The sequence below is a fragment of the Corythoichthys intestinalis genome, chromosome 5, assembly GCF_030265065.1.
Source record: "Corythoichthys intestinalis isolate RoL2023-P3 chromosome 5, ASM3026506v1, whole genome shotgun sequence".
NCBI lineage: Eukaryota > Metazoa > Chordata > Actinopteri > Syngnathiformes > Syngnathidae > Corythoichthys > Corythoichthys intestinalis.
The window spans coordinates 9,586,456-9,730,634 of record NC_080399.1 but is presented as its reverse complement, the minus strand read 5'-3'; the positions used below and the strand labels follow the sequence as shown (position 1 = coordinate 9,730,634).

The 144,179-nt window shown below is 38.0% G+C and overlaps 4 protein-coding genes across 6 annotated transcripts; all 4 read left to right on the top strand.

Annotated features, from left to right (window-relative positions):
* The first annotated feature begins 37,891 nt into the window (after positions 1 to 37,891).
* Positions 37,892 to 39,194, top strand: c5h11orf96 (chromosome 5 C11orf96 homolog). The gene has a single exon (XM_057837264.1). It carries the CDS (start codon positions 38,046 to 38,048, stop codon positions 38,418 to 38,420), a length of 375 nt encoding a protein of 124 aa, XP_057693247.1. The 5' UTR covers positions 37,892 to 38,045; the 3' UTR covers positions 38,421 to 39,194.
* A 22,594-nt stretch (positions 39,195 to 61,788) lies between these two features.
* On the top strand, positions 61,789 to 93,945 carry ticrr (TopBP1-interacting, checkpoint, and replication regulator). 3 transcript variants are annotated; one of them, XM_057835612.1, is made up of 21 exons: positions 61,789 to 62,881; positions 62,992 to 63,217; positions 68,101 to 68,333; positions 70,901 to 71,138; positions 71,334 to 71,475; positions 71,545 to 71,669; positions 71,749 to 71,952; positions 72,203 to 72,348; positions 72,425 to 72,525; positions 72,620 to 72,713; positions 72,805 to 72,887; positions 78,163 to 78,393; positions 78,499 to 78,586; positions 82,392 to 82,464; positions 82,577 to 82,708; positions 82,787 to 82,877; positions 82,995 to 83,053; positions 83,127 to 83,398; positions 86,318 to 88,220; positions 93,232 to 93,360; positions 93,551 to 93,945. In XM_057835612.1, the coding sequence occupies exons 1-21, from the start codon at positions 62,222 to 62,224 to the stop codon at positions 93,646 to 93,648; spliced, it is 5,328 nt and encodes a 1,775-aa protein (XP_057691595.1). In that variant the 5' UTR covers positions 61,789 to 62,221; the 3' UTR covers positions 93,649 to 93,945. The 3 variants fall into 3 exon arrangements, with proteins under 3 accessions (XP_057691595.1, XP_057691594.1, XP_057691592.1); XM_057835611.1 differs by having other exon boundaries at positions 72,410 to 72,525; positions 93,235 to 93,360; XM_057835609.1 differs by having other exon boundaries at positions 72,410 to 72,525.
* Positions 93,946 to 98,969: 5,024 nt separating this feature from the next.
* ckmt1 (creatine kinase, mitochondrial 1) lies at positions 98,970 to 112,461 on the top strand. The gene is made up of 9 exons (XM_057837581.1): positions 98,970 to 99,248; positions 102,000 to 102,198; positions 104,932 to 105,027; positions 105,097 to 105,318; positions 105,478 to 105,563; positions 109,472 to 109,595; positions 109,730 to 109,864; positions 109,943 to 110,068; positions 111,070 to 112,461. Exons 1-9 carry the CDS (start codon positions 99,103 to 99,105, stop codon positions 111,181 to 111,183), a joined length of 1,248 nt encoding a protein of 415 aa, XP_057693564.1. The 5' UTR covers positions 98,970 to 99,102; the 3' UTR covers positions 111,184 to 112,461.
* A 10,641-nt stretch (positions 112,462 to 123,102) lies between these two features.
* pdia3 (protein disulfide isomerase family A, member 3) lies at positions 123,103 to 142,242 on the top strand. The gene is made up of 13 exons (XM_057836661.1): positions 123,103 to 123,384; positions 124,518 to 124,596; positions 124,682 to 124,799; positions 127,737 to 127,844; positions 133,010 to 133,139; positions 133,236 to 133,352; positions 133,445 to 133,570; positions 135,093 to 135,275; positions 135,349 to 135,457; positions 135,556 to 135,684; positions 135,759 to 135,838; positions 135,992 to 136,049; positions 141,896 to 142,242. Exons 1-13 carry the CDS (start codon positions 123,251 to 123,253, stop codon positions 142,013 to 142,015), a joined length of 1,491 nt encoding a protein of 496 aa, XP_057692644.1. The 5' UTR covers positions 123,103 to 123,250; the 3' UTR covers positions 142,016 to 142,242.
* The last annotated feature ends 1,937 nt before the right edge of the window (positions 142,243 to 144,179 follow it).

The following is a 144,179-nucleotide window of genomic DNA, read 5'->3' as shown; positions in this document are numbered from 1 at the left end:
TATGTCAAATAAAAGTATCGATGCTTGGCGGGAGCATATCGATAACCGATCGGGTTGCAAAATATCGCGATATATCGCTGTATCGAGATATTGTCACACTCTTAATTTTATATGTATATATAATATATATTTATGGGAAGACAATCTAAATTACCTATATAACTGAACTGATTATATAATGCAAATAAGGTTGCTTAAAAGTTGGTGGGGACAATTTAAGCATCCTGAAAAATTGATAGTGTTATGTCCCTACCGTCTCTATGCAAACCTACCAAGGGCGCAGGTTTGGTCTCAACATTCATTGGTACGCTATAACAGCAGAACCTGCATGTACATTTTTTTGCTATTTATTAAAAAAAATAATTTAAAAAATGCTGCCATATTTACTATGAAGTTGCCAGAATATTAGTTTAATTCAATAATCATACAATCTGTCATTATTAATGTAAATATGATCATAAATATGTCAGTTTCCCCTCACTCCATAGAGCAGTGCTTCTCAATTATTTTCTGTTACGCCCCCCCAAGGAAGACATAAATGTTTCGCGCCCCCCCAAACTCTGCCGCCACTCTAAATAGTATCATTTGTCTATAATATTACTATTATAAGTACGCCTCTGCCTCACATTGTATCCTTTTTTTTTCTATTAGAGAAAATAACAGAGATGAACTTATAAAGTATAACTTTATTAACATTGTTTTGTTTGTAACAGAAAAGACAACGCTCATCAATTTGCCTGAATTAAAAAAAAAAAAAAAGTCACATCCAAACTGTAAAAATACACTCAAGGTACATTTTTGACCATTTCATACTGAAAAATAAAATCAGTAAATAGCAACAAATTCAAATTGATTAGAAACATTAACTCATGAGGACAATATGCCAAAAAATTTGACCGAAAAAACAAAACTGAATAGAAGAAGGGAAAAAAAGTGTCTTTGGACAGAAGGACAGTTTTTATTTTCGCTGCTCCCAGTATCACCTCCAGTTTGCAATGATGTGGGGTTATTTTTGCACTGAGCATGCAAACAGTGCTCACTGTTTTACTTATATAACACTGACAAAACGGGACGATTGTTGGCAATATTCGGTACATTTTCGCTGAAAAACAACCAAGCGGTTTATCAATGAGATTGGGGTCTAATGTCTTTAAGTGGCATCTTAATTGATTTGGCTTCCGGTTGTCCGCTATAATCATTTTTAGACACAGTAAACAGTGGTCTTTCCTCATCTACCACTGTATTAAATGTCAAAGCCAAAAGGCAAACGGCCCGAAAAAAGCGCACTCGAGGCAGACGGACATCCGGGCATTTAATGACGTCACCAGCCACAACAAAGCGTCGCCATATTGACAATGGGGTAAAAGACCAGTCACTTATAATAGAAACGCATTGAACTTTCGTCTTATTTGCCGTCTTTTTTCCGTGGGAATGGCTAAAAGTTGCTGTGTTGCGGGTTGTCACACAAGGAAGAGTTCGGAGCCACATTTGAAGTTCTTCATTCTTCTACGTGAGAAAAAAAAGGAGTAACAAATGGCTGAGCGCAATTAATCGAGGAACAGTAAAAGAAGACGGTTCGGTGGACTATTTTCGCCTGTGGGAACCTAAATCCAAGCACATTTACGTTTGCAGCCGACATTTTATTACTGGTGAGTTTAATCGATTATTTTTTTTTTTGCCCCAATTAGCTGCTACGATTCAATAGACTAGGCAGTGGTTATTTTTACCTTAACCGGAATTGTTTTTTTTGCCGTGAGGTGTTGACAGCTAAATAAAGCTTGGAGGCGGATAACCGGTAACGGCAGAAATAATCACTTCGTATCTACTACCAGTTTTCTCAGTTCCACACAGTACATATTCCACGTAAATGATAAAGGTCAACTTACCGGGTGACTTTATGAGGTACAGTGCCTTGCAAAAGTATTCGGCCCCCTTGAACCTTGCAACCTTTCGCCACATTTCAGGCTTCAAACATAAAGATATAAAATTTTAATTTTTTGTCAAGAATCAACAACAAGTGGGACACAATCGTGAAGTGGAACAAAATTTATTGGACAATTTAAACTTTTTTAACAAATAAAAAACTGAAAAGTGGGGCGTGCAATATTATTCGGCCCCCTTGCGTTAATACTTTGTAGCGCCACCTTTTGCTCCAATTACAGCTGCAAGTCGCTTGGGGTATGTTTCTACCAGTTTTGCACATCGAGAGACTGACATTCTTGCCCATTCTTCCTTGCAAAACAGCTCGAGCTCAGTGAGGTTGGATGGAGAGTGTTTGTGAACAGCAGTCTTCAGCTCTTTCCACAGATTCTCGATTGGATTCAGGTCTGGACTTTGACTTGGCCATTCTAACACCTGGATATGTTTATTTTTGAACCATTCCATTGTAGATTTGGCTTTATGTTTTGGATCATTGTCCTGTTGGAAGATAAATCTCCGTCCCAGTCTCAGGTCTTGTGCAGATACCAACAGGTTTTCTTCCAGAATGTTCCTGTATTTAGCTGCATCCATCTTCCCGTCAATTTAAACCATCTTCCCTGTCCCTGCTGAAAAAAAGCAGGCCCAAACCATGATGCTGCCACCACCATGTTTGACAGTGGGGATGGTGTGTTCAGGGTGATGAGCTGTGTTGCTTTTATGCCAAACATATCGTTTTGCATTGTGGCCAAAAAGTTCAATTTTGGTTTCATCTGACCAGAGCACCTTCTTCCACATGTTTGGTGTGTCTCCCAGGTGGCTTGTGGCAAACTTTAAAAGAGACTTTTTATGGATATCTTTGAGAAATGGCTTTCTTCTTGCCACTCTTCCATAAAGGCCAGATTTGTGCAGTGTACGACTGATTCTTGTCCTATGAACAGACTCTCCCACCTCAGCTGTAGATCTCTGCAGTTCATCCAGAGTGATCATGGGCCTCTTGGCTGCATCTCTGATCAGTTTTCTCCTTGTTTGAGAAGAAAGTTTGGAAGGACGGCCGGGTCTTGGTAGATTTGCAGTGGTCTGATGCTCCTTCCATTTCAATATGATGGCTTGCACAGTGCTCCTTGAGATGTTTAAAGCTTGGGAAATCTTTTTGTATCCAAATCTGGCTTTAAAGTTCTCCAGAACAGTATCTCGGACCTGCCTGGTGTGTTCCTTGGTTTTCATAATGCTCTCTGCACTTTAAACAGAACCCTGAGACTATCACAGAGCAGGTGCATTTATACGGAGACTTGATTACACACAGGTGGATTCTATTTATCATCATCAGCCATTTAGGACAACATTGGATTATTCAGAGATCCTCACTGAACTTCTGAAGTTTGCTGCACTGAAAGTAAAGGGGCCGAATAATACTGCACGCCCCACTTTTCAGTTTTTTATTTGTTAAAAAAGTTTCAATTATCCAATAAATGTTGTTCCACTTCACGATTGTGTCCCACTTGTTGTTGATTCTTGACAAAAAAATTAAATTTCATATCTTTATGTTTGAAGCCTGAAATGTGGCGAAAGGTTACAAGATTCATACTTTTGCAAGGCACTGTAGTTGTAGATGTTTCCGAACTCCACTGCAGGTCATTCCTTTGTTTATCCAGCTATCAGCTGCGACTTTGTATCGGCAGCTTTGTACGCCAATAAACGCTAATTTTAAATTGCATCGCCTCCTCGCGTCTGTCGGCAGTGACTCGTGATAATAGTAAGCCACGTTTAACACGTTTTTAGGAAAAAAGACGCAAAACACACCTGAAATATATGAATTTAGTTTGTCTATGGAATGTTAAGCTGTGCGTACCCCCTTCACAAAATGGCGACACGTTGCTAAGCGAGGTGACGTCATCGTGACATCACGCAGACTTCCTCCCTCGGCGGCCGAGGGAGAACCGTAGGTGAGGGCTGTCGTCGTGACGATCCCAAGCCGAAAATGGCACTTCTCGGGCAGACACGTGAGAACCGGAGAAGACAGTGGGTCGCTGCGTGAGTCCGGCCGGAAAACGGCTTTCGAAAACGGCGCACAGCTCTTCGTGAGTCTCTTCCATGTGCTGGGTGCTCTTGCTTACTTCAAAAATACTGCGCGCACTTTGAAAATGAGAGCGCCACTGCCACCCACTGAGTGGATGTGCAAGTACACTTTATTCTGGTACGGCAAAACAAAAAAAGCATGTTCCCCGAGGTCACACGCGCCACCCCTGGCATCGCTCTGCGCCCCCCAGGGGGGCGCGCCCTACTATTTGAGAAGTACTGCCATAGAGTAAGGTAGAGAGCTCCTTCAGTGTGTCGTTATACAATCCATTCCACTTGTTCATATAGAGAACTTCCACATCACTGATAATCCAGTCCGCGTTTTCCCCTGATACCTTGCTCGGACGGAGTCTGTACCAGCAGCGTGTGTGTGTGTACCACTGACGCACACAGAGCAGAGCGTGAATAGATGGATGAAGGATGGACATAATGTTTTTCAAGAAAGTGAGATGGTAGTAACAATTAGTTAGCTCCAGCACCCAGCGAACAGCAGAAAGTCCAATGTAAATAATAAACCAAATGCTCCATGTTTGACAAATAAAAATCTGGCTTGCACACTGCTGAAAATCTCTTTTAAATCTTATGGAGGTACATTTGTGTCTTATATTATTTTTTTTTTAAAAAGTCACTTCAAAACATTTTTTTCAATCAAAGAAAAAAAAATAAATTTGAGACTTAAATTTGCGTTTGAACAGTATTTTCCTTTGATTTTTTTAAATTGAAGTTAAGCAGGTTTGTGTATGGACCCTATTTTGGGTATGATTTTGGGTAATTCAATCAAAAAAATAAGTTGCTTCCAAAAAAAAACAATCAAAAGAAAAATCACTTTATTTATACACTTACACCCTGCATCTCCTGGGGGCTAAGCCCCCCTGTTCTTAAAACCTAGTAACGCCCCTGAGCCAAAGAAATACAGAAACAAAACAAAACATTGAATTCCGCTGGGAGAAAAATGCCATGTTGATGGCTATGTCAAATACTTTATTTTTTTTACTGCGGTTTAAAGACACCACATGATTGAAAAGGCTGGCGTAATCACAGAACAACTAGCTTGATTGCAAGCAAGATTATTATAATGAAGTCATGTGATGATTGTTGCACTGTCTCATTGGTCAAACTGATTGAGCCACTGTTGCACTCTGGCAAAAAAACGTAAAATCTAATATGTAGAATAAAGAGGGGAAAATGTAACGACTAGTGTAGCCCGAAATAGCGGCGTAGGAGTTGCATTTCTTCTTCACAAATATACTCAAGTACAAGTATGAAGTATGGCTTAGTAAAACTACTCTTAGAAGTACATTTTTCTCAAAAAGTTACTCAAGTAACAGAGTAAATGCAATGTGTTACTACACATCTCTGCCGTCCAGACAACCGACCAAGTGGTTTTAATTCTTAAACGCTAAATTACAGCTGCACACATAATCTTACCTTTCTGTTTTACCCTGCCCTCGCCCAACCACGCCAAATTTACACCCACAAACCGGGCCCCTAAAGAGGCACGGGTGTGGTCCAACCCCCAGCACCCCTCAAGTCCCACACCTGAACCTTATGTGCTGTATATGCTTCATCTAGGTCAGGGGTGTCCAAACTTTTTGCAAAGGGGGCCAGATTTGGTGTGGTAAAAATGTGGGGGGCCAACCTTGGCTGACGTCCTTTACATAGAACTGTATATTTAAGCAAATTTTAGCAAGCCATTCAGTGTGTCACATTTGCTTAATTATTTTTTTCTCTTTCGACTCTCGGGCTTTTGCGAAATACTGCTGCTGTGACATTAAACTAGCTTCAAGTTGCTTCAATTTCTTGCTGCATATCGTCCCTGTAATCTTGTCGTACATGTCAGCGTGTCCTGTTTGGTAATATCGTCTCACATTGAAATCTTTAAAAACAGCGACGTCTCTTTGCAAATGAGGCAGACACAGTTTATGCGTATTTTAGTGATGAAATGGTCTAATTTCCACCTATCCTTGAAGCGTCAGCCGTCACAGTCAACTTTCTTTTTTTTTGTTGATTGTCACCATTTTAGAAAATGGAAGTAATGGGTCACACGGAGTAATGTTGCTTAGCCCTTAAATACCTCCAACATGAAGCAATTATCAGAGAATCCCTAAATTTGAAAAATAAGGTCCTAATGAAACCTTTTTTTCAAATTTGTAAAAACAAAAGTCAAAATGAATATGTGTAATAAGCGCTCTATATCTATAACCCATCCTAAATCATGTGTTTTTTTTCTCATGGAACCTGCAGATGCATGTGTTGACTTGCATCCATCACTTTTTCTTCAAAAAGAAATGTCAAAATTCTAAATTAGTCTCAAAATCATGACATTTTAGTTGTATCAAATGTGATACATTTGGCAATAAAGGGTTAAAGTGCTGCTGCCTTTTAGTGGGTAAATGAGGGGCAGCATTTTGTGTGTAAGCTACTTCATATGCTGTTTGCAGTACTGCTGACCAATTCATTAAGTCTGTTCGGGCCAGACGTTATTGATTTCATGACAGAGGCTGGGGGCCGGATGAAATTTGACCACGGGCAGCATGTCTGCTCTAGGTAATATCATCAGAAAACATAGCATTAACTTTCATTGTTACGCTGACGACACACAACTGTATTTATCAATTAAACCTGAGCAGATCAGGCAAGTGGACAAACTAAGCACCTGCGTCCGAGATATAAATACCTGGATGAGCACTAACTATCTTCTACTTAACCCTGAAAAGACAGAAGTCCTTACAATAGGCCCGAAAAGTGTGAGAGACTCTTTAGCTTCCCAGATAGTCACTCTGGACAATGTAAGTGTAGCCTCCAGCACCACAGTTAAAAACCTAGGAGTTTTATTCGACCCTGACTTATCGTTTAAAGCTCACATTAAACAAACCTGCAGAACGGCCTTCTTTCACCTGCGCAACATAGCCAAAATTAGAAATATTTTATCTACAAGCGATGCAGAAAAATTAATTCACGCGTTCGTTACATCGAGATGGGATTACTGTAACTCCCTACTTGCAGCTTGTCCTAAAAGTTCTCTAAAAGGTCTTCAGCTTGTCCAAAACGCAGCAGCAAGACTTTTAACAGGAACCAATAGAAGAGAGCCCTTCACTGGCTTCCAGTCGAGTTTAGAATTAAATTTAAAATCCTCCTTCTTACATTTAAGACCATTAATGGGTTGGGGCCATCTTATCTCACCGATGCTCTGGTTCCATACCGCCCCAACAGAACACTCCGCTCTCAGAATGCAGGTCTACTGGTAGTTCCCAGGGTTTCTAAAAGTACTGTTGGAGCTAGAGCCTTTAGCCACCAAGCCCCTGTTTTATGGAATCAGCTTCCAGCTAATATTATAGAAGCTGAGACAGTCTGCACATTTAAGATTAGATTTAAAACGTTCCTATTCGACAAAGCTTATGGTCAGGCTAGTTGAAGTCGGAGTAGACTCAAAGTTTAGTCTAAGCTGCACTAGAAGGTATAAAGCTGGGGGAAGTACAGCCACTGAGTTCTATCTCCTTTTTCTCTCTACCTACCACTTATCTTACTTTATTTCTATTTTCCAATGTTAATATCTAGTTGTCTAGTCTCTTCATCACTAGTCACCTGGTGTCCCCTTTCCCCCCTCCCCTTTAGGGGAGGGGCTATGTTTCAGCTGCAGCCTCCTGACTGTCCGGACCCCTGGCTGGATGGACGTCCTCGTTGCTACCCCCGTCTCATCTGGCTAGATGGACCTCTTCTTGTTACTTTACTCCACTGCATCTTTACGGACTGTAACTTCACCTGCTAATTCCCATTAGCAGTCCTGGGGTTTCCTGTCCATCTGTCCTGGGAGTGGATCTCTCCCGACTGTGGTACTCCCCAAGGTTTCTCATTTTCTCCCAAAGACTCTGGAGTTTTTGGAGTTTTTCCTTGCCGACATGGAGGGTCTAAGGATGGGGGATACCCAGGACATGAATTTATGTATTCATCTTTGTTGCTTCATTTGCTGTTTCTGATTGTCTATCATATTGCCTCTGCAAAGCCCTTTGAGACAACGTTGTTGTGATCCAGGGCTATACAAATAAAATTGAATTGAATTGAACCTTATACACTTAAAATTAGAAACATTGAAGTTTCTCTTTCACAAAATACTCAGGGTAGACGGGGTAGAGACCTGCAAAGGGGCTTTGCTACTCCGGTGTCATTTCAAATGTCCAATTCTTGTAGTTTGTACATTTATAGTACATTTCGTATATTTTGGAAGCCCTCGGTGGCCCCCTTTATCGGCTAGCACCCAAAGCAACTGCCTGACTTGCCGATCCTCTTGCCCCGCCTCTGGTTTTAGCCCCTCATAAAACTGTGATGAAGTTGAGTGTTATTTTTTTCATGTATTTGCATGGCAACTGTCAATCAAAAGTGATCGGCCTTGCGACCCCAAACTTTGTTTTTATCTTGTCTGTCCTCATCTCTGTAGGGAAAATGTGCTAATGAAGACGATTTGTCACCTCCGATTGCGCAGGCACGTTGCATAACACTGACTTTTCACTAGAAGAGGAACTACAGTCAAGAACAAGCGTTAAATCTTGTCTCGCATGGCTTTTGTGAGCACTGACTAACTTTTCCAACTTTGCACAGACTGCCTTAGAAACAGTGTGTTTTTATGGAAAGACTGACATGCTGATAAACTGAAGTATTATCTTAAGAGTCTGTGCGGTAAAAAAGCTTGGGCTGCTCGGAAGGCTTTGTTTGGGTTTCTTCATGTTCTTAAAAAGAGCAGGCCGGCCCAAGTGCACCAGAGGTGGAGGGCTGCTTCTTGGAAGACGGCCCGTTTGTTCCCATTTGCTCCCTGTGGAACACAACAACTTTTAAAAGACTGCATGGTGGGAGAAAGTGATGACTTTGAATGATTGCTTTCTCCTAAGATGGACCCTTGCTTTTTTGAGATAAACAACATTGATGGACTGAGTTAGGAAAAAACTATAATCTTATACAGTCGTTCCCTAAAAACATGATTTCTTTTTTTTATAGTAAAATGAAAAAAAACGTGCCTAAGCATTTAATGCAAGAATAATGATTTTTTTTTTTTGTCTTTAATCCATTACAGGGCACAAATTGAGCACATTGGCTTCCATTGACGGTGCTAGCAGTCCAATGCTTTTTTACTGTTAGGGGTGAATGAACGAACGTTCAGTTAAAATGGGAATTGGACGTCTGGTGTTGTCAATGGCACAATGTTTTGGGAGACAAAAACATAACGACGAATGCCAGTTTTCCTTTGAAAAGACAAAAACGAGACAAAAATGTACAATAGTTTCATTCACATGTTCACAGTGTCTATACAGTAGTATGAACAAATGTGTCTGAACCTTTTGGAATTTGTCACATTTCTGCATAAACTCACCATCAAATGTGATCTGATCTTTGTCAAAATCACACAGATGAAAAAACAGTGTCTGCTTTAACTAAAAGCATCCAAACATTTATAGGTTTTCATATTTTGATGAGGATAGTATGCAAACAATGACAGAAGGGGGAAATTTAAGTAAGTGAACCATCACATTTAGTATTTTGTGGCCCTCCCTTTGTCAGCAATAACTTCAACCAGATGGTTCCTGTAGCTGCAGAGCAGTCTGGCACTTCGATCAGGACTAATCTTGGCCCATTCTTTGCTACAAAACTGCTGTAGTTCAGTCAGATTCCTGGGATATCTGGCATTAACCGCTAAGTTTAGCTCATGCCAGAGCATCTCGACTTTGACTTGGCCACTCCAGAACGTGTATTTTGTTCTTCTGAAACCATTCTGAAGTTGATTTACTTCTTTGTTTTGGATCATTGTCTTGTTGCAGCATCCATCCTTTTTTCAGCTTCAACTGTCTGACAGACGGCCTCAGGTTTTCCTGCAAAACATACTGATAAACTTTTGAATTCATTCTTCCATTAATGATTGTAAGTTGTCCATGCCCTGAGGTAGCAAAACAGCCTCAAACCGTGATGCTCTTTCCACCATGCTTCACGGTGGGGATGAGGTGTTGATGTTGCTGAGCTGTCCCATTTTTCCTCCACACATGACGTTGTGCGCTACTCCCAAACAATTCAAATTTGGTTTCATCAGTCCACATAATATTTTGCCAAAATTTCTGTGGCGTGTCCAAGTGCCTTTTTGCGAACATTAAACAAGCAACATTTTTTTTTTTTTTTGGCAACAGTGGTTTCCTCTGTGGAGTTCTCCCATGAACACCATTCTTGGCCATAGTTTTACATAGTTGATGTGTGTACAGATATTGGACTGTGCCAGTGATTTCTGTAAGTCTTTAGCAGACACTCTAGGTTTCTTTTTTACCTCTCTGAGTATTCTGCGCTGAATTCTTGGTGTGATCTTTGGTGGATGGCCACTTCTTGGGAGAGAAGCAACAGTGCTAAATTCTCTCCATTTGTAGACAACTTCTCTGACTGTGGAGTGATGAACATACAGACTTTTAGAGATGGTTTTGTATCCTTTCCCAGCTTTATACAAATCAACAATCGTTGATCGCAGGTCTTCAGACAGCTCTTTGACCGAGCCATGATGCACATCAGACAATGGCATCAAGACAATTCTTGTCCGGTGTGTGTTTTATCGTGGGCAGGGCAGCTTTAAACCACTCATCAGTGATTGAGCACGCTCCTGACTTAAAATTTTTTGGTAAAAATTGGTTTCAATTGCTGTTTAAGTCTCCTTAGGCAGAGGGTTCACGTACTTATTTTTCCCCCCTTCTGTCATTGTTTGCATGCTAGCCTCATTAAAACATGAAAACCTATAAATGTTTGGGTGGTTTTAGTTAAAGCAGACACTCTTTTTGCATCTGTGTGATTTTGACAAAGATCAGATCACATTTGATGTTGATTTCATGCAAAAATGTGAGAAATTCCAAAAGGTTCAGATACTTTTTCATACCACTGTATATGTAGTTAGCCTGCATTGTAGCAGTATCTGGTTGTGTCACTCATTTAACTTGCTGCGCTGCCTCCCACCCACAACTCGCCAGTGTCCTCTCCAGTCTGCAAGCTTGCACACACGGTAAGATTTGTTTTCTTATCATGACCAGAGAGAATAAATGTTAAAATGAATATACTGCACTTTGGTACTCCCATACTTTTCATATTGTGTCGAAGTATGGGGGAACACTTACCAAAGTGCATTATATCCATTAATTACATTACAAGCAATTCGGATTATACACAAAGTGGGTTTTTTAGATCACACTCATGATTTATTTACTCAATCAAAACTGTTAAAATTTAATGATCTTGTAAAATACAACACATCAATATTTTTATTCAAAGCATTTCATAAATTATTACCCCTCAATTTACAATGTCTTTTTACAGTGCAAGAGCAATCTCATAATTTGAGAAGATTTGCTAACTTTTCACAACCAAAATTTCGTACTACTCTTAAAGGATTCTGCGTGTCCGTATGTGGACTGGATCCTTGGACTGGAACAGTTTGGGATTACATTATAAGCAGTGTCAAAGTATCCAGAAATTCAAATTGCTGTATAAACATCAGGTCTGGTCACGATATATGGAAAGAGGTCTTTAAATGTCTTGGGTGTATGTAGAAATATTACATGTTTTATGTATAATATTTAGTACATATGTAATAGTTACTCATATTTATTATTAGTGATGTGTGTATATATATATATATATATATATATATGTGTGTGTGTATATATATATATATATATATATATATATATATATATATATATATATATATATATATATATATATATATATATATTAGGGCTGTCAAACGATTAAAATTTTTAATCGAGTTAATTACAGCTTTAAAAATTAATTAATCGTAATTAATCGCAATTCAAACCATCTATAAAATATGCCATATTTTTCTGTAAATTATATATATATATATATTCTGTAAAATAAATTGTTGGAATGGAAAGATAAGACACAAGATGGATATATACATTCAACATACGGTACATAAGGACTGTAGTGGGCATTTCACTCTACTGTCATTTAAATCTGTCTATGCTGTCCTCACTCCGAAGCGTCTACTTTTTCCAAAGCTAGACAGCTAGTGAACGACGCCTTAATAATCAGACTTCTTCCTTTTTCTTCTGATTTATTAATAAAAGGGCCTCAAACCATTGTCCTCTTTAGACCGTAGTGAAACTACAAAAAAAAGTACACAAGCATTGCATTAGCAACAACGTTAGCTTAGCACGCTACACAGGTTCATTAAACATAAACAAAAAGAGTCTCATACAAAAAATAGAACATTTCGCTTACTAACATAATATGTACATTCTTTACAACAACCATACTTATGGACAAATCTTGTCCAAGGATCATATAAGCACAACATTACAATGTAGGCGTTAGCCCGAGACGTCGTGCAGCCATATTGATCGGGCAAGAAAGCAATAAACCATGTCGCAAAGCGACCACAAGAGTTCGCTGTTAGACAGCACAAAAAACCTTGCTGTAAAACTTACCAAAAGGCAGAATACTGTCTGAGCAGGACATGTGCGTTAATTGCGTCAAATATTTTAGCGTGATTAATTTTAAAAATTAATTGCCGCGCGTTAACGCAATAATTTTGACAGCCCTAACATATATATATATTGGTGTTATTATGATTACTGCAACTATTATTATTATTATCATCGATGTAATCATTATGATTAGTACAGCTGTTGTAGGGAAGTGACCGCATTCCTATGGAATTTTTTGAGTGAAATGGGGGTGGGACTCAAAAAGCTCGGCTTCTTCCCACTCCTTTTCGAGCTACACGTGTATGTATTATTATTGTTTTTGGTACATTCATCATTACTGTTTAATTTTTATGTTTTTTTTTTTTTTTTTCCATACTTCCTACTTGTTGTTTTTGGTTGTTATTGCTTGAAATAAAAATCAATCAATCAATAAATGAGGAAAAATGTTGCTTTAGGTGCTAAAGGTCTGTGCTGACTTATCATCACAAACTAAATGTAACTTGTAGCGTTAGCATAGCATTCATGTTCGCATTAGCAATAATCTAATGCTAATGGCGAGCGTCCTCGTAAACTCTCGGACAACTTTTTTACATGCAGTTCGTTGCGTCCATGTGGGTATGATTAATAGAAAATAATGTACTGTTTTCCTGCTGAGTGTGTAGTATCACCAAGTTCGCATTGTCCTTATAGATGCTACATTACGTGCTCGTCTGTCAATGTTCATTTGAAATGGTTGGAAACCTTTATTTGTTCATTTTTGGAGTAATTTTTTTTTTTTTCAGACGAAAACATTTTTCATAAACGTTGACTAAAACTAGACAAAATTAGTCTTGAGTTTTCATCAACAAAAACAACACAAAGACAGATTTTGAGATGACTAAAATATGACTAAGACTAATAAATATTATCCTCCAAAACACTGAGACTAAGAGGACATTTAAAAGGGCTGCCAAAAACAACACTGACTCGCTCTAAAAAGTATTAAAGATCTTAAATGTCAACTTTTGAATTGCTGCTCACTCTCCCTGAAATCTGATTGGACAGTAACATCTTTATAAATCCTGCAAGATGAATGGGTAGATTGTCGGAATTAGACTGAGAAATATCACAATTGAAAATATAGGCAAGTGATTTTTGTGGCTTACCACATGCGATTGTGTTTTTCCATCAGGTAAGGCCGATGAGGCGCCAAGGCTTAGTTGCTGCTCTGGAGGGTTGCCATTATGCTTGGCTCACGCCACCATTGGCTGCCAGCACAAAGGTCTGATTACACCTCTCACTTTATCTAGTCTGCTTCACTTTTTTACTCTTTCCATGAATTACAGACACGCTACGAAGGCGATAAAACCTTTTTCTTTTTTTTCTTTTCTTTTTTTGTTCCCAAGAATGACGCTTTTTCAAGTGTCTAAAGTCTATGCTAGAAAAACTTTAAATACAGTATTTAGTAGTATATTTTTGGAGAAGTCTAATTCTTTTAAAACAAGTTTGTTTTCTGACCTCTGGGACGTTTGATCTTATTACCGCAAAATTTAATCACCTCTTCCGTTTTACATTGCAAACATTTGTTCATTCTTGAATTTTCGTAAACACAAAAATGCAGACAAAATGAACCAAATACATAACCTCTGCTTTCCGAAGGTTTCACCTACTGGCAGAAGTAATTACCTAAGAAAAAAAAAACAATAACAACAAGACTTTAATCATTTTTTAAAAATATAGTTGTTTTTTCACTAGCAATTCTATTATTTCTAGGACTATCCACTTTTCCCCTCCTTAGTAAAAAAAAGTAATTGTTTTTAGAACAGCTGCATTTTTGTAATAAAAGAAGAATGTAGTATTTTTCCAGGAAGAGATGCATCTTTTTTAAAAACTAATTATTTATAATATTTGAAGAATTTAAAAATATCATATGACATTTTTTCAAAGTTGTCATTTTATCAGTTTTTTTTTTTCAAAAGAATGTTTATATTTTTTTAATGAAATGTATATCATTTACAATATGAGTGAAAAAACTTAGCATTTTTCCTTTTTTTTTTCTTTATTCCTGATTTCTTTCAAGAATATTATTGTATATACAGTGGGGAAAATAAGTATTTGAACACTGCGATTTTGCAAATTCTCCCACTTAGACATGATGGACAATGAAATTTTCATGGTAGGTGCTTGTCCACTGTGAGAGACTATATAAAAAATAAAAAATAAAATCCCGAAATCACAGTGTATGATTTTTTTAACAGCTTATTTGTATTATACTGCTGCAAATAAGTATTTGAACACCTATCTATTAGCTAGAATTGTGAGCCTCAATGACCTGTTAGTCACCTTTAAAAAGTCCAAGGAATAAGTGGAGTGGATGTGGACTTTTTGACCTGTTTGAGACGGTTAGCTGCATATAAACACCTGTCCACCCCATACAATCAGGACGACTCCATTTCCTATCATGGTCAAAACCAAAGAGCTGTCCAAAGACAACTGTAGACCTCTACAAAGCTGGACAGGATTAAGGGGCAATTGCCAAGCAGCTTGGTGATTGATAAAAGAGCCGGCGTTGGAGCAATTATTAGAAAATGGAAGAAGCTAAACATGACTGTCAATCTTCCTCGGACTGGGGCTCTCCATGCAAGATCTACCTTGTAGGGTCCCAATGATCTGGTGAGGAATAAGCCAAGACCTACGCAGGAGGAGATGGTCAGTGACCTGAAATGAGCTGGAATCAACACACCCAAGGTTACTGTTGGTAATACACTAAGACGTCATGGTTTAAAATGCATAGAATGGAAGGTTCCACTGCTAAACCAGCACATGTCCTGGCGCGTTTTAAGTTTGCCAATGGCCATTTGAATGATCCAGAGGAGTCATGAGAGAAAGGCATGTGGTCATATGAGATTATCAGAAGGTTTTTGGTCTTAATTCCACTAATAGTGTTTGGAGGAAGAAGAATGATGAGTACCATCCCAAGAACACCATCCCTACTGTGAAGCATGGGGGTGGTAGCATCATGCTTTGGTGTGTTTTTCTGCATATGGGACGAGACGACTGCACTGTATGGAGGAGAGGATGACCAGGGCCATTTATTCTGAGATTTTGAGGAATAATCTCCTTCCCTGAGTTAGAGCATTGAAAATGAGTTATGACTGTATCTTCAAAAACGACAATGGCCCGAAGGAGACAGTCAGAAATACCAAGGAGTGGATTCATAAAAAGCATATCAAGGCTCTGGAGGGGCCTAGCCAGTCTCCAGACTTAAACCCAATCGAAAATCTTTGGCGGAAGCTCAAACTCCATGTTTCTCAGTGACAGCCCAGAAACCTGATTGATCTAGAGATGATCTGTGTGGAGCAATAGTCATAAGCGGATTTTAGGGGCGGGGGCAGCCCCCCCTCAGTGTCCGAAAAGTGTCATTGCATGTAGTTGACTTTCCTATATACTGTATATAAAAGTTGAAAAGCAATAAAACTGCAACAAAAATGAATGAAATGAATGAACAATTTTTAAAAAATGATTTTTTTTCTTTGACCGAAAATTTTTTTTTTTTTGCTTGAAGCAACTTTTTGGGGGGATTGAATGATTTAGACACAAATGTCCTAATCATAATATGGCCCAAATACAAAAAGGATTGGTTCAATCAAAGAAAACTTTTTCAATGAAAAATTAAGTGTTCAAATGCAAATTTTTCAATCGCAAATATTTTTTTTGCATACAAAAACTTTTTCTATGATTGAAATTTTTTTTTTGATTGAAGTGATTTTCTTTTTTTAAAATTTATATTTTTTTGAAGCAACTTATTTTTTCATTGAATAATACAGACACAAATGTCCTAGCCAAAATGTGGCCCAAAAACACATCAACATTACTTCAATCAAAAAAAATTTGACTTCAAATTTAAAAAATAATACATTTAAAAATTTAAAAAAAAAAAAACAGAAAAATAGCTTTCACATGATTTTTTTTTTGTGGGGGGGTTTGAGTTTCAAATTTGTTTTTGCATTTGAGTTTCAATTTTTTTTTTTTTTTTTTTTTTTTGCATTCAACCACATTTTTTTTTAATTGAAGCGACATTTTTGGGTTGAATAATAAAGACACACATCTGCCTCCATGTGGCTTCGCCCAGGGGATACAATTTTTGACTGGGGTAACTACATTGGCACGACACCGGCGGGCGTACCATAGTCAATGGATGACAATCTTGGCGAAAAGTATTGCCTAAGCAGCCTGATTTAGAATTCCCCTCAAGAATGATGGGAAACATAAAACACTCATTGTCAACTTATGATTATAAATATTCTTGTAAGTTAATTTTATTGCTGACCCTTAGTTTCGGGGACATCAACATGTTGTGTCCCCCTGCCCCAAAAGTCAAACTCCACCTATGGCAATAGACTTTAGTGTAAAATCCCTGCTGCAGTCTGTCCAAACTTGGTGAAAAGTTCCAGGAAACGTTTGACCTCTGTAATTCTAATCAAAAGCTACTGTACCAAATACTAACATTGATTTTCTTAGGTGTTCAAATACCTTTTTGCAGCAGTTTAATACAAATAAATAGTTAAAAAATCATACACTGTCTCTCACACTGGACAAGCACCTACCCTGAAAATTTCAAAACTGCCCATCATTTCTAAGTAAATAGTAAAAAATAACAATTAGTAATGATAATAATAATCTTAAGGTGCTTTTTATTTCCCCAAGACGAATGTAATATTTTTCTACAAATAAAAATGGCATGACAAAAATAAAGTAAGAATAAAGTAAGTTTCCAAGAATATCGTAGTATAACATGTCTGTTGTTTTTTTCCATTACTTTAAGATTTGATTTTTATATCTATGTATAATTTTGATGATAACATTTTAAACCGGAAAAAAACTTAGTATGGTACCTTGATTTACAAGTCTAACTCTTTCTGTAATCATGCTCATAACTCAAATCATTCGCATAATTTTTTTTTTTTTTTTTTAAATCAACGTTCCCCTTTGAATGAATAGAAATTATTTTTATGGTCGTCATTTATAGTTTTTTGTTCTCATAGAATGTGTTTTTTAGTGCATGTGCTCCTTTGTATTTTTAAGGAATTGCTTTGCAACTGTTCTACAGAACTGTTTTGAAATAACCGACAAGTTGCATTTTCATTTCCCTTCACCCATGCGGTCCCACAAACACAGACACACACACACGCACACACACTAGACAACAACAGCGTCTGCTCTACTGGGATTTACAGTATCTGCAGTCCTGCCACAATATATTGTGTTTAATATTAAAACAAGCGTGGGTGGGAATCAAGAGACCTGCACTTTTGGCCGTCTAAATGATAGAAAAGGAGAAGGTCACAGGTGTTTTATGGCCCGCCTCCCCCGGCGCCACCACAAAAGCTTTGGCTTGACTCACCAAGAGTGGGCGGGGCAACTCGCTCCATCAATCGGAACTCACAAAAGACACCTGGATCCCATGCTGGACTTGACAAGTTGCCATTTTGTAATTTGCCTGTTTTGACCTGTTTTTCAAAATCCATTTGAAGTGAGAGGGCTTGCAGTAAATGCTCATGCTTCAATGCCATTGACGGCCATAGACGTCCAATTCATTTTGACTGGGAGGGGCAAATGAACAAATTTGACCCTCCCAGTCAAAATGCATTGGATGTCTATGGCCGTCAATGGCAGCCAATGAGTTAACCAACATAATAAAAAAAAGAATTACACATTGCGTATTTAAAACAATACCAAAGCTTTGCCTGGAAAAAAAATATGCGAAACCTATTCCTAAAAAACAATGCAAAACATCACTGGCATGCTAACATTTAGCATACAAGGTCTCAATTTAAGGTACTTTAGAGCTAGCCTCTCCCAACTATAACGAATTGAAAATGAATGGGAAAAACTTTGGACGTCCATTGCCGTCAGTGGCATCGAATTACATAGGCCTCAATGGAATCCGAGTACTTTAGCATCAATAGATCCGACATACATGGCCATCAATGCAATGTAAATTTGATTGGAAATTCCATTGAAAGTGAATGGGGACATTTGAACGTTGCACTTCATTTAAAATGAATGGGAAAGTTTTTGGCAAATTTCCTGGGAACCGTAATTTTTTTTCCAAATCTGTATACAAATTTTATGCCCCTCTCCGTCCCCGAAATTTTGATGTCCAAATTATGTGATTTGGTCAAAAATTGTAGGGCTAGATGCATTTTGAAAATGTTTTTTTTTTTCTCAAAAAATCGGTGTTTACGGGCGAACAGAAAATTTTTCAGGGTCGTTCGAAAAATTCCCTCCGCCGCGTGAAAATTCTGGTCATTTCGATATTTGAAGGGTGCCGATCGGTTAAACGGTTCGGGCTGTGCGGCGCACCGAAGAAATCCCATTTAAAAAAAAAAAAAAAAAAAAAACTGGTTAACACTATCTGGGTCTTTTTTCAAAGACCCAGATAACAATGCAAAACATAATTGACATTGCAAAAGTTTTAACATCCAAACTTTCAATAAAGTTACTTTTTTAAATTAGGTGATTTAGCGGCTTTAGCACAGGTTGAACTAAGCACACCATATTTGATGCATTTTTTCCTTCTCAACATTGTTTTCAGAAAGCAGCTTAAATATCGCATGTTTATCATGTCAAGCATGCTGCAATCTGTGCATCCTGTTTGCACAACAGACTTTCATTTGTTATGTCACCTTTGTTGTTAGTCTACCCAAAAGATTTGATGCGCTTTTTTGGACTCTGCTTTTAGCAGTTTTTTTTAATAGTACAAATAGACAAATATAGATGAGACGAAAGAAGACAAACATTACTGAAAATGGATGAAAGCAAAATACACTTCAAAATAACCCTTCCTGCAGTAGCTAAAATCAAAGTTGACATGTCAACAAGTGATGCTGTGAGTTTCCCGGCAGCCAAAGGCGTCGTTCCAGAAGCCGACAGCTGCCGTGCAGACCCGGACGAGCTACGATTTACGGGAGCTCCTCTCCGCCCGCAGTCGGGATCCCAATTAGCTTTTAATCCGGTAACGTTCCCGTCTGGTCCATTTAGCGTTTTACCATCTGTTGTGGAACTGTAAATGTGACAGGATGGTATCCCCATCCACAAACACGAGCGACAACATACCCAAGGATAGATGTTGTTAGATAATGTTTCCTATCAGTGTTTCTACAAGTAATACCACACGAGGGTCGTGGTAAATCTATTACGAGCAAATGGCGCTATTTGTTTTTCTACATGATTAATTTTTATGTTTGGGTCATCTTAATTTGGTTAAAATGAAATTTTTCACAAATTTCATACTAAGTGTTGAAATAGTTTGAAAACAAATATAAAAGCTAGAGATGTCCCGATGCCAATCGATCGGGTCCGATCACGTCATTTTCAAAGTATCGGAATCGGCAAAGAAATATCGGCCATGCCTTTTTTTACTATATATATATATATATTTTTTTTTTTTTAATTAAATCGTTTTCTAATTGTATTTAACGTTACAGACATAATATGTTACACTCATCCAGAGTCATTTTTTTTCTTAATGCATTGCCAAAATGTATATGATCGGGAAAAATTATCGGGAATGATTGGAATTGAATCGGGAGCAAAAAAAAGCAATCAGATCGGGAAATATCGGGATCGGCAGATACTCAAACTAAAACGATCGGGATCGGATCAGGAGCAAAAAAACACGATCTGAAAAACCCTAATATAAACTTATTAGCTGGCATTGGTCGCTGCCAGTCCTCCTGGTTGAAACGGATCTGTTGTCTCTCACCATCAAACAGCATCATTCACAGAATTACATTTTTCAAAAACAAGTTCAAATGAACTACGACCATCTATAGAGGTTCAACAATTAAACGATTAATCGACAACTGATCGATTAGCAAATTAATCGACAACTATTTTGAAAACCGATTAATCGTTTAGGACCTTCTTCACCTTAAAGTTCTCAAAATTCTTGAAATTATAACATACATATAACTTCAGTTTTAAATATCAGATTTCTACTAAAGATGCCGATCACGTCATTTTGAAAGTATCGGAATCGGCAAAAAAATATCGGACATGCCTTTTTTTAATTATATACATATTTTTTAATTAAATCGTTTTCTAATTGTATTTAACGTTACACACATAATGTGTTACACTCTTCCAGAGTCTTTAGTTTAAGCTTAAGGTAGTGTTATCAAATGTATCGCGTTAACGGCGAGGATTAATATTTTTTACATTTATCACGTTACAATATTTGACGCAATTAACACATGCGCTGCACGACCCACTCACGCATTGTCGCGTTCAATCTATAGTGGCGCCGTTTTACCCATACAGTATATAGAGCTAAAAAGCAGCTTAAAATGAGTAGAGTGAATTTTGACAGCCTTTTGAGCCTTTTTTTTTTTTTTTTAAATGGCTAAAGCCTTACAATCCCTCTCCCAACGATTAGAATAATCGTCGGAAGCAATGTGGGGAAGAAAGGTAGTAGTTGATCTTTTTATTAACACCCTATGTTATTTCCCAACGCAGAGAAGATATATCAATTGGTACCAAGACGCACAGTCGTGGTTGCACTTCCCATCATGCATTTGGGCAGAAGTTAAATGGTTACAGTATCATTTACTGAAAGCTCAACAAATACACTCATAGGCAATATTTAGTCACAATATACAAAGTCACATTTACCCTTTAAGAATTACAAGTCTTTCAATCCGTGGATCCCTCTCACAGAAAGAATGTTAATAATGTAAAGGCCATCTTGAGGATGGATTGTCATAATAAACAGATACAGTACTTATGTACTGTATGTTGAATGTATATATTCGTCCGAATTTTATTCATTTTTTTCTTAATGCATTGCCAAAATGTATATGATCGGGAAAAAGTATCGGGAATGATTGGAATTGAATCGGGAGCACAAAAAAAAAGCAATCGGATCGGGAAATATCGGGATCAGCAGATACTCAAACTAAAACGATTGGGATCGGATCGGGAGCAAAAAAACATGATCGGAACAACCCTAATTTCTACATTATATTTTTAGTTAAGCCAAAGTAGGACATGAACAAAAATGGTTTACTTTGGAAAACAATTCACATTTTTGCCATTTTCGGACATCTTATTGTCTAAACTAGCTTCTTATTAAGCCTGCTGCAACTAATCGATTAAAATCGATGAATAAATTAGTTGCCGATGAATTTGATAATCGGTAGAGCTGTAGACTACAATTATGTCAGAAAGCTGTAATAAAATATTTTTGAAGGAGATCGTCATCCATTTTGTCTTCATTGTGACTGACAACATGCCTAAAACAACTTCCAAGGTAACTTGTGAAGGTAATTGAAAAAATTAATCCATTATAAAAATAATTGTAAGTTGGGTACCAGATGGTTACGGCTGCAAACAAGATATGACGCAAGACTGCAATTTTTCTGATAACTGAAATAACTACATAACAAGCCCAAAATGAATCAATCCATATTTAATTAATCAGCCCGAAGACAAAAGAAGAAAAAAAAAACAGGCTCCAAGGATTGCTGCGTTTAAATCACTAGAATATACCTACCTACATGAGCTAAAATTTGATATCTACTCACAGTATGTGGACACTAGCTCATTATGGGTTTGATTTTTTATTTTTATATTTTTTTTCATAAAAAAGTAATTATAAATTAGCTATTAAATTGTGTTATGGCCCCAAATAACATTATAGATTTTAATTCATTCAATTCTTTCAGATTATTTTTTTTCTTAGCATTTGACTCATTACCTTCCATTGACAACGATAAACGTCCAGTTCCTTTGAGCTGAAAAAACTGGCAGTGAATGCTCATGTTTTACTACCGTTGACTGCACAAAGGTCCAATCCATTTTTACAGGGAGGGGCATATTCATTACAGTACAGTTACTGTATGGACCAGACGTTGAGCACCGTCAATGGCAGCCAATGCGTTAAATGAGTGCCTTATAAATGCTTAAACGTGCATTTTCAGTCTAATCGAACACTATTTATGAACCCATGAGCCGTAGGTTAGGGTGACCAAACGTCCTCTTTTGCCCGGACAAGTCCTACTTTCACGTAGTATCCTCGTCGTCCGGGTGGGTTTTATAAATTCATAAAAATGTCCGTTTTTTATGATTTTTCACGGGACCAACTTGAAGAGAATCCCTCCGGCCGCTGGGTGGCAGTGCCTGCATGCGATGACATGGCTCCTAGTAGTAGGGAGGGAAGGAGTAGTTCTTCTTGTTTTTGTTGGCAGTTTACCCCTATCATGAGGCATTACCCCCATCTACTGGGTTGATGATTTAGCCACAACACCTGAAGTTTTTTTACAATAAATACGTATATAATAACAACTGTTGACTTCTGTCAGAGCTTTGACTTTAAAATCCCGTTTGGTGTCGCATCGTTGCGCTGCCAATGATTGTAAACTTTTATAGCGAAGTTTGATTTTTGCCTCAGCAATCTATCAGTAAGCTAAACCGTGCTAGGTATTATGGGAAACGTAGTTTTGAACTGCTACGTTTGGAAACATGCTGGTTGAATAGTTTGTCAGTTTATTTCGGTTTTTGTTTGTGTGTAATCTAGAACATTGAATGAGAATATCAATTGAATATGTCAATTTGTATTTTGTAAAATTGTCAAGGACAGTTGTCCTGATAGTAATTTATAAAAATGTTTAGTTGGCACATAGCCTACTATGTGTATGTGTATTGACTGGACTACATTTCTATGGGTCTGCATTATATATTATACGTATATATATATATATATTTAGAGATGTCCCGATCGATTGACATCCCGATCGATCGGGTCCGATCACGTCATTTTCTAAGTATCAGAATCGGCAAAAAAATATTGGCCATGCCTTTTTAATTTTTTTTTTTTTTTATTAAATCGTTTTCTAAATGTATTTAACGCTACAGACATAATATGTTACACTCATCCAAAGTCTTTAGTTTAGGCTTAAGGCACCGATAACGGCGGTAATTAATTTTTTAATAATGTATCACGTTAAATATTTAATGCAATTAATGCATGCGTTGCACGACCCACTCGCATTGTTGCGCTCAATCTGTAATGGCGCCGTTTTACCCATTTAGAGACATAAAAGGCAGCGTAAATTGAGTAGAGTGAATTTTGGCAGCCTTTGGAACCTTTTTTAATAGGATAAAGCCTTACAATCCCTCTCCCGATGATTAGAAATATCATGGGAAGCAATGTGGGGAAGCAAGGTAGCAATTGATATTTTCCTAACACCTTACGTTATTTCCCAACGCAGAGAAGATATATCAATTGGTAGCACTACGCACAGTCATGGGTCCACTTCCCATCATGCATTTGAGTTGAATGGCTGCAGTATCATTTACTGAAAGCTCAACAAATACACAAGATGGCAATATTTAGTCATAATATACAAAGTCAAAAGTCTTTCTATCCGTGGATCCCTCTCACAGAAAGAATGTTAATAATGTAAATGCCATCTTGAGGATTTATTGTCATAATAAACAAATACAGTACTTATGTACTGTATGTTGAATGTATATATTCGTCCGAGTCTTATTCATTTTTTTCTTAATGCATTGCCAAAATGTATATGATCGGGACAAATTATCGGGAATGATTGGAATTGAATCAGGAGCAAAAAAAAGCAATCGGATCGGGAAATATCGGGATGGCAGATACTCAAACTAAAACGATTGGGATCGGATCGGGAGCAAAAAAAATGATCGGAACAACCCTATATATATTTATATATTTGTTTTAAAGTTTTTTTTGTTTTTTTTTCCAAACTGCATTTTTCCATCCAGAGTGAGGAGGCACACTTTAAATATATTAAAGTGATATAGGCATCTTTGAGTGAACTTCGAGTAAAATTCAAGTATCTTGAGGCCGGTCTGAGTGTCCTCTTTTTGGGAAATCAAAATATGGTCACCCTACCGTAGGTTGCACACCTTAATACACGTGCGTGCAGCCAGCACTTTCAAAAACACTTCATAAAGACACCTACGTAAGTGCTGATGCAAATTGCAGATAAATGGAGGGCTGTCATATGCTTGAGCGTCATTTTGTAAACAAAGAGCAATTGGTTTTTTTGTTGTTGTTTACCACAGTGACTCTTAAGTGGTGTGTGTGTGAAGGCACATTGTGCTTCTGCTGGGAAGTTTCTCTGAGAAAGAACTGACCGTTTTGGACCGTCACAGCACCCAAGGGACCCACCCCCACCACCCGCATGTGCTCTACTTGGACCATTTTCATGGTAGCATTCAGTGCATCATGCTAGCAGTCCTGCTTTTTGTAAAGACTATAATTCAAAAGCAGCATCGGTGTGTGATTCCCATGTAACCCTAGAGTCTATTTAGGGTGCCTCTTTTCTAATTTTGGAATGACGGCTAACATGACCTCAGACAGTGTTTTCGACATCCACCCCCGGTCTGGCGGAGAGTCACCACCTGCCGCTTTGAGGAAATTTGATTGTAAACATGCTGACATATTAGCATTCACGTGACAAGCTCTTTGGGACTGTCACTCAATCAAAACAGTGTGAGATTTTTCATGGAATTCCAATCGGATTTTACAAATCGATTCACATGCAATAGTAAGAGTTGTTGAATTTTTACTCTTTTTTTTTTCTGTTTTGAATATTTCAAATAAACTAGAAAATGCCATTTTTGGAGAAATTGTGTTGGTAGCTTTGCTGTGGTGGTTGGTGTATCGATCACTGTTAATTTTAGGGCATTTCATTGTCACTTCCTGTTGAAATTAATGAACTTTTTTTTTATTATTAAAAATGAAAAGAGAATAGGCCAATGCTTTTTTTGTTTTATCTTTTAATTAAAAAAAATAGAGATAAATAAAAGATTGAATTTAATAGTTTTACTCTTTTTTATTTACAAAATGTAAATAAAGAAAGATGAAAAATATATACCTTAAAAATAAAAACAAAGTATACTAACAGTTTTTACTTTTATTTATTTACTTATTTATTTATTTTTATTTTTTAGAAAAAATATAAATACGGCAAATAAAAGAACATTTACCATTTTCCTCTTTTTGGTTTAAAAAATAAAAATGAAAAATAAAATTGAAACAGAAAAAGACAAGATTTGCTGTTTTTCTTTTTCAAATAAAAACAAAAATAAATGTTTTTTAAATTTTTCCACTTTTTTGTTTTTAGTCTTTAAAAAAAATGAAAATAAAAAAAATGAAAATAAATAGGAAAATATTTGCCAATGAGAGGCTTAAAAAAGACAAACTGGAAAATTATCACGTCAACAATATCATTAAGCGATGAATGAACCTGGTTGTCGATTATAGTCAATTAATCAAAGAAAAACCAGATCTTCTCTAAAAAAATGAACTGCTTTGACAATGACAACGCAGTAACTTTGACATATTACTACTCACAACACTCAGAGGAAAAACATCAACAAACTTCTTACTGTTGTAGCGGCCTGTAATTTGTATTAATGTAATTTTATCACCTAACATTAGCTGCCATTGATCACTGATATCCCTACCTTTTCAAAATGAATTGGATGTCTGTCGCCGTCAATTGGATGTTTTCAAAAAACCTTTTTTTTTTTTTTAAGTAACTGTCACAGCACATACTCTGTAAATACTTTTCATATGGCGGAAAACACAGACAACACTGAAAAAGCAGTTTCTGCTCCTACAGTCCTCTTGAAAAGAAACTGCTGTATTTTAAGCCAAAACAACTTTTGTGTTTGATAGATCAATATGTCTATATGCTGCCATAGCAGATTCATGGCACATTAAGCCCCCGAACTATTTTTAATTTGTCCGTTTTACCCTGAAAACCCACGTTTACAGACGTCGCGCAACCGCTTTTGTTTGAACCCAGCCATAAAAGTAAGGTAATTAATTATATTTATTATTCAAAATATCTGTCATTTTTAGCTTAGAATCATTAATTGATGTCTAATATTTCGTTTAAAAAAAAAATGACTTTAAAAAATTATTCACTTGCATATTTTAAACTTTTAAACAAATGAGGTCACAATGAAAAAAAATGGCGTCTGTAAAAAAGTCATGGATATCTACCTCATAACTATCGCTTAATTGTATTTTTTTGGTAGTCGCATTTTCTCCGATATGTTAGATGATAAATAATCGATCCAAATTAAGAAAAACTGGAAAAAGAAAAAAAAAAACATTTAAAGGGGTAAATATATGAAAAAGAAAATCTCACTCTCTCAGACTCCTTGATGTCTGCGATTTCTGCATCGCGATCCTTGTTATATTGCCATGTTTCACCGATAAAATCCCTCCAAAAAATCCAGCTGTGGGCATTCACAACTGTGTCTTGACACTCAGTGATACATGCTACATGGAGTTTTTGGCTCAAAACAAGGTAAGTCTGCGATAATATGTGGTTAAAGTCATGGCGTCTGTAAATCTGCTCTCGCATGCTCTTGTCTCCAGTTAGGGTTTTGCTGTTTAAAAAACTTTTTTTTTTTTTAAATGCCCCCCTGTTCAAAATTTTTCTCCCCCCAGAAAATGGATATTTCAACCTTTCCAATGATGTATCACACATGCATATCGGACAATTTTGAAATTTGGCCAAAACGGGGGTATCAGAGCAGAACTTCAAGTCACCTGAGTGTTTTCCACCATATACATAGGCTAACATTTTATTAGTTAATCATTACACGACAAACACAAAACAAATAAACTTGCAGTCAAACATATTTTGCTGATGATTCTAACCGAAACACATGAGGCACATACGTATGCTAACCACTAGCTAGCTAAACGTGCGTTGACTTAATTAATAAACCCGCAACAAGATGACGGAGATTTGTGACTTCCCAACGCGGGTCCCCTTGTTCCTCACCACCCTCCTCTTGACATTTTCGTTACCGTGGTGACTGAGGCGTCCCCGCATAGTGGGTACATTGTGCTCCACTGCGGGGAATGTGTGCTCCTCACCTTGCACCCTATTAAACCTGCCTGCAATCTGTGCCCTCTTTTCCCAAGCCTCAAGTGAGCGGGATTAGAAAAAAGTCATCAACGTGTTTGTGGTGAATGAACCACATATTTTACTGGCTTTCCTTTTTATGGATTTTGTTGACTGTATTTAGCTTGTCGTGCTGTGCAGTCCATGCCGATACGGCTTCATGTGTAAATGTGTCCTTGCACTGTAATTCTACACTCTGGGATATACACACACATGCATGCACATACCATCAAGTGGAGTCCATAAAGAGCATCTATCACTTGCACTTTTAAAGCCTTCACATGCTCTTGTTTCATAACCGGGGTATCACTGCCATCATAGTATGACTCAATACCAAGTGAAGGTCTTCTTGTGGTCACTTTGTGAAATAGTAAAATGGCTCGAACATCATAAATAAACATGACGGATTTACAGCGGTGCTTTGACTGTCAACGTTTTTTTGTTTGTTTGTTTTTTGCTGTCTTTTATGCTTAGCAAAAAGTTAACGGTGCAAGCTATGCTAGCAGCAAACTCAAGACATAGCAAATAATGGGCAAATGTCAACAAAAACAAAAATACCATCACCCACAATTGAGTTTTGCTGGTAAACCAATCAGAAAATGTTAAATATCTGGTTGCGTATAACTTTTGTCATATGAATGTTAATTAGCTAGCATACAGCAATACTCGGAGATAAAGATGTCCCGATCGATGATCGATCGGGTCCGATCACGTCATTTTCAAAGTATCGGAATCGGATAAAAAAATATCGGACATGCCTTTTTTTAATATATATATTTTTTAATCAAATCGTTTTCTGTATTTAACATTACAGACAAAATGTCTTACACTCATCCAGAGTCTTTAGTTTTGGCTTAAAGTAGGGCTATCAAATTTATCCCGTTATCGGCAGTTATTAGTTTTTTTATAATTTATCACGTTAAAATATTTAACGCAATTAACGCATGCGCTGCACGACCCACTCACGCATTGTCGCGTTCAATCTATAATGGCACCGTTTTACCTATGTATAGAGCTAAAAGGCAGCGTAAAATGAGTAGAGTGAATTTTAGCAGTCTTTGGAGCCTTTTTTTAAATGGCTAAAACCTTACAATCCCTCTCTCAACATTTAGAAATATCGTGGGAAGCAATGTGGGGAAGAAAAGTAGTAGTTGATCTATTTCTTAACACCCTATGTTATTTCCCAACGCAGAGAAGATATATCAATTGGTGCCACTACGCACAGTCATGGTTGCACTTCCCATCATGCATTTGGGCAGAACAGTTAAATGGCTACAGTATCATTTACTGAAAGCTCAACAAATACACTAGATGGCAATATTTAGTCACAATATACAAAGTCACATTTATCCTTTAAGAATTACAAGTCTTTCTATCCGTGGATCCCTCTCACAGAAAGAATGTTACCAATGTAAATGCCATCTTGAGGATTTATTGTAATAATAAACAAATACAGTACTTATGTACTGTATGTTGAATGTATATATTCGTCCAAGTTTTATTCATTTTTATCTTAATGCATTGCCAAAATGTATATGAGCGGGAGAAATTATCGGGAATGATTGGAATTGAATCGGCAGCAAAAAAAAAAAAGCAATCGGCTCGGGAAATATCGGGATCAGCAGATACTCAAACTAAAACGATCGGGATTGGATCGGGAGCAAAAAAACCTGATCGGAACAACCCTTCTCGGAGACAAAGACAATTGTGTCTTACAGTCAAACTAAACAAAAAAGTTGAATTTCTGGTTATGTACTAAAACATATTTGATTTTGCCTTAAGAAATTTGGCTTACAACAATACTTACAGGAATACAATTTTTTTTTTTATCCTCTGCAAAAACTACACATATTATAACTGCTTAACTCAGGCGGTCTTCTGTCTTTCATCATCAAATCCATGTGTTTTTTTGTCCGTTTTTTATACCGCTCCCCCGGCTAGCACACCAGACTGACAACAAGAGCGTGCCACACGAGGGTCAACATAGAAGCACACCTGCATACAATACAACCCATGCTAGTACTGCTTGTTATCTGCCGGTAATCTTTCAAAAAAGAACATGCTGAGTAAACACTGCTGCTATGGAACTTGTAGAAACGACATTACGACCGTCCACATTTGAAGGATGTTTTATTTATTCGTTTCCCGAAGCCAAAAACTCAGAGGGATAAACGAGAACAATGGATCAACTTGTGCGAATGTCCAAAAGACCAGTTTAACGCCAGCAAGGTGAACCCGTTCACCTTCATATGTAGTAAACATTTGTTCAATCCGATAAATTGCCTGCCACAGCCTGCCATGAAGAGGTAAGCCATTTTGATATAAGTAGGCTCTAGATCTAACATATTTACCTTTTCTGTTGTAAAGTAACAACTCTAGTAAGCGGGAAGTGTAAATAAATTACAACAATTAGGATTTGTTATTAATGAAAAAATTTAAAGTGTTCGGTGGCTGTCACTAAGTAGCATTTGCGATCGCACAAAAATAGCAATATAAACTACCCCAAGAACTGTCAGAAATGTAAGGCAACCAGAGGATATAGTATATAAGACAAACAGGGCATATGTTGGTAAAGGATAGCTTGTTGAACAAGGAGAATGTCGTCAGTGGCGTAAGGCAATGTTAGTAGAAAAAATAAATAAATAAATGCACACAAGAAAAAGGTCGATAAAAAGCTACCTCTGGATCAGGTCTGCTCTTTTTCCCGTCTTTTTCAGTCCTCGACACTCAAGCCATCTCTTTAACTGAACATTTGTATGTTGTTCCATATCTTTACCAGTCATTTTCAGACGGAATTAGAAGGTTTAGCTCAGTAGACATTTTGTTCGTACTCTACTTACATGCGACCAGCATGAGGGACAAGCGCGAGTTTGACCCCCCTAGCAACAGTTGCTAGGGTCATGAATATTAATGACCAAAGGTGACGTGTTACATGCAGTACGCTATTCCAAGCCAATTGATAAAAGATAGACATGCTAATAGTAAACTTAAGACACAGTAAATAATGAGCAGGTCTTTAAAATAAAATCTTTACCTCCATTCAGAAATTAGTTTTACTGTCAAACCAAACAGAAAAAAATACATTTCTGGTTGTGTATTTAACCAAAGCATAATAATTTTGTCGTATGAATGTTATTTAGCTAGCATACAGCAATACTCAGAGACAAAAACAATTGAGCCTTACTGTCAAATCAAACAAAAAAAAGTGGAATTTCTGGTTATGTATTGAACCAAAACATATTTAATTTTGCCTTATGAATTTTAACACACAACAATGCTCACATCCATACAGTATATTCTTTATCCTCTGCAAAGAACAACTCATATTATTACTGCTCATCTCAAACTGTCTTCTGTGTTCCATCATCAAATCTATTTATTTTTTGTGTTTTTAAAACCGACCCCAGCTGGCACACCAGGCTAACATAAGAATACCAATCGTGTTGATATAAGATCGACAAATATACCAAAATAACTAACAGATGCTAAATCCTATTGCTATTATGGAGTCGATTTTTCTTATTCGCTCATTAGCTGCTATTGAGAGCGATTGCCAATGATCGCTGCCTGGACCTCCCAGTTGAAATGGACTGGACGTCTATCATTGTCATTGGCAGCCAATGAGTTAATTTAAGTTTTTCTAAAAAGCAAGTCTTTGTAAAAAAAAAAAAAAAAAAAATAGTAATAATAATGAAAGTCATGTTTTTTTCAGCAATGAACTGAAATATTCATTGCGCATTATTCCAAATTATAAAATGGTGAACTAGCTAAAAAGTGTCATATGATGTCATATGATGTCACATGACTTGGCAGCTGCCGCAACCTTGGATGGAACTAAAAATAGATGGAGGTTGTAATATAGCGTGCATCAGTATACCTTACAACTAAAAAAGCACATGGGTTTGTTTGTATCTAAGACGAGATACAACACGCTGTCATCCTGTGCTTGCGTTACTCACGATGCAAAACTATCACGTCATTCCCAAAGACTGATATGCATTGATGTCATCCCTCGAGTGTCACTTGAGCGTAAGTGACGCAATGTTTGTCCAACTAGCAAATTTCAATGCCAAATTTAAAAGGAAGGGTGAAAGTTGATTTATGATCGAGATTGCAGCTCGATTTCGATTTTTTGCAATCAAACTGCGTGGAAATGCGGCCTGACTAGCCCAACAGATAGCGAATAGTCTTTCAAAAAGAGTTCTGCATTGATGGTTATTAAGCTGTTTATTACACTCCAGTTGAGCTAAACTGTAAAACTTAAAACACATAACAAAGAAAAGTACATATACTGTGCCTTAAAATGCAAACTACACTTCACATTCCTTTGTTCCTGAAATGTGTTAGCTGTTCAGCGGTATGAAAAAGTATCTGAAACTTTTGGAATTTCTCTCATTTCCGCATAAAATCATCATCAAATGTGATCTGATCTTTGTTAAAATCACACAGATGAAAAAACTGTCTGCTTTAACTAAAACCACCCAAACAATTATAGGTTTTCATATTTTAAATAATGAGGATTTACTTGAGTAGATTTGTGAAGAAGAAACACTACTCTTACTCTGCTACTTTCAGTGGCGCCACCAGGGGGTGGCCAGGGGTGGCCACGGCCACCCCTATAAATTGGTTGGCCACCATACTGGCCACCCCGCTTGCCAGTATATCGTTAGATGGTTGTAGCATCAGTTATGCATTTCATCACAAATGAATGCATTTATTTTTTGTTAAATGTAGGGCTGTCAAATTTATCGCATTCACGGGCGGTAATTAATATTTTTTAATTAACCACATGAAAATATTTATTGCAATTAACGCATTTGCAGTACGACTCATTCACGCATTGTCTCATACAGCCTACAATGGCGCCGTTTTGCGTATATACAGAGATAAGAGGCAGAGTCAAGTGAGTGGAGTAGATACAAGCATTCATTGGGGCCGTGCTTTTAATTGGCAAAAGCTTTGTCATCTCTCCCACAGCAACTGTAAATATTGTGGGAAGCGACGTGGGGAAGAATGACAGGAGTTGATCTTTTTCTTAACACCCTGTAGTGTACCCAAGACAGAGACGATATAGCATTTGCAGCCACCACACACAGTCATGATTGCACTTCCCATCATGCATTTGGGCAGAACAGTAAAGTCGCTACAGTATCATTTACTGAAAGCTCAACAAATACACTAGATGGCAATATTTAGTCACAATATACAAACTCACATTTATCCTTTAAGAATTACAAGTCCTTCTATCCGTGGATCCCTTACACAGAAAGAATGTTGATAACGTTAATGCCATCTTGTGGATTTATTGTCATAATAAACAAATACAGAACTTATGTACAGTATGTTGAATGTATATATCTGTCTTATCTTTCCATTCCAACAATAATTTACAGAAAAAATTGGCATATTTTAGAGATGGTTTGAATTGCGATTAATTATGATAAATTCCTTTTTAAGCTGTGATTAACTCGATTAAAAATTTTAATCGTTTGACAGCCCTAGTTAAATGTACACCCTATGCCTAATATATACATAACACAATAAAACAGAATTGTTGTGGAACTCAAAATCTTGACTGGACAGTTATGGACTATGCACATTAAATCATTAGTAACATCAAATATTACACAATACAGCAAAGAATATCAGTAGCTGTCTCCTTAAGTCTTTCTGATAGTTTTCCCCTGACATTTTTACTGCAATAGTATAATGAAAACCTGAAATTATGGCTTTTAGTTTTGGCCTCCCCAAGATTTTAAGTGGCCCCATCTGGCCACCCCTATGAAAAAATTCTGGAGGCGCCACTGGCTACTTTAGGCTACACTAGAGTTGTTAAATTTTCCTCTTTATGCTACATATTGACTTTATTTTTGCCAGAGATGCTGACAGTGGCTGTTTCAGTTTCACCAATGAGACGTCGCAACAATAACCACATGACTGCATTATACCAATCAGAGGTAGCAATGTTTTTTCTCCACTAGAGTGTACTCATGCTCTTTGGATAGATGATGTTTCATAGTGTTGTTCTGGTCTGAATTCGATGATTTTTGTGTCATTGTTTTGGCCAAATATGGTCATGTAATAGGTTATGGTACAGTATAATAATTAGGGCTGTCAAACGTTTAAAAATTTTAATCGAGTTAATTACAGCTTAAAGATTAATTAATCGTAATTAATCGCAATTCAAACCATCTCTAAAATATGCCATATTTTTCTGTAAATTATTGTTGGAATGGAAAGTTAAAACACAAGATGGATATATACATTCAACATTCGGTACATAAGTACTGTATTGGTTTATTATAACAAATCAATAAGATGGCATTAACATTATTAAACTTCTGTTAAAGCGATCCATGGATAGAAAGACCTGTAGTTCTTAGAAGATAAATGCTAGTTCAAGTTATAGAAATTTTATATTAAAACCCCTTTTAATGTTTTCGTTTTAATAAAATTTGTAAAATTTTCTATCAAAAAATAAACTAAAAAATAAACTAGTAGCCCGCCATTGTTGATGTCAATAATTACACAATGCTCATGGGTGCTTAAGCCCATAAAATCAGTCGCACGCAAGCGCCAGCAGAGGGCGACAAAACTCCAAAAAACACAAGTAACAAGTGGACAATGCACTTTGCTGTCATTTTAATCTGTTTGAGCGGGGCATGTGCATTAATTGCGTCAAATATTTTAACGTGATTATTTTTAAAAATTTATTTCCACACGTTAACGCGATAATTTTGACAGCCCTAATAATAATAACTGTTAAGATAGATGAAGTTGTGCGTAGAAAAAACATTGTTTAAAAAAATAATAATAATAATAATATTGTAAGCAGTTACAATGTTACTTTTTAAATTTTCTTTTCAACAACTATATTTTTTACTTGTTCTTGAGAAGATTTTTGGATGACTACTCTTACTTTTAGTTTAAGTTTATTATTCATTTTTTATTTAACTAGGGCTAGTCTTGAGAACAATATTGTCAAAAATACACATTTTTATTCACACACAAAAGCCTCTGGAATATTTATAGTCAAGAAATACAACACTCACAGGCAGATACTCTTTGTATGCTATTAATAACAAGCTAGATTAAGAAAGCCATGTCAGGGCTTATTCTACTACTGTATGCTACTGTCAGTGCTCCTCTAAGAAGGATCAATGCCTCTCAATAGCAGCTAACGTAAAGACTGAGGTAAAGACAGACTAGCATATACCCTGGGAAAATTTTTTACAATCCAGGGCAGTGGGGTTTTTTTGGGCCAGCTCTTTTATTTTTGGGATGAAAATACTTATTAGTCTTTGTCATATTTTAGCTGTTTTAAAATGTGTTCGTCTTCATCTAGTTTGAGTTAACAATTCTCAAAATGTTTTCGTCTAAAAACTTCAAAAGTTTTAGTGCATGAATAAATAAATAAAATGTTTTTAAATGGTTTTGAATGAACATTGACAGACAATAAACTCACCTGGATGCCACGAACTCTATGTAAAAAGTTTTCCAGGAGTTTAGGATAACACTCACTGAGTCACTGCACTAAATGCTAATGCTAATGGGAACGCTATGCTAACGCGAAGACTATGCTAACGCTACAAGTTAGTTATTGTGTGATAATCACTCAGCACATACCTTGAGAGGCTAAAGCAACATAGTATACCCAAGATATGAAAACAAAACTTACCAAACAGCACCTGACACGTGTTTCACAAAAGGAGCTTGGAATGGACACATGCTTAAGCTTGTGTGTGGGGTGGCGGGACACAGGGGGAGGCACAGCACGTCACATGAGCGACACCCAAACACTGCTAAAATGCATGCTAACTACACATACCATAAGAAAATATCACACATTGGGAACTTCACAAAAACTATGGCTAATTTTCATCTCGTTCTCGTCTCGTCAGACGACAACTGGCATCCATTTGGTTATGTTTTAGTTAGGGCTGTCAAACGATTAAAAATTTTAATTGAGTTAATAACAGCTTAAAAATTAATTAATCGTAATTAATCGCAATTCAAACCATCTTTAAAATATGCCATATTTTTCTGTAAATCAATGTTGGAATGGAAAGATAAGACACAAGATGGATATATACATTAAACATGCTGTGCATAAGTACTGTATTTGTTTATTATAACAATAAATCAACAAGATGGCATTAACATTATTAACTGTTAAAGCGATCCATGGATAGAAAGACTTGTAGTTCTTAAAGGATAAATGTTAGTACAAGTTATAGAAATTTTATATTAAAACCCCTCTTAATGTTTTCATTTTGATAAAATTTGTAAAATTTTCAATCAAAAAAATAAACTAGTAGCTCGCCATTGTTGATGTCAATAATTACATTACATTATGGTGCCCATAAACCCATAAAATCAGTCGCACCAGAGCGCCAGCAGAGGGAGACAAAAAACACAAGTAACAAGTGGACATGACACTGTTCTGTCATTTTAATTTGTTTGAGCGTGGCGTGTGTTAATTGCGTCAAATATTTCAACGTGATTAATTTAAAAAATTAATTACCGTCCGTTAACGCGATCATTTTGACAGCCCTAGTTTTAGTCTCTGAACACACGTTTTAAGCTCGTCACCGTGAAGTCATCCTCATGAAAAAATTGTTCGTTGACTAAATATTTGCGTTATCGTCATTGTTGACGAAAACAACACTGATCCAGGGTGTCTATTTTTAATCTCTGAAAGGCCAGTTTATATTCAAATTTTCAAAAAATACGCTAATTTGTAAGCCATAGTAATTTTTATACAATTCTTGTGTTATTGAGTGAGTTTCTCGTTTATATTTTTCGATATTATTTCTCCTTCTTTTATTATTTATTTTGTATGTTTGTTATTTTGGTTTGCTGTGTCAAATATTGACTTTGAGAAGTGTTGTTTGTAAGACAAAGGGTAATTTTTAGGGCTGTCAAACGATTAAAATTTTTTATCGAGTTAATTACAGCTTAAAAATTAATTAATCGTAATTAATCGCAATTAATCGCAATTCAAACCATCTCTAAAATATGCCATATTTTTCTGTAAATTATTGTTGGAATGGAAAGATAAGACACAAGGCGGATATATACATACAACATACTGTACGTAAGTACTGTATTTGTTTATTGTAACAATAAATCCACAAATGGCATTATTAACATTCTTTCTGTTAAAGTGATCCACGGATAGAAAGACTTGTAGTTCTTAAACGATAAATGTTACAAGTTACAAGTTATAGTAATTTTATATTAAAACCCCCTTCATGTTTTCGTTTTAATAAAATTTGTAAAATTTTCAATCAAAAGTACAGTTAATATAATAATAATATGAATAAAAATAACAATAATAAAAATAGAGTGACCAAAGTCTAAGTTTTACGTGTATTTTGCATAGCTATTTTGATATGGAACGCCAGTTCATTTTGCATTGTTGTTTAACTGTGTGTCAGAATAGGTCCTCATTACTATAGACTGAAGTGCTTTTCTTTTTGTGAACATTATTTTTTTTTTGGAGAGATAGGAATATTATTTTTGTTGTGCTTTCACTAAACGAAACTTATGTTTGTTGTGAAGGAGTTGCCAAAGTTTATGCCAATAAACGGCGCGGTCCAAAGAACGCCTGTGTCCACTCGCCTTTACTGTATAACATATATCTGTACATATCTTAACCAAAATACAACAAGAGACACATAATTGCCACTAAAAGAAAGAAAATTTACCGAAATATGTGTGGAGCACAAATAGCAATTTGCATTGCATTGTGACTACAGCATAAACATCTCACAACTACTAATTCTCCCACGTTTAGAATAAATAACATGAGTATGGAACGGCGCATTCTCTTCACTCTTAATGTCCATAAACGGCCTCATTGTAATCTATTTGAGGCAATATGCGAGCAGGTCATTCAGTGCATGCGTTAATTGCGTCAAATATTTTAAAAAATTAATTAACGCCCGTTAACGCGATAGTTTGGACAGCCCTAGTAATTTTATATTCATATTTACTTCATAGTTGGATAAACAGTTCAACCGCTTTCTAGTTTCTTATGAAGATTCTTTAGTTGAAAAAGTTTTTTAAAAACCGTAAAGAACTGTGATAATTTGGGTGGGGGGGGCATATCACCCAGCTTTTTTTGCGCCACTTTCGAAAGTTCCACTTTTTGTGGCTCTGTTTTCTAGCGTGATCAGCCACAAACTTCCCTCTTTATCTGAGCCACCTAATACTTGCACTTGGTGGTATGTTAGTTTTGCTGGGATGGCAAAAGCACTCACACCCTCAGTCACCAAGTAATTGGTTACTTCCCACCACTGTTATTTTGAAGGAGTGACTGAATCCCCCTTAGGTGGAACCGTGACCGGTCAGGAAGGAGTGGGAGTAGGTTGAACCGGACACCCGGCAAATAAGGAGTGCGGGAGAGGAAGGGGGCGGGCTGACATGTTATAAAAGAGAGCGCTGAAGCTGAAGGCTGCATGATTTCAGCAGAGGACGAAAACAAGCCACAGCATTATCGAGCCAATCTAGCATAACTTGTGTTGACCTTCTCAGACTTTCAAAGCGGATTCCCTGCTTGGATTCTCTGGTTCAGAGGAAAAAAACCTTCAAGAAAAGTCAAAGTCTACTCAATTTTTGAGGATCACCAATGGCTGCCGTGCGTCCCATGATGACGGAGGCATCCGGCTTCCACGTCCTTCCAGCGCACCTGATGGCCTCGGCCATGGAGGAGTTCCCGCAGCAGCTGCCCGTTCCTAAGGGCCCCTCCAAGGGCAAGTGTCGCTCCCGGCGACCCCGCGAGGCCCGATTCAAAACCCAGCCGGTCACCTTTGCCGAGATCGCCGAGGTGGTGGACGAGGAAGGCTCTTCGCCTCTGGAGGAGGAACGTGCGCGACGCTCCTTTCTGCAGTCCTTGGAGAACCTGAGGAGGAGCACGCAGACCCTGCACTGCTCGCCGGTCGTCCAACATAAGTGCGCCCGTTCGCCCACGCAGGACTCAAGTGACTCCGACTCCACCCAGTGATGGAGCGCGGTTGACATGAACCAAACTGCTTTTAATATCCACTAACATATCAACGTGCGGCGCGCGGATGCGTCAGACGCCTTTTGCCGCTTACTAGCATGTGGCACTCAACGTATTTTCAATGTTTCTTTTTCTATGACAGCATCGTGAGGTTTTAGTTTGCCGCCCTCTAGCGGTGCACAAAAGTATCACTCAATTAAATTTTTAAAATGTGCTGTTTTAACTTTTTAATGTAGCACATTAAACATTTTTAACTCATCTGTTGCCTTAAATTGAGGGCTAACAGGGAATGACCACTTTTCAGTGCCATTGACAACGTATTTGACTTTCATATACAAATTTTGCTGTTTTCCATTGTATTCCTTTTCTACTGTAAACTTGAAAAATTACATCAGCTGTTTTTTTTTTTTTTAGAGATTTTTATTGATTTTTCTACGTCTGAAAAATTAAGCAAATGCTAGTAGCCACACCACTAATGTTGTAAATATCATGACTAAGTGGCCTGGCCGTCACCGAAGCTTTCCGAGGAGTTCACGTTCTTGCGAGTGAACGAAATTGAAAAGAAAAGATTCCTTTGTAAAGATAAAAAGACTTTATTCTATTTATTCTTTTCATTTGCTTATAACCAAATGTGGGAATTTACTGTGCTTTTTGAGTAATTAAGTCGACTCGACTTTGACAGAAAGCTGTAACCGTTCCATTGTGCTTCATCCTGAATCTTTATATTAAATACCATGTTTGTTATAAGTATTTTAATAAATATTTGCAAATATATTTTAAAAAATGTTTCCAACTTTTTCAGTAAAAAGAATGTTTCACCTTAATCACAACAATTGTGTCGAATGACATACACCTGCCACACCAGAATTAGACGTTTTTGTCAAACATTCCAAATAATCCATGCATAAAATATAAAAGCATACCTTTTTACAGTAGTGTATTGCTGCCACACCCAAAACAAAAATCCACGATCACGTCTTTACATGAACATGAACATGTTTTATATGTAAATACGTGATCATGATTGTGTAAAAATGAAATTACAATAATGTAAAAATGTGAGCACTATCATGTAAAAACGTGACAACGATCATGTTGGGTAGAGACTAGTGTTTTAACCCAAAAAAAAAAAACATGTTCATTTGCTGCCAAACCACCAGCTTCAAAAGGATTAGACATCAAGCGCTGATAATACCAGCCAATGAGGTAAAAAACATCAAATGTAATCATCCTCTGGCCAAGATGCACCCTCCCGCCAACTAGTTTATCAGTAATAGTTCTTAAATTGACTGGATGTCTATCTAGCGCTGTCGCAATTACTTTCACTCAAATTAGTACGCAATACAGTGATCACTCGATACTTTGCGGCTAAACTCTCGCACACTCAGTGCATCGCGTATTTTTAAAAAATATTATCTAACCTTATACAGTATATAAATGGAACTGTGTCTGTGTGCAACAGTGTATGTGTGTGTGTTTGTTCCATATAGGCTCCAAAACGGCTTGACCGATTTTCTTGACATTTTACAAATTTGTACTGTAAGCGTCTGGGAGTGTTCTTAGATGTGTTTGATCTAATGTTGCACCGATACTGATACCAGTGTCGGCGGGGGGGGCGATACGGAACTAAAATGGTGGTATCGGTATCGGCAAGTACCAACACATAGGGTGCCGATACCATTTACTGGTATCACTTGAACGCAGCCTTCTTTCTCCTGACACTCACTAGACTCTTACCCCTTTCCCACTGGCCAAAAAACCCGTGTCAACCCGCTAACAATCGGCTTTTGGTGGCAGTGGGAAAGGTGCAGCGACCTGCTTCGACCCGTGTCAATCGACCCGCCAAGCGACCCGCGTTAAAATCACCTCGGCTCTGATCGCCATGCAGTGTGACAGCAAAACCCCGGGTCAACAGTCAACACGCTAATCTACGTGGTGACGTAGGCTAGTACGTGATGCGTCATAACAAAAAAACAAAAACCATGTGCTCTAGCCCAGATCCACATGCGGCGAACAGTCGGTGTAGCAGCGTTAGCAATAGCCATAGCAGATGAAACAAAGGCTCTTCTCCTTCTGTGACGTACACGACTCCTTTCAATTTCAAGCCAAAATTCACGTCACCTATGTTGCCTCAGCACAAGCAGAGTGTTGATCCTTTGCTGCATTTCGACCATTTTGAGGGCAGTAAAAAGCATGAAAACAGAGAACACAAACGGAAAGGAGGCTTCTATGTTGCTTTGCATTGTTTACTTCCTTGAACTGAATGAATTTGGTCGCACTTGTCGAAGCGCATCATAGCGTGGTGACGTCACGAACCTTACGCACGGCTGAGGAGGGGTGGGGGCGTTAGACGGGTGAAGAAAAAAAAAAAAAGACACGGCTTTTTTTTGTCAATGGGAAAGGTGCCAAATGCCGATTGCTAGTGGGTTGCATCGGCTTTGAAAAACGCGCGTTGACCCACTAGTTTCAGTGGGAAAGGGGCATCTGTGTTGTGTGATGACACATGATCACTTTGCATGCCAAGCAGCTATCGCTATTGGCCTGCTCCAGACCAATGAGTGCGGGCCGAAAGCCGCTCTTAACCAATGCCGGGGCAGCTTTTTCATATGTAGGAAAAACAAACTATGAGAGGAAAATGTCGCCGGTCTGGAAATTTTTCCGTTTATAATCTCCGTCGAGTACAATGGCTGCATGCAAGATTTGCGGCCTGATAGTAGCGAGAGGTGGAGTTTAATCAGACAGTTTAAATACCTCGAACCTGATAAAACATTTGAAGACAAAACATGAACGAACACAAAGAGTTTGAGGCTGCAACAGCAGGACTGCTATCCAGAGGAAGGGGGCTGGACCCTAGCAACAAACCCTGGTCAGTTCACTTCGTCTACTTTACTTTTATTGTCTTTTACTGAAAGAGTCCGCAGTAATTTGTGACCTGTTTCAAAAGTAGGGTTACCACCTTTTAGAAACAAAAATAAAGGACACACACCACCTCCTGCACCCAACGCCATAAAGGCAACGAAAAATAAGGGACATCCACAAAAGTCCTAAAATGCATAGAAATGTATCTATTAATATATTGTATATTACGTATTGGTTCAATACGGAACGCAACTTTAATTCCCAATTCGGAACGATTCCGTATTTCAAAGGACGGATGGCCACCCTATTCAAAAGTGCTGTAGAAGTAACCAAAGTAAGCTGAGCTAAGTGGCTAAATTGTTTGTGTCAGAGAGAGAGACTCACTAGTACGCTGCTTGCATTTGTGCGTTGCTATAAATATGGAGGTATGTTGCTGCTGGTGCACAGGGAGGCTAATAGAGAGACAGGATGCTGTGATCAATTATTATTAAATTATTATTATTTGTCACCTATACCAGGTATACAATAAAAAGTTGTACTGGATTCACTTTGTATTAGTCTTTTTCCTGTTTCACAAAGGTAGGAAGCAGCCTGACAAACACATGATAGCAATGATTTCACATCCAAGTGAAAGAGTTTAAATGTGCTGTGATGACATGTTGTGACGTTGAGTACTCCACAAGAAGATGCTGGATTTAAAAAAAAAAAAAAAAAAGTTTTCCGGAATATTACTAAAGGATTCATTTCAGCTGGATATTCATACTGCACACCGTGATGGAAAAGCAATAGTGCATTAACCCTTTTATGATGTCCTTTTACTATTACTACATTACAGCTGCATCTCTTAGTAAAGTATGTTTTACCTGCAATTCTGTTGTATTGCGTTCACATTACACATCCCAAGCAACACCGGGCCATACTGCTAGTATTGTTACAGTGCCTTGCAAAAGTATTCGGCCCCCTTGAATCTTGCAACCTTTGGCCACATTTCAGGCTTCAAACATAAAGATATGAAATTTAATTTTTTTGTCAAGAATCAACAACAAATGGGACACAATCGTGAAGTGGAACAACATTTATTGGATAATTTAAACTTTTTTAACAAATAAAAAACTGAAAAGTGGGGCGTGCAATATTATTCGGCCCCCTTGCGTTAATACTTTGTAGCGCCACCTTTTGCTCCAATTACAGCTGCAAGTCGCTTGGGGTATGTTTCTATCAGTTTTGCACATCGAGAGACTGACATTCTTGCCCATTCTTCCTTGCAAAACAGCTCGAGCTCAGTGAGGTCCTAAATGACCGATGATGATAAAATGAATCCCATGTGTGTAATCAAGTCTCCGTATAAATGCACCTGCTCTGTGATAGTCTCAGGGTTCTGTTTAAAGTGCAGAGAGCATTATGAAAACCAAGGAACACACCAGGCAGGTCCGAGATAGTGTTGTGGAGAAGTTTAAAGCCGGATTTGGATACAAAAAGATTTCCCAAGCTTTAAACATCTCAAGGAGCACTGTGCAAGCCATCATATTGAAATGGAAGGAGCATCAGACCACTGCAAATCTACACAGACCTGGCCGTCCTTCGAAACTTTCTTCTCAGACAAGGAGAAAACTGATCAGAGATGCAGCCAAGAGGCCCATGATCACTCTGGATGAACTGCAGAGATCTACAGCTGAGGTGGGAGAGTCTGTCCATAGGACAACAATCAGTCGTACACTGCACAAATCTGGCCTTTATGGAAGAGTGGCAAAAAGAAAGCCATTTCTCAAAGATATCCATAAAAAGTCTCGTTTAAAGTTTGCCACAAGCCACCTGGGAGACACACCAAACATGTGGAAGAAGGTGCCCTGGTCAGATGAAACCAAAATTGAACTTTTTGGCCACAATGCAAAACAATATGTTTGGCGTAAAAGCAACACAGCTCATCACCCTGAACACACCATCCCCACTGTCAAACATGGTGGTGACAGCATCATGGTTTGGGCCTGCTTTTCTTCAGCAGGGACAGGGAAGATGGTTAAAATTGACGGGAAGATGGATGCAGCCAAATACAGGAACATTCTGGAAGAAAACCTGTTGGTATCTGCACAAGACCTGAGACTGGGACAGAGATTTATCTTCCAACAGGACAATGATCCAAAAAATAAAGCCAAATCTACAATGGAATGGTTCAAAAATAAACGTATCCAGGTGTTAGAATGGCCAAGTCAAAGTCCAGACCTGAATCCAATCGAGAATCTGTAGAAAGAGCTGAAGTCTGCTGTTCACAAACACTCTCCATCCAACCTCACTGAGCTCGAGCTGTTTTGCAAGGAAGAATGGGCAAGAATGTCAGTCTCTCGATGTGCAAAACTGACAGAAACATACCCCAAGCGACTTGCAGCTGTAATTGGAGCAAAAGGTGGCGCTACAAAGTATTAACTCAAGGGGGCCGAATAATATTGCATGCCCCACTTTTCAGTTTTTTATTTGTTAAAAAAGTTTAAATTATCCAATAAATTTTGTTCCACTTCAGGATTGTGTCCCACTTGTTGTTGATTCTTGACAAAAAATTAAAATTTTATATCTTTATGTTTGAAGCCTGAAATGTGGCGAAAGGTTGCAAGGTTCAAGGGGGCCGAATACTTTTGCAAGGCACTGTATATAAAAGAGTTCTAAAAGCATGTTTATGTACAATTTATTTACACCTACGTATGTAAGTATGTACACTTACACACACGCACACAAACACATATGTGGGAGAGAAAATTGATGTACAGTACATATTATTTATACATTATTTGATATTGTTATTAGGGCTGTCAAAATTATCGCGTTAACGCGCGGTGATTAATTCTTTTAATTAATCACGTTAAAATATTTGACGCAATTAACGCACATGTCCCGCTCAGACAGTATTCTGCCTTTTGGTAAGTTTTAAAGCAAGGTTTTTTGTGCTGTCTAACAGCGAACTCTTGTGGTCGCTTTGCGACATGGTTTGTTGCTTTCTTGCCAGTTCAATATGGCTGCACGACGTCTCGGGCTGACGCCTACGTTGTAATGTTGTGCTTATATGATCCTTAGACAAGATTTGTCCGTAAGTATGGTTGTTGTAAAGAATGTACATACAGTGATACCTCAGCTCACGAACATAATTGGTTCCCAGAAAGTGTGTGTAAGGCGAAAAGTTCGTCTTCCGAACATTTATTTCCCATAAGAAACCATTAAAATGAGAATAATCCGTTCCCAGGTCCCCATAAAACATAATTTTCTACTAAATAAGCCTTAAAACTACACAAAAATATACCTTATTTTATGTATAATAAATGTGCTATTGTATTATAATTAAAGAAATAAACTGTACTGTAGAATAAAGTCGTTTTATTTACCTTTGTGATGGTAGTTGATGGCTTGATGGAATGGAGTGGGAGGAGGAGGGAGGGAGGGAGGGAGTTACTGTTTGGAAGGAGAGTGTTACCGGCAAAGTGCGCAGTTAGCGTAGACCCCAGCGCTGTGTCCCACACATGCTTTTGGTTGTTAATAAAAGTACCCACAAAAAGCCATCCGACGCCTCTGGGTGTTTGTATGCACGCCGCCACCTTTCTGGAGAGGAAATCGGGCAAACCGAAGACAAGCGACGACAACGAGCCAACGTGACTCGCCGGTCCACTTCTCACTACGGTGGGAAGCTGAAAGCACCGCCAATTACCAGTCGAGGGCGAATTGGTAACACGAGTCACCTTCCATAATGACTGTAGGTAACTCTTTTTCGGTCCCTTAATAGCAAAAGTACACTCAATATGGTCCAAAATGTCTATCAAACACAAACCACGTCCGCACTCAACGAAAGGGAGGGGACGAACTGGGACGCCGTGGGCGTGCGTCAGCTTCTCGTGGCGCTGTTCGACCGCGTGGTTTCGTTCGTCCGCCGAAAACTAGTTCGTCAGCAGAGACTATATGCTCGCGAATTTAATGTTCTTGAGGCGAAAAGTTCGTGAGCTTAAGCGTCCGTGAGCTGAGGTATCACTGTATTATGTTAGTAAGCGAAATGTTATATTTTTTGTATGAGACGCTTTTTGTATATGTTTAGTGAACCTGTATAGCGTGCTAAGCTAACGTTGTTGCGAATGCAATGCTTGTGTACTTTTTTTTTGTAGTTTCACTACGGTCTAAAGAGGACAGTGGTTTGAGGCCATTTTATTAATAAATCAGATGAAAAAGGAAGAAGTCTGATTATTAAGGCGTCGTTCACTAGCTGTCTAGCTTTGGAAAAAGTAGACGCTTCGGAGTGAGGACAGCATAGACAGATTTAAATGACAGTAGAGTGAAATGCCCACTACAGTCCTTGTGTACCGTATGTTGAATGTATATATCCATCTTGTTTCTTATCTTTCCATTCCAACAAATTATTTTACAGAATATATATATATAATTTACAGAAAAATATGGCATATTTTATAGATGGTTTGAATTGCGATTAATTATGATTAATTAATTTTTAAGCTGTAATTAACTCGATTAAAATTTTTAATCGTTTGACAGCCCTAATTGTTATGTTATTATTTTATTTACATGTGAGGAAAAGCGGCATAGAAAATGAATGAATGAATGAATGAATGTTTCAAACTAATCTTAAATGTTCTAATGATAACATATATCATTTATAGGGTTTTATATGCACCTATTGATATTTTACAAGTATGTACAATATGTTAACTCATTTTATGCTTGACTTACATTGTTCTGATTTTATGTTTCCCTAAACATTAATGTCACATGAAACTGTTCCAATGGCAAGGCAAGGCAAGGCAAATTTATTTGTATAGCACAATTGAACACAAGGCAATACAAACTAATTTACATCACATGAGGATAATAAAATTCACATTAAATCAAAAGAACGTTAAAACAAAGACAATCAAAACAGGAAATAAAATTATAAAAATTATTTTTATTTATTCATTTTTTTTAAACAAATTTAAATCAGAAATGGAAAAGGAAAGCAGAGAAGGAATAAAAAGTAAATAGCTTGAAATTTTAAATACATTGACAGTTATGGATAGGCTGTGATAATATAAAGCGTTTTTAACCCTGATTTAAAGGAGCTAATAATTTGAGCACACTTCAGACCTTCAGGTACACGTAATTTGTTCCAGAGGTAAGGAGCATAATAACTAAATGCTGCCTCACCCTGTTTGGTTCTTGTTCTTGGAACATACAAGAGACCAGTTCCCGACGACCTTAGGGGTCTAGATGTTTCATAGGAATCCAACAAATCAAGCATGTATTTTGGTCCAAGGCCATTAAGTGTTTTTTAGATGAGCAGTAGCATTTTATAGTCTATCCTTTGACTCACTTTAAGCCAGTGTAACAATGTCAAAAGTAGTGATGGGAATTGATAGGATTTTTACGATTCCGATTCCATTATCGATATTGCTTAACGATTCGATTCTTTATCGATTCTCTTATCGATTCTAATTTGGGGGAAAAGAAGAACAAACATTTTGATTGGCATCGAGTTTGTTTAATCAGAAGTCACAACCTTACAAACTCACAACGAGGTCAAAAGAGGCCCAAAGCCTCAATGTTAACTGTGGCAATAAGTGGCAAATGCACAAGAATGTGTAACATTTTACTGAAACATTTTTCTAAAAGAAATAAAAAATATTGGTATATATTGGCATATAGGTCGTTGTTCTGCCTTAGGCAATATGTGTTAAAGCAGGGGTCCCCAAAACTTTTTCCTGTGAGGGCCACATAACTTTTCTCTTCTCTGATGAGAGGCCAGGGTCAGTTTGTAACAGAAAAAGTGTGACGATTGCAGGAGTGCGTAAATGTAAAAAAAATTATTGTTTTTCAGAAAGCCACAATCAAATAACCCTCTGTGGATTCTTCACGGAACAAAAGTAAATAAAATAAAAATAATAATATAATACAATGATAATAAATAATAATAGCACTATTAATTAAATAGATAATAACCAAATAACCCTCTCTGAGTTATTCACTGAAAAAGGCTAGGAAATAAATAACACTATTGAGGGAGAAAAAAACAAAAAAAAATTCGAAATGCTCTTTGGAATTGTTCAGGGAGCCGGACCAAATATGGAGCCGCGGGCCGTAGTTTGGGGACCGCTATTTTTATTTACCAGTATATTGAAATGCATGCCTTTTAGTTTTTATGGCGCTTTCACGCTCAAGTGGTGGCGCCCTTGCGCTTCCTCACGCGAAGAAGAAAGCGCTCACGTGAAGAAGAAATGCTGCATCCAAGCGAGTTAGTGAGAAAGGGAAACACTGCCACGAGCTACGTTCTTTGTTAATGTTTGTAAAATATCTACAGAGGCAACGCCTGTATATATCATCTTCTGTGTTGTTGTTGTGTGTTTCCACTCGCGATCTGACACTTAAATCCAGTTGTGTAGTGGTTTAAACGATGTGCTAATGCTAGCTAACGCATGCTAACTGTTTGTTATGTCTGTGTTAGCAGCTAATCATCGCTGATTTACATTGATGCAAACCTGTTTGTTATTGGGGACCAAATTGATTTGTTTCATTTCTATTTTTAGTTTCAAGTGATGGTTGAATAAAGTCAGCAAATTATACCAACGTCTTCTGCATCGTCATTTGGGAGTTTAGTTAGCTGTATAGCCAGGACTGAGCCTGTGCGTCTCGGTGAGGACAGTGAAGTCTATTCCCTCCCGATGCAGTTATCTCCACCTAGCAATGATTGCAAGTCGCTTTGTTGTTATTTTTTCTCGTGAAGTGAAGACATACTTTCGAGCGTTCGAACCTACGTGCTGTCATTGTTTTGTTTACGGCGGCAATGCTCGTGCTAAACTATCGTAACCTTTCATTTTCACCCTTTTTCCTGGTGAAGTGTAGCCAAACTTTGGAGGGAGTGGTTCTTGGCGCCATGCTAGTTTGATGCGTCTGGACAACAAGACACGTCACGACGCAATATGCGTTTTTAGGGATCGTTAAAGGGATCGTTAAGGCTTTTTCATTGTGATGTCGAGGCCTCGAAACACTCGGAACCGGTTCGGAATTGGAATCGGATTTCGATTCCCATCCCTAGTCAAAAGCGGTGTAATGTGGTCCAGTTTCCTTGTATTTGTAAGGACTCTGGCAGCAGCATTCTGTATTAGCTGCAGCTTCTTGACTGCTTTTTTTTAAATCAAGACCAGTAAATATACCGTTGCAGTAGTCCAATCTACTGAAATGATCTTTGTATGTAGCACAGTTCAGTACTTTTGAACTGATTGTGTGTGACCAGTCTGTGATACTAGAGTGGCTTTAAGTCTGAGTTGATGAATTCATGATTATATCAATCAAGGTCTGTATGTAGCTCAGTCTTCTGTAAACATATGAGTGAGTATTATATAGACCTGCTCAATCACAAGTGAATGTAATGTTAATTTCCTTCTGCCCCTTGTTGAATGAGGGATTAGTGGTGAGTGGCAGTGTTCAGAGCAAGCTGGTCAAGCTGAGCATTTTGAGTATAGCGGAACACCTGCTGCCAGCTTCTCTCCAAAAAGACCAAATCCACCTCCTTGTCTGTGTTTCTTGCCAACATTGGGTGAGACAAACCTAAAAAAAAAAAAAAAAGACCAGTATGTTTAATGTTTATATATTTTGTGATGCATATATGACTTGACAAAAGAGTTTATCCACCTTTAGGTAAGAAGAATAACTGCTCATTGAGTTGACAAACTTTTATTCAGAGAACACTCAAGCAGGTCATGAATTTACCAACTATGTAAAGTCACAGGTGCAACTTGGAACGTATACCCACAAGCCTGTGAATGGTGAAAAGACTTGTGGGTACACCTTTCAATTTTCAACTCTGACTTTACGTAGTTGGTGAATTCATAACCTGCGTGAGTAAATAATGTAAAGTCACAGTTGCTGCTCAAAAGGTGTACCCACAATTCAAAATGCTTGTGAATGGTGCAAAAACTTGTGGGTACGGCTTTCGAGTTACAAACATGACATGGTGAATTTGCTTTGAAGGGACTAGTTACCTTTCTCGCACACACCATATATAGTAACTGTTTGCATTACTCTAACAGATGTAATATAATGAATCAGGGAATAGTATCATTTCTCATATTTACTGTAGGACTGATTGTATTACTCTAACACACCTAATATAAAATAAATAGCACTTACACCATAGTTTAATGAAAAGAAGCAGAATAGAGGCGAAATAAAAGATACACAACGCGATCTTATCACAGAAGCCCAACGTGTGCGTCACGAGCAAGATTGACACACCAACTCTCGCAATCAGTTCTCCCGGGCACTCCAGGACCAAAAGCAGGGCGCTCTGTCCTAAAACAAGTAGCATCTCGCCCAACCAGGATAACAAGTTGATAGCGGGTGCCTGGAACGTCAAGACCGGCGTCGGTCACTATGGCAACCACGTCCCAGCACGAAGGATGACACACGAACCTAACCGCCCAAAACCTGCCACAGAGGGATGATCCCAAGACAACACCCAGCCACACCTTTGGCCCGGCCCACTCCACCGCAGCTTTCAAAAAGACTGGACACTGAGATGTCAAACTGTCGCTGCTCGGGAATATTTCTATGTAGCCTTGTTTTGGATCCAGCAGGGTCCCTTCGTCATCTTTTTTTGCCTTGTTTTTGACCATTGTCGACGAATGAATTGTCTTTTGGAACATGGAGTCAGTACAAAGGGTTAACATGGGAGTGAACACGCGGAATTTTGGCCCCCTCCCAGTTGACACAGGGGAGCGGTCTCAGCGGAGCACCGTTTCCGTTCGGCTGTCGCCGTTGCCGCAGCTTGGCCGGGGGGGGGCCGAATTCCTTCAGTTCAATGCATGAGTGTTCTGTTAACAAACATGCGAAATAGTAAGCCTGACTTGATCTGCCTACAAAAAGGAAGTTAAATTTTTTTGTTAAATCTCGGAAGTGCCAGAATAAATTTTAAATAAAATAAAAGATATATTTACTGTAAAACTGAGTCGTACCATAGGGTTCAAAGCAGGGGTGAAAGTGGCTAGAATGTCTTGCCGGAACTCGCCACGGAGCCAGAAATTTTATTTATTTATTTTATTTTATTTTTCATTATTTGGGGGCGAGGGGTGTCAAACCTCTTAAACTACTGAAATGCAAAGAAAACTCTTTTAGCAGTTATTTCTATAACACATACAAAATTGATTTTCATTCAAAAAATTTTTTTTCAATGATTTGCAAAATAAAAGTTAACAAAAACAGCAATAACCCCAACTTCCATCTCCTAATTTTTATTTTCCCTCATTTCTCCACATACTAAATGCCAAATCTCAATTTTAACTACTTAAGAACATAGGATGTATATTAACATTGAAGTTAATATAAACATTTACTTTTTTTTTAAAATAACAAAGATATAAGTAGCATACATTCAGAAAACATTCACTCTTTGTTTTTTTATATAATAAAGATATAATTACCGTATTTTTCGGACTATAAGTCGCACCTAAGTATAAGTTGCACCAGCCATAAAATGCCCAACGAAGAGGAAAAAAACATATATAAGTCGCATTTTTGGGGGAAATTTACTTCATAAATTCCAACACATAGAACAGCTTTGTCATCTTGAAAGGCAATTTCAAATAAAAATACAATACAGAACAACATGCTGAATAAGTGTACAGTATAATAATGTTACATGATGTATGAATAACGAAAAGCGAACGTGGTCGATATGTTAACGTAACATAGCTATTGAGAGTTATTCAGATAACTATAGCATAAAGAACATGCTAACAGGTTTACCAAACTAGCAGCGTCACTCCAAAATAACATGTGAAATTATTTAGTAATGTGGTAATAATTTCATGCATAAGTCGCTCCAGAGTATAAATCACACCCCAAGCCAAACTATGAAAAAAAACTGCGACTTATAGTCCGAAAAATACGGGTATACATTCACAAAAATAAGTAAAAATGACTTACAGTATATGATCCAGAGTAAAATGGAATATATTTTGAAGATCACGAAAAACATTCACTTTTTTTTTTAATCATAAGGAAATTAATAAGTAGCCCAACATAAATGAACTAATATAAGTCCAAAGTGCACATTGACAGCTAAGATTGAACCTCCCCATCAGAGCAAATAAAACTAAATATGATAAATCAGCTTCCTCAACTCTTTCGTTTCTCTTAAAGATTTGATCCATTTTATGTTGCATTGCCCTTTTTTGTCACTTTATTATGCTTGTTCTCAACACTTGTGTATGTAAATCTGATGTTGGTAGATTGTTTTCTTCTTGGAGATGAAATGCATGTGTGGCAGCTTAGCATTTTTTTTTTTTTTTAAACATAGCGTTTTGACAGTTGCCGTCATATTTTCGGAATCAAAGCACCGTGTACCGGAAGAGCATTCCGGCCCTGAATCTTATACCGGAACTGCGTTCTGGCCCTGAATCTTATACCGGAACTGCGTTCCTGACCGTTCTGGCCCACTTTCACCCCTGGTTCAAAGAGCCATGGGTTGCTGACTGCAGACCTAAAGCAATAAAAAATCCAAAAAGTATTTTTGATGTTTTTGACAATTTTTTTCATAAAACATTTTTGTAATGATTTAATAAAACAACATTTTTAAAGGATGACAATGTTGATCTCTGTTTTGCAATTTCATCGATTTGATAAGCTCGATAGTAACATATACGTAGCACAACACGCAACATAGCTAAACAAAACGTAGCACAAAATAAAGCATAATATAATACAACACAACCTAAAGTAAGGCAACGTAACAAAACATAATGAAATGCAGTTGGAAATAAAATTGGAACATCATACATTGCACTCAGTAGTTCATTGTAATGTAAGAAAATATTAATAGCAATGCCACCGAAAGCACAAATAACGCTATGTAACAGTCCCTGAGTAGTTCCAATTTTACACTCATGTCCCAAAGGAGGATTAGCTAGCTTCTAATCTGTGGGAAAAGAATGTACAGTAAGTGCACGAACGCATGCACAAACACAAGTACACGCACACACATTTTATTTTATTTAGTTTGTTTTAATTAGGCACCATGCATGCAGTAAAAAATTTAAGAAAAACAACAACAAAAACACATCATAAACTGCTACAAGAAATAGTCAATGATGAACTGATTTAAAAAGCCTCATAAGAAGTTGCCTTAAAACTATAAAAAGTTTCATGTCATTTTGGCTATTTGGCATACCAGCAGAAAACTCTCAAAGGCACCGAAATGACGGCCAGTACGTCAGCAGCCTTGGGGTGAGGCAACACTGGTCAACGTTTTGAAACGCATCAAACAACTGCTGTTGACAATTAAAACAACCTTGCATGTGTACACACACACTACTCTCACTTTTCAGCTTTTCATGCATTTTTTTCTTGTTTAGATGGCTAAAAATTTGAGAGGCTTATTGGTGTCACACACAAAAAAAAGTCTCGCATCATTTTTTACATGCTGGGTGAGCAACCGCACCTGGGCCTCTATGGGGCCCAGTTTGCGGGCTTAAAGTGGGTGTGGTTGGGTGGTGGGAGGGTCGAAGAGAAAGGCGGAGAGCTGTAATATAGTGTTTAAATGTTAAAATATCTTGTCTGGAGGGGCCCGCAACAATATATCCACTTGCACCCCCCACTCACACCGGACAATCGTCTTGAGATGCCTGCGAAAGTGTGGAGGGGCCCGCGACTAAAGGCCGAGTTATACTTCCACGTCAGACCTGCGCCGTCAAGGAAGACCCGATTTACGACCCTGCGCCGTAGCCTGATGTGTTCCTATTGTTTTTTTTCAAACCCTAGCATCACGTCAACGCATATGAAGAGGCGGAAACTGACTGTGATTGGTTCGCTCAGACTGTTGTTTCCGAAATCACCGCATTGTAAAACATCATTTTTCTTCATGCAAAAATGGCCCAAGCTGACGGGAGTATCATTGAAGGACAAGTCTCGTCAAGACATCATAAAGTTTGCCAAATGGCAAGGTCAGCAATTGAATAAAAGAATGGAAGAACCACCGAGACGTGTGTGTTCGGAATCGAGTGGCCACACGAAGCGATGACCCAGTCGGCCAAAAACTGCCAGCTTTTTATCACTTTATGTTGTATTTTTGGTTGGTGCACTTCATCATTTATTGTGTACATATGTTTGCTGTGAGTCCATGACTTATTTACGTGTCACACTTCAAGTATATGAAGAATAAAGCACAGTGTTGGTGTCAAAAGAGTTGTTTTGATCTTTAATTTTCAATAACAGACAGTTCGCACACGATAGATCATCACTGATTGAGAGTGCCTCGGTGCTTTTTATGATAACGTTAACATCAAGGCTTCCAACGCAGTTTGGGAAGTTCCATATACGCCAGAAATCTGCTATGGCTTCCCACTGGCTGGTTGAAGGACACGGCAAACAAATCGGGCTGGAGGGCTTTGCAGACCTCGGACAAAACGCTGGACACAGTGCTCGACGCCAGTTTGAAGCTAGCCGCCACAGCTAGCTGGTTTTCACCCGAGGCTAGAAGAACTCTATGCGGCATCAAAAGTTGGACAGACCGCCTCAAAACCGTCTTCTGCGTCGCCTGGGCCTCAACATTTGTATGATCAACATTTATTCAATGTTGATGAGCTGAAGATCCACATTCAAGCGTTCCATCTTGCATTGTTTATTTTTTCTCCGTTAAACTAGACAAGAGGAAGTCAATAAGCATGCCCCAAAACCGTACAAACATAACACAACACCCTTCTAGTGGCTTGGCGGTGAACTACAGAGCAACGCATCACCTGGCCGGAGTACCATCGAATGTCGAATGACGCCGTAGTCGCTGCCATCAACGCAACGCTGGAGCATAACTCAGGCTTAATTGTCCATTAGTACCCCACCTCCCCCGTTGGAGGGTCAACTCGAGGGTTTGGCGATATGGCCTAAAGTACGTATCACGGTAAATTGAGCAGATTTACCTCGATAACGAAATACAAATACAAACGAAACAGACTCTGCCTTTGACTAAATAGACATCCAAGTTCGCTGTGTACCAGCCAATCCAGTTCAAAATGGATAGGACATCTATTGCAGTCAACGGTTGAAAGAAATATCATAGAATAGCCCTGACATTACATCTGCATGTCAACCCTTTGCAGTGGCATGAAAGAGCATCATCAGTAACACTTGGTACAATCTGTACAAACATTATGTTCCACTAACAGGGTGAAGGGCTGCAAAACATTCAATTGACGTCGCTGTAAATACTTAACACGCTTTTACTGCTTTTGCAGTGTTTCCGACTGTTGAGTCAGCAGCTACTGACGCGTTAGAAGAAAACCAAACACATCACGAGGCAATTTTGATGCATCGTGTAAACTAACAAAATGTACACAAAGTGAGGAAAAACAGGAAAGAATCGCGTTCCATTTCTCAATGTAATGTTTGTACAAGGGACAGTCTGGTCCAGCCAGAGACTTATTTTCGTTCTGTAATCATAATAAACGTCACCACGTTTCATTTTCATCTCAATACCAAGTATAATGCGTCACGTAAAGAATAATTCCAGTGAGTGCAATGTTTGCTTTGAAAGGAGTTGAATGGAGAACACACTTAGCTCCTAATTGCATTTTAATGACTTCATTATTCATATTCATTCACTTGCCTGATTAGTGGTTATTAAGATGTGCATAAAAGCTCAATGGGAACAACCTGATGTGATGCCGTTGGTGAGATTTTATTTGGCTCTTACCTCCATCAGTGATCTCGATGTGCATATGAAAATCAAGTAGCATTGTTTTTACTAATGTCTTTCAATTATAAGATAGTTGTGAAATACATTGGATTCACATATTACAATTAAATACAAATTTAAAACAAACATTAATATAACTAGCGTATTCTTAGCGAAATGTTTATTAACCCTTTAACACCTAAGCCTATTTTGGCCGAATTTGCATGCATTTGATGTTGCCTTTATACTTCAAAGAAAAAAATGTTTACAATGGCCAAGTTGGGTCCCTTTTTTCAGGACACCTTGAACTTCATGTCCAAACTGTTGTTTTCTTCACTGACCAATTATAATCCACATTTTGGACCCAAAAAGACAAAAAAATCCCAAAATCTTTTTTCAAAATTTGTAATGTTGATGTCCCATTGACAACCAAACATGCTCGACCAACCATTTTGAAGCTTGATAATATTTATTCAACTTGTTAGGATAAACATTCAATCGAAAAAAATAAGATTGAATAATTTTATGTTTGACAATTCAACACAAACAGCAGGTATGGTCATAGGCGTTTTTGGCCTTTACACATACTATGGTCAAAACAGGTTATATACAGTGCAAAATAGTGAGAAAAAAGATTATATATATCATCTAACACAAAACGTGTTTGGAGGATATTTCTTTGTGAAGTTAGGTGTTGTACCCATCACCTTATCAAAAGCATATACGTACATGCAATCAAGCTTCTCGAACACACATCTACATAAAATTGAAAAGATTATAGTGAAGAAAAAATATAACATTGAAAAAAAGTATTTTAAAAAATATTGACAAGTAGTTCAGTTCAATTCAATCTTTTCAGGCATGCAACCCAATAAAGTTTTTTTTTGCGCACTCAATAAAGCTTCTGCATGAACAGGTCACGGAGCTGCGTCACACACTACGTCACACAGCCTACTCTTTCGCCGTTTGCGCGTTACTGTCACTTCTACTCGCCGAGACAGCAGCTCATCCAAAGAAAACAATGAGAAATACGGCTCATCTTCTTCCTTGAGTTAATGAAATAATGCATTAGCTTGCGCTAAATGTAGTTTTAGATTCATTCTGCACGTTTCAAAGTCGCTCGCTCAAACCAACTGTCCGTTGCTTGCTTCGCATGCCTCCCTTTCATTAGTTGGCGCTTCGCTCGGAAATTTATTAAAAATGATCACATTCGGTTCGTCCTTCTTGACATCACAGTGGCTCTTGGGATATGTAGTCTTTTGTGCTGCTTTCGGTTTTGAAAAAGGACAAGAAATGATGGAAATATGGAGATAGATACATGATCCATGAAGCGTTTTAATGCATATTTATGAGTGCAATAAAAATATAAAATTCAAATGACATTATCTCCCGTTTTTCTTGGTCGATTGACTTCAAATAAAAACTGGTGAAGACATCAACTTCCGCACTTTCAAATGAGACCAACCAGCGGCACGTGGGTGACGTAATTACAGCGTGACGAAGCTCCAAAGACGATATGTGTAAATGCGTCGCTGCCGACACGTTCGGTGTTAAAGGGTTAACCGATGCAAAGAATCAGTAGACTACAGTATAATCATTGATATAAAGTTTAAAACATTTTTTTTCAACTCATTGGCTGCCATTGGCATATTGCCACCATATATTGTCATATATGTGGGAGGGGCGAAACAACTTTTCATTCATTCGCCCCTCCCAGTCAAAATGGATTGGACGTCTTGCGCTGGCAATGGCACTAAAACATGAGTATTCACAGCCACTCCTCAGTTTTAATGAATTGGATGTCTATTCTTGTCAAGTGTACGCAATGAGTTAATTTGGTGTACATTATGAAACTCCTTGTCTTCACTTCACTACTCAAAATTTCGACAAAAGTCGATAGTAAAATTTACGGTTACCGAAGTGCTATGCCATTTCTCTGTGTATTTTATGATTTTCCTTTTTTTTTGTTTGTTTGTTTTGTTTTTGTTTTTTCACCATATATTTTTTTTAACTATGAGTCACACCAGCCAAAAATGCGCAATGAAAAGGAAAAAAACATATATAAGTTGCACCGGAGTATAAGTCGCATTTTTGGGGGAAATTTATTTGATCGAATCCAGCACCAAGAACAGACATGTCATCTTGAAAGGCAATTCAAAATATGACACTAGAGAACAACAGGCTGAATAAGTGTACGGTATGCTAACATTACATGACTTATAAACAACGAACTGAGAACCTGCCTGGTATGTTAATGAAACAGAGTAATTCAGACAACTATAGCATACAGAACATGCTAACAAGCAACAATGATATAATAATGTGTTAAAAAAATTCACACATAAATCGATCCAGAGTATAAGACGCACCCTCTGCCAAACTGTGAAAAAAACTACAACTTATAGTCTGAAAAATTAGGTAACTTTAAAATTCTGAGAACCACAGCCGCCAATACTATGCAAAGTAGTTGTTTTTACGTATGTTAGCCAGATGTTAACATAATAAATAATACAACTGTAGATAAGGCCAATGAAAACACTGGCTGAGTAGCTTCAATTCTACAAATATTCACCTGAAAATTGAACCTTCTTTTCCATCTAGGTAGGAAAATTTAAAATTCATCATTTACTGATTAGCATAACAACGCGATAGAGGCTAATCATTTAGAACAGTGGTTCTTAACCTTGCTAAAGCTAACGAACCCCACGAGTTTCTTAAGTGCATTCACCGAACCCTTCGGAATTTCTTGATAAAGCCATTTTTTTACGAATATAAGACCTAGCAAGCTAACGTCTAAGTGAATTCTTGTTCAAAGTTCTTCCAGATTTCTTATTTACTACAAATAATTCTGCCTTTTGCTGTTGAGTTTCACGTTGGAAAATTAAATGAAACTCATTTCATTTCATACTGTTCCTTTTGTTTTCATGTCTACATTTTTATTATATTGTCGCATTTTGGATCACATATATTTTCATGACGTGAATGACGCAAACATATATTTTTTAAATTTTCTACTCGGATATATTATATATATTATATACTAGGATATAATTCGATTTGATTATGATTCAGGGTGCTACGATTCGATTATTGAACGATTATCATGGAACAACGATGATCACAGGCATGATAAGCTAGTGCTCCTTCCATAAGCTCTCTCTTGCGATAAATCGTTTTGTTTTGTAAACCACATGCTCAGTGTCCGAATTTCCTGCGTCAAAGTGTTCTGCTAAGTCTAACATGTCCATTATTAAATCCCGAGAAAACGGACACAGAACTTCAGCAATTGTTGCCATGTTGGGAAGGAGCATTATCTTGACTCCAGAGCCATGTAGCTTGACTTGCTCAACTCAAACCCCGCCTAGTTCACGCCCGCCCACCAAGTTTGATGAGCCAATGACAGATCAAATTATTTCATGCAGCCCACACGGAGAACAAGAGTGCAAGAATGAAATAAATAAAAAGTGAAATAAATAAATTTTGAAATAAATAAATAAATATAGGAAAAAATACATTTTGAAATTAAAAAAAAGGAAATATGACTTGAAATAAATTAATAAAATATGAAATAAATACATATACATTTAAATAAATAAATGTAAATTGGAATAAATAAAAAGCGAAAAATATAAATAAAAATTGAAATAAAAAAATATAAATTGAAATAAATAAATATAAATTGGAATAATATAATAATATAATATGTTTATAATTATTATATTTATTTATTTATATAAAAATATAAATAATATTGAAATAAATAAATAAATGTTGAAATAAATATTGAAATAGAATAATTTTAATTACACTTTTAATTATTTATTTAATTGTGTATTTATTTATTTAAGTTTTGCACTCCTGGTCCTCCATATGTTTGTAGTGTCATCGCTGTATTTAATCCAGGTTTTACACGTTCTACAGACGGAGTAACCTTTGTCAATGCTCTTTCTTTTGTAATGTTGATAAAAACCAAAATACTTCCAAATGCTTGTCTTTAATCCTGAGGACTAAAACTCTATCTCACTAACTTCTATTGCCGCCATCCTCACTTTGTGCGTTCCTATAGGTGTCCGGACGGCAGGCATGTCTTTTACTTCCATTCCACAAGCAGCGGTAGTGTTGCTGTCATTAAGTTATTATGGACAATAATCTTTTTGGACCATTTATTAATCGCAATCGAACTGTCACGTGTCGAATCTTGATTAATCTAGTAATCGATGTATTGGCATGCCGTTATTATCTACGCAGTTCATGCTGCCTACTGAGTGCAAGTCAACCTTCCACTGAGCAAACCGATTTCTTCTCCCATTAGATAGAGGGCTAGCCGTTGAAAGAAATGGAATAAAGCCTGTACATTGAGGGGAAATCAGTCCAAAACCTGGTCTAAAACGCCTTTGCCTATATTTAGTTGGGGTGACCATATTTTGATTTCCAAAAAAGAGGACACTCAGCCCGGCCTCAAGATACTTGAATTTTACTCGAAGTTCACCCAAAGATGTCTATATCACTTTCAAATATTTAAAGTGTGGCCACGCACTCTGGATGGAAAAATACAGTTTGAAAATAAATAAATAAATAATGACTAAAATATACTGTATATATTATATTTAATGCAGACCCATGGAAATGTAGTCCAGTCAATACACATACACACAGTAGGCTATGTGCCAACTAAACATTTTTATAAATTACTATCACTACAATTGTCCTTGACAAAGTGTTATTCCCATTCAATTGATATTCTCATTCAATGTTCTAGATTGCACACAAACAATAACCGAAGTAAACTGACAAACTATTCAATCAGCATGTTTCCAAACGTAGCAGTTCAAAACTACATTTCCCATAATGCCTAGCGTGGTTTAGCTTACTGATAGCTAGCTGAGGTAAAAATCAAACTTTGCTATAAAAGTTTACAATCATCGGCAGCGCAATGATGCGACACCAAACGGGATTTTACAGTCAAAGCTCCGACAGAAGTCAACAGTTGCCATTATATACATATTTATCATTAAAAACTTAACAACTGGGCAGGCGTTGTGGTCAAATCGTCAACCCAGTAGATGGCGGTAATGCCTCATGATAGGGGTAAACTGCCAACAAAAACAAGAAGAACTACTCCTTCCCTCCCTTCTAGTGGAAGCCATGTCAACTGCTGCCGCCCAGCGGCCGGAGAAATTCTCTTCAAATTGGTCCCGTGAAAAATCATAAAAATCGGACATTTTTATGAATTTATAAAACCCGCCCGGACGACGAGGATACTACGTGAAAGTAGGACTTGTCCGGGCAAAAGAGGACGTTTGGTCACCCTAATTTAGTCAGTGTACAAAATAGGGCTCTGTGTTTCATAACATTCACCGAACCCCTGAGGCTTACTCACCGAACCCCTGGGGTTCGATCGAACCCCAGTTAAGAACCAATGACTTAGAAGGAAGTTAGCAATTTAACGTTACAGTGTTGCTTTGTGATTGAGCCCCTTATTTAATAGTTTTTCAAAAAATTAGCCGTCATTTCACATGATCTCAGTTTTGTCTTGAGTTGGGAGTAAAATATGAGAGACAAATGCGCTTCACACAATTCATAACTAGATTCACGGGAACATTTTCCTTGTAATGTGAAGCCGCTTCATATCACAACTCCTTCAGTAGCGGTCAATAATTGCAACTTTGCACAATGACTAATTTCCTGTGACTGAGATTTTGTTACAAATATTTTTGCACATACGCATAGAGATACAGTGTTTGTATGAGTTGTATCTTTTTGCTGCTTTTAAAGAGACTCTGACCTACATTGTTGTCATGTTTTGAGGGAAAGGGCCTGGTGAAACTCAGCGAGCAGGGCTAAACATTGGAGATGCTCCTCCTTCCACCTACTTGTTTCTGTCCTTGGCTCCACATCCCCCTCTGCTGCTGAAGAAAAAGTGAATATGGATGCAAAACAGTAGTTGACCCATTTTAGGCTGGTTCTGCCATCCTCTCCATGTGTAGCTTTCACATTTAAAGCAAACATTCATTCATCCATATTCTTAAACGGGAGACAGTGCCTGGAGCACCTTGAAGTTTAATGCAGCTCTACTTACCTTTTGGCATTTATGTTATTGCAATGATTTCTTCACAGATTTAATTTTTTTGAATGGCTTTTTGTGTGGTTTATGAGCTGAGAGCACAAAATATGTGAAAATAAATAATTGAAATAGTTAAACCCTTTAGAAAGACGATCATTCGCTGCCAATATCTCCCAGTCAAAATGGATTGGACATCTAGTGCCGTCATTGGCATTGAAAGATAAGTATTCTCATTCAGTCTGAACATTTTAAATGTTTTATTAATTTAATTTTTAAAATAGATTTTATTTTATTAATTCATCATTTTAGACATTGAAAATTGCAATGAAAACAACAGCAATAATAATAACAATACGTGGACAAAGGGGTTCTTTTATTACCAAAAATAGTTCCTTGCCCTCTAAAGGGTTAAATCATAGATTTGGCTCTTTGAATGGAATTATGGAACTATGAACTTTTTAATTAATTTTTTTTTCTTTTTTTTCGGAAAGGGTCTGATGAAATAGTTAAATTCATCATTTACATTTCCCTTCATATATATAAAATTATTTTTTTAGTATATTATTTATTGTATATTTTATATTTTTTACTACGTCTCCATTTAAAAGTTAAAGACGGGGCGGTACCGGTGTCATGCAACGTGACAGATGGTAAAGGCAACCAATCGCATTCCAAAAACGGATAGCTAGCGAATCGCTATATAGTAACCCCTCCCATGTTGGACCAATGAGGTTATTGTTGTTAACAGCGTTTGCCCAATCAGCGTAGAGAAGGCGGGGCCTAGTTTGAGAAGCGCGAACGGTTAACAAGGTACGACGACGAGAAAATGGCGAACACCAAGTAACTTTGATAGTAAATTTAGTTTGGAAACTTTTTGTGGCACCAACGTAAAAAAGTGGGATTATTTGCTATGGACTATGTCAGTGTTAAGAACGACAAACGTGGAGCACTTGGACTTGTAAGGGAAGAATATGTACCATGTCAAGTGAGTCGTGGTAGCGAATATGCTATCTTGCTAGCGTGAAGAAACATTACTTTCCTTGATATGTCATCTTCGCTAAATGGCGTACTTATTAATACAATAATGGGCTAATAGTTGAGCAGTGACGGCTCTCTGATCACATTATATTGTTTTAGTAGTAGTAGTTTTAATGACGTGTAGTCGAAGATAATAAACAATCGCTCTTGGACGGAATGGCTCTACACAACCTAGTATTTGTCGTCGACGTGGATTACGGAGCTCAAGAGTCAGACGATCGGCTGAAAGTCAGGAATCACCTCCTGAAACGTGGGATTCTGCAAATTTTGCTTCACCACGGCTACAAGTATGGCTTCGACAAAGTACGCTGGGGTTACAAATTCTTCCGATCCAAGACTAGTCGCAGTGCCAGCCTCATAACAAGGGGTTCGGACTTCAAAGAGCTTCGCCAAAAAACTTTCGAGGACTTCCTCTTGGAATTCGATGGCAAGTTTGACGGCAGAGAGATACACCTCGCGTCCCAGCAGTGTAGCCAGTCTGCTTCTGTGCAAAACTCCCTCAAAGAAATCCTCCTGGATTTCCAATGGGACCGACCAGACATCACCTCTCCTACTAAATTGTCGCTAAGGCCCAGGAAGACAAACCAAACTGGCAAGCCAGCATTACCGCTTGAAGACAACCTTGCAAACCACAGCAAAAATGTGGTGTTTGTTGTATCGGAATGTCCACGGAGCTGGACACAACTCGTGGACTACCTCTGCATTGAGAACATTGACGTGCATGCAGATGTATCTGAGTACATTCTATCCAAAAGTATCCAGGACATGTTGATTCAGAGGCAGGTTGTGCTGCACTGGGTAGACAGTACATTGCATGTAAGTATAGAAAATGGGTGGACTGATATTCATTCACTTTGATAAGATACTTTACAATGGAAGCAACTTAATAATTGTGAATCCATGAAATGTATTTTTATTCATTTCAGGACATGCAGTATGAGGACAATTTGGGCTTTAACAAGTTGGCCCAGGTCCTGACACAGGTGGGCGGCAAAGTGATCCCCGCAGTGGCCTTATTGAACCGTCATTACACAGGGAAGACTGACTTAGGCAGTTTCCCCTTCCGGTCCAGTCTTGAGTATTTACTGTCATCCGAAAATCTGTACCGCTGTGCCTTTCCTGTCACGGAGGGCATGCTGCATATGGTCACAGGTAAATATATTTACTGTCTCATCAATTTAATAAATATTGTCTTTGTTAAATTCTTCCGGGATAGGGCACATGGTTAAACACAGGCCCCTGTATTAGCCAACAAAAGCTTTAGAAACCATTTTTAACTTGAAATTGTCCAGATTCTTGAAATTTCAACATATTATCAGTTAATATTCTCTAGTTTTTGACCTTTGACCTCAATACCCCAAAATGTAATCACCTCTAGTTTTTGACCTTTGACCTCAATACCCCAAAATGTAATCACCTCTTCTGTTTCATATTAAAAACATAAACTGCAAGTTTGATGACAATGTCGTTATCCCTTCTTGAGTTACTGCATAATTCCTTTTCTGACCTTTGACCTCTTTATCCCAAAATTAAATAACTTCTTCCATTTCATATTCCAAACAAATCCTGCAAGCTTCAGAGTAATCATTTTATCGTTCTTTAGTCATTTTGAACACAAATATAGACATATAGAACCAAATACATAACCGCTGCCTTAAAAAAGTACAATAATTCATGATAGTAATTTGTTATTACTGCAGCTGTCAAATTTATCGCGTTAACGGGTGGTAATTAATTTTTTTAATTTATCATGTTAAAATATTTGACGCAATTAACTAGTGCTGCAACGATTAATCGATTTACTCGAGTATTCGATTATAAAAAAAGATTTGAGTTAAATGTTGCTGCTTCGCGTATTCGTTTAATTAAAGTGGCGTTGTAATGGTTTGTTTTGAAAGTGTTTGCATTTAGCTTTATTGATTTGGGTGGATACAATGCCTCTACTCTAACAAAAACTTAGCTTAAGTTTTTTTAATGTAATCGTAATTTAGTTTATAGGTATATTTGGCCGTTTTTTTTTTTTGTTTTTTTTTTTTGTGGGAATATGTGTCTGAACCATTTGTTTGGAGCATTGTGTTAAAAAAAAGTTAGCATTTTATAGCATTAAGCTAGCGGACTTTTGCTATGTAAATTAGCCAATTGTTCTTTTGTTGTACATACAGCTTCATTTATTTTTTTATACTGTTTGAGGCTCAGCTCAGGTATTTGCATTTTTTTATGTTCCTTATCCGAATACTTGATTATTCGAACTAAATGGTTAATCGATTAATCGACTACTAAAATCATCAATAGCTGCAGCCCTACAATTAACGCATGCACTGAATGACCCGCTCACGCATTGCCTCAAACATATTACAATGACGCCGTTTATGCCATTAAGACTGAAGAGAATGCCACCGGCCGCTTGGGGGCAGCGCCGTTCCATACTTATGTTCTAATAGTGGGAGAATTAGTAGTTGAGAGACGTTTATGCTTTTGCATTGTGCTATTTGTGCTCCACACATATTTCTGTAAGTTTTCTTTCTTTTAGTGGCAATTATGTGTCTCTTGTTGTATTTTGGGTAAAATATGTACAGAGATATATATGTTATAAAGGCGAGTGGACACAGGCGTTCATTGGACCGCGCCGTTTATTGGCATAAGCTTTGGCAACTCCTTCTCAACAAACATAACTATCATTTAGTGAAAGCACAACAAAAATAATATTCCTCTCTCTCCAAAGAAATGTTATCAAAAAGAAAAGCACTTCGGTCTGGAGTACTGAGGCCCTATTCTCTCACAGTTAAACAACAATGCAAAGTGAACTGGCATTCCCAATCAAAATAGCTATGCAAAATACACATAAAACTTACTCAGACTTTGGTCACTCTATTCTTCTTATTGTTATTATTATTATTATTATTATTATTATAACTCTAATTTTGATTGAAAATTTTATTAAAGCGAAAACATCAAGAGGGGTTTTAAATTTTTAATATAAAAATACTATAACTTGTAACTATAACATTTCTCTTTTAAGAACTACAAGTCTTTCTATCCATGGATCCCTTTAACAGAAAAATTGTTAATAATGCCATTTGTGGATTTATTGTTATAATAAACAATTACAGTACTTATGTACTAGAGCTGGGAATCTTTGGGCACCTAACGATTCGATTACGATTACGATTCAGAGGCTCCGATTCGATTATAAAACGATTATTGATGCACCCCACTCCTTTTTTTTTTTGTTTTGTTTTGTTTTTTTGTTTTTTTGTTTTTGTTTTTGTTTTGTACATTAGTTCCAAAATTGTTCAAAAATCCTCTCAGGCTAAACCAAACTACTATTTCAATATCAAGTTAACATATAGCAGTAAACAAATATACAAAAATAACAGTAAATAAAAAAACTCCAGTCCCCATTCTATATCAGCAGCTTTAAACTACTTTCAATTAATTTAATGTTGTGAATCAACCGTTAAAGTTGTTAAAATTGCTCCTGTTATTCCATAATTTCTCTTTTGTCTACTTTCAACATGTAAAAGTTTTAAAACTATTTTAAAAATAGATTCAAGTCAATATTTTACCGATTTAGGAGTATTTTAGATAAAAAGTTAATTAGGTTCGCTTGGAAGGTTCGCAACAACAGCCTTGCAGGGAAGTGTACTCCTTTAAGATGGCGGCCGTTACTAACGCCCGCATCTAGTTTTTTGTAGATGTGCTGGTAACGATACCGAAGCTATAATGCATCTAGTCCTATATAAATGATATCTACCGTAACATAATGTGGCTTGTAGCAGCTTTTCGGCAGCAGTCAGGTATGTTGTTTTTTTTTTTTTTTATCTCGTGGCATGAGTTGAGCTAGAGCCGTGAGTTGAGCATTGGCGTTACCCGAGGGGCCGGGTAATGAGAAGCATGATGTTTAGCTACTCTCGCTCCGTCCCTAATTGCGTACCGAAGACCGCGCGGCGCGCTGAGTGTGTCGTACTTCTGCTTTACTTGGCATATTTCAATAATCGGAATTTGGATGTTTGTGAATCGTTCTCGAATCTTCCACGGCCGAATCGCGAATAATCTAAGAATCGGAAATTTTGCACACCTCTATTATGTACAGTATGTTATATGTATATATCCGTCTTGTCTTATCTTTCCATTCCAACAATAATTTACAGAAAAATATGGTATATTTTGGAGATGGTTTGAATTGCGATTAATTACGATTAATTAATTTTTAAGATGTGATTAACTCGATTAAAAATTTTAATCGTTTGACAGCCCTAGTTATTACCGTAATTTTCGGACTATAAACCGCTACTTTTTTCCCTCATGTTGAATCCTGCAGTTTATAGTCCAGTGTGGCTTATTTGTTGATTTATTTGGGTTAATAAGTAACACTTGTGTGAGAGAATTTTATTCATTCCTAAAACACGACATTTATACATTATATTTTGTATGCTTTTGTTATGCTTGCATGAGAACATTGTAGTATAGAGTATCATTGTTATATTTATCTGTTGAGTGTGCCTTCTCATGGCCTTGACGACTCTAGACGGTATCACAATATGCCCAAATATGGACTGTTATGTTCCTATGTTTTCCAATATGCCCTGAATGAATACAATGTGGCAAGTGGCAACTGTCGCTTATCAGACTTCGTTCTAGCCACAGCCGGTGTTCAAGGTTGCAACTTGAGGTGGTTTTCCCTTATGAGAGATGTTTTTCTGTAACTTGAGATGTGTTTACCAGGATATGCTATAGTAAATTTCGGTTTTGTTTCTATGATGTCAACCCATAAATAGAGGCATGCCCTGCATTTCTCTTTTGTCCACATGTGGAGAGGCGATTTGTGCGTGGCTCCGCCTCTGTACCCGAGAGCTCTTGTACATAAAGCCTTCAAAGAAAAGCAATCCATGGTTGGGGTCGTAATCATTTCTCTAATCGACCTATCGAGGTCACACTTGTCTTGGAGTTCAAAGTTGAACTTCCCTGACAACTTGATTTAGCAGCGGCGTCCTAAGACAACCATAACTATGACCTGACAGTATCATGGGCATTACTGAATGCTTATTACAGTTGTCATTTGGCGTCATCCGGCAAATTATGTCAGTAACTCCATTTATGTCTAGCTTGGATCTTCTGCATCCAATAGTGAGCTAATTTGTCGGATAACACTAAATAACATCTGTTATAAGCATTCATTAATGCTCATGAAAGTGTCATGTCATAATTATTATTGTCTAATGACAGTTTTATTGCGCAACTGTCAAATAAAGTGTCACCAATACCATAACTAGCAATTAATGAAATAACTGGAACAGTAACTGAAGAAATAATTAGCACAGAAGATTAATTTTGATTTACCTTGTGTTGAATTGTGCTATATAAATAAATTTGCCTTGCCTTGCCTTGTTATTTACATCTATAGTGCTGCAATGCATGCGAAGAGGCATGTTGGGCAACAACAGTGTTAACAGCAGGTGGCAGCAGAGGTTGACTGTCTCCTCCAAGGGAGCAGTGATGGCAATGACAATTTTTGAAGCAATGAAGCTTTGCAGCGCATTGGTTCAAAGCTTCATGGTGGTTCATTTGGTCTTATGACAGGCGTATGACGCCACTGTCAAATAAAGTGTTACCAGTTAATATCTTTTGGTGTAAATATCCCGTAATACTGTGAGGACAGCTGCGGCTTATAGTCCAGTGCGTCTTATCTATGAACAAATGCTGTTTTCGTGCCAAATTTGGTGGGTGGAGGCTTATAGTCAGGTGCGCCTTATAGTGCGAAAATTACAGTGGATAAGACCTATTTTTTAAATGACCAAAAATGATTACTTGGACCCTACAGGCTTAAATAATACCAAGTAAACAACAACAATAGTTGGTTTTGAAGCATAAAACCAACAAAGATTTTCAACATATGTACAAATCATCCAAACAAATAATCGCTAGAAGGAAAAAGCGGCATGGAAAAATGGAATGAATGAATGAATGAATGAATAATTTATTCTAAAATGATTTGATCGTGATATGCCTTTCAACACGCAATTCCCCTTTTTTAGGTGACGTTGCCCAGAGCTGTGCCGTGACTATCGAGACTGTGTCCCGCAGACAGCAACCTCTTGCTCATGGTGTGGAAGTTTGTCTGATGGGTGTGCTGCAGGGTTGGGACGCCTTGTCCCTGTCGCACACCTCCACCGAGTCGTGGTTGCTTCAGTGTTCTGAACCTAGCGAGCAAGGCACTTCTTTCTTCCAGGACGTCCTAATGGACCTTTCAGCACATTCGCTGCATATGGTGAGTAATATGATGAGCCTGTGTTGCGACACTGTTAAAGCGGAAGTTCAGAATTTTTGACACAAGGCTTAATCTTAGAGTTAGCGGGGGTTTCATTAGTCGCTAGAGTTGTTTTCAACAAATTCCGTGCAGTTTGTCTGTTATATATTAGTTTCAGGGCTCCAGAGTGGCTAAGCTAGTGCGAGTCAATGGTGCTTGCTTATCATACCAATAAAAAAACAACATATGCAAGCATGAGAATCACTGATGACCCATGCAATTAAGCCTGAACGATATATCGTTTAAACATCGCCATCGCGATGTGCGCGTGCGCGATAGTCCTATCGCAAGCACGTGCGATAGTTTTTTTTTTTTTTTTTTTTTAATCCACATACGCCTTGCTTTCGGATCTCCGCACAGCCTCACACCCCTCCCTCTCCCAGGCCTTTGTTCCTCTCAGTCACTGCTGCACTTGCTTATTAAAGTCACCGATGGCTTTGATCTGGCCAAAGAAGCAGACTTCACATGGGCATCTGTCAATCATCGTTTAAATTGTTAAACAGTTTCTGCAAGGAAGCCGCGCTGGAGTGAATGTGTGTGTGTGTGAAGATGTTGGAGACATAAATGCCAGAAGTGATCATGAGGAGTTTGAAATTTCTACATGTCACTCCAACTGTCACAGCTTAGGTAGATAAACAGAAGCATTTAATAAAGCGATGCATTTATCTACTACAGTAGTTTATTCTTATTTAAAAATGAATTGGTTGGACAGTTATGTTTAAAACTGATCATAATTATGACATTTGAAGTGCTTAAAAAACATTTATTTATATACATTTTTTAAATCACTTTGGGGGGGGAAGTGAGGAAAAAAACATGTCTTGTATGTATTTCTTTCCAATGCAAAATCTGAATAAATACATTGAGCACAAAAAAACACACACAGGGCGGAGTGATATCACATCGGTTTTTCACCGCTGATTTTTTTTTTTTTTTTTTTTTTTTTTTTTGTGGGAACGAAAGGGACTCTCCAGCAGACTGAGCACGAGTGGCCAACGCACTCCTCTCTATTGTGGTCACACTATGCATAAAAAAATAGTCCCACTGAATGAAATGAATTATGGAAGTTTGGTGTGACATTGTTTTGGCCATATGGGTATTTTAAATTTGAACAATGATCTTCATTTTGAAATGATCAGACTTTGTTATAGGGCTGTCCCAAACGACTAATTTTCTCCCGATTAGTCAGCCGACTATTTTTACAATTAGTCGACTTATCTAATGATTTAAAAAAAAAATTTTTTTAAATTTTTTAACAAATTTAGCAATGACGTTTTTGTTGACGCTTATCAATTCACAAAAACATTTTGGAACACTTTAATTCTTTTTTGAAGTACAAATAAGCACATAAATAACAATAATGAATCACAAATAAACAATTAGTTCAAATGCTGATAGCATTAACTAGTGCAAAAGAATGGAATGTAAACAGATTCAGAACACTGAATTCGCCCTTCCAACATGATTCCAAACAATTCTTTAAAAAAATAGCGAGCATTAACATTATAGTACAGTACAATATAATAGTATTATAATAATTATTCATTGCCAATCAGATTTTTCATAAAGGGTGTCATTTTAAAGGTATTCTAATACCATTGACTTGCACTAGCTTAGCCACTCTGGAGCCCTGAAACTAACAAATAACTGACGGACTGCACGAAATTTGTTGAAATCAACTCCATCGACTAATAAAATCCCCGCTAACTCAAACATTAGGCCTAATGTCAGAAATTCTGAACTTCCCTTGAAAAAAAAAAAAAAAAAAACATTTGTCATGGTAACTTAAAGGTGGACAATGTAGGATTTGCACTTTATTCATGAAATGGTCATAATATTTTAATAACCATTAAAGAAACATGTTTTTTAGAAATACTTCTAAAACCAATGTCAATCGTTAAACAGAGATTTTCCCATTTTAAAAGATGATTTACACATCTCAATTTTGTTTGTTTTGTTACCGTGTTCATCATCAGCCAATCACAAGACCAGTTTCCAGTCCTTGTCTGGGTTGCCACAGCTCTGTAGGCCCTATAAACTAAGGCTGCGGCAACATTGAGAAACAGTGTAAATTATGTCTAACACTCAGGTAAAAAAAATTGTTATGAACCTCAAAGGATTCAGTAGAAAAAGCGTGCATTATCAAATTTTGCGGAATATTTAGATTAATTCTAAGTGAACTGAACTATTATTATAAGTTGTGTGAATTTAGACTTCACTCAGCTGTCAACTGAGCAGTCAGCCAGGGTGTTTATCTTAGTTGTCTGCATGCTCTGCTGCCGCGTTCTTAAAAAGTTGAGTTCAAACTACTTAAGTCCAGTTTGCTTAAAATGTTGAGTTTTAACTGACTTGATTTTATTATTTTTTTACTGTGTGTTTTCTCATTGACTAAATTGGCAACCAGTTCAGGGTGTCCCCTGCCTACTGCCCGTAGTTGGCTGGGATAGGCTCCAGCACCTCCGCGACCCTCGTGAGGAAAAGCGGCATGGAAAATGAATGAATGAATAAATATTTTTGGTTCCCTCCAGTTTGCCGAAGTGAACTACAGCGAGCAGTCGTCCTCAGCCGTCCTCTCCCCGTTGTCCAACTTCACCGCTCTGCTCACGGTGCTCCAGCCTAAACTCACTCCGCACCAACACGATCTCGATACAGAAATCACTGCCACATCCACCGCACATGAAATCTCACCTGACCTTCCGGAAGTCGTCAACAGTGTGCTGGGCGTCATATATGACATGATGGAGGAAGACAATGACATCACTGATGGTAAGTATAAGACATTTTGATTTTTAACGCCTTCACCGCGCCATTGACGGTGATAGACGTCCAATCCAATTTGACTTGGAGGTTAAACAGTCAAAAATGGATTGGACGTCTATCACTGGTAATGGAAGAAATTAGTTAAGCACCCTGTCTAACTACTAAAACAGTTTTGTTATTTATTTTTATGTTTTTCCTCAGAGCAACAGAATGTTCCTGATGCAATTCCTGAGTGGGCACAGCAGGAACTCAGCCATTGCACACCAAACTTTGGATTATTGGAGACTTGGTTCCCTCATTCAGATCACTCGGGAGTCACTTCCAATTTAATGGAGTCATTAAGGTAGAGAGAGCGTGCTTAAGTTGTTATTTTATAACATCTCTTTGAATAACTATAAGTTCAACTTATCAGGCTGCTTCACGCCGCGCCCGACCAAAATGAGGAAGAGGAGCTTCTTTTGGAAACGGAGCTGATCGATGAACTGGCAGATTTGTATCAGTCATCAAAGGGACCCGATAACAAGAGAGGCAAAAAACGTAAGAAAACATCAATCCATCCACATAAAAGCACAGTGAAATGTGAATTTTTCAATTTTACCCCTCCTCCTCAACACAGGAGGTGCGCAACGCACTCCAGTGAAGCAGAAGATGAAGACCATGAGCCGCTCATTGCAGATGCTGAACGTTGCTAGGCTCAACGTGAAAGCCCAGAAAAGCCAGGTCGACGTTGAGCCGGCGACGTCGGAGAGTAAAGGGGCGGAGAGACTAGCGAAGAGGCGATCAAGCAACAAGAATAAAGTGGGAGGAGCCAACATGATCAGTCAGTATCCATTTCAATAAACAACATAACACCCCAATCTGTGTTATAACCAATGTTTAAAAAAAATGCGGAGTTTGCGAACAGTGAAATGGATTTTTGGAAGGTATTAATAGATGTTTTCAGCAGGACCCATGTTGACAATGTAGCAACTTCAAACCTCTTAACTACTATTTTTTCAAAATTTAGCCTCTTTTAAAATTAACAATAGCATTTGTTTACATATATTGACTATATTGAATTTTCTCGTCAGCTTTCAGCAGTGAAGTGGAACTGCTTTCTCACTTGCAATCCACTTATGAAAAAAGCATCGCCGAGAGAGACTCCTCTGTACTCACAGCTGGCCAACAGCTTTTAACTGTTGTGAAAACGTTCCTTGTGGCAGAATCTGAGCTCCAGGTGAGACTTTTCATTTCTTTCAGACTAGTTTGTCAATGCTAGCTTCATGGAAACTTTACAGGTGTTTCAATGGCAGGTCAAGATTCTTCAGTTTTTTCAGCAGCACCTTCTTAAAAGCAGCAGAACCATCAGGCAGATTTACAGCTCTAATGCTGATGTGGATCGTAAAGTTAGAGAGTGAGTGTGGATGTGTTATTTACTTCTGCCTTTTTTTATGAATAAAATCTAGAAAATGTCTTTAAATGCTTGTCATGTATCTTGTCTCCACTAGGTGTCAGCTTCAAGCTCTGCTCAGGTTGGAGTTATGCAGACTTATCTCCTCTGACGAGGCTAATGGGTTTGATGCTGAACAGATGGCAGAGGAGGTAAAGGAAGAGTTACTCTTGCATAAGGAAGTTGATAGGAAATCACGGAACATATATGAAGATTAAAATATGAAAAACTTGTGTGTTTAAGGTGGCTGAAATGCTCAGAATTATATCCTTGACAAAAGACCCTGTGTGCCTCGCAAGCTTCCTTCAGGATGAAGTTCTACCAGCGTAAGTGTTTAAAAATCTAACACTACTGGCAGTAAGTTATCATGTTTCAGTACCGATGACAGTGATAGACATCCAGTACGTATCAAAATAGATAAATGAGAATATTAACTGTGTTGGAGCAGTTTTTATGTTAAGTGATGTAATGCGGCAGTGCCGCCAATAGACCCTACCCGCCGACGTCACAAAATCACGTGATCGCTGTATTGTTCCGCCCCCTTGTCCGTCATTTTGTGTCTGTATTATTAATGGTCTCAATTGATCGAGCAATTTATAATGCATTTCATGGAAGACCCGGTGCTTTCGGATGCCGTAAACTCACTGGATGCGTTGCATAAAAGGCGTTATGTGGAAAAGCTTCAGTTTATCCATTCGCCAGATCCATATTTGATGCCTAAATCGATGATTTTCGACCCGCTGTCTTCGCCGTATTTGCCTGACATCTGCTAGCTACCCTGACATTTACAACTATCTTGTCCACACAAAATCAGCCTATTCTCACGAAAGTTTGAAAAACTTTAAGAGCTTGGAGGCTTATAAATGCTACGTTGCTGGTTGGGTGAAACAGGTCCTCGTACACGAAAATTCGGCAGGAATCTTGTGCTCGGAAGGTGAGTTACGAAATTTTCAATTCAAAATCTTTTGTTCTTGCTAACATCCACTGTCAAGTCTAATGTATTTCATGTCATTTGTCAATGGAGCTAGGGCTTTTAGGGCGTTTAGCGATAGCACTCTCACTACATACATACGTGTATGTTGTCGGCGATTAGCCTAGCAATGATCTTAATTGTGGTTGTCAGCCCCAAACTCTCTAAATATATATTAAATGCATCTTACCAGATATAAAATGACTGCTACATAATCTGTGGTAATCGTTTGGAGCCCAGTTTTCTCGTCGAATTGCAGCAGCCCATCTCACTCTCTCCTCTCCGAGTCTCTCGGAATCCGGTAGAACTTCAAGTCTCTCCGTCTATCTTCTCTGTTATTGCAACCGACCGCCACACACGCCTTCACCATTTTGATTATTAATGTTAACGAGCAGAAAAACACGCCGTAAATAGGAGGAATGTACGTAGCCGTAACAGGTAAACACGATGTGTTGACGGACAATTGGGCGGCACCAGTCAGGAGGGCGGAGTTGTGACGTCACGTGGGTAGGGTCTGTATGGGCGATGACGTCAACACTACGCATGTGTAAGTATATAGTATAATATAATATATAATTTTGAACCACACCCACGCATATGTACGCAAACGCACGTGTATGTTATAGATGACCGCAGAGTCGCACGAATATTTTTTTGTTTGTTTGAAAGTTTGAAGACGCCAAGATCACATTTTTTGTTTTGTTATTTGACCTCATGACATGACTTTGGATGAATGACCACAATTAGCTTGACCATACTCATTAGCCACATTTACATGCTGACTTTTATTCATACCGATTCAAATCATTCCGAATGGAAATTTCACATCAGCTGTTTACATGTCACTTCATCTATTCCGATCCAGCGTTTACATATGTCTGCCTTTATTCCGAAAGGACGTTTGACAACTGCCGTCTGACATGCGCAAATTAATCAAAACAAAGCGTCACGTTGCAAAACATGGAGATCGATCGTCGGATCAGCTGCTGTTCTAACTTTTCGAGTGGAAACAAAACTTCAGAATGACACGCCGTTCATTTAAAAAGTTGTGTGGGTGCGTGTGCTTGGAAGCCATGTTGCATGTGACGTTACTTACGTCACCAAGTGACGTCACCACGTCAGTACGGAGCATGTGCAGAAAGAACGCAGCCAGACACCATTCCGCTTCCCTGTTTACATGATATAATTTTACTTCTAATCGGTTTGGGAAAAGGAATATTCTACCCCTGTGAATCGGAATGAAATTCCATTCGGTTTGGGCCTGTTCATTCTGAATGAGGTGTTTATATGGAACACATTTATTCGGTTTGAACAAATATTCCGACTGTAATTGGAATATTTGGCTCCATGTAAACGTGGCAATTGACTATTTGACACTTTGGATTACCATCGGCCACGTCGTTTTATCTGATTCTGCCGGCTGACATCGACACGTGGTGAGTGCGCGTTGAAAATTCCTGAACCAGCGTATAATTGAAACTTGTCAGAACAAGCTGTTTTTCCATGTTTTTTGATTTAAGAATGAAAAACACGAAAAAAAAATTAAATTTGAAAAGAGATGGAGAATATTAATTTACTTTTTTAAAATCCTTTTTAAAAAAAACATGGAAACATCCTTTAAAAAAACATGAAACAACGAAAAGGAAAATGTTTTTTTCCTTTTTTTTTTCTTTTAAATTTGGAAATTTAACATAACAAAATGATAAGAATATATTTGCTATTGAGAGGCTCTAAAAAGAGGATTTGGGCTATACAGTGATCCCTCGTTTTTCGCAATTAATGGGGACCAGAACCCGCCGCGATAAGTGAAAAACCGTGAAGTAGCGCACTCCAATTTTTTATTTTTTATTTTTTTAAATTTTTCTCTCTATGTTCAAAGTATTTATTCAGATTTAACATTGGAAAGAGATACATATAAGACATGTTTTTTTTTCCCCCAAAGTATAATTAAATATGATGTATATATATTTCAATAAATGGGTTTTAAGCACTTCAAATGTAATAATTATAAGTTTTAAACATGTAACTCCTACCAAATTATTTTTAAACAAGAATCAAGTAGTATTACTGTTTAACAAGTTAAATGATGATGATTGACGCATGCAGCACTTCAAAATTCGTGTCTCTGGCAGCAACAAACCCAAAAATTGGTCAATCATTAACTTTAAGAAGCAACTCCAGAGCACGTGCACTGTCTGACGAAAAAAGAGCAGGTAGAGGGAGTGAGATGACGCGATCGGCTCGAGACAACTCATTTGTATTTTTTTTACTTTGAAAAAAAATCTGCAATGGACTGAGGGCGCGAAGTAGCGAGGGATCACTGTATATGGTGGCCAGGGAGTCAAGCCTCGTATTGTGTTTGAGTCAGAATTGACCAGTTTTCATGTTTGGGTATGCAAAAGTCAATGGTACTTTTTACATGCCTAAACTTGAAAAGGGGTTATTGTTGACCCGAAAACAATATACAGGGGTACCTCTACTTACGAACGTCTTCATACTGAATTTTCAGGTTAAATCACCCCCCTCAATGGGAAAATGTGGCCTCTTGTTACGAAAGAAATTTCATGATACGAAAGGCAAAAAGCGCAGTATGGCTAGTACTTGCTGCTCCCAGAGTTTATTGAATGTAACGTACTCATAGCTGCTTTGCCAGTGGCTATTGCCTAGCATTCCTGGCATCCAACTGGCTAAGAGGCACCTCTTCTGTACGTGTATGTGTGTATCCCAGTGTCCTTTTCATTCACCCTTAGTGTTCCGGCAGCTTTGCATGAGTGTATTAACTTTTATTCTTTACTCTTCTTGGTTTTTTACATAACGCACAACTCTGATTTAATGTGTATTGTAGGAGTGGGAACCTCAGGGCACCTCACGATACGATACGATTCGCGATACAAGGCTCACGATAACAATTATATCACGATACAGCGATTATCGATATATTGGTCAGAAATTGGATACATGACATTCTACGATACAACTGTTGAAACGAGAAAAAAAAAAATATATATTTGAAAATAGAAAAAATACTGTTTGAGTCATTTATTAAACAGTGACACCTTTTCTGTGCAACATTGCTGTAAAATATAAATCTACTGCAAATTGTGCCCCTGCACATATAGAGGAAACCAACCACGACCACTGATATCGCTTGGAGAGATCATGATGAATGGCACCCTTAATTTCTTTAAAGTTTTAAATCTTTAAAAAAATAAATAAATAAAAAGTGCCGTAGGTGTCAGCAGTTGAGCTTGGAGTGGGGCAATGATAAAATTGGTGGGTCTTTTCTTCGTATATGAACTTTGTTGCTTGGTTTGAGCACTTCCGCTATCTGCTTCAGCATTTAAGATGTCAGACTTGCTCAGTCACAGTCTTCCTCACCTTAAAAACAACAAAATAAAACAAAAAATATTAGCTACTTCATAGCGTTTCCTGAAAAAAATCCTGTTTTTTTTTTTGTGTTGTAAGTATTGAATTTAAAAAAATATGAATTGAATGTATAGAAATTAAAAATTCACTAATTACCTATTTTTAATATGTAGGCTACATCAATAATTACCTATTTTTAATATGTAGGCTACATTAATTATCATGCACATCACTTTATATATCTTGTAACCTATTCAAACCATTTTTATAGCTTATTGTATCAAAATGACAGTAATAACAGTTTGTGTAGTATACTAGATGGAAATTGGTTCTCAAATAAATCGGTAAATTCATGTGGGCTTGTTCGATATTCATTTTCATCCAGTTTAGGGTTCTGGTTTATTTTATATCATTCAACACCAAATGTCATCAAAATAATACATTTAAATTAAAAAGTCAATTACATTGCAAAACGTTCTTACCTCAAGTGATGAAAGCGCAGCTCACAAACTCCAGTGTCCACTACGTCACCAGCTCCCAGTGAAACTTATTTTTCTTAGACAATTCTTGCATACAGCAAAGTCCTTGTTCACCTTACTTCCTTTCTTGTTGGTGTAAAATCTAAAGTGTGTCCCCATGTGTGATTTGTAGCAATATTTTTCTCATTTTTTCCTCCACCGTTCTCACGGAGCTTTTTTTTTTTTTTCAACCCACTTGGAGCGTCCTCTCTTCTTCTCTAGACAACTTGTGCGCACTTTACCCTCACCGCCACTCCCGAGCGCCCCTAGTGGACCGCCAAGGAATTGCTCAACAAACATTGAGCAGTTTACAGCATCCATACTCCATTGTATGGCCAATATGTTAAATAAAAGTATCGATTCTTGGCGGGAGCATATCGATAACCCATCGGGTTGCAAAATATCGCGATATATCGCTGTATCGAGATATTGTCACACTCTTAGTGTATTGTGCAATAATCTAACTGTAACATTTATTTGATGCATTTTTAAGCATTATAAAAGATTTACGTCTCAGCTTGGAACGGATTAAGGCATTTCCATGGAAAACGCTTCTCTACTTACAGAATATTCAGGTTCAGAAACTACTTCCAGAACCAATTAATTTCTGAAATAGAGGTACCATTCTACTGCAAAGGTTTAGTATTTTCAGGCAAAGTTAAATCACAGATCAAATTTGATCCACTAGCAAAAATATGGTCAGATTTCTAACACAATACAAGGGTTAATGGAATCATCTCACTGCAGCTTCCTGACTGCAATCCCAAGGGTCCTCGCTGACATATACCACAGTCTGGGCACACAGTTGCCAGATGCCTTGGCGGCCGTACTTCCCGCGGACTTCTTCAGTGACGAGTCAGTCGCCAAGGACAGCGTTTCACCTGCGTTGTCTTCACCCCGCCTCTCTACGCACAGCTCGCTTTCCAGCTGTGGCAACCGCTTGCAAGATTTGCGCAGTTGCTCCGCTAACAATAGGAGGTTTGCTTTCCAAATTGGATGAGTTTTACTACCATTAAAATTATGACAACATGTTTTGCATTCTGTAAGATTTATTGCACTTTTTTTTTTTTTTTTTTTTAATAGGGGTGGGATGCTGACTCGCCATCGCAGTATGACCGAATGCTCACAGGGTCTACGCCAGATAGAGATGCCTCAAAAGACAAGCAAACCTGTAAGACAAACTACTGTGTTGTAATCAAACCTCCATATTTCTGTTGACGGTAAAAAATTATTAAAAAGCAAATAATTTGTTTTAAAAAAAAAAAGAAATAAGTGTTAATAAACTAAGGTGTACTCTGAGAGAGCAGACCGCCGCCTAAGTAGTTAAGTCAAAACATCGCCATATTGGGTATAGTGGCACTCCGTTCAAGCACGAAACAACATGAAATTTGTTTCTTGAGCTAGGACCTTTGACCTCATTACCCCAATATTTAATCCCCTTTTCCGTTCCATATTACAAACATATCCTGCAAGTTTGACAATCTTCCCTTCATCAGTTTTTCAGTTACGGTAGACCAGGGGTCCCCAAACTACGGCCCGCCTCCACATTTGGTCCGGCCCCCTGAACATTTTTTTTTTTTTTTTTTTCTCAATAGTGTTATTTATTTCCTGTTTTTTTCTGTGAAGAACCCAGAGAGGGTTATTTGGTTATTATCTATTTAATTAATAGTGTTATTATTAGTTTTTGTTATATTATTATTAATATTTTATTTAATTTTGTTCCGTGAAGAATCCCGAAAGGGTTATTTGATTGAGGCTTTCTGAAAAACAATACATTTTTACATTTAGGCACTCCTGCAATCGTCACACTTTTTCTGTTGCAAACTGACCCGGCCCCTCATCAGATGAATAAAAAGTTTTGTGGCCCTCACAGGAAAACGTTTGGGGACCCCTGCGGTAGACCCAAAATGTTATGTCCGCATATGTTGTCTAAATTATAATTAAAACGATAATTTATTTAAAATCTTTATTTATGTATTTATTTATTTATTTAAAAACAAGTGTCAATCCGACTACCGCTTAAACAAATTCAAAGCCTTTCCATAATTCTGACCTTTGACCCTTTCTCTTCTAATCATATCACCCTTCAAATGATTTTAACAGGTTAATCCATTGTCAAATTAGGAAATTCATTTTCCAACATCTGTGACTTTTGATGTAATTGCCTAAAAATCATGTCATATCTTATTTTGCAACCATATCCTGCATGTTTGATGATAATCCCTCAATTCGTGCTTGAGGAGTCATGAAATTCACTTTCTGACCTTTGACCTCATTACCCCCATATTTAGTCACCTCTTCCATTCCAAATAACTAACAAATCCTGCAAATTTGATGATAACTCAAGAACGAATAAAGGGATTATTATAACACAAACATAATCTAAGGATGTCCCCGATCCGATCACATTATCAGAAATTGGGCCTGATCACCTCATTTTCAGACGATCACAATCAGTTGAACCATGATCGGATTTTTAAAATTGATTTATTTTTAAGTCTTAACTCACTGGCCGCCATTGACAGCAGTAGAAGTCCAATCTTGACTGAGAGGGATTGTTCGATCGCTGCCAGTCTCCCAGTCAAATTGAATCGGACGTCAATCGCCGTCAATGGCGATGAAACACACTTACTCGATGCGAACCTTCTCTTCAAATAAAGTCTATCGGTGTCATTGGCAACGAATGAGTTAAGGCTGTCAAGATAATCCAGAGGTATAATGATTAGTAATGTCTCCGATCCAGTCACGTGATCGGGAATGGGGAACGCGTCATTTTTAGAAGACCAGAATCGTGTGAAAAAGATTTTATTAAAGGGCTACAGTGCAACAAAATAAGCAAATGTATAATATTTATATACCGTCAAAGGAAACCAAAAAATGGTTTATATACTACGCAACATTTTTAGGCAATCTGAATCGGATGGAAATAGATTGTGTTTTTAAGATTTTAATTCATGGATACAAAACAACAAAGAAATGATGGACAAAAAATATATATACAGTATAGACAAAAAATATATATACAGTATATATTTTTTGTAATAAATTAATAAACACATGGCAGTGGTATCGGATTGATACTCTGTATCTGCAGATCTCCAAAATCAGGTAACACTAACTCGAAAAATATCGTATGTGATCAAGACAATTCTAATATGAAGACATACGGAACCGAAGACATAACTTCCACCTTCCGTAGCAGTCGCCTACTGGCAGAGGTTAAGAGTAAATACTAGGGCTGTCAAATTTATCGCGTTAACGGGTGGTAATTAATTTTTTAAATTAATCACGTTAAAATATTTAACGCCTGCGCGGGACGACCCACTCGTGCATTGCCACAAACAGACTACAATTTTTATGTAGCTAAGAGGCAGAGACAAGCGAGAGGAGTGGACTCAGGCATTCATTGGGGCCGCACTATTTAGTGGCATAAGCTTTGGCATCTCTTCCATAACAATATATCTAATGTTGCGAGCGACGTGGGGTAGAATGACAGGAGAGAAGCTTTTTCCTAATACCCTGTATTGAACACAACGCAGAGAAGATATACCTTTTGCAGCCACCACTGACAGTCATGATTGCCCAACTTTCCATTATGCATTTGGGCAGAACAGTTAAGTCGCTACAGTATAATTTACTGAAAGCACAACAAAAATAATAATCCTATCTCTCAAAAAAAAAAAATAATGTTCACAAAAAGAAAAGCGCTCAATGCAAAGAGAACTGGGATTCCCAATCAAAATAGCGATGCAAAATAATACTCAGACTTTGGTCAAACTCTATTCAAAAATTTCATTTAGTTCAACAAATACACTAGATGGCAATATTCAGTCAAACCATCAGAGGTCTAGTACGTTGTGAAGTCAACACTCAAATGAACGTAAGGTACAATGAACCCGGAAACTACGGCGTCAGTCGAGGGGCAAAACGCAATAGAAAAACTTGGCTAGATCTCTGATTAATTTAAAACTCGCCCTTCACACCTTGTGGTGTATTTCAATCACTACCTTCCACAATGGCGAGCTATTAGTTTATTTTTTGATTGAAAATTTTACAAATTTTATTAAAACGAAAACATACAGAGGGTTTTTAATTAGGGCTGTGAAACGATTAAAATTTTTAATCGAGTTAATTGCAGCTTAAAAATTAATTAATCGTAATTAATCGCAATTAATTGCAATTCAAACCATCTCTAAAATATGCCATATTTTTCTGTAAATTATTGTTGGAATGGAAAGATAAGACAAGACGGATATATACATACAACATACTGTACATAAGTGCTGTATTTGTTTATTATAACAATAAATCCACAAATGGCATTATTAACATTCTTTCTGTTTAAGTGATCCACGGATAGTAAGACTTGTAGTTCATAAAAGATAAATGTTATAGTAATTTTATATTAAAACCCCTCTTCATATTTTCGTTTTAATAAAATTTGTACAATTTTCAATCAAAAGTAGAGTTAATATAATAATAAGAAGAATAAAAATAACAATAATAAGAATTGAGTGGCCAAACTCTGAGTAATGCCAGTTCACTTTGCATTGTTGTTTAGCTGTGTGAGAATAGGGCCTAATTACTACAGACTGAAGTGCTTTTCTTTTTGTGAACATTATTTTTTTTGAGAGATAGCAATATTATTTTTGTTGTGCTTTCACTAAATGATACTTCTGTTTGTTGTGAAGGATACTTATTTACAGTATGTTGAATGTTTATGTGCGTCTGGTGTCTTATATTTCCATTCCAACAATAATTTACAGAAAAATATGGCATATTTTAGAGCTGGTTTGAATTGCGATTAATTACGATGAAGTACTTTTTAAGCTGTGATTAACTTGATTAAAAATTTTAATCGTTTGACAGCTCTAATAAATACCAACAAAATTAAAATGAATATGAATGTTTACAATTCACCCTTTAATGATTATTTCCACTGCTCTCTCAACTCCCTTTCATTTTGTTTCCATTAGTCCAAATCAAAGGTCCATACAGCTCCCGAGAAACCAGTCGCAGTACCACAACCTCAAAAACAAGGAGCACAAGGTATGGTTTGCTTTGTAGTCTTAAGTAACTGTTATGGAGAAATTTGAAGCTCCCCTGAAAAGAACTTGTCAGAATACTCAAAGAAAAGAATCTCTGTTCTGATTTGTCTCAGAGGTGACCAAAGTGAGAAGAAACCTTTTTAACCAAGAGATTGTATCGCCGTCTAAGAAGGCCAAACTCCCACGGAGTCAGTCTGTGTCGGCAGTGGAGGGTTTGAAACGCAAGCGATCCTATGAATCGGACGGTAAAAATCTGACTGAAAATGCAGAGGAACTCTTAGCAATCACTCTATGAAATCTCAATATTCTAATCTTTTTTTCAGAGAGGCACAAACTCATAACAAAGAAGGTATGTGAGACACCCCACCACAAGCAGGTGTCTAATCGGCTTATTCATCGACAAAAAATGGGACGGTATGTGTGGGGTTTTTTTTGTTTGTTTTTTAAATGGCCTTGTTTTGTTAAAGGTTTATTTTCCTATGAACCTGTTTGACTGCAACTTTAAATGTTTTTTGTGTCCTTTTTCCTTAGAAGCTCTCTCCCAAATGAAGATTGTATTGTAGAAGAGTCACCAATAAAGCCAGCAGAAGGTGTGAAATTAAACATTTTATACATGTAGTTTTGAATATTATTTGACAGAATTTCATTTTCCTTTCTTGGTAGATGTCAGAAGGAGCCCAAGGATAAAGAGCTTTGGCAGGCATCAATCAAACACCTTTTATTCAAGCTCGCAACCACGTTCTCGCAACCTGGAGAGGGCGCTCTCCGCCTCTCAGCTTCCTCTCAGCGAAGGCAGGATTCATGACGTCAACTTAAAAAATGTTCGATCTCCATTGAGGCTTCTTTTTGGGGCCGCCGAGTCGCCAGGTCGTCCTTCTACTTCCGCTGGGGCGACCACTAGGTCTCAGCTGTCTGTGGACTCCAGTGTCTTTGAGGTAAATATTTCTGCATAATTCTGTGTGCCTTTTGTGTAACATAAGGAATACAGCAGCTTAGATGTGATAAATTACACATTTTTATACAGAATATAAAGAATATATGCCTCTAGGTCGTTTTTTTGACTGTTCCTCAATATGCATTGCTGCAGTGTCTGTTCTTAGATAGTCATTTAACTCATTGGCTGCCACTGACAGCGCTAGACGTCCAATCCATTTTTACCGGGATCATGCTGACAGCCTTCCCAGTCAAAATGGATTGGACGTCTAATGAGTAAAAGGCACTGAAAACAAAATGAAAATGCAATGAGTTAATTGTCAATATTCTCTTATTTTTAAATATTTTTTAAAACTTAGTTCTGTTTTTTTAATTCTGTCCTCAATAGGGGCGTGACAAAATATCGAAATGGTGATATATCGTGATACTTTGTGTCCCAAAAGGTTATCGATATGACCTGCCATGAATCGAGATATCGTTTTGAAAAGGTGTCAATGTCTAAAAAAGTAAATAAAAAAGAACCAACAAGTTGCTACCAAAATCTTCCACCATAATAGTGTCTCAGTTAACGCTAAGGCTGCATTGACTTGCTCGACGCCCAATCCATTTAGACTAGAAACGTTCGTTCATTCGAAAGCAGAGCATTCAGTCATTCTGTCTGATTTTCAGGGCATTTACAGGTCACTTGCTGTTCATTTTAGGGCATTTTCAGGTCATTTTCTTTCATAAGTTTGAGTCACTGCCTATTCATTTGGATGATTCCCAGGTTATTTCCTGTTCTGTAACTCAAAATAAACAGGAAAAACCCCATAAAATACCCCAAAATCAAAAGGAAATAACTGAAAATCAACAGGTAATTGACCTTAAATGGCCCAAAATTACCTCATTGGCTGCCACTACCGGCCATAGACGTTCAATCCGTTTGAAGTGGGAGTTCAAGTGGATTGGACGTCTACTAGTGATAAACTCATTCCAATTCACAGCAAAAGTTTGTTTTATTGTTTATTAGTTGTTTGTAGAATATCCTAGAATGATTTCCTGACCACTGCATCGATAATCGTTGTATCGCCATATCGTCAGATCATCGTTATCGTGAGCTTTGTATCGCAAATCGTATCGTATCGTGAGGTACCAAGAGGTTCCCACTCCTAGTCCTCAATGTGTATGTGGGAACACAAATCGACAGAAAGCTAACAAATCAGGCTCCAAAGAGAAGTCAGAGGCTGGAGTAAAGCTGTATTGGCTTTACTGTGGTCTTCTTTCCCATAGCAAGCAACTGAAAACAACTGTGTCAACAATTTGAAATACACGTGGATAGCAACTGGTAGTACCGCTTGCAAGAAATGTAATAATGTAACCACATTTTACCACAAATGCAAACTAAATTAAATATACATGTCACCAAAAAACTACATATTGCTCATGAATATAAAACAAAGGAAGAATATCACTTAGAACCGATGCTTGTATAAGGCTCAACCTACGTGATAAGATGGCAAGAACTGCTATGGTACACTGGCTGCAGACGTTGGCTTGTCCATTTAGCTCTATTTATTCGCTATGAGCTCGTGTCGCCATTTGATTTAAGGGCAAATTACACGGGAGGCAATGAGCGATGCCGAAATGCGAAAGTCATCGCCGTTGAGCTGCAAGCCAACACACGGGGCGCGATGCGAGTGCACCGGCAAGCGACAGCGACAGGCATTGCCCTCTGGCTGTGCGTCATCGCTCGTTTCTGATTGGCTATAAATTTGGAGGGCATTCCAATATTTCCGGTCTTTTCTGAACACCAACAATTTCCCATACTGCTGCTTTTTTATTTATGTCCAGTAAATCATGCCGAGAGGGATTTTAAAGAATGTTCTGATCGCACATACACGCGCTTCCATGTTGACCGTTTTTTGTTCCCCAAATACAATCATTTCAACTTGTAAAGACAGGTAGACTTACAAGAGATACGACAGAAAAATTAAGTATCCATGTTGACAGGCCCCCCCATGTTGACAAAGTGTGATGTGTGGATTTCAATTTCCGGTTTGGCCAGTGTCCTCCTAGGTGATTTATCGATCATTACATCCTTTGCTGATTGGTTGTAGTGCCAGGTGACAGAAGTGTAACCAGTTCCTATTTTCTTATATCGCGTTGCTAGTCCGCGTGTGCACGTGTACGAGCGCAAAATTTAACGTGCACGAACGTCGCGTGTCGCTTCACCACAAGAGGGTTGGCGATTTTCGCCTCGTCGCGCTCATTCCATAGAAAATGTATCGAATGCGACCGACGTCGACTCCCATGTGTTTTGGCCCTAAGTCGGTAGAAAGTGCTAGAATTTATCAAAACTAATTACACCCTAAGTGCCAGCAGGGGGCGACAAAACCCCATAAACACATGCAGGCAAAAAGAGGACATGACATTTTTAACACACCTAAATGTTCTGTAATTTTAATTTCTATATTTCAAATACTAAAATAATAAAATATACAAAACTGCTTTTATACTTTTTTTAATGTCTCTTTAAAATAATAACAACAAAAATAATAAAAAAAAATAAATAAAAACAAAAAGGGAGCAGGGTTTCTTCCAGAAAACTGCCCACTATCTTTGTTGGAAAAAAATTACAAGTTAACAGAAATTTTGAAAATATGAAGTTGCTGTTTATTAACAATACTTAAACATAGTCTGACAAAAAAGCAAAGTCTTGAAATAGTTTTAACAAAAATACAATGCGATGGCATAGTGCTGGTACAGGATTGTGCAAATATCGACCATTAGATGTATCATCAGTCATGATACTTTTTATGCTTTGTTTTATAGCACTGTTTTAACCTGGCTTTTGTCTAAATCTATAACAAAAAAGAGCATATTGATGATACGAAAAATGCTTGACCACTAATAATGTATGCCAATGTTTTCCCTCTCTGTAGAGTCCCATTAAGACACCAGAAAAAACACATGGGAAATGCGGAAGAGACATTTTTGGGGAAACAACCCCCAAAACTCCATCCTCTTCCAAGCTTTGTGGTTTCCCTGGTGCGGCAAGTCCCACTGAACCATTTTCTAAAACCCTGAGGGGGGGTCCTTTTAGAGCTCCTCCAAAAAATGCCCTTGTGACAGAGACGCCCACTAAACAAAGTCCTCTGAAAAGCCCACTGAAGGGAATTCTCAGAACTCCTGTCAAGATTTCGGAATCTACAAAGACTCCCAAAAAGGTGGTCTCTTGGTCTCCGTCACCACACAAAAAATGTAGTGCACCACACAACACCGCCACCTTCAAAAGGCCCGAATCGCCTCACGTCCCATCTCGGAGTTCGCCCAGATTGCTCAAGACTTCCCTGAAGTTCAACAGCCCTGTGAAAAGCCCCACCAAGGAAATGGAGACTTTCAAGACCCCTGAGAAGACCAGTCTGACACCACCTTGTCACGTTTGTCTTCAAAAGATTTCACCAAATGCGACAACTGTCGTCTTAACTGTAGCAGATAAACCAGAATTTTTCGAAAGACCGGAGGTTTTGCCTTTCCAATTTTCCCCACCAGAAGAACCCAGCCCTCAGCGTACAGCCTCCAGCAGATTTCACACAAAGACGCCCAGCCCAAGTCACAAAATGACCACTCGTTCAGGACGAACGCCCGATAATAATCCGAGGAGTCCTTCCCCTCGTAAGGCAGCTTTGCCAGTTTTACTGGACGGTACCATTACGTCCCCTGAAAAGTCGTTGAAGAGAACTAGGTCTGGTCAATTTGCTAAATCTACCCGCAAGAATTTAATATCTTCGAATAATGACAGCGTGACCTCTGCATCAAATCGAGAATCTGCTTTCACTCCCGAAAACAAAAGTGTTCAAACGTCTCAAAGTGAGACAAGTTCTCAATCAGATTCTCAGCTTTTGGACTCTTCACAACTCAACTCCGCCACGGACGACAGTAATGACATCGTGGACGCATCGGTGGTTAAGACGCAGTTTAGCGGAGGCCTCAAGATGAATATCAGCTTTTCCCGCAAGCCTTCCAAATCAAGGCAGGACTTTTTAACAGAGGCCTCCAACTCACCAACACTTGAACACGTAACACCCGGTCGCAGCTACGGCTTCCGACAGACTCCCGACCGCCAGCAGCGCGAAGCGGCTGCGCGTTTGGGCTACGCTAGTGACTTCAGAAGTTTCTCAACCCCTAGACGCCGGCAAAAAATAAGCGCGAGCACGCCAAAGTCCACTTCTTATGAAGTGGAAATAGAAATGCAAAAATCCGGACTTCCCAAAATGAAATTCAAACGCACGGACTCCCCGAACGCTGCCAATTGCCACACTGTCGACAGTCCCGGATTGGGAACTCTGAGCCCTTTAGTGTCCGCTAAACCTTCTCAGCTAGACAGCCCGTTGGCTGTGTTCCCAAAGCACAGAGATGCCAGTTGCGTCTCTCCGCCAGTCTGTAGCCACGCCACACCCGGAAAAGGGGGCGTAGTTCAAACCCACATCTGCCAGTCGTACACCCCTACCCGCCATACCCCAGGAACCTCGCCGCCCCTGGCGATTGCCGATGTATTCTCCCTGTCCCCTTCCCCGCAGAGTGTCGGGAAGGTGACCCCGGACAACCTGAACAGCTGGCCTCGAAGGAAGAGGGCCCACGCGGGCAGAGGCAAAGATCGTTGCCGGAAAGGCGAGCCAGCAGAGGATGCGGAACTGGGAGTGAGCAGGTTGTCAGACGTGGAGGACGCAGATGAAGTTTTAGCTCCAAGAAAACCTTATTCCCCTTTGGATGACTGGGTGGCACCACTTCACCCAGATCAAGAGGATATGATATGGACAGATGCGGGTGGAGACATCCCCTCCAGTAAGCAATAATGTTAACTAAAGCTAGTAATCTAGTAATCCCTCGATTTATTTATTTACAGTATTATGAACTCATTGGCTGACGTTGATGGTGATAGATGATCTAGAGTTTAGTGCTGCAACGATTAATCGATTAACTCGAGTATTTGACTAGAAAAAAAATATTCGGATTAAATTTTGTTGCCTCGAGTATTCGTTTAATTAAAGTGGCGTAATGGTTTATTTTGAAAGTGTTTGCATTTAGTTTTATTGATTAAGGTGCATACACTGCCCTCTGGTCTGCCTCTTTTCACATGGCTGAATCCAACTGCGCCCTGTTAAGACCAACGTAAGCTTAGTTTTTGTTTGAGCTAATGTTTTTTAATGCGTTCATAATTTAGTTTATAGGCGTAATTAGCCATTTTTTTGTGGGAATATGTGTCTGAACCATTTTTTTTAGAGCATTTTATGAAAAAAAAACTTCGCATTTTATAGCTTTCAAGCAAGTGGACTTTTTTCTATGTAAGTTAGCCAGTTGTTCTTTTGTTTTACATAGATCCTCTTTTTTTTTTTTAAATTATACTGTTTCAGACTCAGCTCAGGTATTTTAATTTTTCATGTTCCTTATCCGATTACCCGATTATTCGAACTAACTAGTCCATCGATTAATCGACTACTAAAATATTCGATAGCTGCAGCCCTACTAGAGTTCATTTTAAAATGAACTGTTTTTACATTGACCACGCAGTAACTTTGGCAATTTACTTCTTACAACACTCGAGCTTAAGAAACAAACAAATAGTTTTGGAACTGTTTCAATTTTATTTCAGGGGTGTCAAACTCATTTTGTTGCAGGCTACCATCGTGGTTATGGGTCTGCCAACTAAGGCTAGTTCAACTAATTTACTAATCAACAACTATTTGGAATAGAGGTGTAAAAGTACACGATTAATCGACAACTAATCAATAATAATAATAATTAGGGCTGTCAAACGATTAAAATTTTTAATCGAGTTAATCACAGCTTAAAAATTAATTAATTGTAGTGCTGCAACAATTAATCGATTAACTCGAGTATTCGATTAGAAAAAAAGATTCGGATTTTGCTACTTCGAGTAATCGTTTAATTAAAGTGGCTTTGTAATGGTTTATTTTGAAAGTGTTTGCATTTACTGTAGTTTTATTGATTTGGGTGGATATACTGCCCTGTAGTCTGCCTCATTTCACATGGCTGAATCCAGCTGCTCCATGTTAAGACCAACATAAGCCAAGTTTTTGTTTCAGCTAATATTTTGTCTAATGCATCCGTAATTTAGATTATTGGTATATTTAGCCTTTTTTTTTTTTTTTTTTTTTTTTTTTTTTTTTTTTTTTTTTTTGAATATGTGTCTGAACCATTTGTTAAGAGCATTGTAAAAAAAAAAAAAAAAAAAACGTTAGCGTTTTACACCATATAAGCTAGCTGTTTTTTTGTTGTACATAGATCCTTATTATTATTATTATTTTTTTTTTTTTTTTTTTTTACCGTTTGAGGCTCAGATCAGGTATTTTAATTGTTCATGTTCCTTATCTGATTACTCGATTATTCAAACTAACTAGTTCATCGATTAATGGACTACTAAAATAATCGATAGCTGCAGCCCTAGTTTCAGCAATTTAACGAAAATAAAGACATTGATTAACTGAAAATGGTTCAGTATTAGATGAAATGTCTTGTTTTCTCATGTATATTTATAATTGCTCTCTACCTAAAAAAAAAAAAAAAATGTTTTATCCGAGTACTCAATTAATCGATATAATTTTAAGTCGAATACTGGATTACTAAAATATTCGATAGCTGCAGCCCTAATTCATTGTAATTAATCGCAATTCAAACCATATATACAGTATGCCATATTTTTCTGTAAATTATTGTTGGAATGGATAGATAAGACACAAGACGGATATTTACATTCAACATACTGTACATAAGTTCTGTATTTGTTTTTTATAACAGTAAATCAAAAGATGGCATTAACATTATCAACATTCTGTCAAAGCGATCCATGGATAGAAAGACTTGTAGTTCTTAAAAGATAAACGTTAGTACAAGTTAAAGAAGTTTTATATTAAAACCCCTCTTAATGTTTTCGTTTTAATAAAATTTGTAAAATTTTCAATCAAAAAATAAACTAGTAGCTCGCCATTGTTGATGTCAATAATTACACAATGCTCATGGTGCTGAAACCCATAAAATCAGTTGCACCCAATCGCCAGCAGAGGGCGACAAAACACCAAAAAAAACAAGTAACAAGGAGACATGACTCAGTGCTGACATTTTAATCTGTTTGAGCGGGGCATGTGCGTTAAATGCGTTAAATATTTTAACGTGATTAATTTAAAAAATTATTTACCGCCCGTTAACGCGATAATTTTGACAGCCCTAATAATAAAGCGATATTATTGCGTGCCACCCCCCCCCCAATGTAGTACTTAAAAGATAAATGTTAGTACAAGTTATAGAAATTCTATATTAAAACCCCTCTTAATGTTTTCGTTTTAATAAAATTTGTAAAATTTTCAATCAAAAAATGAACTAGTAGCTCGCCATTGTTGATGTCAATAATTACACAATGCTCATGGTTCTAAAAGTCATAAAATCAGTCGCACCTAAGCGCCAGCAGAGGGCGACAAAACACCAAAAAACACAAGTAACAAGTAGACATGACACTGCTGACATTTTAATCTGTTTGAGCGGGGCATGTGCGTTAAATGCGTCAAATATTTTAACGTGATTAATTTTAAAAATTAATTACCGCCCGTTAACGCGATAGTTTTGACAGCCCTAATGATAATGCGATATTATTGCCCCCCTCCCCATTTTTTAAAGCCGATTTACAATAAAACATTGAGAATACAGTATATATTAATAGACCAAGTACACCCATTTAAACGCGATAAATGTTTACTCTTAAATTCAAAAATACTTTTTAAGAAATCACAACTAAAAACAATGGACCATCGACCACCGTTTTAAGTAAAAGACAACAATATTAATACCGCACAGAAACACAAAATAAAGTCTTTTTCAAGAAAAAAATAAAATTGCACTTAATGACTTAAGCATTTAGTCAAATGAAAACGTTTCCCCTTATAGCTTCTGCTATGGCGTTCCATGTGTAATATTCTGATTGGATGTTTTCCGAGGCACCCTGAAGCACACGCAACGGTGTTGTTGTTTTGTTCATGTGACGCGGCAGTGAGAGACACACAGCCTGCCGAAAGACTCCGGTTGAGGAAGTGTTGCTAGCGCCGTGTGTTAATAAAAAACAAAGTTGTCAGCACGTCGTGTTTTTGATGTCATTGCCAGAAAAACACAGATAATAGGTCACCATACAGCTGCCTTTTTCATGTTGCCCTTATAATGATGATCTGCTGCATCATAAAGGACTTTGTGACTTTCCACCTCCATGATGGAGCGTTCTTGGTCCATGCTCGCTGGTTAAACCATGAATAAGCAACTGGGCTGTTGACTCCAGGCACGGCTCCCCCCATTTTAACGGATGCGTCTTCGGCAAAAATAGAAAATAGCCTAAACCATCCGATGGGCTTCGGCACGTCCGCAGTCAATCCAGAGCACTGACGCGGCCAGTATACGTCGAACAATAGGATATAATGGGAACGGATTGCCTCTGGCGCTATTTTTTTTGTCCAGATCGAAGATGCATTTTGCGTAGTTGGCAACAAGAAAGCCGAACTTTTAACAGCATGTCTGCCGCACGTACGCATGCACGTGCACGCGAGGCGATAAATCGCAGCGGAAAAATTACCGCCTTCATTTTGACTTAACGTGCGATAAATGGACTGATTGCATATTGCGACAGGCTTAATTATATATATATATATATATATAACTTCTCTGTTGTAAATATCAAGATTTCTTCATAATATTTTTGTTAATCAAAGTAGGACATGAACAAAAATCTGCTTTTACTTTGGAAAACTTTTTTTTTTTTTTTTTTTTGCCAATTTTCGGACATCCTATTGTTTAAACTAGCTTCTTAATAAGGCTGTAACAAATCGATTAAATCGATTAATGAATGAGTTGCCAACGAATTTGATAATCGATAGAGTTGTAGACTTGTTAATTCAGGCAGCTGTAATAAAATATTATTTGAATATCATTTTTGAAGGAATTAGTCATCCATTTTTACTTACAACATGCTTAAAACAACTTCAAGTTAAATTGTGAAGATGATGGAAAAAAGTTACATTCATCCATTATATTGCTCATTTAATTAATCGTCTGATTAATCGATTGATCGTTTAATTAATAGTCCGATTAATCGATTATGAAAATAATCGTTAATTGCAGCCCTAATTTTGATAGTCAATTCATCGTCTGGAGACTTGGATCAAAATATTTTCCAGATTGTTGGTTTGTTTGTTTTTTTAAGATTCTCTATATCAAATACATACTCATTTAACATATTTTTCTTTTTTTTTTTTTTTTTTCTTTAAAAAAAACTGACAAAAAATGTAAATGTATTTTTTAGTTTTTTTACGTTTTTTTTAAAGATTTTTTTTTCTTTAATTACATTTTCTAAATATACAAAAGGAAAAAACAGTAAATGTGCAGATGTTTTTCATTTTTATTTATTTTATATTTTTAAATAAAAAGGGAAAAGGTAAAATTACAACAACAAAAACTTAGAAACAACATAAAAATTCTCTTTGTAATTAAAAGTTTTAAATTTTAAAATGCAAATATTCTCTCATTTGAAAGACATGACGTCAATACACGTGATTACGTTCGCGGGCCACTCAAAATTTTGTGACGGGCTAATTCTGGCCCCCAGAGCTTGAGTTTGACACCTGTGTTTTTCTTTTCAAATAAATGTACTCATCAGATCGCTCAATTGCTGCCACCCTCACAGTCCAAAACGATGGGACATCTATCACCATCAATGCAGTGAATGTATACAAAAAAAAATTTGTCGTAATAATACATTCAAATGTTTAAACGAAATTTTAAGCTACACTATTTCTAACAGCAGTGACACCTCCCGGTTCCACGGTAAGGAAGTCAGTCACGGCCAGTGGGATTTTGGCCCTCACGCAGTCTCCACTCCTCTTTAAGGGAAACCCCGCCTCCACAAGGAAGAGAACGCCTCACTTGAAAGGTAAAACATCATTTTCTGCGCCAAGCTAACATCACGTCGTGGCATTTAACCCTCAAAATAATGATTAGATAAGAAATCCAACATTCACATGCATATTCTTCTACTTCTACTCTGTTACTGTCAGTACTTCTTCGCTTTTAAAATCAACATAACAGCTCCATTTCAATCTTGTCCTTGCCAATTCTAATAGACGAAGCGCCGTCCGAGAAGAGGACGCAAACCGACGTGGCGGTCTCTCCCTTTCAACCCGCTCGGCGCTCTTGCAGCAGGAAACGGTTGCTCCACTGATGCGCCCACAGTTGAAACTGAAGACTTCTTTCTTTGTCCGTCAGAGTGCTTTTGATGGCGCATGTGAAGGGTTTTTCAAGTCAACACTTCAAACATGTGAATGTCCCACATTTAGCAAACTTGCCTTTAAATTGAATTTGGTTTTATCTCAAAATCGTTGGTCTTAATTTGTAATTTTGTAAATGATTATTTATTTGTTGCTATAGTTTTCCAAATGATCAGATTTTAAGTCAAAGGGAACATTTGAAGCTTTTATTTGTAATGTAGATATTCTATACAGTCTTGTAAATAAATGTTGTTTTTCACAATCAATTTGCTGCTATTGTCTATTCACTAATGATGGGAGTTTAACTGATTCATTACTGAAAATTAACCAGGTAAAAAAATGAATGCATTTTAATCACAGGTTCCAAACGCTCAGACTTCGTCAGTGCACAATTTTCTTAGCTCGTTGTTTTCGTCAACGATGACGATAACGAAAATATTTAGTTGATGAACAATTTTTTTCCATGACGAAGGCACCATAACGAACTAAAAACAGGTCTTGGGAGACTAAAACGTAACATGATGAATGCCAGTTTTCGTCTAACAAGACGAAAATACGCCATAGTTTCTGTAAAATGCTAGCAATGTGACATTTTCTTATTGTACGAGTAGTTAGCCTGCATTGTAACGGTGTTTAGTTGTGTCACCCACATGATGTGCTATGCCCCCACCAGTGTTGTTAATAACGGCGTTAGAATATAACTGTGTTACTAACGGCGTTATTTTTTTCAGTAGTGAGTAATCTAATTAATTTTCTCATCTTGGCAATGCCGTTACCGTTCCTGAGGATGGAAAGGGGTGCGCTACTATGCATTGCTATATTGGTTGAATGACGCGATAAAAGTCTGAGGAAGACTGACTCACCGAGACGACAGAACAGGAGTGGGGAGGAGGCAAAAAAGTTGTGACGCCGAGCAAACACGATGCTAGGTGTCTCCAATAAAACCTGACTGTAGCCGATAGCCTACAAACTACGCACACATGATATGGTAGAAATGGTAGATATAACATATATAGAACTAGATGTGAAATGACAGACATGGGGGCGTTAGCAACATGTACAGTATAGGAACTAGATGCATTAGTAAACAGCCGCCATCTTAAAGCAGTAGACTTCTTAGGAAGGCTCTGTTGTAGAGAACCTTCCTAGCGAACCTAAGTAACTTTTTATCTCAAATACTCCTAAATCGGCAAAATCTTGACTTGAATCTATCTTTAAATGATGAAACAGTTTTAAAACTTCCACATGTCAAAAGTAGATAGAAGGGAACTAATGCAATAATGGGAGATATTTTAACAACTTTTAACGGTTGATTCAGGGTAAAGAATTGGGGTTGGGCCAATTGTCCCAAAAACCTTTTAAACTTGACATAGTGGGACCCAAGTTTTTTTAATTTTTTTTTTTTTTTTTGAAGGGGGGGGGGACATGAAAATTATCACCAGTTACTTTGCCAAGTAACTAATTACTCTTACGTTCAGGTAATTGAGTTATAACGCAATTGCTTTTTGGGAGAAGCAATTTTTAACTAAATTAATTACTTTTTTAAAGTAAGATTGACAGCACTGGCCCCCACCTACTCACCGGTATCCACCCCAGCCTTGCTAACTTGCTTGAAACACATGGTAAGAATCGTTTTCTTTCCTTGGCGAGAGAGAATATGCAATGTTACCTTAGCCTTTAAAGTTCCGTGCTGAGTGAGAATTGCACGCTGCTGTAATTCGTGCCGTTAACGTAGTATTCGTATTAGCATTTAGCTTGGCGAGCGTCGTCTTAAACTCTGAATTTTTTTTTTTTTTTTTTTTTTAACATACAGTTCGTGGTTTACAGATTTGTATCATTATTGAGAATAATGTACTTTTTTTTTATCATCATCAAGTTGGCGTTGTTTTTGTCGACGCTGCAAATGTGCTCATTCGTCAATGTTCTTCTGAAATGGTTGGAAATCTTTTTATTTTGGGGTCTACAACTTTTCAATTTTACAGACAAAAGCGTTTTGACGCTGGCATTTTTACTGCAAATCATTGTTCACTGTCCAGATTTTTTGAACCCTTAATAATTGACATGCAAATCCCTTTTTACCAGAGTCTACTTAGGCGTGTGACTTTTTTTTTTTTTTTTAAAGGTGCTTCAGAGGTTGCGCTAGACATTTTCGTTGTCTGTCATTTTGACTGACAGGGTCATAAAAATCCAGTCATAATCTATTTTTACCCGTCACTTAAATTTTTAAAATGATAATGATGACATATTCAATTGTATTTAGTTTTCATTCATTTTTAATTGATATTGTAACGCTTGCTTGGCGGCGAAAAACTAGACACGGAAGTCGTGGTATTTTTCTCCCTCTTTTTACTCTGCTTACCGCCAACAACACCAACAAAACAACAACTCCGCCCCTAATGAAAAAGAGGCAACTATATAGACCCCAATCACCAACGTCACACAATGATCTTAATTGTGGTTGTCAGCCCAAAATCTTCTAAATATATATATTAAATGCATCTTACCAGATATAAAATGACTACTACATAGTCTGTGGTGATCGTTTGGTGCCCAGATTTCTTGTCGAATTACAGCAGTCCATCTCGCTCTCCTCTTCGGGTCTCTCAGAATACGGTAGGACTTCAAGTCTCTCCGTCTATCTTCTCTGTTACTGCAACCAACCGCCACACACGCCTTCACCATTTTGATTATTAATGTTAACGAGCAGAAAAACACGCCGTAATAGGAGGCATGTACGTAGCGGTAATGTGTAAACACGACGAGCTGACACACAATATGGCGGGTCCAGTCAGGGGGGCGGAGTTGTGACGTCATGTGATTGGGGTCTATACTCAGGCGGCAATCTAGTCCACCAATTGGATGACGCGATGGCACACCGGGTGTACCAATAAGAACCTCGCGTTGATGTGTCAATCACGGTGCCCCCGCCAGACCGCAGTGACGCTACAATATTCTGACAGAATAGCCAACGACGTCATGCATTAAGAGAGACAATAGCTAATTAATATGCTCACTCGCCACCCTGTGGTCTGGGGTGTGAATTGCAACCTGTCAAAATGACGGACGGACTTCAGTTTTTTCCGTCACCGTTTTAAAAAACTGGTCAACGACGGAAAATATTCGGTTAACGCGACCCCTGGCTATACTATACTATACTATACTATACTATACTATACTATACTATACTATACTATACTATATACTTTGTAGCCCAGAAGGTTATCGATATGCTCCCACCAAGAATTGATATATCGTTTTAAAAAGGTGTCACTGTTTTTTGTTTTTTAAAGGAACCAACAGGTTGCAACCAAAATCTTCCGTTAGAATAAGTGACCTGGAAAAATCGCAAAATCGAGAGGAAGTGACCCGTAAATGCCCCAAAAGGAAAATGAAGCAACAGGAAATGATCTGAAATGCCCCAAAATTAAAATAATTGCCTGGCATTGGCTTCCATTGACGGCCATATACGTCCAATTTGTTTGAAGTGGGAGGGATGGCAGCGAATAAACGAATGTTCACCCTCCCTGTGCAAACGGAATAGACATCTATAGTGATGAACTACCGTATTGGCCCAAATATAAGACGGTGTTTTTTTGCATTGAAATAAGACTGAAAAAGAGGGGTCGTCTTATATTTGCGGTCTAGACATTATACCCATTCACGACACTAGATGGCGCCAGATATCATTGAAGCGATGTTCAGTCATGACAGATCTCAGCTACTAGTTTAACCAGTTTGCATTATTTTATTGCAATGTTTTTCCTTATTCAGATTTGTTTCAAGACTACAGTTACAGTTAGACTTCACTTTGATGGTTAATGCAGTTATTGCAATTTTGTTGTTTTATCACCATAGATTGGTTTATTTACATTTAAAAAACCAGAAGCCATTCATTTAAGAATGTGATTGCACTACAGTTTACATATTTAAATGTTCAGATATTAAGATTTGAATGAGGCAAAATAACATGCCAGTCTCATGCTAATTCCAGTCCACAGCAGAAGGTTGAAAATGGCTTGCTTTCTGATTATTTGTTGTTTTGTAGAATATTCTAGAATGATTTCCTTACCAATGTATCGATAATTGTATCGCCTTATCCTGAGTACATAGTTATCGTTAGCCTTTTATAACAAATCGTATTGTAAGATACCCAGAGGTTCAAATTAATAAACTGTTGCTTTTTTGGACAAATATCGCTTTGCGATTAATAAAGATTAATAAATTACAAAGCTATTAATCATATTTTACTATGGCCCTAATATTTAACCACCAATTGCGAGTGGTTTAATCTTAATGCTTGAAACTAATCGCCCACGCAATAATGTTCACGTCCCCGCTTCAATACAATGTTAAACCTTGATCCCGAGTCCTGATGGCTTGATAAGGAGCTCATGTACTGAATTAGAAGGAGTGGCCTGGAATTATTGCCACTCTTGTGACTGGACAGAGCACAAATCCCCATTTGATTTCAGTACTAACTTGTTTGGGAGATCACTGCTTTCTCCCTTAAGAGCATAATTTCCTAAATTTGTTTACCATTTCATTATTACTATGTAAATATGACTTTGTCAACTAACAGCTCGTTCAAACTAACGTATTTGAATGTTCATTTGCCCCTCTCAGTCAAAATATATTGGAAGTCTGTCATTGTAAATGGCAGGAAATTAGTTAAATACTATGACATTAAACTATCGTGTTCTAATAAATGTAAATATTGTGGCCTACATGAACCAAAATATAATTCGATGTTATATACATTGTTACGTACGGTAAACGTTACTATATTTAAAAGAACCAGCTCTTTTACTCTTGTAATAAATTACAATTGTAACAATGGACCCATTTGTCATGCATTGTTGCCACAGTGCTAATCTGTCAAACCATTTTTAATACATTATTTGCGGGCAGTAACTCATTTGAATATTCAGGATGTGATGTATTTTGGGAAATTTGGAGAGTCACTGCTTTCTGCACCATTTGCAAACGATGCCCTTCAAAATTCATACCACGTTCTACCATTGTCAAGTCAGTCATATTCAGAAAAGTCTTTATTGGTCTGGTCTTTTCACAAGAAGACATTTAACATTTTTAATTAACGTAAACCGTCGTAACAGACAAACAAATTCCGTACATTTAAACCATTGCAAATTATTTGACGCAAAACACAAATACTCATATGTTTTGTTTCCTATAGCATGCGAAAAGGCGGTGTCGTGAGTTTATATATCTTATTTTGAAAGCGGGTATCCGGTGTAGCGCTGATGCTGCTACAAAACTTGACGTCAAACCGCTCCTAGTCGTTTTCGTTCCATTACAGTCTCTCCATCAGCACCACCGTTCACATCCACCTGCCCTAGTTCTTTCCCTTCTCCGTCCCCGTGTTTAAGTCATTTCAGATATTTCCAAAAATGGCCAGCAACTTCTCCAGGGTTTTGTCCTCCAAACGCAACATTGGAATCCTCTCGGTGGTCGGCGGCTCTCTGACGGCCGGATTTTTGCTGCACCGGCAGCACGTCAGCGCTGGAACATCGGGGCGCAAGCTGTACCCCGCCAGGTAATTGCATTTACGAGCCTTTATCTGTAAATAAATAAAAAAAAATACAATTATATAATTATTTTTTAGATTATTTTTATCCGTGTTCACGGTTGTTTAATTAAAAGTATGCGTCGGAAAGAGCGCGAATTTGGCAGTGGTTGACCAGCTGTTACAGTTTTAAACACTGAAATGCTAATTAACGTATTTTAAAATATTTTGTGGACTAAATACCAATATAAAATTCATCTTCTAATATTAAAATGGGAGAATGATTACGTAATTAGCTTTATATGACTCATATACCAAGGGAATGCTGTTCTTAGATGTCATAAAGGGCCACAGGCGAATGTTAGCATGCTGAGATTAATAGCTACTTCAATAAAGACCCATGCTTGTTTTAGTTATGAGTTTTTATTTAGTTTGGTAGTATTCTTAATAAGAAAGAAACAGTCATTAAAAAGTTTGCCATCTCCGCTTTTATCAATGTTGCCATTCAAATTGTCTGCTCTTGACAACAATAGACGTCCAATTCATTTAATTCATTGAAACTATGAAGACTGGCTGTGAATGCTCATGTTTCTGCCATTGACGGTGCTAGATGTCCAATTAATTATGACTAGGAAACTAGCACCATCAATGAAAGCCAACGAGTTAACAAGAGACTATTCTATTGATTTCGATTGCTGCCATCCCTCCCCGTCAAAATGGATTGGACGTCTAGCACCGTCAACGGCAACCAATGAGTTTTAAGTTGATTTAAAACAGCGAAATGTCCATTATTTTCTTTTTGTTTTATGTTCATATGTAGAAAATAGCAAAACCCTAGCTAGCTAACATGATATAAATGAGATTAACATGAGTTGCTCACTTTGCCTATCCTTAGTGTTTTATGACCTTCTGCTGACACTGTATTGATTAATATGTGTACGTGTCCCGAGGCACGTCTGCAATGTATTACAAAGCTGCACGTATCAAGAGATTAGGAATACATTATCTGCCAGCTAGAAGTGGAACAGACACACAGATGTGTTAACATTACATTCAAAACCTAAAGGAAAAAAAAGTATCATTATCATTAGATAGTTTCCTCTTGCTATGTGTTTCAAATTGTTTTTATATCACAAGAAGCGCTATAGGGAGACCAAACAGTTATGATAATCAAATATTGGAAACAATAGGCCGGAATCTTACTACGGACATAAAATCAACTATAAATTAGCCTTTGAACTTGATAGAGTTGACATTGCTTGAGTGTAATCTTGCATAGATAAGCTTTGGTAAGGGTGGCAGCAGGTGCACTGCATTAATCTTGAAAGGAAAAATATTGTTTGGCTATTATTCCCGACACCAATTAAAATCCGTCTCGCAAAAAATATGAAGTAGAAATCCTTGGTTTGCTGACGTGGAGGGCCTTGACTTTGACACAAATGCTGTAGTGGATAAGCAGGATATTAAAAGAACGGCTGCATCAGCCTCCTCACAGTAGACAGCAGCAGAGCCGTAAGCCTGTCAGTCAAAGTGGATTCCATATTTATCATCAGAGTATACATGTGGAGTATTAGGTTTTTGTGTCAAGCTTTTATGCACCAAGCATAAAAAAGATATGAAGTGTAGTAAACAAACCCTCAAAAGAGAAAATGAAAAAATATGTAACAGACGAGGAAATATGACGAAGCATATACAGCACTTGGCTTCACTGTGACTATGGTGGGAGTCAAGGAAAAAGTGGTGTGTTCATTGTGTTGAACAATGTTGTTAAGCACTTATTGGTTCTTGTACCTGGTATTCATGTATTTTAGGAATTACACTAATACTACTGTTTAGAGGTGTGCAAAATTTCCGATTCTTAGATTATTCGCGATTCGGCCGTGGAAGATTCGAGAACGATTCACAAACATCCAAATTCCGATTATTACAATATGCGAAGTAAAGCGGGAGTACACAACATTCAGCGCGCCGCGCGGTCTTCGGGACAGAACGGAGCGAGAGTAGCTAAACATCATGCTTCCCATTACCCGGCCCCTCGGGTAATGCCAATGCTCAACTCACGAATCTAGCTCAACTCATTCAACAAGATAAAAAAACACAACAACATACCTGACTGCTGCCGAAAAGCTGTACATCCATATAATGTTACGGTGGATATCATTTATATAGGACTAGATGCAATATAGATTTGGTATTGTTAGCAGCACATCTACAAAAAGCTAGATGCGGGCGTTATAAACGGCCGCCATCTTAAAGCAGTACACTTCCCTGCAAGGCTTTTGTAGCGAACCTTCCAAGCAAACCTAATTAACCTTTTATCGAAAATACTCCTAAATGGGTAAAATATTGACTTGAATCTATCTTTAAAATAGTTTTAAAACTTTCACATGTCGAAAGTAGACAAAAGGGAAATTATGGAATAACGGGAGCAATTTTAACAAATTTAACGGTTGATTCACAACATTAAATTAATTGAATGTAGTTTAAAGCTGCTGATACATTTAATGTTATTTTTGTATATTTGTTTACTGCTATATGTTAACTTGATACTGAAATAGTAGTGTAGTTTAGCCTGAGAGTATTTTTGAACAATTTTGGAACTAATGTACAAAACATTAAAAAAAAAAAAAAAAAAAGGGAGGGGGGTGCATCAATAATCATTTTATAATCGAATCGGAGCCTCTGAATCGTAATCGTAATCGAATCGTTAGGTGCCCAAAGATTCCCAGCTCTACTACTATTAGCGTACTGCTATCTACCTCCTGTCTTTTGTTTGCATAGTGCGGAGTACCCCGACCTGCGCAAACACAACAACTGCATGGCCAGCCACCTGACGCCCGCTATCTATGCCAAGTTGTGCGACAAGGTCACGCCCAGCGGGTACACACTGGACCAGGCCATCCAGACAGGCGTGGACAACCCTGGGCACCCTTTCATCAAGACGGTCGGCATGGTGGCCGGAGATGAGGAGTCTTACGAGGTGGGCTGCTTATTACATCCAGTGTCACAATTCCGCTGCATTGTTCACAGCCAGTCTAAAAACACTAGGAGTGGGAACCTCTTGGTACCTCACGATACAATACGATTTGCGATACAAAACTCACGATAACGATGATCTGACGATATGGCGATACAACGATTATCGATACATTGGTCATGAAATCATTGTAGGATATTCTACAAACAACTAATGAACAGAAAAACAAGCTCCTGCTGTGAATTGGAACGATTTTATCACTAGTAGACGTCCAATCCATTTGAACTGGGAGGGTGCCAGCGATTGTTCATTCGCTGCCATCCCTCCCACTTCAAACAGCTTGAACATCGTCTCTGGCCGTCAGATACAGCCAATGCCAGGCACCAATGAGGTAATTTTTGGCCATTTAAGGTCATTTACATGTTGATTTTTAGTTACTTCCTTTTTGATTTTGGGGTATTTTATGGGTCACTTCCTGTTTATTTTGAGTTACAGAACAGGAAGTGACCTGGGAATCACCCGAATGAATAGGCATTGACTCAAACTCAACAGGAAATGACCTGTAAATGCCCTAAAATGAACAGCAAGTGACCTGTAAATGCCCTGAAAATCGGACAGAATAACTGTAAATGCTCTGGTTTCGAATGAACAAACGTTCCCACTCTAAATGGATTGGGTGTTGAGCACCACCAATGCAGCCTTAGAGGTAACTGAGACACTATTATGGTGGAAGATTTTGGTAGCAACTTGTTGGGTCCTTTTTTTAAACAGTGACAATAAGTATAACACCATTTACCATTTACCATTTAAAACGGTATCTCCATTCTTGGCAGGAGCATATCGATAACCTTTTGGGATACAAAGTATCACGATATATCACCATTTCGATATTTTGTCACACCCCTAGAAAAACATGTTAGCGCTTAACTAAATAAACCAGGTTGCTACATTTACATAGAAGAAAAAATAAAATCGACTTTACTTCGACTTCTTAGAAGACCTCTTAAAATTCCTAATACCGGCTGTCAGTGCTAGCATAGCAGCTTGATGGTAACGCACTGTGGATATCTGTTCTTTTTAAATTTGTCAACTTACTCATGGCTAGCCTTAATTTGTTTTTTCTGGAGAGGCACCAAACATGATGAATGTGGCCTCCTTTGGTCATAAAATCAGAATAAGCTTAGTTCCTACCCAGATAGCAGACCGACATTGAATAAACGTTGATTTTCCATCAAAATCATCAGTATGGGTGACATCGAAATTTTCGACGTCAAGTGACGTTGAAACAACGTTGCTCTATGGTATGTCAGCCAATGGTTGGGTTAACATTGTTTTATAGTTGATGAACTAATGTTGACAAATAGTTGATTTATGATTGACCGGGAAATATGATTGAAAAGTCTTTGAATTATGGATGAACGGGCGTTTTGGTCGAAAACATAACTTTGATTCAGCGTTGTTCTAATAATTAATTATCTAATTATTAATAATTGAAATGATGTTTATGTTTTGTAAGGATTTCAACGTTGAAACAACATTAATTGAGGGTGTAAAAGTGACGTTGATTCAACGATATAAGATCCAACATCTTTTCAACGTCGGTTTGCTATCTGGGTAATGAACATGTCTAGCACTGTGCTAGCATAACAGCTTCGTCGTAGCAAACACAGTCAAACCCATAGAGTTCATAGTACGTGACAGGACACGGGAAACGGGGCCGATCTGTAGGGTGCCTATTTTCAAAAACTTCAAATTTAAACATTTTCAAAACCAAAACTGCTACTGACCTAAAACCTAAACAGGCACCTACGTTAGCCATATATGAGTCTCCATGAGCAGCAGCAGCAAAAAATTCAAAGTCATTCCCTTATAAAATCCAGATGAAGTATTTTTTTATATAAGTATAACAAAGCTTAAAATGACTATAAAATTCTCAGATTTTACACTAGATGCACAAAAATCACCAAATGAGAGATAATCACCTAGTTTTTGCCCAAAATAGCAACTTTTTAAAAAAATTTATTTACTGCAAGTTTTCAACAGATTATAAATCACCCAATTGTCACATCAGAAACTTAATACTTGAGGAAAACATGCAGAATAAACTATAAATAATATATAGATTATTAATAAATGGTATACACAATCACAACTTACTATACAATAGAATAGAATAGAATAGCCCTTTATTGTGTACAATGAAGTTTATGGTCAAACCACTCATGGTTAGCCTTAAATCTTTCTTCCATAGGGAAACCAAGTATCTTTTGACAAGACAGCATGTACCTGTAAATAACACACCTTCACACAAATGTAGCAAGGCTGTCTGAGCAACAAAGATAAATCTGCACTCAACAATTCACTCCAAACGCTGTGCGAAAGTCCGAGTGTTGTTGGATATTGGAACACTCACACTATTTGATTGAAGCTGTACACACCCAAAGTGGCAACGTCACCAGAAAATACAGTCGTCGCTTGATGATTAAAACCTGGTTATTTGTGGACGGATCAGAATTAAATTTGGTAGGTTTATTTGTAGGGATGTATGCATCGATCCTTGATGCCTGATTTAAGAAAAAAAAAAAAAAATAATCTCTCAGGGCTGATTAATTCATTCGGATTGGTAAATTGTGGATTTTGCTATGTAGTTACTCCAGTTATCCTAAAGTTGGTAGTATTGTGTCTCATCAAGTTTGGGCACCGGGCGGTTGTAGTTCATTTGAACTTGTTTTTCAGGTGTTTGCGGATCTGCTTGACCCCGTCATCAAAGAGAGGCACAACGGCTACGATCCCCAAACCATGAAACACCCCACCGATCTTGACGCTAGCAAGGTAAATAGTTTAATAACCGGAATTTTCTAGCATTTTTGCACTGACATGATGTTTCCTTCTCGTTTTCAGCTCCAGTCTGGTCTATTCGACGAGCGCTACGTGCTTTCGTCCCGGGTTAGGACAGGCCGCAGCATCCGTGGGCTGAGCTTGCCCCCCGCCTGCACCCGGGCAGAACGCAGGGAAGTGGAGCGTGTGGTAGTGGATGCCCTCGCTGGTCTCAAGGGCGATCTGACCGGGAGGTACTACAGCTTGACCCAGATGACAGATCAGGAGCAACAGCAACTCATCGATGTGAGGAAGAAGCATGATCAAAGTCATTGACTGCGAAAGACGTCCAGTCCATTTGAACCTCCCATTTAAAGTGGATTGAACGTCTTTCGCTATTGGTGTGTCTGAGTATAGCCCCAATTGTGACGCTTCAGTCATTACTCATGTATCTCTTTCCATTAGGACCATTTCCTGTTTGACAAGCCGGTGTCCCCGTTGCTGACATGCGCAGGAATGGCCCGTGACTGGCCCGACGCGCGAGGTATTTGGTAAGTGCCAAAAGAATCTTTATTCAAGCGATTTTACAGAGATGGTAAAATCGTTACTTCTTTAAAAAAGAAATTAACAGTATACACCAAGGGGTCTCAAAATCAACTTATTCTAAGGGCTGCAGGAGTCGGGGTAATTGTGTAATCCACAAAAAAATGTTTTAAGTGTCCAAAAAAGTACAGGTAATCCAAACTTCTTAGTCTATGAAAAACATGAAGATTGTTCATTTCATTATTATATATTTTTTTTTATTATTGTGGCATCGTTGCAGCCACAGTTTCTTTCTTGCTGAGCAATGCTGGAGGAATACCAAGCTGCTGAAGCTTTGAGTTTCATCTCGTACCCACCAATATATAGGACAATGCATCACGTAGGCCGGCCAGAATCAATCGCCAACCTCCTCGGGCAGCCGTATCTCTTTCCTCTTAATAATTCACCTTGGCAGCTTTCTCTTTCCTTTCCACTGTGTCACTTTTAAAGAACCAGCAGGTCATGTGACATCTTAGCGACAAGTGGGAAATTATTCATCATTGCTTTTGATTTATTTTAACCTTGACTCATACGATGCAAGCATAGAAATAAACATTTGCTGTAACAACTACATGTAATAGTGTTGCACCGATCGTGTTCTAGAATCAGTACCGATACGACGCTAGAATGACGTCTTCGGTATTGTCGTGTACTAAAAAAGAACATGCCGACGCTGTGCAATATGTACTTTTTGAGATTTAGTTTCCAGTCGCTGGTTGCCCTACCCAAGATGGTTGCCAGCTATGCACGCCCCCATCAAACAAAGAGGAGTTTGCCCTTCCCAAAATGATGATTGGACCCCAAATGATTGGATGTCTATCAACCTTCTCCTGTAATATAAATGTGTTTATCACTAGTAGACGTCCAATCCATTTGAAGTGGAAGGCTGGCATCGGGGCTGTTCTGCCTGACTGGCACGTTGTAGCTCATTCATTCTGTACATACAAAATTACATGCTTTTATTTTGACATCGGCATCGTAAAACCGTAGATTTGTGTGATCGAGTGTTATTTGTGTGATCAAAATGGATTGGACGTCTAGCACCGTCAATTGCGGCCAATGCGTTAACAAGAAAGTGACCCAAAACTTGTCTCAAAATCAACAGGAAGCAGTAAGTGACCTGTAATTATCTTAAAATTACATGGAAGTGACGCAAAATTAACTCATTACCTGCCATTGACAATGATAGACGCCCAATCTATTTTGACTGGGAAGTGCGAACATTGAGCGCCGTTAATGGCAGCCAGTAACTTATTTGGCCAAAACTAAATTAGTCCGGCCCAAATGAGATCTAATTGCCATGAATTTGGCATGCGAAGCAAAATGAGTTTCACAACCCTGGTCTAGTGAGGAAAAACATGATTTTTTTTTTACAAAAACTGTTGTATTTATAAAGTAAATTATAGTAAGGTATCTGCTGATACCACACAGCCGATGTCAGAATCGGTATAAGGAGGTAAAAAATGGTATCGGCTAGGCATGTGCCGGTATGAGATTCTGACTGCATGATAACCTTAAGTCAAAATATCACTTCATGGTATCACGGTATTGCAGTTACAGCTCTAAAATGTGTTAGTTTGAGATATCTGGTTTAAATAAAAAAAATAAAAAAAACTTTTTTCATTGGACAAGATTTTTATTTTTCAAAACATATTAGCAAACTGGAACATAAGTATAAAGTTAAAATAGATTAGAAAAAAAAATGAAATACTCTCAATAAAATGAAAATAAATGCAGTCCTTTAGGTGAGCCTAAACACACAGCCACAGCTCAACAGTATTACAATCATAACAAAAATGATTGAATTATTTTCCATAAAAAGCATGTGTGTATGACTCAAATCATGGTTACATTATACACACACACTTTCTCAACACAAACAGTTCCCAGAGAGAAAAAACACATGTTTTACCACCACTAGACACACTAAACATGCTAGAGTTCATTCTTGTAGTTGGTTGGAAACGTTCATGACATTACAGTGTTTACTAATCTTTAATTTTGTATGAATGCGAAATCATACTGGAGGTATTGCCTTCTCGACAGCCACCCACCGCAAACATGTTTTACATGTCGGTTGGCCCTCCTCCTTTAAGCCGCGGCTGCCGGTAACTTTTCTGTAACCTAAGTATTCCCATACCAGCGATTTCGTTTGCTTCAATGGGGAAAAAAGTTCCGGAATTTCACCTCCTCCAGCCATCGTGTAGCACAGCTGACTCACTGACACTGAACAAAAAGTCTAGCAGTTGCGAGTGAGGGATTTTTGCATTTTTGGGACGTAAAAAATAGCTAATACCATAGGGACAGTATGACAGAAAATGTTGCGGTTTTGAAACCGTGACGTTGCGAATAACTAATATTTAATAATGAGTAAGCATCATCACCCTGTCTCAAGAAGGTACTGTATCTATCTACTACAGTGGGGGAAATAAGTATTTAGTCAACCACTAATTGTGCAAGTAGTCCCACTTGAAAATATTACAGGACCTGTAATTGTCAACATGGGTAAACCTCAACCATGAGAGACAGAATGTGGAGAAAAAAAAAAAAAAAAATCACATTGTTTGATTTTTAAAGAATTTATTTGCAAATCAGGGTGGAAAATAAGTATTTGGTCAATACCAAAAGTTCATCTCAATACTTTGTTATGTACCCTTTGTTGGCAATAACGGAGGCCAAACGTTTTCTGTAACTCTTCACAAGCTTTTCACACACTGTTGCTGGTATTTTGGCCCATTCCTCCATGCAGATCTCCTCTAGAGCAGTGATGTTTTGGGGCTGTCGTTGGGCAACACGGACTTTCAACTTCCTCCACAAATTTTCTATGGGGTTAAGATCTGGAGACTGGCTAGGCCACTCCAGGACCTTAAAATTCTTCTTACGAAGCCACTCCTTTGTTGCCCTGGCTGTGTGTTTGGGATCATTGTCATGCTGAAAGACCCAGCTACGTCTAATCTTCAATGCCCTTGCTGATGGAAGGAGATTTTCACTCAAAATCTCTCGATACATGGCCCCATTCATTCTTTCCTTTACAAAGATCAGTCGTCCTGGTCCCTTTGCAGAAAAACAGGCCCAAAGCATTATGTTTCCACCCTTATGCTTCACAGTGGGCATTGTGCAATTCAGTATTCTTTTTCCTCCAAACACGAGAACCTGTGTTTCTACCAAAAAGTTCTATTTTGGTTTCATCTGACCATAACACATTCTCCCGGTCCTCTTCTGGATCATCCAAATGCTCTCTAGCAAACCGCAGACGGGCCTGGACGTGTACTTTCTTCAGCAGTGGGACACGTCTGGCAGTGCAGGATTTGAGTCCCTGGTGGCGCATTGTGTTACTGATGGTAGCCTTTGTTACTGTGGTCTCAGCTCTCTGTTGGTCATTCACTAGGTCCCCCCGTGTGGCTCTGGGATTTTTGCTCACCGTTTTTGTTATCACTTTGATGCCACGGGGTGAGGAGGGAGTTTAAAGTCCGTGTTGCCAAACGACAGCCCCAAAACATCACTGCTCTAGAGCAGATCTGCATGGAGGAATGGGTCAAAATAACAGCAACAGTGTGTGAAAAGCTTGTGAAGAGTTACAGAAAACGTTTGGCGTCCATTATTGCCAACAAAGGGTACATAACAAAGTATTGAGATGAACTTTTGGCATTGACCAAATACTTATTTTCCACCATGATTTGCAAATAAATGCTTTAAAAATCAAACAATGAGATTTTCTGTTTTTTTCCCACATTCTGTCTCTCATAGTTGAGGTTTACCCATGTTGACAATTACAGGCCTCTCTAATATTTTCAAGTGGGAGAACTTGCACAATTAGAGGTTGACAGTGACTAAATACTTATTTGCCCCACTGTACATGTTTTTTCCTCTTGTGCAGGCACAACAACGACAAGACCTTCCTGATTTGGATCAATGAGGAGGATCACACAAGGGTCATCTCCATGGAGAAGGGAGGCAACATGAAGAGAGTGTTTGAAAGGTTCTGCAAAGGCCTCAAGGAGGTTAGACTCAGTCTGCAACTGTATGTGGGAGATTTTTAGACGAGAGGACAGAAATAAACCGGAGATGAGGTGGGATTTAGTATCAACTATGTGGGCTGCCACTGTATTCAATTAGATGTTTCTCCTCTGTGCAGGTGGAGCGCCTGATCCAAGAGCGAGGCTGGGAGTTCATGTGGAATGAGCGTCTGGGTTACATCCTCACTTGCCCCTCAAACCTGGGCACCGGACTGCGGGCGGGCGTCCACGTCAAATTGCCCCTACTAAGCAAGGTAACTGTTGTGGATGACAGAATGCTAAAAGGGTCTTTTCCCTCATTTTTTTTGCTGGTTTGTTGGTCACTCCTCCAGGACCCTCGCTTCAGTAAGATCCTGGACAATCTGCGCCTGCAGAAGAGAGGGACAGGCGGCGTAGATACCGCTGCTGTGGGTGGAACGTTTGACATATCCAATTTGGACCGCCTGGGACAGTCTGAGGTAGAGGACAAGCTGACTTTAAATGTGTGAAAACATCACAATCTTCAAACTCTTCGCCACCTAAGGGAAGTGGAACACTAACATACCCCAAAAAATAGTTACCGTAATTTTCGGACTATAAGGCGCACCTGACGACAAGCCACCACAGATATTAACTGGTAACATTTTATTTGACAGCAGCATCATAAGTCTTTCATAAGACCAAATGAACCACCATGAAGCTTCAAGAAGCTTCATTGGCCAACACTGCTCCCTTGGGGGAGACAGTCAACCACTGCTTCCACCTGCTGTCAACACTGTTGTTGTCCAACATGCCTCCTAGCATGCATTGCAGCACTGCAGATGTAAATAACAATCAGAATTCATGTTCTGTGCTAATTATTTCTTCAGTTACTGTTCCAGTTGTTTCATTATTTGCTAGTTATGGAATTTGGTAACACTTTATTTGACAGTGTGCCGTAAGACTGACATAAGACAATTGTAATTATGACATGACACTGTCATGAGCATTAATGAATGACTATGACAGTTGTCATTTAGTGTCATCCAGCAAAGTATCCTACTTTTGAATGGATGTAAAAGAGCCGAGCTGGACATAAATGGAGTTAGTGACATAATTTGGCGGATGACACTAAATGACATCTGTCATAAGCATTCAGTAATGCTCACGATAGTGTCATGTCATAATTATGACGGTCTTATGACAGCCTTATGACACCGCTGTCAAATAAAGTGTTACCTATTACCTATTATTTGCGACTAAAGCTAGACAAAATGTATCTGAGTTTTCGTTGACTAAAACTAGACAAAAGCACATTTTGAAATGAATAAAATATGACTAAGAGTAATAAGTATTTTCGTCCAGAAAACTAAGATGAAAATAAAAGGGCTGCCATAAACAACACTGCTTCCAATCAAAATGGATTGAACGTCTATCGCTGTCAATTGCAACCAAACCGTTAAGATATTCCGTATAACCAATTAATCAAACTTCTGTGCAGGTCCAGTTGGTTCAGACGGTAGTGGACGGCGTCAACTACCTGGTAGAGTGTGAGAAAAGACTAGAGAAAGGCCAGGACATCAAGGTGCCCGCGCCCATCAAGCAGTTCAAGTAGACAACCCGACCCCTACATATATACATACCTCCTGGGCATACACATGCACAAACACCCCCAGCCCTGCACATAGATATATATATATAAAAAACTATATATACTAAATATCTATGTCTGTGTTTCATTTAGTGCTCCTTCATAGCTAATTTAACCCCTACGTCTCTTATTATAACAGTATAATCAACATATTAAATATTTCTGGAAAATTTCCATGGGACGTTCAATAGGATATTGTGAAGAGAAGTATCCAAAGCTAAACATTGACTTTGATGCTAATATTTTTTGTGACACCACAAACTAAAACAGCACAAAAGTAACAGATGAAGGGCTTTGATGGCCAAATAATTATTTATTTTACAGATATGCAATTAAAAAAGTGCATGGAGTGCGTGACTAGAGTTTAACATCATTAACTGCATGGATCATGATTGTGAGACACACTTTTTACTACCTACCATGACACACACCAATACATATCCATATTGTGTTTTAGCATGAGATGCCTGTCTGGCTTCTACCATATTGGCATTTCTGGCCCTCAAAATCTTTGCTGATCTCAAATCTAAAGCCATCTATCGTCATCTGCTAGTCATTACAGTGGTTAAGGAATGGTAAATGGTGTTGTACTTACCGGAATTTCACAGAGATGATGATGAAACTTTCTTGCACTAGTCCTTATTGAAAACAATACTTAACAACAGTTGACAAATACAAACATCTGCTGCAGTTAATATTTAACTTTGTTCATTCCATAAATTCCCATGGAAAATTTCCGATTAAAAAAAAAAATCCCATAATTTCGCAGCCCAACTCCTGACACTCCACAGCCACACAACCCTAATTCAATTACCCCTTTATAAGGCAACTGACAATTTGGAATAATCGCTGCCAGCGCGACCAGTCAAAATGGTTTCATGTCGTCAATGGCAGTCAATGAGTTAGCCTTATAAAGGGTTAAACTGAATGAGTTAAACGTAATGATTGAAAACAAAACAAAAAAATTCCCAAACTCAACCCTTTCCCCCCTTTATCTGACCCATTTTGGCCCCACTCCTTCCCCCACAGCATGCCAACCCCTCCCTCCTTATGTTAATGAAAATTCATCACACGGTGCTCATGCTACTCATCTCTGGAGCGGATTTGAATGTGACTCATCAAATGTAAAAGATGGTTTCTGTACCGTAAGCCAATGAAGCAATATCATAGCAGCTCATCAATGAATGTAACGCGCGTGTCTTTTAATAAACAAATCATCTATTTAACAGAAACACTGTCTCCTACTTTTATCTTATACCACATTAACAGACATTGTTGTAGAGCCTCGGCAGAGGTCCGCAACCTACTGAGTGCCTTGTTTTCGTAACGACCTTTTGTTTCCACTTATGAGACACACAATATGTTATTGTCTGGATGCGGACAACAAAACGTGCAGTGTTTTCTTTGCGTTTTTTTTCCAAGATGTGGCTCGTTGGAGGAGCTTATCGGGGAGTATGACATCAGCAATTTTACCCTCCCTTGTTCCACATATGACCGAAAAGGGAAGAAGGGTGCTGGTTGTCACGACAACCACTTCTGTGGGGCTTTGATGAGGGTAAGAAAAAACGTGAAGTCTAAAGTGCGGAAAATAATCAAGGTCACACCTATAAGTGGCTTTAAATTATGTGTGAGTCCAGTTTAATGGCAAGAATTTTAATTTAAAACCTAATCTTAACATTACCTAAATTACAGCAAATTAAAAATATGTCCATTTTCATGCTGTAAACAGATTCCAGTAGATAATATGTAAACCCGGCATCCTCAATTAGCGGACCGCGGTCCACGACCGGACCACGGCACACCTCTCTGCCGACCCAGAGCAAATGGCACTTTACAAAAAAAAAAAAAAAACACTACATTTCTATTGCTCAATTCTGTTTCATTTTTAGTCAAATATCTTCCATGTTGCCACTATTGTTGTCATCTCTATGACAACAATGCGCTAATGGCGTACCGCACGCTATTTTTAAACTGTTACGTGCCGAAGACGGCTCGCGAAGGGCGTAACATAAAACAAGCCACACAAAAGTACGAGTGGACACAAATTTATTTACAGAACAATCAAACTCCCAATGAATACGTACAGAATGCCGACGAAGCGTGACTTCAGGGTAAGCCCAGGCCAAAACAACAAACAAAAGGAACTACACTTAAACCCCACCCGCTAACTAAACCCTGATCATATAAAAGGAACAAAGAAAAGACAGCGTCTAACCTAACTTCCTACTCTATACAAAACAGGAGAAAACGTGTTGAACAGAAATGGCGACTTACCCTTACTTGCTTCAGTGCTCTTATTTACAGTGGTGAACATATACAAAACAGGAGAAAACGTGTTGAACAGAAATGGCGACTTACCCTTACTTGCTTCAGTGCTCTTATTTACAGTGGTGAACAAAAACGATCCAATAACGAATAAACACAAAAGACCTCACCGAAAAAAGCGGGAGTGTATCAAAGTAGCGATCGAATGCAAACGAGAGTGAATGGCGAGCAAATAGCTGGCGAGGAGGACCGCGACAGAATGCTATCAAATGCGACCTCCCAGAGCGTTGACAGCGGCAGGTTTAAGAAGCTTGGCGCCTTTTCCGGTGGCCAATCACCGGTGGTGACGTCGTCGGCCCGTCCTACGTCGATCAGCCGTCGTCACAGTGGGAGGGGAAGCGACCAGCTGGTGGAGGCGACGATCAGCTGACTGGAAGAATCTCAGAAAATTAACTATTAAACGGCCAGGGCCGTCACAAAAACCGTGACGTTGCATCGTAAAGCAGAAGTAAAGTAGAAGTGGGACATTATAGACCCGCCCTCGCTTAGAAACAATGTTAATGCTGCTACTTTTCTCCGGTAATCTTCCAAAAACGAACATGCTGATCACACATTGCTTTTGTGGAAGTTGAAGAAACGATTCTAGACATTATGACACATGAATGATGTTTTCTTCATACGTTTCCCGAAACAGAAAACTCGGAGGAAAAAATGTGAAGGATGAATCAACTTGCGCGGAATTTTAACGGCAGCTCGGTGAATCCATTCACATTTCACATGCAGTAAACATTTTTTTAGGTTGGCATGGCCTTTCAGAGGACAAAGAGGTAAGCCATTCTGATATTTTTAACTTATTTTTTAGCGTGACGTTGTGCCGTGCTGCTTCTGTTTGACAATGAATGACCTGAAAAGCATTAAAATGGTATCTGACTGCCAGTTATCTTTTCTGTTGTAAAAAAAAAACATTAGTAAGGGGGGTAAGTGTAAATAAATTATAGAATTAAGATTTGTGATCTACGAAAAAATTAGAAGCATTCGTTGGCTGTCACTGAGTAGAATTTACGATCGTTTTGTGCTCGTTTTTTTTCATCTTTTTCAGCCTTCGACACTAAAGCCATCTCTTTAACTGAACATTTTTATGTTCTTCCACATCTTTGCCAGTGAATTTGGCACCATGGACATCATTTTTGGAGAGAATTAGTAGGTTTAACTCTGTAGACATCTACTTCGTACACGATTTCCATTCATTTCCTATTAGGGATGTGCGTGCGTGGCGTGTCCCCCCTTAGCAACAGTAGCTAATGTCATGAATATCAATTTATGTGTTGCTTGCGGTACGCCATTGGCTGAAGAGGGCGTGCATGGATGTGCTGATTAGCTGAGAGAGCCTGCATGCTACTTGCTAGAGTGGACAGACCGCAGCAGTGTGAAACACGAGTCGCACCCAGCACTTTGCAATCCCAAGAGAAGACCGAATCTTACAAAATGGTATGCTCAAAGTTGGCCAAGAGAGGAAAAGTGGACAACGAAAATCGCCGTTCGAAAATCGCAGTTTCAATGAGGAATGGATTGACAAATATGCGTCCATTTTACCAACTGCAGGTACCAAACCTATGTGCTTAATATGCTTCAAGACATTTGCTCTGATAAAAAAAGTGAAAATGTGAAACACCATTATGTTAAAGAGCACAGCTCTTTTGAAGATAGGTTTCCTCCTAAATCAGAATTGATAAGGCAAGACATTAACAGGTTGAAGCAGTCATATCAAGAGTCAAGCAAGGTTATTGTAAAATCTATGACACAACAACAAATTGCAACGGAGTGCTCACTCAGAGTGTCGTGGGTGTTGGCCAAACATAAGAAGCCATTATCTGATGGAGAAATTTTAGTGCTGTCAAATTTATCGAGTTAACGGGCGGTAATTATTTTTTAAAATTAATCACGTTAAAATATTTTACGCAATTAACGCATGCACAGAATGACCCGTCCATACGTTGCCTCAAACAGTTTACAATGACACAGTTGTAGCACATTGAGAGTGTAAAGGCAGAGAAATGCGAGTGGACACAGACATTCATTGGACCGCGCCTTTTATTGGCATAAGCTTTGGCAACTCTTTCACAATAAACATAACTATTGTGGAAAACGACGTGGGGAAGAGTGACAGGAGACGATCTTTTTCTCAACACGCTTAATTGAACACAACGCAGAACATACTATATACCATTTGCAGCCACCACTGACAGTCATGGTTGCCCAACTTCCCATCATGCATTTGGGCGGAACAGTTAAGTCGATACAGTATCATTTAGTGAAAGCACAACAAAAATAATATTCTTACCTCTCAAAAAAAAATAATGTTCACAAAAAGAAAAGCGCTCAATGCAAAGAGAACTGGATTCCCAATCAAAATAGCTATGCAAAATACATATAAAACTTACTCAGACTTTGCCTTAGCTAGATCTCTAATTAATTTGAAACTCGCCATTGACACCTTGTGGTGTATTTAAATCACTACCTTACGTAGTTAAAGACACTGTGGAAGAACGGCAGGGAGCCCATGTGATGTCCCGCTCAGCGACGTCAACAATGGCGAGCTATTAGTTTATTTTTTGATTGAAATTTTTACCAATTTTATTAAAACGAAAACATTAAGAGGGGTTTTAATATAAAATTACTATAACTTGTACTCAAATTTATCTTTTAAGAATTACAAGTCTTTCTATCCGTGGATCCCTTTAACAGAAAGAATGTTAATAATGTTAATGCCATCTTGTGGATTGAAGTCAGTATGCATCTCCCCTAATGCAATCATGTCCATAAATAGAGTTGTTTTTCAAAGAAAACCGCTGACAGTTAGTTTTGCCTCAGATAATCATGGACTTATAACTGCCAACCAACAAGGCTCAAAACCTCCTTATCTGCACAGCATATAAGCAACGCCAGGCTCTCTGTTCAGTGTGCATTTCTCTACACAGCTTTCGTTTACTCACTGAATGCACCCAGAAATTTCTTAAATTAAAACTGCGCAGTAATGATCTCTTGCCTCCAGTCTTTTATTTAGCAATCCAGTCTAGCTGTCTCACCTGAATTGAAAATGAACATGCGGTGGACCTGAAAGAATGCCTCCAACAGGGTTTATTGTTATAATCAACAAATACAGTACTAGTGTTGTCAGTAACGCGTTAGTTAGTAACGCGTTACTGTAATCTGATTACTTTTTTCAGTAACAAGTACTGTAACGCGTTCATTTTTCTACACCAGTAATCTGATTAAAGTAAGTTTCCTTGGTGTCTCTGCGTTACTATTTTTTCATCGCCTAATAACGTATGTAAAATGAAGATTATTGTAGTCATGTACGAAGAGCATTTTGAATAGAAAATGCTAAAATAAAAGGTTCCTGGTACGTGTTTCCATGACAACCTCTTAGCTATTTCCTGTTTTGGTCTCGTGTCACATGTGTTGTGGGACTGAAGGCGTGGGGCAGGCGGGTGGACATTGGAGTCGAGTGTTGACACGTTGCGAGGGAATGTTGATCTGTGGATATCCATGAATGAAGGTGAGTATTTTCCTTCATTCTAGAGGGTATCAGCAAAAGGTTGGACTTCCTACATGCGCGGCCGCTTCGTAGCTTTGCTGTAGCAACGACGGGCAGTCATCGCTCCAAGTTGGCAAGCTTTGTTTACATCATATGCGTGTTGCACATTTATGCCGTGAGGTGAATGGTGATGTGTTCGTTTAGCATCTGTGGGATGTGTTGTAAGTCCGATTGAGTGTAAAGTGCTTAGTTGCCGCCACGTTTTGTGGCCAAATTGACTGCGTGTGTGTTGAGAGGACTACTTCCGGGTTGTGGACGCACATCCGCGCCCACCACCTTTGCAATTTTGTGCAGTCAGTTTGCATAGTTTTACATTGGCACTGATGTGCTGTTAACCATAAGCCGAAATTCAGAAGTTTTGACATCAGGCTTAATCTTAGAGTTTGCGGGGTTTAATTGGTCGGTGGAGTTGATTTCAACAAATTCCAAGCAGTTTGTCAGATATTTCTTAGTTTCAGGGCTCCGGAGTGGCTAAGCTAGCGCGAAATTCTGATATACCCCTTTAAATTCAATCATCGGAAAGTCAATTACATGTGATGACATTTTTCTGTTGTTATTCTTATGTTTAAGCGGCAAAGGGAGAAAAATGGGTAAAAAGTAACTGACAGATTACTTTTAAAGTAACTTAGTTACTTTGATAATGAAGTAATCAGTAAAGTAACTAGATTACTTTTTTGAGGCGTAATCAGTAATCAGTAATTAAATTACTTTTTCAAGTAATCTGTGACAACACTGTACAGTACTTATGTACAGTATGCTGAATGTTTATGTCCGTCTTGTGTCTTGTATTTCCATTCCAACAATAAGTTACAGAAAAATATGGCATATTTTAGAGATGGTTTGAATTGCGATTAATTATAATTAATTAATTTTTAAGCTGTGATTAACTCGATAAAAAAATGTAATCGTTTAACAGCCCTAGAAATAATAAAAGAGTGTATGACTGAAATGAAGGCAGCAATGTTTGAAGGAAAAGAAAAGGAGGAAATGACAACAAAAATCAAACAAAGCTCACTCTCAGGTTCATCAACCACAAGATGCGCTGAAGTACTGGCTGATGATGTGAGCTTTGTGACCCCCAAATGCCATTTCTCTCACTGAGCAGTGTTTTACAGTTAAAGTCAATAACTATTATATTTGCTCTTCAATGACAGAGCTTGTTATTTATGTTCTGTATATGTGAACATATACTGTACTACTTGCACATTTTCTTTTTTGTCCAGCAGTGTTTTACAGTTACAAAATGTACTGTCAGTAGTTATTGTTTGAACCTTAATGAAAGATCTTCAATTATTTAGTGTACAAGTGACAGATCTTCAATTATTTAGTGTACATGTGTAAACATTGTCCGTGCATGTTTTTGTTTTTTGGTATTTTTATTTTAATTCAAGAAAATAATTTGTTAATTTATTTTTATTTAATCAGAATGTGCATTGTATTTTTGTTTGGTCAAAAGAAAACCACCTTTACCACCTTCGACCTACTTGACCGACATTGATAAATGGACCCATCCTTGTATGCAAAAAATAATTGTGGACCTTCAAGATTTGTATTTGAGGACCCCTGATGTAAACTAAAGAAAAGAAGCAATTTTAAAAACTGGACCGCTCTGGATGAAGGAAACCTACTAATTCATTCTGAGAGCGTCCTCTGCTGGCTTTTTGGAGCACTTACAGATTTGTCAAAATTGGAAACTGCTTTATTGTGAGAATTTTTAAAGATCCACATACAGAAAAAATGAGTCTTTATGTGATGATAATTTCAAAACTGGAAACTCACAGGAATTGCAAAAGCAATAAATTTTATACAGATTTTTTTTTTTTAATGAAAACCAATGAATGCTTACTGGGCCCCAGTCGAATGGCCACCTATTGATTTCTATTCATTAGGATTGTACCATATATAATGTACTGGCAGTATGGCCCGGCATTGCTCGGGTTTGTGTAACTTGAACGCAATACAACTTAATGGCAGATAAAACATACAAATGTGTCAAATGTGTCAAATTATTGCAACCTTTATTTTATTTTTTTCAGAAAACTAGCTACCGTACTTTAACTGCTAAGATGAAAATAAGTTCAAGAGGTCCTCAAAAGCTATTTGGTCTTAAGTAATATTTAGGAAACACGTTTATTGTAGTTACATTTTGTCTCGTATAAGTATAATTTACACAAATATTTTGTGAATCCAGGTACGCATTTGCAGATAGATTTGTTACATTAATGCTACCATCATATTTTCATGTATTTTTTTTAAATTTATTATATCACATTTCTTGCGTCTAGGGCATAGGCGGAGTTGGACTTTTGGGGTGAGGGGGCACAATATGTTGATGAGGCCGAAATACAGTGTCAGCAATAAAATAAACTTACAAGAATATCTATAATAATAAGTAAAAGTCTAGTCTATTGAATCCTAGCAGCTAATTGGGGCAAAAATTAAAGTTTACTCACCAGTTTTACTGACCAGTAATAAAATGTCGGCTGCAAACGTAAATGTGCTTGGATTTAGGTTCCCACAGGCGAGAATAGTCCACCGATCCGTCTTCTTTTACTGTTCCTCGATAAATTGCATTCAGCCATTTGTTTCTCTTCCTCTCACAAGGAAGAATAAAGAACTTCAAATGCGGCTCCGAACTCTTCCTTGTGTGACAACCCGCAACACAGCAACTTCTAGTCATTCCGACGGAAAAAATACCGCAAATAAGACGAAAGTTCAACACGTTTGTATTACAATGCACGGATGTCCGACTGCCTCTATAATAAAGTCAATTACATGCAATTATACTTTTCAGCCACCGGGAGGGCCTGGCCCTCCTTGAAAATCAGCTTATGGTGTAGGGGGGCAAAAATGACAGGGAACTTATCATGAAGCCACTTTAACGGCGTAAAGGGTTTCTTCTAAGTGCAAAAGACGAATATTTTTTATAAAGCCGCTTTAAAACCCTTTAACACCTAAGCCTATTTTGGCCGAATTTGCATGCATTTGATGTTGCCTTTAGATTTAAAAAAAAAAAAAAAATTGTTCACAATGGCCAAGTTGGGTCCCTTTTTTAAGGACACCTTGAACTTCATGACCAAACTGTTGTTTTCTTCGCTGACCAATTATAATCCACATTTTGGACCCAAAAAGACAAAAAAAAATCCCAAAATCTTTTTTCAAAATTTGTAATGTTGATGTCCCATTGACAACCAAACATGCTCGACCAATCGTTTTGAAGCTTGATAATATTTATTTAACTTGTTAGGATAAACATTCAATAGAAAAAAATAAGATTTAATAGTTTTATGTTTGACAATTCAACACAAACAGCAAGTATGGTCATAGGCGTTTTTGGCCTTTACACATACTGTGGTCAAAACAGGTTATATATAGTGCAAAATAGTGAAAGAAAAAAATAATTTTTATCATCTAACACAAAAAGGGTTTGGAGGATATCCCTTTGTGGAGTTAGGTATTATACCCATCACCTTATCTAAAGTATATACGTACATGCAATCAAGCTTCTCCAACACTCATCTTTATAAAAATTGAAAAGATTATAGTGAAGAAAAAATATATATAACATTGAAAAAAAGTATTTTCAAAAATATTGACAAGTAGTTGATTTCAATTCAAATTTTTCTTTTTTTTTTTTGCGCACTCAATAAAGCTTCTGCATGAACAGGTCACGGAGCTGCGTTACACACAACGTCACACAGCCTACTCTTTCGCCGTTTGCACGCTGCTGTCACTTCTACTCGCCGAGGCGCCAACTCATCCCAGGAAAACAACAACAAATACGGCTCATCTTCTTCCTTGAGTTAATGAAATAATGCATTAGCTTGCGCTAAATTTAGTTTTAGATTCATTCTGCATGTTTCAAAGTCGCTCGCTCAATCCAACCGGCCGTTGCTTGCTTCGAATGCCTCCTTTTCCTTAGTTGGCGCCTCGCTCGGAAATTTATTAAAAATGTCCACATTCGGTTCGCCCTTCTTAACATCACAACGGCTCTTGGGATAGGTAGTCATTTGTGCTGCTTTCAGTTTTGAAAAAGTACAAGAAATGATGGAAATATGGGGATAGATAGAGATAAATACATGGCCCATGCAGCATTTTAATGCATATTTATGAGTGCAATAAAACTATAAAACTCAAATGACATTATCTCCCGTTTTTTCTTGGTCGATTGACTTCAAATAAAAACTGGTGTGGACATCAACTTCCGCACTTTCAAATGAGACCAACCAGCGGCATGTGGGTGACGTAATTACAGCGTGACGAAGCTTCAAAGACGACATGCGTAAACGCGTCGCTGCTGACACGTTCGGTGTTAAAGGGTTAACGGCGGAAAGGTTTCTTCTAAATCCGATTGACGAATTTTTCGGAATTAAAAAGTAAGCTTGAGAACAATAAACCGATACGACCGGATGTCCGGTTTTACAGGTGAGAGATACAGCTGTATCGATAGTAAAGTTACCATTCGACAGTAATTAGCCATTAAATATTCAATGAACCGATAGTGGAGATAGAATTTGGCTATCGCGAGCACAAGAATCAGCTTCTAATGCCTAGTTTAATGGATTGCTTAATATGATAATAATTTAGCTTTTACCCCACATGCTGCGCTTGTGTCATTCACCACACAGCCCATTTAGATTGTGACCACCATCGTGGTTGCTTCAACTTCTCATTCATTTCGGCAGAACCACTCGTAGTCGCCGTCATTACCCGATCGTCACGGGCGTGTCATAAAAACGCGAGAGCTAACAAAACCACTGAAATGCACGCTCCTTAGCGTTTTCTTCACAGCCCAAAACGAAACTAGTAGTGGCAACGAAGCAATATGCTAAAACAATGGACAGTTTGCGCACCACGCCAGCGACGTGCAGCGATTGATTTTCAACGCGCCCAGGAAAACAAAAGTCGGACTTTGAAGTAACAAAGGCAGCCAGATCTGTTTGCATGGGACAGAGCTACTGTGAAGTGTGAAGCGGTACAGAGATCGTGAGTTTTTAACCCTGAAAAATAACCCACTACAATGGTGGAAAGGGCGGCATATTGTTTCCACGAAACGCAGTCTACTTAAACATGAACATGGGATCAGTTGATCTTCCTCAAGAAAAATCTGCCCTTCAAAAAAGATATAGACAGTGATGAGGAATAAAAAACCGTGGAAGCACAGGCATAAGACTTTGCTGTGTATAAGGTTAAAGTAATGATTATAGACCCGTCTGTCTAAAATGCCATGTTTTTATTCCCCTAGTTATACCAGTGGTAAAGCATAATTTTTTATTTATTTATGATAACACCAGCAGGTTTATTCATTTTTTTCTAGAGCTGCTGCATATAATTAATATTTTTTGCTTGTAAGATGTTTACGTTGAAAGTTTGCACTTCAATTACTTACCTATTGTGTTCAAAACACCAGGAAATACAGTAATTAAATTACTGCACTTTATTGTTGTCTGTCACTGGAGTTTTAATTTATTATCAATCCTATCCAACAAAATGACGGTCATATAGTAAGCTTTTTTTTTTTTTTTTTTCATAAAAAAATAAAACATAACATTGGTATGAAATTTTGTTTAGTTTAATCTTTAATCTTTTTTAATATGTTTAAAATACTGTACGCACACACAAAAATGTTTACTGTCTCATCGCTTTCTCTCTGTATCGAACCGTATCGTTCCTAAACTGTATCGAATCGTATCGAATCGCTCGGCCTTAAAAATGTATCGTTTTTTAATCGAATCGTAACCTGTGTATCTAGATACATAACGAATCGGCTTCATGCCAGAGATTCCCAACCCTATTAAAAAGCACTCAAACGAGCTGCGAACCTTTGTCATAATGACTTCTGCATGCGAGTGAGGCGTTTTGATTTAATCGATCTCTGATTGGCCACTTCTCGACGAAGAGCCGGTGTGCTGCGTCCTCATTGGCTGATGCGCTTTGATCGACACGATAGCTCGACCAATGGTTGGCTGCCACAGTGCGGTAAGGAGCGGCGCCGAGGCCTTTTCCAACATCTTCCCCGCCTCCCCATTCTTTTTCTTTCGATCCTCAGCCGGGAGAAAACCACCATTACGATCACCATCTTAACAACCTCAAATTTCCGCTCCCTTGCTTGCTCACGGTTCAGTTTGCCAACCAGTTCGGACAACTTGTTTAGCCCACCCGAGTGCGATGCTGAGGCTGATTTTCCTGGCCGCGCTCGCCGGTCTCTCACGAGCAAGCGACGTGCTCGAATACACCGACGCTGACTTTGACAGCAGCATTGAAGACCAAGAACTCATCCTTGTGGAATTTTACGCCCCGTGGTGAGTCATTTGAATGACTTATATTTATTCTATGGGACCGTTTATAATGTAAACGTAAAGGCATGCGAGCCTTTTATGCATTAACTGTCTTAATTGACTGACGAGACTCCTACGTTGCGCGGTTAATTTATTTGTCCAAACGCCCATATTTGTTGAAATGACAGGTTTCAACTATGTAACCCTGATGGGAAATGTATTTATACGTAAATGACACTCGTGATAAAGTGTTAGCATGCTAGCTAACTAGGGAGAGGCGAAAGTGCAACTGCAATGAAACCCTGAACAACACACCTCCCACATATTAGGATTTCCGTATGTTGTATATGACGGCACAAAGGGAGCTTGACTGTTTATAAACGCACCCAAAACATTAAAAGCCGCTTTCTTGTCGTTTTCGCACTTTAAAGAGCGTATTTTTAACCGGAACGAGGAAGTTGGGGGCGTATCCCCTCGCTGTTGTAACGCTTTGATTGGACCGAGAAGTTTGGGTGGCTATCTCTGATTGGTTGGTGTGAAGTGTGACGTATTTTCTATGTCGTGAAACTTGAAACGTGTTTAAAAGTGAAACAAATTATTTTTGGGAATAAAGAGCTCGATCCAGCAACACAGCCTTAGCATTTAAAATAACCCATTTGAATGGTTTAGTTCATTTACACGCGTCTTGGATTTTAAGAGTTTTATCGACTCATTGGCTGCAGTTGACGGCGCTTGACGTCCAATCTTTATTTTATCCCATGATCCCATGAAGGATTGGACATCTCTCGTTGTCAATGGCAGGCGTCTAATTGTTTGCCCTACTCGAACAGAAAACTATTACTCAATACATCGAGGGGCAGTAAGCTAATGGCCTCCTCATTAAAGACTTTGTAACAGAAGGGTCATGTTTTATGTAAAAACATACTAAAACTGAGTCTCGTCTTGCCCGATTACCGAGGTGCCCTTGAGCAAGACATGGCAAATCTACAAACATTTTTGCAGTTTTCTTTTGCGAGTTGAGGTCAGTAATACGCATTTTAACTTCTTGCCTGCTTGATGTTCAAACATTCCCAGCAGAGTAAACACTTAGCGCAGTCTTATTTGCCAAGTAAAGAGCTGAACTCAAAACCTTTTGTTTCTATCATCTTCCTTTGAAGGTGTGGTCATTGTAAACGTCTCGCTCCCGAGTACGAGGCTGCGGCTACGCGACTGAAAGGCATCGTCCCCCTGGCTAAGGTGTGAGAGAGGAGAATCATCTGCTGTAATATATTTAAACTCTTCCTGCCTTAGCCATTGAAATTGCTCTGTTTTTCACCCCCAGGTTGACTGCACAGCTAACAGCCAGGTCTGTAGTAAATATGGTGTCAGCGGGTACCCCACTCTGAAAATCTTCAGGGCCGGAGAGGTATCTGGGCCTTACGATGGACCCAGATCTGCAGGTACTGTTGTACTTTTTGATTTTGGGATGAGGAGGTTGTACAACAGGGATCCCCAAACTACGGGGTGCGGGCCGGATCTCCACATTTGGTCCGGACCCCTGAACAATTTTTTTTATTTTTTTACTTGTGTTATTTTCTGGCTTTTTCTGTAAATTAAATGCCGGAAGTGATCATGAGGAGTTTGTAATTTCTACATGTCCACCAAGAGTCACAGCTAAGGTAGATAAACAGAAGTATTTAATAAAGCCAAGCGTTTTTCTACTACAGTACTTTATTCTTGTTCAAAAATGATTTGGTTGGACAGTTATGTTTAAAACTGATCATAATTATTACATTTGAAGTGCTTAAAACCATTTATTATTTTATATATATATATATATATATATATATATATATATATATATTAATTATAAAGTGAGAAAAAAACATGCCTTATATGTATCTTTCCAATGCTAAATCTGAATAAATACATTGAGCACACACACAAAAAAATAAAAATTGGGGGGGCGGGGTGCCCAACTTCGAAAAAAAACGAAGGATCACTGTACACTGTCGTCATTGTGAGTCATCCAAAGTCTTTCCAAACAGCTATTCAAGTCATCTAGTGAAAATTTCTTTAAATTTTTTTTTTTTAAATATCGCAATATAACATCGCAAACCCCCCAAAAATCGCAGCAATAGTTTTTTCCAATATCGTTCAGGCCTGTCGCCCGTTAACGCGATTATTTTGACAGCCGTAGTTATATATTTTATTATACAGTGATACCTCAGCTCACGAACATAATTGGTTCCCAGAAAGTGTGTGTAAGGCGAAAAGTTCGTCTTCCGAACATTTATTTCCCATAAGAAACCATTAAAATGAGAATAATCCGTTCCCAGGTCCCCATAAAACATAATTTTCTACTAAATAAGCCTTAAAACTACACAAAAATATACCTTATTTTATGTTTCATAAATGTGCTATTGTATTATAATTAAAGAAATAAACTGTACTGTATAATGAAGTCGTTTTATTTACCTTTGTGATGGTAGTTGATGGCTTGATGGAATGGAGTGGGAGGAGGAGGAGGGAGGGAGGGAGTTACTGTTTGGAAGGAGAGTGTTACCGGCAAACTGCACAGTTAGCGTAGACTCCACTGCTGTGCCCCCCACATGCTTTTGGTTGTTAATAAAAGTGCCCACAAAAAGCCATCCGACGCCTCTGGGTGTTTGTATGCACGCCGCCACCTTTCTGGAGAGGAAATCGGGCGAACCGAAGACAACCGACGACAACGAGCCAACGTGACTCGCCGGTCCACTTCTCACTACGGTGGGAAGCTGAAAGCACCGCCAATTACCAGTCGAGGGCGAATTGGTAACACGAGTCACCTTCCATAAGGACTGTAGGTAACTCTTTTTCGGTCCCATAATAGCAAAAGTACATTCAATATGGTCCAAAATGTCTATCAAACACAAACCACGTCCGCGCTCAACAAAAGTGAGGGAACGAACTGGGACGCCGTGAGCGTGCGTCAGCTTCTCATGGCGCTTTTCGACCGCGTGAATTGGTTCGTCTGCCGAAAACTAGTTCGTCAGCAGAGACTGTATGCTCGCGAATTTAATGTTCTTGAGGCGAAAAGTTCGTGAGCTTAAGCGTTCGTGAGCTGAGGTATCACTGTATATTTTTTAATAATTATTTTTATTTTATTTACTTTTGTTCTGTGAAGAATCCAGCAAGGGTTATTTGATTGTGACTTTCTGAAAAACAATAATTTTTAAACTTTTTTTGTTAAAAACTGACCCCGGCCCCTCATCAGAGAAGGGAAAAGTTATGTGGCCCTCACAGGAAAAAGTTTGGGGACCCTTGTTTTACAACTTCATATTTTTCAAACATGACTCAACTTGTGGAAAGTAACATGAAAAGTGTAGACTTTTATAAGCATGAGTAACTTAAAAATCACTGTTTTCGTGATGTTCAGGTCCTAACTAATGGACAGTAGCTATACCTTTTGAAACTAATTTTCATGCTTAACTCATTTACTCCCGTCCATTTTCACCAGTGCAACCCCCTTCGCGCCCAGCCGTTTTACTGGATTTTGATTGATTTTGCAAGGCCCACAGAAAATTCTGTTCTATTGCTATACAAACATGGAACCCACCAAAAGAAAGATTACTCTTCTTTCAGCAGGAAAAAAAGTTGGTTTGTATCTTTTTCGATTCTTTAGAAATCAGCATTAGAAAATAGCTTAGTTTGAGCAATTTTCCCATTTCTGATAATAAAAACCTGAGAAATTGAGCTTTTTGTGAAAGCATATATTTCAAACACAACTTTGACTTTAACACAGCTATTTTTTTTACCTTAGTTAACATCCCAAACATCTAAATAATGTTTTCCTTTTACAAAATTACAAACAACAAGACAAATAGAGCTTTTATAGCAAAGTAACAATTTATTTACACATAACTGAGAATTGACGCTGTTGTGGCCGCGACAGCCATGTTAAACTTTTCCCTCATCGCCACCTGTCTGACAAAGATGGATTCAACGGCATCATCCGCTGCACTGGTGGTCCTGGTCGTTCTGCTCGGTCGTCCAGCGCCTAGCACCCCGGGCATCCTCTCGGTTGTTCTGCTCGGTCGTCCGCCGCCTGGCATTCTGGACGTCCGTTCAGTCGTCTTCCGACGGTGCCCCGGCCGTGCGGCCCGGCTGTTTATTGCCGTTGAATCGGGTTGTGGGTCTTACCAAATGCGCTACTGCCCTCCAGTGGCCAGTTTTATTGCTTTAAAATGGATTTTCGACTTTGTGCTTTAGAGCTAAGTATAATCAGAACCCTGAGATGTCTCTTGTGGGGAAAAGACGTCTTTGGGACACTGAAACAATTAAAAATAGAATGTATTTATACGTTTTTGGGAGCAAATGAGTTAATTTAACAATATATACATTTTGCTTTCTGCTAGATGGCATTGTGAGTTTCCTGAAAAAGCAGGCCGGACCCGCCTCTGTGGAGATCGCCGATGAGGAGGCATTCCAGAAGTTTGTCGCAGATAAAGACGCCAGCGTTGTTGGTAAGTTCAAGCACTGCTTTGCACATTTAATGGTGAACAATGTTACATTTGATTAACTTATTGGACTTGAAAGCAGAAGATTTAGCAAAATGGGCACTCTTAAATACTATAATTTTCGCTCTATAAACCACTACCCACCAAACTGGTTTTGTTCATAGATAAGCCACACTGGACTATACGCCAAAGCTGTCCTCACTGTGTTATGGGATATTTGCACCAAAATATATTAATGGGTAACATTTTATTTGACGGCGGCATCATACGACTGTCATAAAACCAAATGAACCACCATGAAGCTTTGAACCAATTGGCTGCAAAGCTTCATTGCTTCAAGAAGCTTCATTTGGCCATCACTGTTCCCTTGGGGGATACAGTCAACCTCTGCTGCCAACACTGTTGTTGTCCAACATGCCTCTTAGCATGCATTGCAGTGCTACGGATGTAAAAAACAATCAAAATTCATGTTCAGTGCCAATTATTTCTTCAGTTAATGTTCGTTATTTAATTGCTATGTATGGTATTTGGTAACACTTTATTTGACAGTGGCACCATAAGACTGTCATTAAACAATCATAATAATGACATGACCATTATTGAATGCTTATAACCAGTGTTGTCACGGATTACTTAAAAAGTAATTTAATTACTGATTACTCTTCAGAAAAGTAGTCTAATTACTTTACTGATTACTTTATTATTGAAGTAACTAAGTTACTTTAAAAGTAACTTATCAGTTACCTTTTACAATTTTTCTCCTTTTGCTGCCTCAACATAAAAATAACAAACATTTCATCACGTGCAATTGAGTTTCTCACATAAGGCTTAATCTTTGAGTTAGTGGGGGGTTTAATTAGTTGATGGAGTTGATTTCAACCACCATTGACTCGCCCTAGCTTAGCCATCCTGGAGCCTTAAAACTAACAAATAACTGACAAACTGCACGAAATTTGTTTAAATAAAGTCCAACGACTAATTGAATCCCCGCTAACTCCAAGATGAAGCCCAATGTAAAAAAATTCTGAACTTCCCCTGTGAAATATAAAGACCTAGCCATTAAAATGTTGTCTATAAAACAAAAATTTATGAAATGAACAAAAATCCTACAACGTACAGTTTTCATAATGGGTCAAAATCATTTTTCGAACAGATCTTGTGACTAGCACCTTGAGACTATCCTTTGCTTTGCTTAGCCAAAACTACACCAGAGGAGGCAAGATGGATATTTAGAATTTCTTTAAACCTAAGCTTTCAAACGTTACCAACAACAACTTGGAACAGCTGATTGAAGTCGAACAGTATCAAGATGTGTGTGTGTGTGTATATATATACTGTACAGTATTGGCCAAAAGTTTGGAGACACCTTTAAAGGTGGATACTTTGAAGAATGTAGAATACAAAACCTGTTTTCAGTTATTTCACTTTTTTTGCCATTGCACATATTCGTTCATAGTTTTGATGTCTTCAGTGAGAATTTACAATAGCAGTGAAAATATATAAAACGCAAAAATTATGAAGTGTGTCCAAACTTTTGACTTTCAGTCTTCAACATGCTTCTCCCCCCAGTCCCACAAATGTAAAACTCCACCTACGATTACAAACTCTAACTATAAAATGTACATAATTACACATATTATAAAGGCTAGTTGCTGGCTGTCTCGTCACCTGTCGTCTTGTTTTGAGTTTTTTTTCGCGACGGGTTGTGCTGTAATTCCAAGTGCTTCCTTGTTGAATTGGATTTCGAGTATATAGCGGTCGACAGTCCATCTGAGCCAGCGCAGAGTTTGCAACGCACGGAGATATTTTTGTCATCTTTACTGGACGGATATGTGAACGGCTGTATCTCCAGTGAGCAAATGCAGCCGTTTGTTGTATCTCTCCGGCTCCTTTACTGTTAGCATCGTGTAGCCAGGCTATGTGGCAGACGGCGCGCATACAGCATGGTACCGCACGAGACCCGTTTTTTTCCGATCAGAAAACGTGAGATGTGATGTCACTCCCAAACTCAAATGCGGTATTTTCTATTCAAATGCTCTTCGTACATGACTACAGTATTCTTCATTCTACATACAGTATGAGGCAAAAACAAAATAGTAACGCACAGTTACTGAGGAAGCTAACTTTAATCAGATTACTGGCTTGGAAAAACTAGCGCGTTAGATTGCTCGTTAATGAAAGAAAGTAATCAGATTACAGATTACTGACAACACTGCTTATAACAGATGTCATTTAGTGTTATCTTGCAAATTATATTACTTTTGAATGGATGTAAAAGATTCAAGATGGTTATAAATGGAGTTAGTGACATAATTTGCCAGATGACACTTAATGACATCTGTCATAAGCATTCAGTAATGGCCACGATAGTGTCATGTCATAATTATGATGGTCTTATGACGATCTTATGACGCTGCTTTCAAATGAAGTGTTACCTATTAACCCAAATAAATCAACAAATAAGTCTCACTTGACTATAAGCCGCAGGATTCATAAGGAAAAAATTAGCTTCTTATAGTTCGAAAATTACGGTACAGTAATTCCACACCTCAAGGCCAGCACCCCCCCCCCCCCCCCTCCAATAACATTTTCTCCATCCTTCATACGCTCATGTATGATTTCATATTCAGTCACATGTTGACGGAAAAGTCTTGCTTGCTACGTTAGTGTCAATGGACTTAACATTTATTTTTATATTTTCTACTAACGTGCAGGTGTGGACGTAATTATTTTTTCCTGACATGTTGGGGCAGGATCCTGTTTAAAAACAAAATTTAATTTAAAAAAAAAAAACTGTTAGGTGCAGACATGGCCTAAGACAGGGGTGTCCAAACTTTTTGCAAAGGGGGCCAGATTTGGTGCGGTAAAAATGTGGGGGGACGATCTTGGCTGACATCCTTTTCGTACAACAATGTATTTGGGCAAATTTTAGCAAGCCATTCTGTGTGTCACATTTGCTTTACTTTTTTTTTTTGATTAATAATTTCAACAATCTTGCAACTAGCCTTTTTGGCGTTCTCTTTTGACTCTCGGGCTCTGGCGAAATACTGCTGCTGTGAAATTAAACTAGCTTTAAGTTGCTTCAATTTCTCGCTGCGTATCTTCTAGAGGTGTGCAAAATTTCCGATTCTTAGATTATTCGCGATTCGGCCGTGGAAGATTCGAGAACGATTCACAAACATCCAAATTCCGATTATTGAAATATGCGAAGTAAAGCGGAAGTACACAACACTCGGCGCGCCGCGCGGTCTTCGGGACGGAACGGAGCGAGGATAGCTAAACATCATGCTTCCCTCGGGTAATGCCAATGCTCAACTCACGGCTCTAGCTCAACTCTTGCAACGAGATAAAAAAACACAATAACATACCTGACTGCTGCCGAAAAGCTGCTACAAGTACATCCATATAATGTTACGGTGGATATCATTTATATAGGACTAGATGTAATATAGATTTGGTAGTGTTAGCAGCACATCTACAAAAAGATATAAACGGCCGCCATCTTAAAGCAGTACACTTCCCTGCAAAGCTGTTGTAGCGAACCTTCCAAGCAAACCTAATTAACTTTTTATCTAAAACACTCCTAAATCGGTAAAATATTGACTTGAATCTATCTTTAAAATAGTTTTAAAACTTTCACATGTCGAAAGTAGACAAAAGGGAAATTATGGAATAACGGGAGCAATTTTAACAAATTTAACGGTTGATTCACAACATTAAATTAATTGAATGTAGTTTAAAGCTGCTGATACAGAATGGGGACTGGAGTTTTTTATTTAATGTTATTTTTGTATATTTGTTTACTGCTATATGTTAACTTGATACTGAAATAGTAGTGTGGTTTAGCCTGAGAGTATTTTTGAACAATTTTGGAACTAATGTACAAAACATTTAAAAAAAAAAAAAGGAGGGGGGTGCATCAATAATCGTTTTATAATCGAATCGGAGCCTCTGAATCGTAATCGAATCGTTAGGTGCCCAGAGATTCCCAGCTCTATTATCTTCCCTGTAATCTTGTCGTACATGTAAACATGTCTTGTTTGGTAATATCGCCTCACATTGAACCCTTTAAAAACAGCGACCTTCTCTGCAAATGAGGCAGACATAGTAGTTGCGTATTTTAGTAAAGAAATAGTCCAATTTCCACCTTTCCTTGAAGCGTCGCAGTCAACGTTCTTTTTTTTTTTTTTTGTTTTGTTTTTTTTTGTTGATTGTCGCCATTTTAGAAAATTTTAAGTAAAGGGTCACACGGGGTTGTGTTGCTTAGAGTGCTGCTGTCTTTTAGTGGGTAAATTTTGTGTGTAAGCTACTTCATATGCTGATAGAACTACAGCTGATCAATTCATTAAATCTGTGTGCGGGCCAGAGGTTATTTATTTTATGACAGAGGCGGGGGGCCGGATGAAATTTGACCACGGGCTGCATTTGGCCCCTGGGCCGGACTTTGGACACGTCTGGCCTAAGACTAAGTAGTTGCTGAAGTTGCATCATGCATCCACTAGATAGAGCTGTCCAAAAGGGAATGTCATGCCGTAATTAATCAATGTTGACCCATCTATCGGGCACATTAGATTATATTTCTTTTGAGAACATTGAAGTCTATGGGTGCGTCTTTATAGTGTGGAAAATAAGGTGTATAAATAATTATTGCGTATATTAAACTATATATACACACTGTTTACACTGGCTAATTTTATGTTGCAGAACTACTTGATGCATTTTTAAACATTTGTCGCAGGTCAATATAATGTCAATTTAAAAATAAAGTGAGTGGATGAGCGAGAGCTGTCATAACTGCTGTACAATTTTCACCAAATAATTTTATCTTTGCCTATCGATATTGTGATTTATAAAAAAAGACCATGCCGTGATCATTCCCCCCCCCCTATATCCCACAGAGCTGACTGCAATGATAAAGACATTAAAATACAGTAGCGTACTGCTACCTTAAGTGTTCAGAACAAATTATTTTATTGCTAAAGCGTACCTTTAGCATTGCACCCGCCATCGAAAGAGGAATAATATTAACATGATGCAATTAAAATTTATTGACTAAGTTAAATTGTTTGAAATACCATTTCTATCTCGAAGTTGCTAGCTTAAAAAATGAAAGTAAAACTTTGAAGCCATTTAATGCCGGAATTTCCTGTTTTTGTTCCCTTCCCCTCCAGGCTTCTTTGCTGACAGCCAAAGCACAGCGTATGCAGAGTTTCAGAAGGCTGCAAGCGACCTGAGGGAGAATTACCGCTTCGGCCACACCAGCATAGAGGCGCTCCTAAAGAGTCAAGGCGTAGATGGAGAGTGAGTGTGCCGCTTCCTTCGGCTGAACTGGTTTTCCAGGTTATCAAAAATGGTGAACTGTACTTTAAAGTTTTGTTGTTGTTTTTTTACCTCCAGGGGTGTCATCCTATTCCGCCCACCAAGACTCAGCAACAAGTTTGAAGACAGTTCGGTCAAGTTCAGCGAGGGGTCGTTAACAAAAAACAAAATCAAGACATTTATTAAGGAGAATGTGTAAGTGTTCTCATTTTTGAAAGAGTTCAGAATACCTTAATCATTCCTATGTGTACACTGAACTACTACCACTTGTTTTTCCCCTCACTCAGTTTTGGAATCTGCCCCCACATGACTGATGACAACAAAGACCAGCTGAGGGGAAAAGACCTGATGGTGGCCTACTATGATGTGGATTATGACAAAAATCCCAAGGGTTCCAACTACTGGAGGAATAGGTACATTAGCACTAGAAAACCCAACATGTTTTTGGCCTACAGAACTGACCAGATTGGAGTCGGATAAACCTTACAATTTTGGAAAGCTACAATTAAATAAGAATTAAAATAGAAAATTATAAAAAGAGGTACGGTGACATACGATCGCTTCGACACATGATCTTTTCGACATACAGTGCCCTCCATAATTATTGGCACCCCTGGTTAAGATGTGTTTTTTAGCTTCTAATATTTTTTTTTTATTCAAATAATGTGGGACCTTAATGGAAAAAAGAGAAAAATCCAACCTTCAATACAAGTGCATTTATTCAGTGGGGAAAAATCCCACATAAAGAAATATTATTTGACATCAGAGAATGTGTGTCACAATTATTAGCACCCCTGGTGTTAATACTTTGTACAACCCCCTTTTGCCAGCAAAACAAGGTCTGGGACTGAGATGGCCATGGGAGGAGCTTGATTTTATGTCTGGTGAACCATTTCTGTGTAGATTTGGCCATATGTTTAGGGTCATTGTCTTGCTGAAAGACCCAGTGACGACCCATCTTCAGCTTTCGGGCAGAGGGCAACAGATTTTGATTCAAAATGTCCCGGTATTTTAAAGCATTCATGATGCCATGCACCCTGATAAGGTTCCCAGGGCCTTTGGAAGCGGAACAGCCCACAAGAAAACAATGCTTTTTAAGTATGAGAGGGAAACACATGATAAAAGTATTTTGAGGCAATGAAAAGGTAATGAAAGACTCAATAAAATCAAATAGTAATTACTCACCACTTTTAACCGATGTGCGCATGTGTTGGACGTCTCGTCGGGTAGAAGGAATTGGAGCTGGAACTGGTGACAAAACTCTTGAGTGTCCACTGCGCGGATAAAACATGGCGCCATCCGTAGGTCAAAACAAGTAATGAATATTGTAGATTTTTAAATCAATGACAATATTTTATGTGTTTATAATAACATATTTTAGTAAAAGGAACAATTGTGGCTTATTAGAGCCTTTAAGTCTCTTAAGCCTGAGGTTCCCTTTTAGGGGATGCTTTCCGTTAGCATGCTATTGCAAATGTGAATGCTGTGCTCACGCCACGAGTTAGATTTAGTGTGATGATCACTCACAGACCTTTAAAAATTGCATATTTTCTTTTGCCAATATAAGAAAACAAATATAACTGTTTCAAAACAGTCACTGTGTGGTCATTATTTTATAATGCTCTTTCCTTCTAAATGAGTAAATTCAGTCAGCTAATTCTTTTTTAGTGAAAGCTTCCATTCAAACTTAAACCTTGTGATTTTGTTTTATAAACCAAAATATTGCTGGTTTTTAATTTTCGATAAATTGGATTTTAATGGTATTTTTACAATTTTTAGAGACTAAAAATGGAAATGATTTGTCAACATTTAAAGCTTTAACTTTTCATTGAGTCTCCTGTGTGTTTCCAGAGTGATGAAGGTCGCCTAAAAATGGAAATGATTCGTCAACATTTAAAGCTTTAACTTTTCATTGAGTCTCCTGTGTGTTTCCAGAGTGATGAAGGTCGCCAAGAGCTTTGTAGACCAGGGCAAGAAGCTCAGCTTCGCCGTGGCTAACAAGCTGTCGTTCAGTCACGACTTGTCTGAGTTTGGTCTGGATAGCGCCACTGGAGAGCTCCCCCTGGTGGCCTTACGCACTGTCAGTGGTGACAAATACGTCATGACCGAGGAGTTTACGTAAGTTTAGAGTAGAAACCGTTTGTTTTCATGCCTGCTGCCTACTATTTATTTTTTTTGCTCTTTAAAATAGTCGTGACGGAAAAGCGCTCGAGAAGTTCTTGCAGGATTACTTTGACGGCAAACTGAAGCGTTACCTGAAGTCTGAGCCTATCCCGGAGAACAACGACGGACCCGTAAAGGTGATCTTGAAGAACTCTCATTATTAGATTAGTTATAGACTTTGCATAGCATTTGTTGATTAACATGAAGAGGCCTCATCATATCGCTCTCTCTCCAGGTTTTGGTGGCCGAGAACTTCGATTCCATCGTTAACGACGACAGCAAAGACGTGCTTGTCGAGTTCTACGCCCCGTGGTGCGGACACTGCAAGAGCCTGGAGCCCAAATACACGGAGCTTGGAGAGAAAGTGAGGCCTCAAAATTGTATCACTTAAAATGCTCAAATGATTCCAAATTTTGGATTCCTTTGCTTTCACTTTAGCTTGCCAACGATCCCAATGTAATCATCGCTAAGATGGACGCCACGGCGAATGACGTGCCCTCGCCTTATGAAGTCAGCGGGTGAGTCCAAAATTGCAAACGGCTTCAGTACAATAGCGAAGTTGTGAATAACTATTACCTACATTGCATGTCATACCAAACCTCATAACATGTCGGTGCAGTCATAACCATAAGGCGCTCTTCTGTTGTTGATAAAATCTTCTCTTCCTTCAGATTCCCAACAATCTACTTTTCACCAGCTGGTAGTAAGATGAACCCAAAGAAGTATGACGTAAGTATTCCAGAAACGACAAATTGCCAATCTGTTTAAGTCGGGTCTAAATCAGATCATTGCGATACTTTGTAGCCCAAAAGGTTATCGATATGCTCCGACCGCTTCCATTAGAATAGTGTCTGGGTTAGCTCACTGGCTGCCGTTGACGGCGCTAAACATCCAAATCATTTTGATCGGAGTGGACGTCTAGCGCAGTCATTGGCCCTGAAACCAGAGCATTCATAGCCAGTCTTTTGTGGGCATTTACAGGTTACTTTCTGTTCATTTTAGGGCGTTTACAGGTTACTTCTTGTTGATTTTGAGTCACTTCCTGTTCAATAACCCAAAATTAACTCATTACCTGGCATTTGCTGCCACTTAGGGAGGAAAAGGTTATCGATATACGCCCACCAAGAGTCGATATGATTTTAAAAAGTGTCACTGTTTGGGGGGGAAAAAAGGAACCAACAGGATGCTACTAAATTCTTTCATTAGAATTTAGTGTCATTTTTATGATCGATCGATCGGGTCCGATCACGTAATTTTCAAAGTACCGGAATCTGCCAAAAAAAATCGGACATGCCTCTTTTTAATATATATATATATATATATATATATATATATATATATATGTAAAATTGTTTTCTAATTGTATTTAACGTTACAGACATAATGTGTTACTTTTCCAGGGTCTTTAGTTTAAGCTTAAGGTAGGGTTATCAAATTTATCGCGTTAACGGCGAGAATTAATATTTTTTACATTTATCACGTAACAATATTTAACGCAATTAACGCATGCGCTGCACGACCCACTCACGCATTGTTGCGTATAATCTATAATGGCGCCGCTTTACCCATACAGTATATAAAGCTAATAGGCAGCGCAAAATGAGTAGAGTGAATTTTGGCAGCCTTTGGAGCCTTTTTTTAAATGGCTAAAGCCTTACAATCCCTCTCCCAACGATTAGAACAATAGTGGGAAGCAATGTGGGGAAGAAAGGTTGTGGTTGATCTTTTTCTTAACACCCTATGCTATTTCCCAACGCAGAGAAGATATATCAATTGGTACCACGACGCACAGTCATGGTTGCACTTCCCATCATGCATTTGGGCAGAAGTTAAATGGCTACAGTATCATTTACTGAAAGCTCAACAAATACACTAGATGGCAATATTTAGTCACAATATACAAAGTCACATTTATCCTTTAAGAATTACAAGTCTTTCTATCCGTGGATCCCTCTCACATAAAGAATGTTAATAATGTAAATGCCATCTTGAGGATTTATTGTCATAATAAACAAATACAGTACTTATGTAATGTATGTTGAATGTATATTTTCGTCCGAGTTTTATTCATTTTTTTCTTAATGCATTGCCAAAATGTATGTGATTGGGAAAAATTATCGGGAATGATTGGAATTGAATCGGGAGCAAAAAAAAGCAATTGGATCGGGAAATATTGGGATCGGCAGATACTCAAACTGAAACGATCGGGAGCAAAAAACATGATCGGAACAACCCTAGACTTAACGATTAATTAGATAAATGTCAAACTAACAATTTTTTTAGGCATGTTTCAAGTTGGAATGAAGTCAAAATGGATGACTTTTTCCTTTAAAATCTTTATTACAGCTTCCTGAATTTACTGTAGTGTGCAATTGTACTGTTTTAAGTACATAAAACTTGTTAAGGTTTTTAATAAAGGTTCTGAGTATAACACATAAAAAAAATTCTTGGAACACAAATAAGACAAAAGTCCTGTTCATTCAAATAAAAAGTGCTGCTGATTGAAATTTCTTGTGGACAAAGCACTGATATAAATTGTGTCAATGACTCATTTACAGGGTGACCCCAAAAAAAGTTTACACTGCCATAATACAACTTAAATGCCATGTTTATTCAACTTAGAATTAGAATTTAATCACAAATTATACATTATTGTAAAGAACATGTACAGTACACTCTATTTTTCAATGTGTCCTCCCTTAAGTGTCACAACAGCCTCCAGGCGCCTGCGGAACGCTTGACAGGTCTTCTTTATGTAGGATGCTGATCTAATGTAGGATGCAAGATCTAATAATGGACCTCTCCAAGGCTGCCACAGAAGTTTGTGGCTTCTTACAGGCACTGTCCTCCACAGTTGCCCATATGCTATAATCCAGGGGATTGAGATCTGGACTCTGGGGTGGCCACATATCACCTTGTCAATCAACTTTTTGGTCCGCACAGATCGTCACTTCCAGACCCAGGTTTTCGTGAGGCTGTTCCAGTATCTTTCAGCTTCTTTTTAACTTTGTAGACTGCACATCTGGATATTCTCAGATTTGCTGCAATCTCAGTAGGTGTCAGACCGGCACGCAGCAATTCAGGTACAGCTAAGGTTTTCTTCATTTTCAGCAGAAGCACAGGAATTGTAGAGCCGAGAGATTACCAGCTGCATTGAGTGACCTTAATGAATCACTTAAGCATGACAACCTATTTAGATATGTTTCAATGGCTTTTAAACAAGCAGTCAACTGAGTGTAAACTTTTTTTGGGGTCACCCTGTATTCAAACAACAAACTCGAAACGCAGAGGCAGACTGAAATGAATCAGTTTATCAGTTTTTCATAAATATGATATAAATCAAATTTCAAAGCACTCTTGTATGACAATTTACAGTTTGAATTGGAGCCGGTGTTGAAAGGAGACTAAGCTGTTATAAGAGCAGGTTTATGTGTGTGGTTTCTTTATAAAAAGAAATTAGACAATTTTACGATCTAACAATAACTTAAGCGCTAATATGCTTCTCCTAAACACAATACAAACGGACACTTGCACTGATTAGTATAATCGCTAACTAGCTTAGCGCTCCCTGCTAAGTAAGGCAAGGCAAGGCAAGGCAAGGCAAGGCAAATTTATTTATATAGCACAATTCAACACGAGGCAATTCAAAGTGCTTTACATCACATGAAGATCATAAAAATCACATTTAAATCAATACAGCGTAAAAACCAAGACAAAAGATCGCACTTAATCACAGAATAAAAATAAATACAAATAAAACAAAAATACAACAAAAACTATTACTCCTAATAATAATTGAAATCAGCAATGGAGATAAGCACAAGAGGAACAGAAAGCAGGTAGATTGAAATATATAGACAGTTATGGATATGCAGTGCTAAACAAAAGCGTTTTTAGCCGTGATTTAAAAGAGCTAACAGTTTGAGCATACTTCAGAGGTTCGGGAAACTTGTTCCAGAGGTGAGGAGCATAGTAACTAAATGCTGCCTCACCCTGCTTGGTTCTTGTTCTTGGAACATGCAGAAGACCGGTTCCAGACGACCTTAGGGGTCTAGATGTCTCAGTAGTAACATCTTATCAACAAATGATACAGTTGGCTTCATTTACTCACCTATGACGGAGTTACGCTGGATCCAACAACACAAGACAATCTAATTACGACACTTCGTAAAGTTATTGCAGCAGCAGTAGTGAACTCTTTCTTGTTCCAATCAATGGCGCGTGCGCAGCCTCAAATTACACACAAACAAACAGGCATTAAAATGGGCCAGGTGTTAAAAAGGTGAGAAGGGTATGGAGGAAATATGTTCCGGTACACTGTACAACTAGGGCTTTCCCAAACGACTAGTTTTCCCCCGATTAGTCAGCTGAGTATTTTTACGATTAGTCGACTAATTTAATATTATATATTATTACAATTTAGCAATGAAATTTTTGATGACCTGTTCACAAAAAAATTTTGGGAACATTTAAATTCTTTAGTAAAGTAGAAACAAACACCTAAATAACAAATCACAAATAAACAATGCGGTCAAATGCTGATAGCATTAACAAGTGCAAAATAATGGAATGTAAATAGATTCAGAACACTGACTTTGCCTTTCCTACATGATTCAAAACAATTCTTAAAAAAATATGTCATTAATATTATAGTATACTACCGTATTTTTCGGTCTATAAGTCGCACCTGAGTATAAGTCGCACCTGCCATAAAATGCCCAACGAAGAGGAAAAAAACATGTATAACTCGCACTGGAGTATAAGTCGCATTTTTGGGGGAAATTTACTTGATAAAATCCAACACCTAGAGCAGATACAGTGGGGAGAACAAAACCCATTGGCAGTGTATCAAATACTTGTTCTCCCCACTGTATGTCATCTTGAAAGGCAATTTAAAATAAAAATAAATCGAGAACAACATGCTGAATAAATGAACAGTATGATAATGTTACATGATGCACGAACAACAAAATGCGAACGTGGCCGGTATGTTAATGTAACATAGCTATTAAGAGTTATAGCATAAAGAACATGCTAACAAGTTTACCAAATCATCAGTGTCACTCCAAAACACCAAAAGAACATGTGAAATGATATAAAAATGTGTTAATAATTTCACACATAAGTCGCTCCTGAGAATAAGTCGCACTCCCAGTCAAATTAGGGAAAAAAAACTGCGACTTATAGTCTGAAAAATACGGTACTATGTATATATAATCATTTCCAATCAGTTTTTTCATAAAGGGTGTCATTTTAAAGCTATTCTTAGTGTAGAATCTGAATTCTGAAGTATGTGGGATGAACTCCAGAAATCCTTATTTATATGACGAACATGACGTCCTTTTATTTTGAAACGTACGTTGCTAAACCACTAACGTAAGCTTTACGCTCTGCAAAAAAAGCTTTTTGTCATTGCATGTGGTGTCAGTAATTTTTTTTTCTTTTTTTTCGTTTGTAAATGCCATTAACCAGCGATTTTTCATGTTTGAAGTGTCACCTTTTAACCACAAGCTTGCGTTTTGGAGAAGACTGCCAATATTTTATAGCAGGCTAAAATAGGTTGTCTTTTTTTCCCCCCATTAGCCTCAATGTAGCAATGCTAACGTTTACAGTATTTAATAGAGGTGGGATTCTTTGGGCACCTAACGATACGATTACGATTCAGAGGCTACGATTCGACTAAATCGATTATTGATGACACCCCCGCTATTAGCTGCTTTTAATGTTTTGTACATTAGTTACAAAAACTGTATTTAAAAAAAAAAAAAAATTAAAGCCTCGCAGGCTTAAATAAACGACTATTTCAGTATCAAGTTAAAAACAATAAATAATATACTCAAATCCCCATTCTGTATCAGCAGCTTTAAACTACATTCAATTATTTTAATGTTGTGAATCAACTGTTAAAGTTGTTAAAATTGCTCCCGTTATTCCATAATTTCCCCTTTGTTTACTTTTGACATGTGAAAGTTTTAAAACTATTTTAAAGATATTGAAGTCAATATTTTACTGATTTAGGAGTATTTTAGATAAAAAGTTAATTAGGTTCGCTACAACAGCCTTGCAGGGAAGTCTACTGCTTTAAGATGGCGGCCGTTTACGCCCGCATCTAGCTCTCTGTACATGTGCTGCTAACGCCACCAAGTCTATTTTGCATCTAGTCCTATATAAATGATATCTACAGTACCATTATGTGGACGTACTTTGTAGCAGCTGTCGGCAGCAGTCAGGTATGTTGTTGTTTTTTTTATCTCGCGCCATGAGTTGAGCTAGAGCCGTGAGTTGACAATTGGCATTTCCCGAGGGGCCGGGTAATGAACATTCGTTCATTCGGTGCCACCCTCTCAGTTGAAACGGATTGGACGTCTACTAGTGATAAGCTCATAAATTCACAGCAGGATTAAAATAACTTGGTTTTGTCGATTCTCGTTACCCATGCATCGACAATTGTTGTATCGTGTGATTGTTACCGTGATATACCCAGAGGTTCCCACCCCTAGTTTTAAATCTGACATGCAGTAGTAAGATGTTAGTCGCTAATGCTATTTTTTTTTTTTTTTTTCTTCATCTTCCAGGGAGGTCGTGAGGTTAAAGACTTTATTTCCTACCTGAAGAAGGAGGCGTCCAACCCCTTGGTGATGCAGGAGGAAACCAAGAAGAAAAAGAAGAGGGGCGGTGATGATGGTGACCTATAAAAGGAAGAGAAAAAAAAGTCCAAAGCAGGAATTGGACATTTCTGCTGTAAGTTTTGAATTCATTTCGGGGTGGGAATCAACGACAGAAGTAAATTCGATTCCGCTTTCTTAGTGAACTATTAAATGCTCTGAAACTGATTAGGTCCTCTGGCAATACTGTGGAAGAAGAGCTGAGTTTTCCAAATTTATGATTTTTGTTTAATAAAAAAAAAAAAAGCCATCTCTTCTTCACACCATGGCTGATGTTGCACTAGGGCCACACAGCTTTCAACATCATCTGCCGCTCTTGTTTTTGTTCTACTTGTTGTCACATGAGAGGTTACGTTAATGATGAATTACTCCTTTTGGTTGTCTGTTTTTGTACATTTGGAAGGATTGTGAAATAAAAAAGGCCCATAAGACCAAAACAAGTTTTTTTGTATGTGAAGCTATACTAGTTTAACTTCATTGTGATGCCATCTTGTTTGTCAAGTATTTCAATTATTAGTATTTACTTTAGTTATTGATCGCTGGTTTTTTCATTAGGTCTGATGCATTTGTTCAGGTAAAATGTGAGTTTTTTTTTTTTTTTTTTTTTTATTTAACTAAAGCATGTTGCACTCTGGGTCACGGAACCACTATGGTGGCTGGACACTACCCCAGATACTACTGCAGATAGACCGATTTTCGGCGCCGATATTTAGAAATTTAATGTGAATTGGCCTTTTTATTTTAATCTAACTGGCAGATACAAAAAAATCTATTTAAAACTGGGTTATTTCGGCTAAGGCGCAGCCGCACAGCTGTCTCCTACACAGTGGCGGACCTGGCAGTTTTGGGGCCTAAGGCGAACATATCCAGGGGCCCTCTTCATGGGTCAGGGGTTAAAAAGGTGAGAAGGGTGTGGAGGAAATATATTCCGGTACACTAGGGCTGTCCTGAACGACAAATTTTCTCCTGATTAATCAGTAGACTAGTTTTACGATTAGTCGACTAATAATTTTCTTTTTTTTTACTAATTTAGCAATGAAATTTTTGTTGACGCTTATTAATTCACAAAACCATTTTGGAACACTTTTTTTAATTAAAGTACAAATAATCATGTAAAAACAATAATCATAAATAAACAATGAGGTTAAATGCTGATAACATTTGCTAGTGCAAAAGAATGGAAAGTAAACAGATTCAAAACACAGATTTTGCCTTTCCAACATTATTCAAAACAATTTTAAAAAAATCTAGCATTATTATTATAGTACTAGTATATATAATAGTAGTATAATAATCAGGGGTGAAAGTGGGCCAGAACGGTCAGGAACGCAGTTCCGGTACAGGACTCAGGGCCGGAACGCAGTTCCGGTACAAGGTGCTTTGATTCCGAAAATATTACAGCAACTGTCAATATGTTAAAAAAAAAAAAAAATGCTAAGCTGCCACACATGCATTTCAGCTCCAAGAAGAAAAAATCTACCAACATCAGATTTACATTCACAAGTGTTAACAACAAGCATAATAAAGTGCTTGTGTAGCGTAATCCGTTTCCATTGATATTTATTATTGATTTTATTCCATGGACAGCATGGAGGTTTCCCCAGCTGCTGCAGTTATCTAAGTCTGACAATGATGAGTCATGTCAATGTGCGAATGAACGCAGCAAAGCAAAACGCCTGGACTCATTTATCCGTTCAATTGGCTGACATACTGACGTGATCAGCAGAGATGGTTAGCTCTGATTGGTTGCTCTGATTGGTTCAAATGTGCATGTTTTCTGGAACAGAAAAAAAAAGCTTGAATTGATGCGACAAAAAAAGGGCAATGCAATATAAAATGGATCATTCATTTCCTTATGATTAAAAAAAAAAAAAAAAAAAAAAAGTCTTATGTTTGCGCAGTCTTAAAAATATATTCCATGTAACTCTGCATAATATAAGTCATTTGTACTTATTTTCCTGAATGAATGTTACTTATATCTTCATTATTAAAAAAAAAAAGTAAATGTTTACATTAAATTCAATTTTAATATATATGCTATGTTCATAAGTAGTTAAAATTGAGATTTTGCATTTAGTATATGAGGAAATGAGGGGAAATAAACATTAGGAGATGGAGGTTGGGGCTATTGTTGTTTTTAACTTTTTTTTGCAAATCATTGAAAAAAATACAGTTTTGAATAAAGAAATAAAAT

What these genes read in the sequence shown, in the direction of transcription:
- c5h11orf96 (XM_057837264.1), top strand. Translation starts at nt 38,046, where the DNA reads ATGGCTGCCGTGCGTCCCATGATGACGGAGGCATCCGGCTTCCACGTC.
- ticrr (XM_057835609.1), top strand. Translation starts at nt 62,222, where the DNA reads ATGGCTCTACACAACCTAGTATTTGTCGTCGACGTGGATTACGGAGCT. An exon ending in CAGGATGAAGTTCTACCAGC is followed by an intron (nt 72,888 to 78,162) that starts GTAAGTGTTTAA and finishes ATCTCACTGCAG; the next exon opens with CTTCCTGACTGCAATCCCAA. An exon ending in CATCGACAAAAAATGGGACG is followed by an intron (nt 82,878 to 82,994) that starts GTATGTGTGGGG and finishes CTTTTTCCTTAG; the next exon opens with AAGCTCTCTCCCAAATGAAG.
- ckmt1 (XM_057837581.1), top strand. Translation starts at nt 99,103, where the DNA reads ATGGCCAGCAACTTCTCCAGGGTTTTGTCCTCCAAACGCAACATTGGA. An exon ending in TCTGCAAAGGCCTCAAGGAG is followed by an intron (nt 109,596 to 109,729) that starts GTTAGACTCAGT and finishes TCCTCTGTGCAG; the next exon opens with GTGGAGCGCCTGATCCAAGA. An exon ending in AATTGCCCCTACTAAGCAAG is followed by an intron (nt 109,865 to 109,942) that starts GTAACTGTTGTG and finishes TCACTCCTCCAG; the next exon opens with GACCCTCGCTTCAGTAAGAT.
- pdia3 (XM_057836661.1), top strand. Translation starts at nt 123,251, where the DNA reads ATGCTGAGGCTGATTTTCCTGGCCGCGCTCGCCGGTCTCTCACGAGCA. An exon ending in AGTCAAGGCGTAGATGGAGA is followed by an intron (nt 133,140 to 133,235) that starts GTGAGTGTGCCG and finishes TTTTACCTCCAG; the next exon opens with GGGTGTCATCCTATTCCGCC. An exon ending in ACAACGACGGACCCGTAAAG is followed by an intron (nt 135,458 to 135,555) that starts GTGATCTTGAAG and finishes CTCTCTCTCCAG; the next exon opens with GTTTTGGTGGCCGAGAACTT.